We start from the raw sequence: 104,282 nt of genomic DNA on the forward strand, positions 1-104,282 counted from the left end.
ATACGACATGTGCTCCAGACCCTTCACCAGCTTTGTTGCCCTTCTCTGGACACGCTCGAGTCATTCAATGGCCTTTTTGTAGTGAGGGGCCGAAAACTGAACACAGTAATTGAGGTGCGGCCTCACCAGTGCAGAGTACAGGGGTAAGATCACTTCCCTGTCTCTGCTGGCCACACTATTTCTGATACAAGCCAGGATGCCATTGGCCTTCTTGGCCACCTGGGCACACTGCTGGCTCATGTTCAGATGGCTATCAATCGCCCCCCCCCCCCCAGGTCCCTCTCTGACTGGCAGCTCTCCAGCCACTCCTCCCCAAGCCTGTAGTGCTGCTGGGGGTTGTTGTGGCCCAAGGGCAGCACCCGGCATTTGGCCTTATTGAAACTCATACAGTTGACCTTAACCCATCGCTCCAGCCTGTCCAGACCTCTCTGCAGAGCCTCCCTACTCTCGAGCAGATCAACACTCCCACCCAGCTTGGTGTCATCTGCAAACTTACTGAGGGTGCACTCGATCCCCTTGTCCAGATCATCAATAAAGACGTTAAACAGGAATGGCCCCAAAACCAAGCCCTGGGGGACACCACTCGTGACCGGCCTCCAACCGGATTTAACTCCGTTCACCACAACTCTTTGGGCCCGGCCATCCAGCCAGTTTTTTACCCAGCGGAGCGTGTGCCCATCCAAGCTGCGAGTAGTCAGTTTCGCCAGGAGAATGCTGTGGGAAACGGTGTCAAAGGCCTTACTAAAGTCAAGGTAAACTACATCCACAGCCTACCCCTCATCCAATAAGCGGGTCGCCCTGTTGTAGAAGGAGATCAGGTTTGTCAGGCAGGACCCGCCTTTCATAAACTCATGCTGACTAGGCCTGATCCCCTGATTGTCCATTATACGACTTTTAATGGCACTCGACCTGTTCCATGACCTTCCCTGGCACCGGGGTCAGACTGACAGGTCTATAGTTTCCTGGATTCTCCTTCCTGCCTTTCTTGTACATGGGTGTCACATTTGCCACACTCCAGTCCAATGGGATCTCTGCAGTTAGCCATGACTTCAGGTTGTGGTGGTTTGACCTTGGCTAAATGCCAGGTACCCACCAAGTCGCTCTCTCTCTTCCCCCCTTCCCCTTTTTTCTCAAGAAGGCAAAGAGGGGAAAGAAAATAAGATAGGGAAAAAAACCATCCCTTGTGGGTAAAACAAAAGCAGTTTTAATATAAGCAAAGCGAAGCAAAGTCCGCGCGTGGAAGCAAAAAAAAGAAAACAGATTTATTCCCTACTTCCCATGAACAGGCGATGTCGGGCCTTCTCAGGAAGCAGGGCTCCAATACGCGTAGGGGTTGCCTCGGAGTACCAAGGGTGACCCCACCCCCTTCCTCCTTTCTCCCCGCTTTATACTGAGCAGACGTCAGATGGTCTGGAATATCCCTTTGGTCAGTTCGGGTCAGCTGTCCTGGTTGTGTCCCCTCCCAAGATCTTGCCCACCCCGTCCCACTGTGGGGGGGGGAAATGTCAGAAAGAGCCTTGGTGCTGTGTGAGCACCACTCAGCAGTAGCCACAACACCAGTGTGCTATCAACACCCTGCCAGCTCCCAACATAAAACACAGCACCATGAGGGCTGCTACAGGGGAAAACCAATTCCAGCTCAGCCACACCCAGTACACAGGCAGATCATGAATCGCGGCTTGGCGAGCACATCTGCCAAGTCCCTCAGCACCCTTGGGTGTAACCCATCCGGTCCCACAGACTTGTGTGCATCCAAGTGGTGTAGCAGGTCTCTGACCACCTCCTCTTCAACTGTGCTGACCTCAATCTGCTTCCCCTCCCCATCTCCCAGCTCATGAGGTTGGGTGTCCAGGGAACAGCCAGTTCCACTGCTAAAGACTGAGGCAAAGTAGGTGTTGAGCACCTCAGCCTTTTCCTCATCCTTAGTTACCATGTTTCCCTCTGCATCCAGTAAACGAGGGAGATTTTCCCTAATCCTCCTTTTGCTGTTAACGAATTTATAGGAACATTTTTTATTATACTTAACAGCTGCAGCCAAGTTGAGCTCTAGCTGCACTTTGGCTCTCCTAATATTCTCCCTGCATAGCTTCACTACATCTTTATAGTCTTCATGAGAGACCTGGCCCCTCTTCCAAAGGTCATTGCTTCTCCTTTTGTTCTTGAGATGCAGCCAAAGGTCCCTGTTTAGCCAGGCCGGTCTCCTTCCCCACCTGCTTGCTTTCCGGCACACGGGAACAGCCTGCTCCTGTGCCTTTAAGACTTCGCTCTTGAAGTATGTCCAGCCTTCCTGGACTCCCATATCCTTCAAGGCAGCCTCCCAAGGGATTTTGTTAATCAGCCTTTTGAACAGGTTGAAGTTAGCCCTCCGGAAGTCTAAGGTGGCAGTTTTACTAACTTCTCTCTTTGTTTCTCGAAGGATTGAAAATTCAATCATCTCATGATCACTGGACCCTAGATGGCCTCTAACCTTTACTGCCCCCACAAGCTCTTCCCTGTTCACAAGAAGCAGGTCCAGGAGGGCACCTCCCCTGGTCGGCTCACTCACCAGCTGTGTGAGGAAGTTATCCTCCACACATTTCAGGAACCTCCTGCATTGTCCCCTCTCTGCTGTGCTGTGATCCCAGCAGATATCTGGGAGGTTAAAGTCCCCCACAAGAACAACGGCAAGTGACCGCAAGATTTCTCCCAACTGTTTCTAGAAAGCTTCATCCCCCTCACTGCTTTGGTTGGGGGGTCTATAGCAGGCTCCCACAGCAAGTTCTGCTTTATTGGCCCTTAACCTAATCCAAACACTCTCAACCCCGTTATCACTGTACTTGATTTCTGAGCTCTCACAGCATTCTCTTACATATAGGGCCACTCCACCACCTCTCCTTCCCTGTCTGTCCCTCCTGAAGAGCTTGTAGCCATCGATTGCAGCACTCCAGTCGTGTGAGGCATCCCACCATGTTTCTGTTATGGCTACTATGTCATAGTTCTCATTCTGCATCATGGCCTCAAGCTCCCCCTGTTTGTTGCTCATTAGTATAGATGCACTTGAGATGAGCTAATGAATCCAACACCTTGTGACTGTGGGCCCCATTCCCTACCAGACCCTTCTCAGGTGCTTCCACAGTCCCTAAACATCTTTCCCTTCTCCCAACTGAAGTGGCAGAGGGAGACCCCTCACCAGTCCACCATCCTTCAAGCTTTGGCACGCTTCCATTGAGCTTGTTCCTAACAGGCCCAGTTATCTCCCCATCCCCCCTCATATCTAGTTTAAAGCCCTGTCAATAAGCCCTGCCAACTCCTGCCCCAGAGTCCTTTTCCCCTTGTGGGACAGCTCCATCCCACCTGTCTCATTTGTCACCAGCAGACCAGGTGCCTTATAAACCTCGCCATGACTTGCCAGGTCACTGAGAAAGTTTGGTCAGATGATCTGTGGATTTCCTGTCCCACTCCAGGCACTGTTGCTCAGATGCAGGGCTGCTTGGCAGGTACCTCCAAACAGCCCTGATCATTTCCGTTGCTTGGCTTTTTCTTTTCTTTTTCCTACTCACAATGTCTCTCCTTGACCATCCTTGTACCCTCCCATGCAAATAGCCCATCTCTATTTACCCTTTCCTCTCTGGTCCTGGTTTGGCTTCCTTTGTACTTTCATGTGGTGTTTCTGAGCTTCTCACCATGGGAATGTGTCGCAGTAGAGACGGACACGACAAACATCAGATTGTGTAAAAATGACCAAAATGGCTACAAAAACTCCTTTATTGTTCTAACAAGCCTTTTCATAACCTTCTTCAAAGTAGGTGTTCATACAGGGTTGGTTTACCTTAGTAACTAACAGTTCATGATTGGGTGTTAGTTTCTCACCTGAATCGCCAGGACAGTTCTTCTTATCTTAGTTCTCTAATCTTGTTTCCATGGCACTTCTCGGGACTTTCTGGCCTCTCATGGATACACTGGAATCTCGTCAAGGTTAAATTCTTCTTCAGTTAGACTAGAGGCAGACCCGCTGCCTCCCCTGACAATTCCCCCTTTTTATCTTTGTGCTAGAAATATTGCGAGAGCAGTCTTCTGCAGGGCCCTTTGCAGAAGACTGACAAGACAGGGCAACATTAAAAGCACGGTCACAATTATCAAGATCACTACCCCCCACAGTTTTGACCAGAGATATCAACCATCCAGAAAGTCCCCAACCTTTAAACATCCTTGTTAACCAATCTAATCCATCATCTTCTGTTAAACGTTTGACACCATCTTTTAGCTGCTGTATGCTTTTGAAAATAGATTCTGAGTGGTCAGACAAATTCATGCAACACATTCCATCAAAATCTTCACATCCATGTCCTTGCGCTAAAAGCAAAAAGTCAATAGCAGCTCTGTTCTGTAAAGTAGCATGTCTAACACTATCAGCATCAGTTAAAAGGCCACTTAAAGCTAAAAAGGTAGCATTAGTTTGTTTGCTAAGCCAACATCCCAACTTATTTAAAGTTCTTAGGGCATTCGCAACGCCAACTACTGGTGCCAATATGGAGGCTGCTATGATCTGGCCTGGATTCCAGAATTCAATGTTATCTTGACAAGAACTGCTGAACTGATGAACAGTCCTTTGAACTCGCTTATGTTTTCGAGTCATATTCAGAATCATTGACACATTTGGTGTTAATAACGTGAGGCGTCCGAGGCTACACGGGCCTCCATTCAGTTTAGATGGAACGCCTCCCCAGGCACGATCTCCACAGATTAAAAACACACCAGCAGGTAACACAAGAGGAACGTCAGAAGACCATGAGATGTTAGTCGAGGTATAATTGCACCAAGCGGTTGGGTTATGATAAGCAGCATTAGTTGCATTCACATTTTGCCCTCTCCGTGCAGAAGTATTATAAGAGTAATTAAAAAACACACAAGTGTCCATTATGACAGAGCCTAGCAACTCTAGTTCTTGGGGTTCTTGCGTAACTTGTGGAAGGTGACTATATACACCATCCCAATTATCTATACAATTTTTTGGAGAGTTGCAAAGAGAGAAAAGCTGAAGGGTTTGTGGGATTGGCCATGTGTCTACTGGCAATCCCACCAAACATGTGGAGAATGGATTTGTTGCTGAGGAGAGGGGCTCTGAGGAGGAGGACAGCAGCGGGGGACCCTCCTGAAAGCATCAAAAACCCACGGCAAAACCGCAAGCCGTGAAGGCAGAAGCCCAGGGAAGAGGGAGAGCCTCAAGTCACCTCCCCCCTGAGCGGGAAGAGTGAGCTGCCGCTAACGAGGGTGGCGGTGAGTCAGAGTGGGCGGAGACTGGAGTGACACCCGACGCCCCTCACGTACAAGAGCAGCCCCCAGGGAGCGCGAGCGACCAGGAGCGCGGCAAACGGGGCGGGCAAACAGGGCGTGGCGCATCAGAAGGGTGAGGCGCATCAGTTTGCGCAGCAGTTCGCGCAGGCAGGGCGAGCGGACAGGGCGCAGTCTATCTCCGGGCTCTATCTGAGCTAGTTTCTCTTATCATCATCCACGAGTAGACTGAACCATGGTCTCCACTCGGGTCAAAACCACCACCAGAAAGAACGTGGCGACCCAGACGGAACTGCCACGCAAACATGCAGCGATCCAGGTCCTGGGATGCAGGGAGTGTCTGAGACTGTCAGTCCTGTCGGATGGCACCAGTGATAACACCTGTGTGCGCTGTGATCAGCTGGATGAGCTGCTCAGCCTGGTGGCGGAACTCAAAGAAGAGGTCGAGAGATTAAGAAGTATTAGGGAGTGTGAAAGGGAACTTGATTGGTGGAGTAACACCTTAGCACCCCTAAAGCAACAGCAGCAAATGGAGGCTCCGAACGAGGTAGGTAACCCCTCAACCTCTTGCTACCAGGCAGAAGGAGGGGACCTAAGAGATGGGGGAGGCTGGAAACAGGTCCCTGCTCGGGGAGGCAGGAAAATCCTCTCCCAACCTCCCTCACCCTCCATGGTGTCCCTTCACAATAGATTCGGGACCCTGGAACTTTTGAGTGAGTAAGAGAAGGAGGAAGGAAATGAGACAAACAAGGAGGAAGACCAAGGTCCACCAAGGCCGGGTCACTCTAGACCAGGTATTAAAACCAGTTCTAAAAAGAACCCCAGAAGAGTCATTGTAGTGGGTGACTCCGTTCTGAGGGGTACCGAAGGCCCTATATGCAGACCGGACCCACTTCATAGGGAAGTCTGCTGCATCCCTGGGGCCCGTGTCAAGGACCTCAAGGCAAAACTCCCCGCTCTAGTGAGACCCAAGGACTACTACCCTCTCCTGGTTTTTCAGGTAGGTAGTGACGACATTACTAGGAGTAGTCCCAAAGCAATGAAGAGAGATTTCAGGTCCTTGGGGAAAGTGATTAAGGGGTCGGGGGCACAAATTGTGTTCTCCTCCATCCCTTCAGTTGGGGGGATGGATGAAAAAGAATACAGGAGAACTCAACAGAGGAACTTGTAGCTCCAAGACTGGTGTTACCGTCAGGGATTTGGATTTTTCAATCATGGGTTGGTATACAGGGCATCAGACCTTTTGGCATTAGATGGAATGCACCTGTCCCAGAGGGGGAAGAGGATCTTGGGGCAGGAGTTAGCTGGGCTCATTGACAGAGCTTTAAACTAAATTTGAAGGGGGAAGGGGGTAAAACATCAGCCCATCTGAAGTGCATGTATACCAATGCACACAGCATGGGTAACAAACAGGAGGAGCTTGAAACCATGATGAAACAGGAAAATTATCATGTCATGGCTATAACAGAAACATGGTGGGATGTCTCCCATGACTGGAGTGCGCCTGTTGAGGGCTACAAGTTCTTTAGAAGGGATAGACAAGGAAGGAGAGGCGGTGGGGTGGCGCTGTATGTTAGGGACTGTTATGATTGCTTTGAGCACAAGTGTAGCAAAGACAGGGTAGAGTGTCTTTGAGTTAGAATCAGGGGGAAGGCCAACAGGGCAGATGTTGTAGTAGGAGTCTACTATAGGCCACCCACCCAGGACAGAGAGGTGGATGAAATATTCTATAGGTATTTAGGAGAAATTTCACAATCGCTTGCCCTTGTTCTTGTGGGAGACTTTAACTTCCCAGACATCTGCTGGAAATAGAGCACAGCAGAGCGAGACCAGTCCTGGAGATTCCTGGAATGTGTGGGAGACAACTTCCTGATGCAACTGATGAGAGAACCAACCAGAGAAGGTGCCCTGCTGGATCTCCTTTTTGTGAACAGAGAAGGACTGGTGGATGATGTGGTGGTCAGAGGACGACTAGGGCACAGCGATCATGAAATAATAGAGTTCTCTATTCTTAGAGAGGCCAGGAGAGGGCTAAGCAGAACTGACATCCTGGATTTCAAAAGGGCTGACTTTGTCTTGTTTAGGCACCTGCTTGAAAGGATCCCTTGGGAGACGATCCTGAAGGGTATAGGGGTCCAGGAAGGCTGGGCACTCTTTAAGAAGGAAGTGTTAATGGCTCAGGAACAGGCAGTCCCCAGGTGCTGTAAGAGAAGCCGGTGACAGAGAAGACCACCCTGGCTGAACAGGGAGCTTTGGTTGCAACTCAGGGAGAAAAGGAGAGTTTACAGCCTTTGGAAGAAGGGACTAGCCACTCACAGTGATTACAAAGAGGTTGTGAGGCTATGCAGGGCAGAAATCAGGAGGTCTAAAGCCCAGCTGGAAATTACCCTGGCTTCAGCAATCAAGGATAACAAGAAAGGTTTCTATAAGTATGTCAGTAGCAAAAGAAAGACCAAAGAGAGTCTCCATCCCCTGCTGGATGCAGGAGGAAACATGGTAACAAGTGATGAGGGGAAGGCTGAGGTCCTTAATGTCTTCTTTGCCTCAGTCTTTAATAACAAGACTAGTTGTATTGAGGGAATCCAGCCTCCTCAGCCAGACGATAGAGACTGCGAGAACGACCCCCCCGCAATCCAGGAGACAGTCAGTGACCTACTGCATCACGTAGACACACGTAAGTCTATGGAACCTGATGGGATACACCCGAGGGTGCTGAAGGAGCTGGCTGGGGTGCTCGCCAAGCCGCTTTCCATCATTTACCAGCAGTCCTGGCTGACCGGGGAGGTCCTGACAGATTGGAAACTGGCCAATGTGATGCCCATCTATAAGAAGGGTCGGAAGGATGATCCAGGAAATTACAGGCCTGTCAGCTTGACGTCGGTGCCCGGGAAGCTGATAGAGCAGCTCATCCAGAGTACCATCACACAACACATGTGGGACAACCAGATGATCAGGCCCAGTCAGCATGGGTTTATGAAAGGCAGGTCCTGCCTGACAAACCTGATCTCCTTCTAGCAGGGTGACCCGCTTATTGGATGAGGGGAAGGCTGTGGATGTAGTTTACCTTGACTTCAGTAAGGCCTTTGACACCATTTCCCACAGCATTCTCCTGGCAAAACTGGCTGCTCGAGGGTTGGATGATCTCACGCTTTGCTGGGTAAAAAACTGGTTGGATGGCCAGGCCCAAAGAGTTGTGGTGAATGGAGTTAAATCCAGTTGGAAGCCGGTCACGAGTGGTGTCCCCCAGGGCTCGGTTTTGGGGCCACTCCTGTTTAACATCTTTATTGATGATCTGGACAAGGGGATCGAGTGCACCCTGAGTAAGTTTGCAGACGACACCCAGTTGGGTGGGAGTGTTGATCTGCTCGAGGGTAGGGAGGCTCTGCAGAGAGACCTGGCCAGGCTGGAGCGATGGGCTGAGGCCAACTGTATGAGCTTCAATAAGGCCAAATGCCGGGTGCTGCCCTTGGGCCACAACAACCCCCAGCAGCACTACAGGCTTGGGGAGGAGTGGCTGGAGAGCTGCCAGTCAGAGAGGGACCTGGGGGGGTTGATTGACAGCTGGCTGAACATGAGCCAGCAGTGTGCCCAGGTGGCCAAGAAGGCAAATGGCATCCTGGCTTGTATCAGCACTAGTGTGGCCAGCAGGGACAGTGAAGGGATCTTGCCCCTGTACTCTGCACTGGTGAGGCCGCACCTCGATTACTGTGTTCAGTTTTGGGCCCCTCACTACAAAAAGGACATTGAATGACTCGAGCGTGTCCAGAGAAGGGCAACAGAGCTGGTGAAGGGTCTGGAGCACATGTCGTATGAGGAGCAGCTGAGGGAACTGGGGTTGTTTAGTTTGGAGAAGAGGAGGCTGAGGGGAGACGTCATCGCCCTCTACAACTACCTGAAAGGAGGTTGCAGAGAGCTGGGGATGAGCCTCTTTAACCAAGTAATGAGTGATAAGACAAGAGGGAATGGCCTCAAGTTGCGCCAGGGAAGGTTCAGACTGGATATTAGGAAGTATTTCTTTACAGAACAGGTTGTTAGGCATTGGAATGGGCTGCCCAGGGAGGTGGTGCAGTTCCCATCCCTGAAGGTGTTTAAGAGACGGGTCGACATAGCGCTGAGGGATATGCTGTAGTTGGAAACTACCAATGCTAGGTTAATGGTTGGACTAGATGATCTTCAAGGTCCTTTCCAACCTATATGATTCTGTGATTCTGTGATTCTGTGATTCTGTGATTTTCCGGGTTCGCGGTAGAGAGGCACAAGGCTTCTTGATGTGTCATGTTTGCCAAAGTTACCCAGACATTCTGCTTGGGTTCTGGAATTACCCTTCCTTCACCCTGATGCAGGTTCCAGCACAGGCTGAACACACCAAGCAGGAACCCAGCGAGGGCCGGCATCCGTAGAGACACAAGCATAACCCCTGCCTCAGGTTAATAGCTCACATGGTCCACTCCACTGGCCAGTAATTAGATCTCTAACATGCACTTTGACGCCCTTTTGCAAATCCTGTTTTGAAAAAAGAAAAGAGAAATGCTGAAAAAGAGGAGGTAGAGAATTGTCCCCATAATGGCGAAAGTTAAGAACATAAACTGCTTTATCTAAACATGCCTGTGGTGGTTCCCCAATCATTCCCCCTTTTTGTTTTTGAAGCTGCCGCTTCAGTGTGCCATGTGCACGCTCAACAATTGCTTGTCCTGTCGGGGAATGGGGAATTCCTGTAACATGAGTAACACCCCACAAATTAAAAAATGTTTGAACTTTCTGTGAAACATATGCTGGGCCGTTGTCCATTTTAATTTGGCGTGGCACCCCAAGCATAGAAAAAGCCTTTTGGAAATGTCGAATTACATCTTTTCCTGTTTCTCCATTATGTGCTGTTGCTACTAAGGCACGAGAATAAGTATCAATAGAAACATGAACATATTTCTGTCGGCCAAATTCATTCACATGAGTAACATCAGTTTGCCAAATCTGTAAAGCCTGCATACCTCTGGGATTAGTACCAAAATACACTGGTGTGTGAGTTCCTTGGCAATCAGGGCAGGCAGCCACAATGGACCGAGCTTCAGTATGAGACAAGCTGAACTGCCATCGTAAAGCTCGATATCCTTGGTGCAAAAATTGATGTGATAATACAGCTTGTTGCTTTATGTTAGGAACAGTACTCAGAGTCATAGCAGAAACAAGAGCGTCCGCTCTGGCATTACCTTCTGTATAAAATCCTGGTAAAGTGGTATGACTGCGGATGTGCATGATAAAATAAGGTTCTGTCCGTAGTTGAATACTTTTCCAGAGTTCTAAAAGTACATCAAATAATAATTGATTGTCTGACATGGTCAAAACCACTTTGTCTAGTCAAGAAACTAAGTTAGCTACATACGCTGAGTCAGGTACAATATTTACAGGAGTAGAAAAAATAGAAAAAACAACAGCCATTGCACGCAGCTCTGCTACTTGTGGAGAACCATTTTGATATACTCCTTTGTTGTTCCAGTTGTTGTTTTCATACCATACTACTGCTGCTTTACCTGTTTTTCCTGAGCCATCTGTAAAAACAGTAAGGCCGTTCACTGGTTCTGGCTGGCTTAAATTTTTCTGACCAAATGGTACTTCTCGAGCAAATTTCAGCAGCGGGTGTGATGGCAGGTGATATGATAGCTGTCCCTGAAAGTCCGCCATGGCTTCTTGCAGCTCATAATTGTTCGCCAGACACCATTCAAAATACCAATTTTGAACAGGTAAAACAATCGCAGCTGGGTCACGCCCTGTTAGCTCTGTACATCGTTTTCTGGCTTTTATGATTACATCAGCAATAAGCTCAAACAGTCCAGGAGCAGCTTTTCGTGATCGGAATGACAGAAACATCCATTCCAAAATATGTAATGGGTCATCCCACTCAGAATTCCACTGCACTAAAGCACCAAATGGCACAGTTCTGTCAGTTAGTACAAAGAGTTGTACCAATTGAGACAGATCTATTCCAGAAACAAATTTCTCGTGTATAGATCGTTCCACCATGTGACTTACATTTAATGCTTCCTCAGTTAATATTCTGGGTTCTGTTGGATCATTGGAATTTTTTAATAATTGGTCAGTCCGATCAGGGATCCCATTAATTTCTGTACGTCATTAAGGGTTTTAACTTCAAGGTTAAGTTTCACAGGTTGAGGCATTACCTGCTTACCTGTAACTGTCCTTCCTAGATATTTCCAGGGTTCTACCTTTTGGATCTTTTCAGGGGCAACAACCAATCCATAGTGTTGTAATGAATCTCTGGTCAAATTCTCCATGTCATTCAACTGCTCCTTGTTGTTTGATGCTAACAGGATGTCATCCATGTAATGGTAACAATAGCTGGTAGGGAATTTCTCCCTTACAGGTGACAAAGCTTGTGCCACAAACCATTGACAAATTGTTGGTGAATTTTTCATGCCCTGCGGCAGAACTCTCCATTGATATCTTTTTGCGGGTTCTGTGATTGACAGAGGGCACAGAGAATGCAAATTTTTCCCTGTCTTGAGAGGCTAATGGTATTGTAAAAAAACAGTCCTTAAGGTCCATGACAATGATTTCCCAATCTTGAGGGATCATGGCAGGTGAAGGCATGCCTGGTTGCAGAGCCCCCATCGTGGCCATGACAGCATTGACCTGCCGCAGGTCATGTAAAAATCGCCATTTTCCTGATTTCTTTTTTATCACAAACACTGGAGTGTTCCATGGGCTCTGAGAGGGTTCAATGTGTCCAGCAGCTAGCTGTTCTGCCACCAATTCTTGCAGGGCTTTTAATTTTTCAGTTGGCAGGGGCCACTGATCCACCCACACAGGGTTATTCGTTAACCAAGTTAAAACAAGTGTGGGCTGTCTGACACCCTGCAGCACAGTGGCCCCCGTTAAAAATCCGTGGTAATTCTCACCCCCCATTGCGACAAGCAATCCCTCCCCCATAAATTGAGGGGAGCTGCCGTCACATATGGTTTAATGACTGCTCATTGCCCCTCAGGATTGGTAATCAGAACTGCTGTGGCTGCCGTCCTTGCTCGCGTGAATCCTCCCAGCCCCACTACTCCCACACCCACATCCTCTGTTGGCCAGGTGGATGGCCATAGATAATCAGCAATAATAGTCACATCGGCTCTGGTGTCCAGGAGCCCCGCAAGCCTTACTGTGGTCGGAGATTGTCCGTGATTCGACAGCGTGCACGTCATATGTGGTCGGGATGATGAAACAGTCTGAGACCAGCAAACTTGAGGGGGTCCCGTAGAGCCGAAGCCTCCATCGCATCGCAGTCGCTGTTCTGCTTTCGAAATACAACTCAGAAAAGGAATAAGTTGAGCAATGCGAGTACCTTTTGGGATTGTTACTGGTGGGTAGGGGGTTGAAACCAGTGCATAAATTTGACCTGTAAAATCAGCATCAATAACTCCTACATGCACAATCAGTCCACCCAACGTGCTACTTGATCTTCCCAGTAGTAATGCACTTAGTCCTCATCCTATAGGACCCCTTGCATCAAGAGGGACCTTAACGATGTCTTTTGTGACTATAGTTACTGTGTCGGCGGTGGATACATCCAACCCTGCTGAGCCAGTTGTTGCGGCTGATAGCTGTTCGCAGAGGGGAGTTGGCCAGCTGTCGGGAGAGGAGTTGTCCTCGCGCGCCCTTTCGCGCTCTTTTTGTGGTTTCCCTGTAGTGGCTGCCCGTTAACATGAAATTTGGAACGACATTGTTTTGCAAAATGTCTCGGTTGCAATTAGTTCCCAGTGGGATGTTCACCGGTTGTTTACCCGGTGATGTTCTGTCTGGACAAGCTACCTTCATGTGCCCTTCTTTGCCGCACCCAAAGCATTTCCCTGAATTTCTCATATTCATAGCAGTAGCTAGGGTGGCCACTTGCGCTGCCATCTGAGCAGCCACCTTATGTTCCACTGTCCCAACCTTAGAACACGCAGCCACCATGTCAGGAATAGAAGGATCTCCCGGTACAGCCTGTATTATCTTTTGACAGTCCTCATTAGCATTATCTTTTGGTAACTGTTTGCACATCATTTGTCTTAACGCCTCATCTTCTACCTGTTTTTCCAGTGCGGCAGATATTTTTTCTACAAACTGTAAAAAGAGCTCTCTGGGGCCTTGGTGGATAGCAATGTATTTTTGCTTTGGAGCTGCCATTTCCATGGTTCGCTTTAATGCTGTAATTCCTATATGTTGTGCCTGTTCGAGAACAATCGGAGGCCACGTAGCTTGCAGTTGAGGGTGTACTAAACGGCCCCTCACCAAGCAAAGCATCCTCTCCGAGGCCTAGCCTCGGGTCATCCTGTGGCAGTCGTAAATTATTCTGCATGGCTGCGCATGCCATCTGCCTCAAAGTAGGTTGAAACACTTGTAATTGCATGGGCTGAAACAGCACTTGTGCGAGATGCGTAACGTCATATGGACACAACAGATCTGTGCTGATTATTCGAATAAGTTGCATCACCTCAGGAGAATTGATTCCAAATTTCTGTGCCTTATTCTGCAAATCCTGCACTACTTCCCAGCCGATTGGATTGTGCTCATCGTGCTGGTTTGTGCCTGCAACAGCTTTATAAACAGGGAATGCACCAGGAGCCTCTGCTGCTATATCTACAGGCTTTGGACATGCCGGTGTTGGAGAGTACGGGCTGAGGCGTTCAACCAGATCCCAGTTGCCAGCTTCGGCAGCATACTTCCTAACTCCCTCCCAAAATCGATCAGGGGATCTTGGGACTACAGTTATTGTGGATGGAGGGAGAGTCCATGGCTGGGCTTTTTTCACTATGGTTTTATCTGCAAGATGCAGAGTTCACATAGCGGCAGTTAAAGCTTCTTCTCCCTCTCTTTCATTTTCGCTCTCACTTTCCGGCTCTGTGTTATTCACCGGATTCGCTGTATTTTTCTCGGCAGGAAGGGGGGGGACGGGGGGCGATGGAGTCACCCCTTCTGCTGCTGCGCCTCTAGGAGCCGCCGCTGCACTGCTAGGTGGGGGGGGGCCCTCATCGCGCAGCAAAATATTTAATGGCGGAGGAGGAGGAGGTGGGCGGGGGCATGATTTTTGCCTGTGAGGGGTTTCCTGCCTGCTACTGCCGACACTGAGACATCGGCTTCATTTGCCCCTTGGTCACAATCTCTCCCCTTCCTAACATTTTCTCGTTTCTCATCTTTCTTTTGCTCATCATGCGCCTCACATTCTGCTTTCCATTCCTTCAGGATGTGGTTGCCAACTCACATGCCTGTTTTTGTCCTTTAGAGACCTCATCTCATATTTTCAAGCCTACTCCTTGCCATGCACTCACACTGAATGCAGTCACTGTTGTGGCTTCAAAGCCTTGCATCTTACTCCATATCAAAATCTTTTTCAGGTTTTGTTCTGTGCTTTTAACCCCTTTTCTTTTTAATAAGGCTTTCCAGGTAGACAAAATCGTCTCCTCTTCTTTTGTTAATTGCTGCCCCATAATTGCAGTCCCATTCCCGGTGGCTCATCTTTTTAGGTGTCGAAGTTCAGGTCCGGACCAAGCAGATTCCCTCTGCTCTCAGCTTCACCGGGCTCCATCTCCACAGCTCTTCCTGCCGCTGCTATATTTCTCCACAGCTCTGCCCGCCGCAGAATGCGTTGCCTTTAAATGATCACTTCACCCAATCACATCGGGGTCATCACCATTTGTCGCAGTAGAGACGGACACGACTGTGGTGGTTTGACCTTGGCTAAATGCCAGGTACCCATCAAGTCGCTCTATCACTTCCCTCCCTTCCCCTTCTTTCCTCAACAGGGCAAAGAGGGGAAAGAAAATAAGATAGGAAAAAAACCCCCAACCCTTGTGGGTAAAACAACAGCAGTTTTAATATAAGCAAAGCAAAGCAAAGGTCCATGCGTGGAAGCAAAAAAAAAGAAAACAGATTTATTCTCTACTTCCCATGAACAGGCGATGTCGGGCCTTCTCAGGAAGCAGGGCTCCAATACGCATAGGGGTTGCCTTGGAGGACCAAGGGTGACCCCACCCCCTTCCTCCTTTCTCCCCGCTTTATACTGAGCAGACGTCAGATGGTCTGGAATATCCCTTTGGTCAGTTCGGGTCAGCTGTCCTGGTTGTGTCCCCTCCCAAGATCTTGCCCACCCCGTCCCACTGTGGGGGGGAAAATGTCAGAAAGAGCCTTGGTGCTGTGTAAGCACCACTCAGCAGTAGCCACACCACCAGTGTGCTATCAACACCCTGCCAGCTCCCAACATAAAACACAGCACCATGAGGGCTGCTACAGGGGAAAACCAATTCCGGCTCAGCCAGACCCAGTACCAATGGATGAAATCCTTATAGCAGCAGAAACACAGGAGATCATGGAAAACCCTCTTGGTTTAACCAAAGACTCACTATCTCAAATGGGGTTGCAAATAGCACCTGAAAAGGTACAGAGATCATCACCGTGGCAGTACCTGGGGTGGAGAATTTGTGAACAGACCATTGTCCCCCAACACCTTAAACTTAAAACTGATGTTAAGACTTTAAATGATTTACAGAAACTGTTAGGAGCCATAAACTGGACACAGCTGTTGTTGGGCCTAACTAAGGATGATCTGCATAGCTCGTTTGATATTTTGTGAGGAGATCCTTCACTGACATCACCCAGAGTACTTTCAGAGAAAACGAAACGAGAACTCCACTGTGTAGCTCATGCCATCTCAGAAACACAGCAAGCACAGCTTTCACATGCATTTTTCCACCAAAATATCAGGGCAATACAAAACCAGTTTTCTTTATCAAGGCCTCAGGCTGAAGACATCATTGTAACTTGCCCTGAATGCCAGAAGGACTCTCTCTCTCTTCAACAGCTAGTGGTGTCAATCCTCGGGGACTCACTCCTCAGAATTATGGCAATCTGACGTCAGTCCCTTTGCTTCATTTGGATCATTAAAATAGGTGCCGTCAATATTGCGTCACTTCTCGTCGCAGATACCAGATCAACAAGAAGTCCAGGGCAAGGCTCAACTGTTAACAAAAACCTAGAAAGTGCTACTTTGGAAGTACCACATCCTTTAATAACCTGGGGAAGAGGTTATGCTTCTGTTTTCACAGGTCACACTCCGCGGTGGCTACCAGCAAGCTGTGTACAACCACACCTGAGGCGTGAGAGGCAGCTCTTGGCGAACACTCAGGAGCCGGCTGTGGGTGCTGTGAATACCCCTGTGCCAACAGTTCACGATCTCTTCAACTGACCATTTAAGCAGAATGGATGGGTAATGCTTGCTACTGCAATAGGACAAAATACACTATCTCTGTCCTTAATCACACTGCAGTTGCCAACACTTCTAAGAGAAAATGCTGACAGTAATTGCAACTCCTTAATGACATATATAGGCTTACTAGTCACTAGTGAAAGATGTAGCTTAGACAAAATGTAGTTATTAATAAGGATGAAATGCTATAAGAATGTGTGTATTCAACTTTCTTTGTTTAGCAATATTAAGAATTAGGAACTCAAGTGTTTAACCTTATTAGAAACTCCCTTGGTTTTCCCCCTTGAGTGGTGGCCAGGCTCTGGGTGGAACCCAACAGGAGGATGAGATCAGATGTTTCTGCTCAAAGAAAATTGCCAGTTATTTTGGCCTGTTGATTTGGAGGCTGGACCTGCTTGCGGCAATGTTGGATGCCTCACCTACGGATGGACGCATTGCGTAGAATTTCCGGTTTGTGAGGAAGGGTACTCTAAATTCTCGCTGCATCCAGGGTTCCCCAGCAATTATGGATCTGGATGTTAGTACCCCATTAAGTAAGTGTGCTATTCCCTGTTTTCCTTACTGTTTATTTTTGTGGTATTTAGTCATATCCCTTAGTTATGGGTACTGAAATTAGCTTACTCTTTTTTACCTAGTAACTGTAACTGCTGTATTGTTTCTAGCCTTCTGTGAAACTATTTTAAGTATGCTGTGTTTTTGGAAGTTTGCCTAACCCTTAATTGCTAAAGTCTCGAAATAAGCCTTGCAGGTGCAGCTGTAAAACAAAGAAAGGGGAGATGTGGGAGGCATTGGCCTGTCAGCCTTGCACAGCCTCTAAGAAACAGCAAGGGTTTGATGAAGAACAGGCCTCAGAAGATAGATAAGGAACTGCTGAGTTGTGCCAACGTGGCAGGCAAAAACAGCGGACAGCTGCAACACTGAACTGTGAAAAAGTACTAAGCTGTGAGAAGTTACCATTGCGGTAGGGCGGAATGCGCCAGGGAATATGGGAAATTATTTCAATTGACCCGTGAAACTGATAATGGACCAGCCTATACGTCTCGAAAATTTGCTCCTTTTAGTCAACTCTGTGTCACATCACAGGTATACCACATTCCCCCACGGGGCAAGCCATAGTGGAGAGAGCGCATCAAAACTTTAAAAGCGCTTTTGCAAAAACAAAAAGGGGGAGAGGTCTTGGCTGCTGCAGAACCACTTGCAAAAGCGGTGTATGTGTTAAATTACTTAAGGCTCACAGGTGATAGGGAGGAACCATCAGTTGTAATACATAGTATGGGTCTGAAATCTGATATAAGCCAGTGTGGAGATGGTGCTTTTGCTCAGTACAAAGATGTTACTATAGGAGAGTGGAAAGGACCTGTGGAACTAAAAATGACGGGTCGAGGCTATGCCTGCGTTATTACCGACACCGGCACTAGATGGGTTCCGAGTCGATGGGTGCAACTCTGGAAAAAGGAAGTTAAGAAAGATGAAACAGAAACCGAATGAGATATTAACTTGGAGCAAGGGTTATGTTTGTGTTTTCACAGATGCTGGCTCTCGCTGGGTTCCTGCTCGGTGTGTTCAGCCTGTATTGGAACCTGCCTCAGGGTGAAGGATGGGTGGTCTCACAACCAAATACCACCGCAAGCCCTGAAAAGCCATTCTCTACATGCTTGGTAGAAATACCTGTGGATACATGGCCGAACCCACTGCAGTTTTGGCTTAGCAAACAAACTAATGCTACTTCTTTGGCTTTAAGTGGTCTTTTAACTGATGCTGATCGTGTTAGACATGCTACGTTATAAAATAGAGCTGCGATTGACTTTTGCTTCTAGCGCAAGGACATGGTTGTGCTGAATTTGGAGGAATGTGCTGTATGAATCTATCCGATCATTCCGAATCTATTTTTAAAAGCATTCAGCAATTGAAAGATGGAGTCAAACGCTTAACAGAAGATGATGGCTTGGACTGACTGACAAGGATGTTTAAAGGTTGGGGATTATCTGGTTAGTTGATATAATTAGTCAGAACTGTCGGAGTAGTCCTTTTGATTGTAGTGACTGTGCTCTTAATGTTGCCTTGCCTTATCGGCCTTCTGCAAAGGGCCCTGCAGAGGACTGTCGGTGCAATGTTTTTAGCACAGGAACACAGGGGGGTCTGGATCGCTCAAAAACAAAAAGGGGGATTTGTGGCATCGCTGGAGAACAACGGGCATGTTGTGAGCGATCCAGACCAAGGGGCCTCACTGTAACAGCAAGCTGCAGCTGTGTTCAAGGACATAAACAAGGCCGAGATGGCCTGAGAAACTGCATTCCTGCCCAAGAGATAAAGATGTTGGAATGTCGAAAACAGGGGGTCTACCTGGGGGGAGAGCAGCACATGGAAACCACACTGGGACCAATCATAGAGGGCAGAAAGGCGCGTGAACAGGTAGCTTTAGCCTATTAGCAATACGATAGCGGCGCGTGAAGCCTGTGATAGAGTATAAATTGCTGTGTAGCCTTTAATAAAGTGGCATTAACTTGATCAAATTCGTCGTCTAAGATGTGTCCGAGACTTCCACGTCGGCAGGTGTGCAGCATGGAAGGTCACCAACTCACAGTGTGACTTCCAAACAGGGTTGTGATGTCACATACACATCATGGGAGGAGAGGGTCTCTCCTGCTGGCAGGTGTAACAGGGATGGAGCCGAGCATCTGCTTGGCATGGGGGAGGTCCTGGCTTCACTCCCCAGCATCTCCAGAGGTGCTTCCACCCTGACTGCCCAGCCTCAGGCAGGTGTGGGCTGCAGTTCAGGCACTGGTCCTCTCCAGGCCCTGAGGGCCTGTGCTGCCCACCCAGGGCTCATCTGCGAGGGGATGAGGGCAGTGGGAGGGCTGTGTGCGCTGCCTCTGCTGAGCCCCTCTTGGAGGAGAAGAGGGCGGCTGTGCTGGACCTGAGCTCAGGTCACTGCCCTGTGCCACAGACCCCCACCACCCAGGGACAACGCTGACAGCAGAGTGTGCTCCTCTGTGGGGAGAGCTCAGGGAGGGGAAAGATGTCAGCAGCACGCTAGGAATCCTTTCTTGCTGCACTGAGAGATGTGTTGTGAGTGTGCTGGTCCAGCCCAGGTGTCCTTTGGGACCAGGGACACACTGACCTGGTGGCTTCCCAGGGGTGAGGGTCTGAGATTGTCCTTTCTCCAGGCGGAGATCCCATACCACATGGGAAACCTCCTCTGTGCCAGCAGGTAGCAGGGTCAGAGCTGGATGAGCCTGGCAGGGCTGTGGGACTCCCAGCTGGAGCAGAGGCATTTCTTACCCCAACCCTGTCTCTAGGTCCTTCTCCTTCCACCATCACCACTGGTTTGAGCAGAGCCTCAGCTCAGGGAACCCAGAGAGGCTGAGGTCAGGCACAGCCCTGCCAAGGGACTGGTAGGGCCGGTGCCCACTTCTTGTTCCTGGGGTGTTTGGTGTCTCCGTCCAACCTGTGTTGGTGGGATCGGAGAGGCACAGGTCTGTCCACAGCCACGCAGAGGCGGCGATAGCCAGGAGATGGTGCCTTGGCTGCTTCCCCAGCAAGACACTGGCAACTAAATTGGGGTGTGAGGCATGGACTTTCACTTCATGGTGCCCAGACCCTGGGCATGGTGAGCCTAAACTCAGAGAAATAAGGCTGGTCTCCCATGGGCTTTCCACAGCTGAGCTCTGCCCAGTGTGGGGCTGCAGTGCTGAGGGCTGGGGTCTCACTGCGACCCCCCTCAGGTAGGTCCTCAGAAGCTGCAGGAGCACCCACAACTCTGGGGCACAGTGACAATTCTGCTTGGCTGCAGAGAATGGAGCCAGCCGTCAGGGCCAGACTGTTCAGGTCCCCAAATGCCATGAAAGAGGTTCCTTCTGCTCAGGGGTGTTGCCCCCTGCAGCATACCCAGGCCTGGGTCTTCTTTCTCCAAGAAGGAAGAGGCAAACCTCTACCAGCTGCCAGAGTAAGGGAGAGATATTATACCTGTGGGAGGGCAGAGTTGGTGGGGAGGTGGCATGGAACAGGCACTGGGCTCTTCTCCCCAGTCCCCACTTGGGGCACCTTGAGTCCATACCACCCATAGGCGTCCACCATCTTGTGTCCAGAAGATAACACTTCCTTCTTGTTCTTTACTTCACTTTTAGACCTTATTTCTCTGAGACACAGGGCTGGAGCTTATCCCAGTGGGAGTTTTGCAGGGGATGGAGGCTGTGTTTGCAATGCCCATGTACGTCACCCATCAGCGTGGGGGTCTTGCCCTGGGAACTCTGGTCTCCCATGGGGGCTGCCAGCAAGAAGGCTTCCGGGTGTGGGGCAGAGGGATGTGTGAACCTCATCTCCCCTCAGCACCCCCCAGGGTCACCCCAGGGGTGGACAAGCTCCCAGCAGGGAATGGGGCAACACTGCAATAGGAGAGGATGTTGCCAACATCTGCCTCCTCCCCGCTTGTGCTCCAGGGCCAGATCCTGCTGTTTGCAAGGCTGCAGAGCTGCAGCTGCTCCCCACAGGGAATCCTGCCACAGACACCCAACGCACATTCCAGCCCGTGGCAGAGAAGCCTGTTGGAGAAGAGCTGGCAGGGTGTGGAGACCCACCAGCGGCAGCAGGGAGGGCAGTTTGTCAGTTTGGGCGCCAGGTCCTGCGCAGGTGTCAAACCCTTCTCCCGGCCTGGCTCCTGCATGAGAGGATTCTCTGCCCATGGGCGCTGGGACAGGTGAAACCCCAGCTGAGGGAAAGGGACACTGGCTCAGCTCTCAGCAGCACCTGTTTTACTGGAGGGATGCAAAATTTCCACTGCCATGGAAATGTGTCCACATGAGCAGCCGCCTGCATGGGGCCTTCTCCAGGCCAGGAGCTCGTCCAGGAGGAGGAGGATGGGGGCCCAGGGATGCCACAGGTCTGCAAAGCAGCAGGAACAGCCCATGGAGACGGGTCCTGGTAGAGCATGAGGAGAGGGAATCCCAGCCCCATGTGTCCAGAAAATGGCTCTGCACTCTGTGCTGGGGCACTGGGGAGTAGAGCTGCCTCCTACGTACTGGGGGAGATAATCCACAGGCCACGATCCTCCCTGGTCTGGCTGGGATGTTCAGGGACCTGTGGTCACCTTAGGCTCACTTCTATGAGCCAAAAGCCCAGGGCTTCCCCTGACATGGCAGCTCTGTCATGGCCTCTGCACTGTGGGACCAGCGTGGCCGAGGCAGGGCCTGGGGCAAAGAGCAGCTGGAACCCCCAGGTGAGGAGATGGGTGCTCCCACAGGGGTACATCAAGGGACCTACCATAGAGGCATTTTGACTAGAAACTGCCTGTGGCCAGCAGGATGGAAATATTTCTGTCACTAAGATTATTCCCCAGGGTCCATGGGCTCTCGCAGCCCAACAGCCTGACCCTGAGTCTGCTGTCCCTGAGACACAGCCCTTCCCTACCACTGTGTCTTTGTTCTCTGCTCCCCTGACCAGCCTCAGGATGATGCCCTGACACCTGGCAGGCAAGGAGATGCTCTGGGTCAAAGCCCCCAGAGACTTTTAATAAGAACAAATAAGGATGCACAGCATAAAAATGGGAATAAAAATAGAGGAAACTCCAGGTGATTTCTGCTGCCCATAGGTCAAGCGAGTCGGTTCCCCAGTGCTCACGGCTCTCCCAGCTGCACAGACCTCTCCTCCCTCCCAGCTGCACCCAGCTGCAGGGCAGGGATGGGCTCTCCTGGCCTGGGGCTCAGGGACTGTTGTGCACCATGCTACAGTGTCACAGCTGTTGTGTCCTCATGGGGATGTGCCACAGACACTTCTTCGGCATCATCATAGCCCATGCTCCCCGGGGACAGGGACAAGGTGTCTCCTTCAGCTCCAGGGATCTCGGCACTTCTCTGGGAGCATGGGGTGACCCCTGCAAGCAGCAAGGGCGGACATTTCAGTTCACTTCTTGGTGTCTGTACTCCACTATCCTCCCTGCTCCTCACCACATTCAGTTCCTTCTCCCACCTCCAGGCCTTTCAAGGAAACCTCCTGGGGCAGGTTCCCCCTTCCCAGGAGGTTTGGGCCTCAGTACAGTAGTGACTTGGGGGGCTCAAGGGATGTCACCCTAGGAACAGGCAGCGCTGTCTTTCCCTCTCACCTCTGGGTGCATCCCTGGGGCCTGCTCCCTCCTCTGGCATCCTGGGCATTTCCCACTCTCCCTCCCCCGGATCAGAAACCTCTCTGGCATCATCGTAGCCATCTTCTGGGTGATCTCTGGGCAGGACAAGGACATCTGAAAGGAGAGGGAAGCTGGTGACAGAGAGAAGATACGTCCTGCAGAGCAGAGGACAGGAGGGTGCGCAGGGACACAGGGCCGAGTCACTGGGGTTGGCAGCACCACAGGAGATGCCCATGTCCTCCCCATCTCCAATGGTGACACTCAGTGACTCCTCTGTCCATCATGTGTTTGCAGGGAGATCAACCCCTTCCTGCCTCCATTACCTGGTGCTGATCCCAGACCATCCTCCTCCTCGCTGACCCCAGGGTAGGGCTGCAGCTGGGTCAGGGACTGCTCTGAAGAGGAGCCTGGAGAGAAGCACAGTGGGTGTTATGGAGCAAGCCCCACTGACCTGGCTCATGGTCAGCGCTGCTGGGGAAGAGGGACCCACAGAGCTGGGGCTGCATGGGGAGGAGGGCTGGGAATTCACCCTGCTCCCCCAGGACAAACCCTGTCCCAAAAGTGCTCCAGAGCTGCCCTAGGACAGCCCCTTCCCTCACTCCTCGGGTGTCACATGGGGTGCAGGGGCAGTAATAAAGGGGCTGTCCAGCTGGGACAGTCAGAGCTGACTGGGAGAAAGCTTCTCTCTTGGGCCCAGGACCTGGATGCTCTCCCACAGACCCCACGCTCCAAGCACCAGAGGGAGCATGGACTGGGGGCGTATCAGGGGATCAGCTCTGGGTTGGCGCCAGGGGAAAGGGTCTTGCAGATGTGCCTCCAGGGAGGACCCACACCCACCTGAGTGACCAAACCTGGCCTGCTTCTCCAAAGCTGGGCTGTAACCAATCTCCTCATACACAGCCTCAAGGAAGGACTCCTGAGCTCTCCTGGAGCCTGGGGACAGAAGCAGGGCTGGCACAGGGACAAGCAAAGGGGCAATGGGATCACACTGTGCTCCCCAAAAGCAGTTCCTTGGGCCAGCCCAGGACTGCTCTGAGAGCACAGCCCCACTGTGCTGCCCAGGCACGGCTGCCACATCCCCCGTGAGGGCAACATCGCTGTGGAGATCCTCTGGGGCAGCGTCACCCTTGCATCATCCCTTTGAAGACAGTGCTCATGCCCCTCTGGCCCCTGGATCATGCCCCCCTTATGTCACCCTGGAGCAGCTCCCACATTTCCTCTGCACCTGGAGCTTGCCCTTGTCTGCCCCACGGGTCCATAGTAAGGCCCCTGTCCTGGGGGTGGGCAGGCATGGGCTGAGGGACAGGCTTGGGGCCTGACACCACGGTGATGGACCCTGCTGCCCCGCACTCCTCCTAGCATCTCCCTTGCCCCAGAGCCCTCTCCAGCACTACCTAGACCACTGCCAGTCTTGGCCATCCCCACTCTGCCATATCTCTCCTCGCCCCATCACTAGCTCCCCCCACCTCTGGGCTCTCTCCAGCCCTTGCTGCTGGTGGCCCACGGACAGGCACTCAGTGGGGCAGCACATGTGAAGGTGGCAGCACACATTCTCATCTCCCCACTCTGCCTGTACCTCTCACTGACAACCCTCGCTGACACCCCCCTGCAACACCACACCGTCCTTCCAGGAGGTATCTCCCCCTGGGACCTCTGGGGAAGGACCCACCTCTGCGTGCAGCCCTGGTGCTCAGCACTTGCCCAGCCAAGAGGGCCAGGAGCAGGCAGAGAAGGGCCCCCAGGATGATGCAGATGATGACGGGCACTGAGACTCTTCCGCTGCTGGTCTGACGGCCTCGGGTGGGAACTGCAGGGGAGAGAAAATGGAAGGGGCAGCACCAGGACTGGGAGAGGTGGAGGCAGCACCAGTCCTGACCCCATCACACAAGGCAGCAGAGGCTGGAGGGCCCCAGGAATGAGTGTTGGGGAAGCTTCCACCTTGCTGACGAAATGACAACTCTTCCTTACACCCTCCCACCACCCCAGTGCCTCCTCCAGAGACTTTCACACCCCAGCAAGGAGCCCCTTCCATCCATCTGTGAGTCACAGCCCAGCTCCAAGGATACCCAGCCCCAGAGGGAGGACAACTTACCTGCTTGAGGTGGGGATGTTGCCATCCTGGGTGTAGCTGCAGAGGAGAAAAAAGAGAGCAGGACTGAGACACTGGGTATGCGGGGAGCGGGGAGCCTCCTCCCCAGCACACCATGGAGTGTCTATAGATGTCCCTGACATATCCAACCCAAATAGCCCCTCCTGTAGTTCCTGAAAGAGAGGCCAGGGCAGCACCCAGCACCTCTGCTCTGGGAGGCAGGCAGGAAGGCACAGGCAGACCGGGGATAGCCCTGGGACTGCAGGGCCCCATGGGGAGTGGCCAAAGGACATCCAGTTCAACGAGGCTGCTCCCTGACTGGCACCAGCCTCCTGTACTCTGCAGGAACCATCTTGCTTATGGGAGGTCGGGGCCATGTCAGGACCTCATGGACTGAAGGTCTTCCCCAGCTCCCTGCCAATGCCTGACCAAGGCATCCCAGCCCTGCCACTCACCTGAGCAGCGCACGGCAGCGTCTTCCTTATGCCGGCAAGCACCGCTGTCCCCAGGCCGGGCCCAGCAGTCCTGCAGGGATAACTCCGTCCCCTGGCACTCCACCTGCTCCAGCCAGATGGGGCCCATCCCCATCCCAAACACAGCCTCACGCAGGGCAGACACTGCACGGCCACAGCCCAGCTGCCTGCACGCCACTTCGGCATCCTGTATGTCCCAGGAGTCGTCACACACCGTCCCCCAGGAGCCACGGTGCCAGACCTCCACTCTGCCCGAGCACTCGTCCTCACCGCCCACGGCACGAATCTTCTCCCTGGCTGGAGAAGGCAAAGACCTCCCATGGCACCAGGACAGCAGGCAGAGCCCTGCCAGACACAGAGGGGCAAATCCTTACCTGTGCAGCTCGTGGAGTTGGGGCACGGGGCCAACGGGGCCAGGGGCATTTCTGGGCGTCCCCCTGAAGAAGGAAACATTGTGGTGAAGGGGCTGGTTTGGAGGACCATTCAGGAGAGAGCAGGGCTGAGCTCTGCTTGTGCTTTCCTGTACCATCTTGGTCATGGCAGCAACTGAACTGCAGTCATCCAGGGGACACGCACAGGACTGTGGGGGGACCCCGAGTGCTCAGCCCCAAGAGCTCCCTGGTTCACAGCGCAGCAGTAGCTTGTCTATGGAGGGGAGGCTCTTCTGAAACCTCTCTAGTCTCTTCTGAGACCTCACCTGGAGATGCCTCTGCCTCCCCCAGGCGCTGCTGGCAACCTGGGTTGCAACTGCTGCTGGACATGTGTGGTTGTGGTCATGTTTGTGCCACTGGCAGCAGAAGGGTCTGACATGGAAAGGAAAAGCCCCTCCAAGCTCTTTATCTGTGCTTGGCTATGGCCAGCAGGGAGCAGGATCTGAGGTGACATGAGTACCCGGGAGGATCAGAGTTACCGTTACAGGTGATGTTGGTCTCCTCTCGCAGGTCTTGGCATGACTGTGGGTTCCAGGGAGTGGAGGGACACTGCCAGAAGGAGCTGTTTCTCTCCCCACACTGCACGCGATCCAGCCAGGCAGGGCCAGACTCCCTACCAGAGGGCTGGCGTCTTTCCAGGGATCCTCCATCCCCACAGCTCAGCTCCTTACACACCAGCATCACCGTGTTGAGAGTCATCGAGTTGGAGCAAACGCTCCCCCATGTCCCGTTGTAGAAAACCTGCAGGCGTCCAGAGCAGCCGTCACTGTTCTCCAGCCTCAGGTCCATGAACTCTGGGAGGAAAAGACCCCAAAGGGGGAACAGGCTGCCCTGGGGTTGTGGGAGCTAGGACACCTCTGCATCCCCAGGCCCTCAGCTGGGCAGGGCCAACACGTCCCCTTTGCACCCAGGGTCAGAGAGAAGTCCCTGATGGACAGACACCCCTGCCCTTCCCACTAACCCTTGGGGATGGCTGAGCTCCCCAGGACCCCCAGTGGGACTGAGGGTGCCCATGTATGCGTGTCCACAGGATGTGCTCGGGCAGGAGCTCAGGGGCAGCCAGGGACAGCCTCAGCCATACCCGGCTCTCCCCGTGTCCTGGCCTCCCCAGGAACCAGGCTCCCACCACAACTCCTGGCACAGACCTGAGCAGATGACTCCCGCATCCTCTTTGTGCCCGCAGTTGTGCTGCCCCCAGGGCCCAGCTGGGCAGTCCCAGAGAGCAGCTTCTGTCCCAGAACAGTTCACACCATCCAGCCAGATCTGCCCGGAGCCTTCCCCGAACCGAGCAGAGCCGGCTGCCTCCACTGCCCCTCCGCAGCCCAGCTGGTGGCAGACGACGGCAGCATCAGACAGGTCCCAGCCATCGTCGCAGACAGTCCCCCACATACCCTGGTAGTAGATCTCCACTCTCCCTGCGCAGCGCCCGGCCCCGTTCACCAGCCGGAGCCACCGACTCCCTGCAGTGGGTACAAACCCCAGTTGCTGCCAGGGACTGTCTGCCTGCACAGACCATCACCTGGGGAGCCTGCACACTGCCACTCACCCCCACAAATGACTCCCACGTCCTCCACAACCACTGCCGCCAGCGTGGTCTCAGGCAGGGAGGTGTTGCAGAGGCTCAGGTTGGCCTCATGCCCTGCGCACCGCACCCCTCGCAGCCCCACGGGGCCCATGCCTCGCTCAGGCTTTGGGGGGTTGTAGGCTGTCCCGGCCTCCCCACACCGCAGCTGCCGGCACACCACGCTGGCCTCCTGCACGTCCCACTGGTCATCCAGGACTCTGCCCCATGCCCCATCCTGGAAGATCTCCACTCGTCCGTCGCAGCGGCTCCCTCCGCCCACCAGCCGCAGGGATCCAAAGCTGACTGAGCCTGGGGAGAGCAGAGATGCCACAGCCATGGGTGGCACCGGGAGCATGGCACCCTTCAGGGAGGGGGGCAAGGGGGGATTTCCCCACCAAACTGGACAAGATTGAGCCTTGTGCTGAGGAGAAGTTAGGGTAAAGCCCGGGCCCTCTCTGCAGCTCACACCCAGGTCTGCTGCTGCTGGGGGCACCCAGGCAGCTCCTGCTGGGTGGTGGGATGAGGCTCTGTGGGGATGGGATGTGGGTGTCTGCAGCCAGAGGGATGGGACAGAGCCCTGCAGCCCTGTCTCAAGCTACTTGCACAGTACGAGAACAGAGGAGCCCAGGCCTGGCGGTGGCACTGGTGCCTAAGCCTCTGCCCTAGGGACAGATGCCTGCCTCCGTTCAGTCCTCAGCTGTCCCAAAGTGGAGCGCTCACTCTGAGCAGGGAAAAACCTCCAGATGGCTCCTGGGGAAGGCAGGGTTTCTCCAGGGAGAAAGTCAGCCTGGTATGGCCACGGGAGCTCTGCCCTGGGTGGCCATGTTGTACACAAATGACAAATGGATTGAATGCACATTCTTCTGGCACTCACCTGAGCAAATGACAGCAGCAGTGTTCCCTTGGGAGCACAGTGAGGCCCCCAGGGTGGTCACTGGGCACTGCTGCAGGTGGGCTTCAGTCCCGTCACAGTGGAATGAGTCTCTCCAGACAGGGCCAGTCTCTCTCCCAAAATGCTCTCCTCCAGGAATGGACTCAGCAAACCCGCAGTTGAGTTGCCGACAGAGAACGTGGGCATCCGAGAGATCCCAGCGGGACGCACAGAGGGTCCCCCACGTCCCCAGCACCTGGACCTCCACCCTCCCTGCACACACTGTGCTGCCATTCACCAGCCTGAACCCTGTGTACTCTGGGGAGAGAGGAGGAGGAATGAGGGTGGATTGGTGCTCTTGTACCCTCTGTAGCTGGCAGAGAGGCCAGAGGGACAACATGCCCTTGTTTTCCTCCTGCATTATTTTCATGCTGCAGACAACCCCATCCACCCCTCCTGCCCTCACCCCCGGCCCAGCACGGCCCTTGCTCTGTTACCCAGTCCCCACCACAGCCCCAGTGTTCAACACCCCTCCCTGTGTCCTTACGTGTGCAGGTGACAACAGCGCTGTTTGCGTGGGTGCAGGGCTGGTCCTTGGGCGACCCCTTGGGGCAGGAGGCGAGGAGGGATTCATTCCCCACACACTGCAGCTCTCCATCCCAGATGGGACCCACCCCTTCTCCAAAGGGACTTCCTCCAGGGACAGGCAGGGCTGCGCCGCACTGCAACTCCCTGCAGAGCACGTCAGCAGCTTTGGGACCAAAGTGGGAAGCGCAGACAGTTTTCCACTGGCCCCCATCATGGATCTGCACACGTCCTGAGCAGCGGCTCCTCCCTTCCACCAGACGGACAAATCCTGCAAAAAACCCAAAACAGTTGGGAGTTCCCAGAGCCCTCTGGCAGTTACATGCCCACATCCCACATCACCTCTGAGCAAGCTGTGACCAATTCACCCATTGCACATCCCAGAGGAAGCTGCTGGGGGAGTGTTGGTGACACAAACACATCCAGGCTCCCTTGCACCCCTTCGCTACACCGTCACAGCACATTCCGGGTTTTGGCCAGGATAGATTTATATTCCCTTGGGCTGAGAGGGAGAACAGCTAGAGGGCTGGATCCCGATCAATCATTGGAGTATTTCATACCATGTGACGTCACGCTCAGGGTATATAGGCGGATGAGGGCTCTCTAGTGCGCTCTATGCGGTTTTGCGGGATTTTCTGGTGCAGTCAGATTACTACTGGGGGGTGGGCTGCATACCTATCGCCGTGCTCGGTAAGCCACTGCTGCATTTTACACGTCTTTGGACTCACTACTATTACTGATGTTTTCTTGTTACTTTTAGTAAATCTTTTTTTTTATTCAACCTACGAATTTTCTTCTTTTTGTGTCTCCACTATTTCACCGGGGAGAGGGGAGGGGGAGGTGAAAGTCTGGCCACGTAGTGATTGCTTGCCAGCTGAGTTCAAAGCACAACAGGCACTCAAGCTTATGTGTCTGTGACAGACCCACAGCACACCGTGCAAACCATGTGGGTGCCTTTGGGACCAAAGTTTAAGTCACAGACAGTTTTCCAAAGGTCCTCCTCATGGATCACTATACGTCCTCAGGAGGGGCTGTCCCCTTAGAGCAGCTGGAGAGATTCTGGAGCAACCAAAGACCCCTGAGAGTTCCCACAGCCCTCTGGCAATACCCTGACTGATCTCCAAGGTGGCCACAGGCAAAAAGCCCTACGACATCCCCAGCTGCTCTCAGGGGGTGCTGATGGCAAAAACACATCAGCCCCAGCCTGCTGCTCCTCGGAAATCGGCACAGAACTTCTGGGCTTGCTTCTCTACCAACAGCCACAGCCACAGGAATCTCTCAGAGAAACTGCTGCTGCCCCAGAGAACTTGGGCTACCCAGTACTGGTCCCTGGGCACTGTCACACCCAAAGCTCTTGGGGTTGAGGGAAAAGGGCACAGGCACTGTTGGGTGGTGCAGCTTCCTCTGTCCCACTGAGCTCAGGGTCAGGCGTGAGGAACCTCTTGGTGGCACGAGAAGCCCACCTTGTTTCCACAGGGGTCTTGAGCTGTTGGGGCACTGCTGGGATATAGAACGTGTCACAGGGCAAAAGTACAGTGAGGATGTACTGCTCAGGTGCCCACCCAGGAAAGAGGTTCTCAGCCTCAGCCAGAGTGCACTGCTGGGCATGCATGTCCCTGCCCATGGCTGGGCAGAAGGCAGGAGAGTGGACGGAAGAGCAGCCCTGGGCTTACACGAGCTCCCGGTGCAAGGGCAGGCACAGAGCAGAGACAGTAAGTGCTGACAAATCCCCCGTGGCACCGAGCAGCCAGGGGTTGGGGCAGGCAGGAGAGGCTGGGCAGCAGGTCAGCACTGCCTGGACGGGGCCATGTCCCCATGCTCAGGCTCTCATGGGGTGACCTGGGAGAGGAACGAGGTGCCACGTGCCACCCTGCTCTTCTGCCCAAGCCCAGTGCTTCTCCTCTACAAGCAACCCCTTTGATTCAGTCAAGGGACACGTGTCTACTTGGAGGCACAACCCAACAGCAGCTATCCATCTCATGCCCTTGGCCAGGACTGTGGGTGGCCACATGAGTCACTTGCGGTGCCTCTGGCATGGGGGCACCTTGCCCTCAGCACCGATAGACAGGTCCTGGGTGAACAGGAGGAGAAAGATGGGAATCAACAGACAGTGCAGGGCAGAGATGGAGGGTTCATCTGCGCAACTCAGGGGCCAGGCACGGTAAGGGCAACCCTGGGCAGGTTCCTACTGGCCTTTCCCCAGGGACTGGGGACACCAGTAATGACAGTGCCAGCTCAGCAGTGTGACCAGCCACATTGGGCAATGCTCTGGTGCCTGACGGTTGATCCCTGAGGGCACAGCCAGGTTCCTTCCACAATCCCAACCCCAGAGATGGAGAATAGCTTGTCCCCTTACCTGAACACATCACTCCAGCGTCCTCATCATGATCACAGTCATTTTCACCCCATCCGCTGTGTGTGCAGTCAGACAGGGCAGATTCGGTGCCTTTACAGCCAACATCATCCATCCAAATGGGGCCAGATCCTATCCCAAAGTGTCCATACTTAGGAGCTCGAACAGCAGACCCACAGCCCAGCTGCTTACAAACCACTGCTGCATCAGTCATGTCCCAATAGTCACCACACACGGTCCCCCACTGGTCTTGTTGTTTCACCTCGACTCTCCCAGCGCAGCGACTGCCGCCATCTGCCAGCCTCACCTCCACAGCACCTTCAAACACCAACATGAACTGGGTCAGGAGAGCACCAAGCCCCAGCACTGTCGCTCTCAAGGAACTCCCTGCCAGGGTAGAGTCAGAGGTACCAGGGTGGGAGCCCACTCTTCTCCAGGCTGTCCCCAGGGCACTTCAGGGGACCCTTCTATCCTCATGGGCTGTGCAATGCTGTGGGTTCCCAGATGTAAACTTGCTCAGTCATTTGCCATCCCACCACACAAGGCATCTTTTCACAGCCCAATGGCTACCGCCCTCTTGCCCATGGCCACCCACACACTGCCCAGCCTTGCACTCGGCACCTTCTCCTCCCCAGCACCCCCTGAACAGCCCCATGTGCCCAGGCCTGCAGCTTCCCATGCAAACTGCCTGCCCCAGCACCATCCAAACCCACCCCCAAGCCCAGGGCTTTCCTTGTCCCCACTGAGAGGATCCAGAATGTCCCCGCACCCACATCCCCTCCTCACCCCTGGTGTCAGCCCTTTCCCTGCACTGGGCCAGACCCCCAGGCAAGATGTCCCCCTACAATAGATGCTCCGGTCCCCTTCCCTCGGTGGGGTACAAACTGTCCCTGTGGGGTCAGGGATCCCTAGAACAAGGGGGCAGGGAACAGCACACAAACCCTTCAGGGTACCCGAGAGATTGGCAGTGCCCTGTAGGGATCTCTGAGTGCTTCCATCACCCACTAGTCCACCACCAGCTCCAGAGGCTCACTGCTAGGGAACAGGGGGTCCCAAAAAGGTACCCCAGCACAGGGTGTCTCTGATTGCAGCCATGCACAGGCTGCCCTAAACAGCAGCAGCTGGAGAAGGAGATGATACTCTCTCCCACCCAGGTGGGCACAGGGTCCAGGGACTTGAGCACCTTCTGCCCCTCCTCTCAGTGGCACCTGCAAAGAATCCCCATTCCCTGATAGATCCCAATGACCACGCTGGTACCTGTTGGCCCTGTGCTGTGGGACAAGGGAGATGGCACTTACCCCTGCACAGCTGTACCCAGAGGAGCAGCCACAGCATCTGAGGGGAAAGGACTCCCTCTGTGCCCATCCTGAGCCTCCTGCCCTGTCCGCACATCCCTGCTGTGCCACACTCCCTGCCACAGCTCCTGGGAACTCATGGGGACAATGACGACGGGTGGGCAATATATCTCTGCTGATGCCAGCCCAGCTACAGGAAGAGCCAATCAAAGCAGCAGCCCCTTTTTAGACATTATCGGGACCTATCTCCCCTCCGACACAGCCCAGCCCTCCAATGAACTTCTCCAGTGCCATTCATGACCATATATGAGGGATGGCTCCGCTGCAGGTGTCACGTCACTGTGGCGGTGGGGCGTCACAGGACAGGGTCAGTTGTAGTGGGGGAAATGGGTTTTTCATGCCTTGAACCCTGCTGTGTGGACCAGGAGCACTGAGCATCTCCTATACTGGGCACAACCAAGAGCCCAACATGCGAGTGTCCAGCCATCCCCATGCCATGGGAACAACAGGGCTGGGACTGCACCGGGGGATGTGTCAGGAAGGGAACAGCCCCTGCCCCTGCTTCAGACCCTTTGTGCTGAGAGCATCAGCTGGGAAGGGGCCTTATCCCAGGCCAGAGCCCCATCCCAGGAGCGCTGACTCACCCGTCCCTCCCTGGAGAGCCCCACGGAAGGTCCCTTCCAATGAGATGGAGCTGGAGCTGGGACATGTCCCTGTCCTGGCAGCAGACACACAGCTCAGACATATCCCTGACTCTCAGCATGTCATTGAGGGGCCGTTATTCCCCACGGGTGGCTCGGGAGCTGCAGCCTGCAGGTGCACAAACCACAGCCCACGTGACCTCGCAGCGCTCCCTGTGCTTCCCCCTGCAGAGCCCGGGCAGGAAGTCTGTGGTTTCCTCCTGGCACCAAGCCCAGGCACATCCCTGTGGTACCCTCAAACTCCCCCTACCCCAACAGCTCCAGCCAGGGCTGCAGGGGCTGCTCCTTCAGCCTTGCAGACACGGGGCCGGGCAGCTCCTGGCCACCACAATGCCCCTCTGATGCACACGGCTGCTCTGCACTGAGCCCCATGGCCACAGGGTGCCATCGGTGACGTGACTTCACACCCTCCTATGGCCACCACTGTTTGCTCATGAGTTACACTGACAGTGACCTCACACCCTCCTGCTGCCACTGCTTGTGTGCACGAGTCACACTGTCACACGTGTGTGTGGTGTATGGACTTCTGCTGGCAATGGTTCTTCCAAAAAGCCATATTTGGACACAGTCTAAAGATCATTTCGGTGACATCAGAAGCACCTACACAAGCTATGGGCCAGATCCTGCCCTATCAGCTGCTCAGGCACCAGTGACATCACAAGCTCACACACAGCCATGGGCATGCTCCTGCCCTATCTGCTACTCAGACACAGGTGATGTCATAGCATCTACCTCTGATATTGTCCTGCTGCTGGCCTATCGGCTGTTCAGACACCAATGACCTCAAACCCACCGACACAAACTACGGGCCTGCTCCTGCCCTATCAGCTGCTCAGGCAGCAGGGACATTATAAGCACCTACACATGCCGTGGGCCTACTCCAGGCCTATGAGCTACTCAGGCGTGAGTGACCTCATCAGCACAGACACAAGCCATGGGCCTGCTCCTGCCCTATCAGCTACTCAGGCAACAGTGACCTCAAAACAACCTACATGTACTTGTCATGGTTTAACCCCAGCCAGCAGCTCAGCCCCACACAGTCCCTCGCTCACTATTTCGCTAAATACAAAGTTAATTCTACACCAGCCAAAACCAGTACAATGTCAGATGCCTGCTCCTGCCCTGTCAGCTACTCAGGCACCAGTGACCTCACAAGTGCATATACACCTCTTGCCATGTTCTCGCTGTTGACATATTCGGCCTCTGGTGACCTCACATGCACCTGTAGAGGCCATGCACCTGGTCCTGGCCAATCAGCTATTCAGCCAAGAGTGACATCACAAGTACATACCCAATGCATTTGGCTCCCTCTTGCCTATCAGCTACCTTGGACATCAGTGACCTGACCACCACACATCCCTCCACTTGTTATCTGCTCGCCTATGAGATAAGAAGGCACAAGTGACCTCACAAGCTCTGACACAAGTCATGTGCATGCACTCGGTCTATCAGCTACTCAGGCACCAGCAATCTCACAAGCACTTACACAAGCCATGTACCAGCTCCCAGCCTGTGATCTACTAAGGCACCAGTGGCCTCACAAGCACATACCAACCTAGTTGCTCTGTGCTTGTGTGCTGGGTAACTCTGTGTGGCAGCCCCCACCCAGTCACTTGCTCACTCCCCAGCAGCGGGATTATGGTGGGAAGTGGAAGGAGAAAAGTGAGGGAAACAATCTCATGGGCTGAGATAAAAACAGTTGAGTAAGCAGAGCAGCAATGACTCAGAGCAGGAGATTGATCCCCGGCCAGACTCTGAGCAAAGGATACTTTGAAGAACACCCTCCACTCCCCCAGTTTTATTGCTGTTCGTGACGTCATATGGTGTGGTGTATTGATTTGGTCACTTGGGGGTCAGCTGTCCTGGTTTTGTCCCCTCCCAGACCCTTGCTACCACCAGCCTCCTGCTTGTCAGGGCAGAGGGAGAAATAGTGAAGACCTTGACACTGTGCAAGCACTGCTCAGCAACAGCTACAGTGTTGGGGTGTTATCAAAGCTGTTTTGGCCACCATGGCAAAGCACAGCACCATAGGGGCTGCTGAGAAGAAAATTAACTCCATCCCAGCCAGACCCAGTGCAATCCCCACTCCTTATTCCATACCATGTGCATCCTGCTCAGCTCCTACCGTATTCAATACATTTACATCCACCACCACCACCCCCTTCCCCATCCCTTGACATGACACATGCACAGCACACTGGGTTTGGCTGGTGTGGCTCAAGCAGACTTGGACAAGTCCCAGCACACCCTTGACTTCTCCCCTCACTCAGTCAGCCAGAGCCTTTGGAAACATTCAGTCAGGTTATCAACCTAAAGACAAGAAAATTTATGTAGCACCAGCCTGCACCCCACAGTGGTCTTACAGGTAGCTGTGACACCCCCCACAGCCATGGGGAAAGGGAGTTCCCCACCAGCACCCTACCCCTCTGTTTGGCACCTCAAAATCCAGTTTGTGGTTCATGGGCTAACTGGTGAGTTCCTCTGGCTCGCGTGGTCTTTTTTGGAATCCCCTCTGGGTCTTTTCTCTATTGTCCCCATGCACATATTCTTCTGAAGTTGGCATTTTGTCCTGGTTTTCCCCATTTGCAGACAGTGTTGCCTGTGCCTTGCAGCACCTAGAAGAGCTCAGAGTCTGCCCCAGTCTACCCTGCCTGGCCGTCCGGCAGGGCTGGGCTGCTGGGGGCCTTCCAGTCCAGCTGGCAGGATCGGGCTCTTCTTTGGATGTTACAGGGATGGTACTGAGGGCCCCTTAGTGGTGTCCTGGGAGGGGCCATAGCCGTGGGGCACGTTCCAGCTTGTCTGTGTCCTCCCCACCTTCTTGAGGTTCCCCCAGCCCAGACATGTCTGGACTTCTGCAGACTGGTAAAGTAGGGGACCTCGACTCCTACAGTATTCCTATGATACTTTATTGCAATTGATGCTATTCCTCAGAAGAAATGATAAATGGGATGAGGTGGTATATGCTGATATGTTTTTCACCTTAAGAAATCATCCTGAGTGGCAAAAAGAGTGTGGTAGAAATTTGGCCCCTCAGGATCCCCTTGTTTTGGCATTAGAAAAGAATAAAAAGAGGGAACAGGGAAAATTGAAGCGATGTTGTTCAGCATGTAGTATTGGAGAAAGATGTCTAAAAGTGAAGGACTGGGGAGCTGAAGAAAGGATGGAGGATTATGTACTGCCACCTCCTATATTGCCTGCAGGATTTCCAGATGAGGAAAATGACGCTGGGGCAGGGCCACTAGTGGAAAGATCAACCCCAATTACTGCCCGAACTCGTAGTAAAACAGGACCAGTTAAAGTCCTCTTTAATATGGGAGACTTGGATGCTTGGAAGGAAGTGGTTAAAGGGTATAGAGATGATCCACTGAAGATTGCCAACAGATTTGAATTAATAATTAAAAATCAAAACCCAGATTGGAAAGATATAGACATAATGTTAGGTGCAATGACTGAAAATGAGAAACAGCTGGTTTTAAAAACTGCCCAAACCCAAGTGCAGGCTCAGATTACAGCTGGAATGCTGGTAGGGGGAGTTGATCAGTATGTTCCCCTGACTGACCCGAATTGGGATCCAAATGATAATATGGATTATCGCATGTTAAAGCGATATCCAGATTGGATAAAATTTGGATTGGAGAATGCAATCCCAAAGGCTATAAATTGGTCAGCACTTTATACTGTAAAGCAGGGGCAAACTGAAACCCCTACAGAATTCTTAGACAAATTACAATTGGCAATGCGTAAATATACTGCCTTAGGCCCCTCATCTGATGTAGGGCAGCAACAATTGGTATCATTGGTTTTGGGCCAATCATCGGAAGATATTAGGAGAAAACTCCAGAAACTAAAAGAGCCTGAAGCGTGGGATTTGGAGAAGTTAATTGAAGAAGCCTGGAGGGTATACAGAAATAGAGAAAACAGTGATAAGAGAAAATTAAATAGAACAATATCCATAACAACAATTGCAGCATTAGAACGAAGTGCGGGCCCTCAGAGACTCCCTGGATGCAGAGGTAAAGGAGGACCTCCTGTGGGAACTCGAAGTTTCCAAACAACACTGAGACCAGATCAGTGTGCTTATTGTGGAGAAAGCGGGCATTGGAAAAAGGACTGTCGGAAACTGAGAAAAGTAAAGCCTGAAGTGATTGCTGAAATGGAATGACAGGGACCTGGGGAATCTACCCGAGCGGATCCACTGGTTAAATTGAAGCTAAAGAATCAGAATGAGGAGATAGAATTTCTTATAGATATGGGTGCCTCATATTCTGTATTAAATCAGGAACTAATACCTGTAGGTCACAATTTTGTAACTGTAATAGGAGCTACTAGCCAGCAAAAGAAGGCTTTCTTTTTACAGCCAATTGAATTTAAGATTGGAAAACAAATGGGAATTCACAAATTACTTTATTTACCAGAATCTCCAAAATCCTTATTGGGACGGGACTTATTAGAGCAATTAGAGGCACAGATAATTTTTGAAAAGGATAAAATAGAACTCAGAGTAAAAATAATCAACTAATTAAAATTTTAAGTTTAGCTATGATTCAAATGGAAAGACAAACTGAGGGTACCCCAGAACTTGGCAAAATATTAGATCAAGTGTATCCAGGAGTATGGGCCTCTGAAACTCCTGGTAAGGCCAAAAATACTATGCCAGTGAAAGTGGAATTAACACCTGGTTCTGGTGCAATTAAAATGAAACAGTATCCTTTAAGATTGGAAGATCGGAGAGGTATAAAAAAACATAATTGGAAGATTCTTAAAATTTGGTTTGAATCAGAATTTAATACCCCAATTTTACTGATAAAGAAGCTGGATGGGAAATATAGAATAGTACAAGACTTACGGGCAGTTAACAGAATTGTGGAAGATCTATACCCAGTAGTAGCAAATCCATACAGCTTAGTAACTAGCCTCAAAGAAACATAGGAATAGTTTACAGCATTGGATTTAAAAGATGCATTCTTTGGCCTCACCTTGGCCCCTGAAAGCCACCATCTGTTTGCCTTTGAATGGGAAAATGCCGATTCAGAGCGTAAAACCGTAAAACTCAACTTACTGGACAGTGTTACCCCAGGGATTTAAAAATAGCCCTACAATTTTTGGAAACCAATTAGCAAGAGAACTAGAACTTTGGGAAAGGCCTCCAGGTAATGGCATCCTTTTTCAATATGTAGATGATATCTTAATAGCTACAGAGAAAAGAGAAGAATGTAAAGAATGGACTGTGAGCTTACTGAACTTTCTTGGACTAAGTGGTTATCGAGTGTCATTACAGAAAGCTCAAAAAGCAGATTGAGGTCAGCACAGTTGAAGAGGAGGTGGTCAGGGACCTGCTACAGCACTTGGATGCACACAAGTCTGTGGGACCGGATGGGTTACACCCAAGGGTGCTGAAAGAGTTGGCAGATGTGCTCACCAAGCCGCTTTCCATGATCTACCTGAAATCATGGCTAACTGGGGAGGTCCCAACGGACTGGAGGGTGGCCAATGTGACACCCATCTACAAGAAAGGCAGAAAGGAGGATCCGGGAAACTATAGACCTGTCAGTCTGACCTCGGTGCCAGGGAAGGTCATGGAGCAGCTCATCTTGAGTGCCATTAAAAGTCATATAATGGACAACCAGGGGATCAGGCCCAGTCAGCATGGGTTTATGAAAGGCAGGTCCTGCCTGACAAACCTGATCTCCTTCTACGACAGGGTGACCTGCTTATTGGATGAGGGAAAGGCTGTGGATGTTGTTTACCTTGACTTCAGTAAGGCCTTTGACACCGTTTCCCACAGCATTCTCCTGGCAAAACTGGCTGCTCGAGGCTTGGATGGGCACACGCTTCGCTGGGTAAAAAAGCTGGCTGAATGGCCGGGCCCAAAGAGTTGTGGTGAACGGAGTTAAATCCAGTTGGAGGCCAGTCACGAGTGGTGTCCCCCAGGGCTTGGTTTTAAGGCCATTCCTGTTTAATATCTTTATTGATTATCTGGACAAGGGGATCGAGTGCACCCTCAGTGAGTTTGCAGACAACACCAAGTTGGGTGGGAGTGTTGATCTGCTCGAGGGTAGGGAGGCTCTGCAGAGAGACCTGGACAGACTGGAGCGATGGGCTGAGGCCAACTGCATGAGCGTCAATAAGGCCAAATGCCGGGTGCTGCCCTTGGGCCACAACAACCCCCAGCAGCGCTACAGGCTTGGGGAGGAGTGGCTGGAGAGCTGCCAGTCAGAGAGGGACCTGGGGTGGTTGATTGACAGCTGGCTGAACATGAGCCAGTAGTCTGCCCAGGTGGCCAAGAAGGCCAATGATATCCTGGCTTGTGTCAGAAATAGTGTGGCCAGCAGGGACAAGGAAGTGATCTTGCCCATGTACTCGGCACTGGCGAGGCTGCCCCTTGATGACTGGGTTCAGTTTTGGGCCCCTCCCTACAAAAAGGACATTGAATCACTTGAGCGTGTCCAGAGAACGGCAACGAAGCTGGTGAAGAGTCTGGAGCACATGTCATACGAGGAGCGACTGAGGGAACTGGGGTTGTTTAGTCTGGAGAAGAGGAGACTGAGGGGAGACCTCGTTGCCCTCTACAGCTACCTGAAAGGAGGTTGCAGAGAGCTGGGGATGAGCCTCTTTAACCAAGTAACAAGTGATAGGACAAGAGGTAATGGCCTCAAATTGCACCAGGGAATTTAGACTAGATATTAGGAAGAATTTCCTTATAGAATGAGTAGTCAGGCATTGGAATGGGCTGCCCAGGGAGGTAGTGGAGTTCCCATCCCTGGAGGTATTTAAGAGTTGGGTTGACATAGTGCTTAGGGTTATGGTGTAGTTGGGAACTATCAATGCTATGTTAATGGTTGGACTGGATGATCTTCAAGGTCTTTTCTAACCTAGACGTTTCTGTGATTCTGATTCTGTGAAATCCTGAAACAGAAGTGGTCTATTTGGGATTCCTCATCTCCAAAGGACAACGACAGTTTGGAACTGAAAGGAAAGAGGCCATCTGTAGGACTCCAGAGCCAACTACGGTAAAGGAACTTTGAACTTTTCTAGGAATGACAGGTTGGTGCCGTCTATAGATTTATAATTATGACTAATAGTAAAACTTTATATGAACTATTGAAAGGTAATCAGAAGCAATTAATCTGGACTGATGAGGCCAAAAGAGCATTTAAAGAGTTAAGATTAGAACTGATGAGAGCCCCTGCTTTGGGCTTGCCAGATGTGACTAAACTTTTTTGGTTGTATGCCTATGAAAAACAAGGAGTGGCCCTAGGAATTTTAGCCCAAAGATTGGGACCCTACAAGCAAGCAGTAGCATATTTTTCCAAATAATTGGTTTAAGTCAGCAAAGGATGGCCAGGATGCCTCCGGGCAGTGGCGGCTGTTGTCACAATCATTCAAGAGGCTCAAAAGTTTACCCTGGGGCAGAAGATCATCGTTCACACTTCCCATGCAGTAACTTCTGTTTTGGAACAAAAAGGCGGACATTGGTTATCACTGTCTAGATTTTTAAAATATCAGGCAGTCCTAATGGAGCAGGACGATGTGGAAATTATTCCATCTACAATAGTTAACCCTGCCTCTTTTCTAAGTGACAAATAGGAAACTGACCCCATTATACATGACTGCACAGAAACAATTGAAACCATCTATGCGAGTAGACCTGACCTGAAAGAAGAACCGTTGGAAGAAGCCGACCATACCTGGTATACAGATGGAAGCAGTTTTGTGAAAAATGGAGTCCGAAGGGCCAGATACACAGTGACAACGACAGATCAGGTAATAGAAGCAAAACCTCTCCCAAAAGGTACATCAGCACAGAGGGCGGAGATAATCGCCTTAACGAGAGCACTGGAGCTCGCTGAAGGACTACGTGTAAATATATGGACAGATTCAAAGTATGCCTATGGTGTAGTGCATGCTCATGGAGTGATCTGGAAAGAACAAGGACTTTTAACTACACAAGGAAAAAGTATTAAACACGCAGATATTACAAATTTTGGAAGCAATCTGATTTCCGACAGCTGTGGCCATCGTGCATTGTAGAGGACATCAGAAAGGTAATACTGACCAGGAGGTGGGTAACAAATTGGCTGGTTATAAGGCAAGGCAAGCAATGGAACAAGGTGAGGTATTAAGTTTGATTCCTAAAAAAATCTCTAACATTACCTGAAACAGTAAAATCTGATGAAAAAGATAAAAAGCTAAAATTGATTAGTCAAATTGGGCAACAGTAGAAGACAATCGAGTAATAGTTCCCTTTAGAATATTATGGACATTAGTAAAATTAAACATGAAAAAAGTCACTGGGGAACAGAAGCTCTGTATAATTCTCTCTCTAAGCAAATAATAGATCGAAACTTGTTTCAAAATATGAGAAATGTGGTTAACAAATATGAGACATGTTTGAAAAATAACCCAAAAGTAGAGCACCAAGTAAAGTTTAGAAATATTAGCAAAGGATGTGTTCCAGGTCAAAGTTGGGAAATAGACTTCTCAGAATTGCCTAGAAAAGGGGGGTATAGATATCTGTCAATATTAACAGACACCTATTCCAGTTGGCCTGAAGCATTTCCCTGTCGAACTAATAAAGCTCGAGAAGTGACTAAAATTCTGTTAGCAAAAGAATTTGCTTAGAAAAAAGAAAAGGGGGGAAATGAAGGGAAGCTGCTACAAGTATACTTGAAATTGCTAATTTACAGGGACCTGTAATTTAAGACATTTAGTTTTAACGTTAGACATCACTGGTATTTTACTAGCTTTTTTCCCCTGTATTTTTCCTGTATTTTGCTGTAATGTATATAATTTCATTTATCCTTTTTCCTAACTACCCTCTGTAGTCATTACCCACTTGTAAGATGTTTTGAAACCTTTAACTCCTTGCCCAGTAGAGATAAGACAGACCTTGGACAGTCTGAAAAACTCCCTGAGTACATCCCTAATAGCAGGAACCTAAAAAACCAAGTGTCTAAGAAGACTCCAGTGTTGAGATAAGTGCTGAGAGCTGGAACAAACAGGAGCTGAAGGATGCATGAAGTAACTCTATGACCAGATATGGACACTAGAAACCTAATTCACTAACGGACAGTGTGAGGAAGAGTATGTGGACCCCTAAGGAGGGGAGAAGACCCTCACTCTATTTTTACTATGCCTGCTCAGAGTATGTAAATGAATTCTGAGAACCCATTAGCATAAGACTGCCTTTTCTAAGAAATGTGATACATACGTGTGCTTTTTGTGTATATTAGTCAGAGAGTTTTGTTAGTAAGCGTGGCACTTGTGGTGGAGCGATCCCCAGTGCTGCCCAGCGCTGTGAATGAAGAACACCTGCTTAACAGTTATACTGAATTCTGACTGTGGAGTGAAGCTCTTTGTTTCAGGAGAGCCTGGTGTCCCATTAGCAGAGCCGCAGGGTGTGCCTGTAGCCCTGTCCCCTGTCTGTGCCCACTGTCCTGTGCACTTGTGCCTCCCACCGCAGCACCTGTGCTCTGTTGAGGGACGTTGTGTCCCAGAGTCCCCAGATCATAACCCTGTGCTGAAGCAGCTCTATCACTGCCCTCAGCTGCTCAGTGCCACTTTCCCCCTGCAGTACTCACTGTGCCCGGGGGCTGAGAGGAGCAGAGAGCCAGGAGTGGGCCCAGGAGAGGAGAGGCTGTGGTTCATGACTGCCCCTTTCTGTCCCCTCATCCTGCCTGGGGGCTCTAGGGAAGCCCATTCCCACAGATGGGAGAGGTGAAGGAGGCCAGGGAAGCCTGTCTTGTTGCTGCAGGAAAGTCCCCTGGCTTGACCTCCTTGCCATGGGGGGCAGGGGCAGGATAAAGCCTCATGCTGGTGTGCCCCATCCGCATGCTGAGCCTTGCAGATGCACACCCTGCCCTGGCAGTGACCCCCCACCCTCCATAGACACTGCAGGGTCTCACTCTCTGGCCCACAGACTCGGGGACCCCAGCCCCCTCATGGGACCTGCGTGCCCAGTGCAGCCCCTGGGCAGACATTCTGCAGGCCACAGCTTGCTCACTGTGGAGCAGGGCTGCCTGGGGCCATTTTGCAGGGGCTGCAGGTCTGCCCGCAGCTGCTTGAGGCAGAGACTCAGGGGTGTCCATGCCCATGTCAGCCAGGCTAGCCCCTTGCTCACCTGTGAGCTTGGGGCAGCTGGGGTTGATCTTCTCTCTTCCTCCTGCCAGGAGTCAAACCCTGTGCGGGAGCTCTCAATCCATCACCATCCACCTTTCAAGATGCGATGGAGTTTGTGGTGGGCAGCAAAGAAAAGATGAAGCAGGAAGTGTGTGAGAGCCTGCTCCCACTGTTGTTCCACCTGCACGACCAAGACAAGCACGTGGCTGAGGTCGGGATTCCCAACACACTGACCAGTCCTTTAGGGAGGGCGATGCTGGCACCCCTTGGGTGTGCCTGAGCACCAGGGCCAAGGCTGCTGATAGCCGGAGCCTTTGAACATGTGTCACATTGAGGCCCAACTTGCTGAGTCCCTGAGGACCAGGCGGAGCCCCCCTCCATGTCTGCAGTGCACCCACTGCTGCCTTTCTCCCCCTGCCATGCCTCCAGCTGACCAGAAGGACAGGGATGTGTGTCCTGCCCCACCCTACCCCCTCCATACAGCCCTGTACCAGCACAGTCATGGAAAGGATGTGGCCGCCCTGCAGCTGGCAGGGGCCGAGACATTTCCCAGACCTGCCCTGACTGGTCCCACAGGGCTCAGCAGCAGTCCAGGGCCACCAAGGACCAAACGTTCAAGTCCTGATGGGTTTCCAGCACACTCCAGAGCACCCCCAGCGTGGGGAGAAAAGATTTGGGAGGGACGGTGTGGGATGCAGTCAGGAGAGGGGTCTGGCCCTGTCTCCTGGGTACTGGGTACTGGAGCTCAACCAAGTGGGACACGGAGCTGCAGGTGTGTCCTCATATCCATCGCCTGTGGCTGAGTCCTGCCATCGCACCTTGGTGACTGCAGCACTTCAGCCTCCTCCCAGCCTTGGCAACAGCTCGGAAACATTTGGGGCTCTCTGTACCACTGCTCCAGCAGCATGAGGTGCCCAAGGTTGTGGCTGCCCTCTTCTCCTTCCAGGGTGTGGAACCCAGTTGCAGTGTCAGTCCCCAGCTGCTGCATCTTCCCCACATGGGCTGGGACAGCCTCTGAGCTCTGCCAAGGTGAGGGGGGTGCAGGCTCTTCTGCCCTGGGGATGGTGCCATCTCTGCTGCTTGGCAGGCCTCTCAGGAAGCCCTCCTCAGCACTGCATGGTTCCTGAAGTGGGGGCAGATTGCAAACCTAGCTGAGACAGTGCAGGTGTGGAGGATTGGGAAGCACCTGGTGAGTGGAGTCCCAACGCCCCCAGGATCCAGCCTGGGTGAGATCTGCCCCGTTCCCAGCATACGGGATGGAGGGATGTGCTCCCCCTATTGCTGCAGCCCAGAGCCCCTGGCTGGGTGCTCCACACCCACTGTTTTTCCACTAGCCCTGGCCAGCTCTGCTCCAGGCTCCTCACCCTTTGCTCCCTGCTGGGGACTTGAAGGAGACCCTGCCACCAGGATGGCAGCACCACATCCTCTGGGAGCACTCTGCTCCCTCTGAACCTCAACGTCACACATCTCCCAGAGGGGAGCTGGGAATGTCCTGGTGAGGGGAGAGGAACAGGAGGGTGGCCCTGGGCAGGGGGATGGCCTGGTTGAGGGTCAGTTCTGCACCAACCCTGCACTGTTCTCCTCTCTTCAGCTGGGCAGGAACAGGCGCAGAGCCAAGGCCTATCTGTGCTGGAGCTGGTCATAACTGCAGAGCCTGCAGCAGCCCTTGTGGCTCTGAGGTTCATTGGTGAGCCACGAGCCCTGGGGCCCTTCCATTACCCAGGGTTTTGATGCAGTAAGTCAGGAGCCCCAATGGCCCAGTGTAGGGCCCAGGAACCTGTGGGGCACCCAGTCATGCGCTCCCACCCCTTCCTGAAAAGGTGGGGCTGGCAGGAGGCTCATTGCTCCCACACCCCCAGTGCTGCACCACAGGAGCCCCCCAGGCTCAGCCCTTTCTGGGGAGCTGTGATGCTGGGCAGGTTGGGCAGCGAGGTCCCAGGCTGTGTGTCCCTTGGGGTCATTGGGCAGCACGTGGTGGAGCAGTGTGAGAAGATCCAGGGCCTCTGCAAGGGCAGTGGGATGTCAGTGGGGGCTGGTGCAGAGGATGAAGGACTCTGGCACTGAGCTCCTGCCCTATCCAGGGCGAAGGGGGGTTCTTCTCTCAGTACCTCCATGGGGAAGGGGATATTTCTGTGCTCCTGGGTATGACCTCTTGGCCATGGGAAGAGCTGTCCGCAATGGGCCCTTCCTGGAGGGGGAGGCCAGGTTTTCCACAGATACAGGCGTGTCTCTCACTTCTGTTTCTCTGTTGCCTCAGTCCTTCAGGGCTTCAGGGAAGACACCAGTCCCCTGGTCTCACCCCTGGCAACTCAGATGCTCCTGATATTGAAAAAAGAAAGGCTGACAGCAAGGTTTAACCTAGGATGGCTGTGCCTCAGGCTGCAGGGGGGCATGGAAGAAATGGCACTCTGCCCCAAGGGACAGTTCTGCTTGAGCAGAGCCAAAGCAGCAGTCCCAGACCCAGGGTGCTCTGCAATCTGTGAACATGTGATTGTTCTGGTAAGATCCTGGCTTCTCCTCCTGCCCACAGACCTGCTCCATTCCTCGGGCGCATCCCATCCCCATTGCTGTGCTACCATTCACCTGTGAGAGACGAGAAACCAGGCCTGTGAGAAACTAAGAAAAACAGCCGGAGAAAGCAAAAGTTGAGGCTGATGAAAGAAATGCCTCAAACACTCACAAGACAAAACTCTGAGTCACAGGGTGCATTCTGTGGAGGTCGAAGCTGATAAGGCTGCCCCAATAACACAAGATGGGACTGGAGGAGGGAGCCCTGTGAAGGCAGGACGGCTCTGCTCTGGTGCACCTGGCCAAAACTTCAAGGGCCATCTGTCCGGTGAATGACCTTTGCTTCATTATCCACAAAATGCATATTAAAGTTAACACCCCTCAATATGCTAACGAGGGCTAACATGATCATGCTAATTACAACATTCCATGAAACACCTTACCCCTCCCCGTACATGGGATACGTAGATATGTGAGTCGACCTAGGGGATGGACCCAAGGAAAGTGGGTATAAATCAAGAAGGGGGGGGGGCGGGGAGAGAGAGTGCAGTGAAGCGAAGAAGACGGATGCCAGTGAAAAAGACAGATGCTTCCTGTGCCTCCTGGAACCCTCGTCGTCAGGATCAGCGCAGAAACCCAGACCGGTGATCTGTATTTCCCCATTCCCTCTATCTCCCTCTTTTCCCTTTCCTATTAAGAAATGCAAGGCATATTGTATTGCTTGGCACAACTTGCTATATACTTAGCCAGCTATCGTATGTTCAATTAGTACATTGTGAGTAGTTAATAAATGTTTGGACTTGGAGACTTGTTGTCCGCTCCATTGGGGATTTGCGAATCTGAGTCACTTGTCTCCCTTGTCTGAGTGGGACGTGACATCACCCTGTTGTGCTTTTCCCAAAGACGGAGCCCTCCTTCTTCAGCAGGTGTGGGTATCTTCTCTTTGTGAAGAGTAACAGGGAAGAAACCTACCCCAAAATAATCAGCACTGTCCTGAGAGTGGCAAGACATCTGCTCTTTCAAGATGTCCATGCCAGTGCAGAGCACACCCACACACAAAGTGAAGTAGAGGGGCAAAATCACCATCCTTGACCTGCTGGCCAAACTTCCTTGTAGGCAGCCCTGGATATGGTTGGCTTTCTGGGCTGCAGGCACAAATTGCTGGCTCTTGTCCGATTTTTCATCCACCAGTATCCCCAAGTTCTCAGGGCTACTCTCAATTCATTCACCACCCTGTCAGCGCAGGACCTTGCACTCTGCCTTGTTGAACTTCAGGATGTTCTCATGGGCCTGAGAGTCAAGTCTGTCAAGGTCCCTCTGGACGACATCCTTTCCCTCGAGAGTATCGACTGAACCACCCAGATTGGTCATCATCTCCACACTTGCTGAGGGTGCACTCAATCCCACTGCCTATGCTGTTGATGAAGATATTAAATGGTATTGGTCCCAGTACAGACCCTTGAGGGACACGTCTTGTGGGGCATTGAACCATTGACTGTAACCCATTGGATGCGGCCAGCAGCCAATTCCTTATTCATCTAACAGGCCCTCCATCAAACCCATCAAATGTAGAAGGCCAGTAGATGTCATCTATAGCTCATCCCCTGTCTCCTGATGCACTCACTCCATTGTAGATTAGTCAGGCACGATTTGCCCTTGGTGAAACCATGTTGGCTGTCTCTAATCAGGGCGGATCTTGTTCCACAAAAATCTGTTTCATGATCTTACTGGGCACAGAGGTAAGGCTGACTGGTTGGTAGTTCCCAGGGTCCTCCTTTCTGCCCTTTTTCAAAATGGGCATGAAGTTTTCCTTTTTCTGTCACTGCGGACTTGTGGAGTCACTGGGGACTTTGCAATGGACTCGCAATGAACACAAGTGAGAACAAATGCCACCAGCTATTCCTGAAGGTACCATGACGGCATGTGGGACAGACAGTGTCTAGAGGTCATTTCACGTTGAGAGTAACATCCCCTGGGAGACACCTGAATGCAGCACTGGGATGTGTTTCCTTGAATTGAAGGACCCTCTGTCCGTTCTTCATGCCTTGGGACATCTCAGACAAGTGCAGAGCAGGGCAATACACCCCAGGGTTGAGGTGCCTCCCAGCCTCCTGGGAGTGGCAACCAATTGCCAAAGAGACACTAGGACTGCTGCGATGCACTGCCTCTGCACGTGGAAGGGAAGGACGCATGGCTCTGAACACCCCTGTGTACAGGAAGAGAACATGAGGCCAGCTCAGATGCTGACACCTCACAGAGCCCTGACACTTCTCTGTGTGACTCCAGGAACAATTCCCACCATCCCAGTGAGATTTATCTCACCTGCCTTGGAAAGGCTCATTGCCATTTCCTCTCCCTGCTCTGATAGTCTCCCCTGCCTTTCTGGCCTGTGCCTTCCAACGCACAGTATGAAAGAAGCACAGTTGTGGAGCATCACACATGTGCAGTCAGAGGGGTTCTGCAAGCAGGAGCATCATTGCTCTCTAGAAGGCGGCAGCTCTCACCTTTCAGAAAACACAGAGCACATTGAGGGAGGATGAATACACTCAGAGGCACACACGCCTCCTTATTTCACCTCTCTGAACTTCCTTCCCAATCTCTTTAAGCAACTAACAAGGAAACATAAGTTCTTCCTCACAGGTGTCCTACCGGGTGAGATTGACAAGAACAATTTAACTCCTCGTGTGGAGAAAGAGGAACCATAAAATCAGGCATCACTGATGGACTTTCCCCTACTGTAAATGTGAAATGTATCCAATCCTTTGACAAGTTGCTTCCTCCTCTCTCTCATGACCTGCCTTGAGATTGTAGTTGGGAACATCCTCATTATTGGGGTGTTGGTGCAAATCCAGCTCTGTAAAACCGCATGGCCGCCTTCCTGGGGAATGTGTCCTCCCTGGAACCTGCCACAGCTCTACCACCACGCCCCAGCTGCTGGCCAGCTTTCTGACTGGGAACAGCACCATCTCGGCTCACAGCAGTGTTAGTACCGTTTCCTGCATCTTCGCACAGAGGGTTTACTGCTGGTGACCACACTCTATGGTCAGTACTTGGCTGTGTGCCACCGCATGTTATCTGAAAGACTTATGACCCGGAAGGTCTGTCTCCAGCAGCTGCCCCTTGGCTGGGGGATTTCTGTCACCTACAGCAATTTCATTCTTGTCCCAGATATGGTCCAGTGGCCCAAAGGTACTGGACCTCACCTGTGACCTCACCCCATTTCTGGAGCTCTCCTGCAGGGACACGGGGATACAAGCTCTTTGCTTTCATAACCTCCTTCTTAGAGCCAGTCCTCCCCTTCTGTTCACATGGGCATCCTGGGTGTGCATCAGAGCTGCCACCCTGGGGCAGCTCTCCCGCCCAGCATGGCCAGGCATAAGGCCTTCTCCACCTGCTCCTCTCATTTCACTGTTTTTACAGCACCCTCCTCCTTTCTGTGTGACGCCCAGAACAGCCCTCCTGATCGTGTCTGGCAGGGCCCTTTTCCTGCACCATTCTCATGCTCCTGCTCAATCCGCTCATCGTGTTTCCAGGGGAAGTGAAGCACTGAGAAAAACACTCAGGAAAGCTGTGAGCTGCTCAGACAGCCCATTGAAGTTGTGGACCTGCAGGAAGAAATCACTACTGGTCCTCTTTTGAACCAGCCCAGAGGACCTGGAAAGGTGTGTGCTGTGTCCTGGGCACTCCCCTGGAAGTGTGGGAGATGGAGAAGGCTTCTGGTGTGGGAAGGTGCAGTCAGAGCTGGCCGGTGTCATTGTGTGAGACCTCTTACAAACATCTTGGAAGGGACAGAGCAATCAGAGGGGTTATTTGGGACTTGGGAAAGGCACACATCAAACCCAGGTCCAAGAAGGGCAGGGAGGAGAATTGGGAGGATTACAGGCAGGTCAGCTTCACCCCAGTCCCTGGGAATGTGATGGGGCAAGTGTTCCTCAGCCATCTCCAGGCACTTGAAGGATGAAAAGGGGATTGCTGAACCCATATGGAGGAGGAAAGAAGGGCATGTTGTCTACCTGGACTTTAGTAAGACCTAAGACATGGTCTCCCATGGTCTCCTTGTAGCCACATTCAGATCTAGACTGAAGAAGTGGATGATTTTGTGGGGAGGGGTTTGGCTGGACAAGCTGGCCCAAATGTTGCCAGTGGTACAAAGTCCTTCTGGCAGCCAGCAACTAGTGATATCCCTCAGTGATCAGCACTTGATCAACACTGTTGAACATCTTTTTCATCTCCCTGTACGATGGGATGGAGCGCACTTTCAGCTCCTTTGTTTGTGAAGCCACGCTGGGGGAAGCCCTTAAGCAATCTCATCTAGTTCAGCCTGCCTTGAGCAGGAGAGTTGGGCAGGATGATGGTCAGGTTTATCTTCCAGCCCAAGTTACTCTATGATTCGATGAATCTTTCCCTTGGAGAGCTCTCACAGACAAAACAGGCAGAGGAAGAGAGAGAGAGAGAGAGAGAGAGAAATAAAATGTGCCAAAATAAAGATGGTACCTCCTCTGAGCAATGTTTCTGCATTTGAAGCATTAGTGGGAAATTTACTTTGATAGGGTCTGCACAAAACTGTTCAGATAGAGAATGAGTGTAATCAGCTTGCTAGCACATGCTCATGGTGTTTTCAATAAAAAAAAATAAAAAATCATGAAAATTCAGGAAAAAATGGCTTAGCAGTGCTGGAAAGGATGACTTTCTTCAGTTAGGACAAAGAGTTCTTTTCTGCAGAGGTTTCAACTTTCTCCTAAAATCTACATTCATGGCTTCAAATCATGAGCTCCTAAAGCAGTCACAGAGCTGGACAGTGCCGCAGAGATGCCCTGGAGTGCCTGCAGAGTGCCTGCTCAAGCCCCCCTGTGCAATGTGTCCCAGGAGCTATGGGAGCCCTTCTGGAACACGACCTGGTGGGCAGGCAGGGTACCTCTGGGGTGGTGCAGGGCACCACCTGCCACCAGCGCTGTTGGGCAGGCGGAGTAGGGCCCTCTCCAGCACAGCAGAACATTGTGTCCCCTGGGATGCTGGCACTGATGTCACCTGTTTTCAGGAATTGACTAGTCAGCAGTGTGAAGGCAGATACTCAGACGGCATGAAGGGCATCATAAAGTTGACTCCAACATGATTAAATACTTGGGGAGGTCAGGGGGAACTGGGACAAGACAGATGGGAGAATGGAGGGTGAGAAGATGGGCTTGAACAACAGAGATGAAAGATTTTGAAGGGGTAAGATCTGTTCAGGTAATGTTGAGGCTACTGCAACACTGACTGTGAAAACATTCACAGAATCACAGAATCACAGAATCAACTAGGTTGGAAAGGACCTTGAAGATCATCTAGTCCAACCATTAACCTAGCACTGCCAGTTCCCATCTACACCATATCTCTCAGCGCTATATCGACCCTAGTCTTAAACACCTCCAGGGATGGGGACTCCACCACCTCCCTGGGCAATCCATTCCACTGCCTAATAACCCGTTCTGTAAAGAAATACTTCCTGAAATCTAGTCTAAACCTTCCCTGGCGCAACTTGAGGCCATTCCCTCTTGTCCTATCACTTGTTACTTGGTTAAGAGACTCATCCCCAGCTCTCTGCAACCTCCTTTCAGGTAGTTGTAGAGGGCGATGAGGTCTCCCCTCAGCCTCCTCTTCTCCAGACTAAACAACCACAGTTCCCTCAGCCGCTCCTCATACGACATGTGCTCCAGACCCTTCACCAGCTTTGTTGCCCTTCTCTGGACACGCTCGAGTCATTCAATGCCCTTTTTGTAGTGAGGGGCCCAAAACTGAACACAGTAATTGAGGTGCGGCCTCACCAGTGCAGAGTACAGGGGTAAGATCACTTCCCTGTCCCTGCTGGCCACGCTATTTCTGATACAAGCCAGGATACCATTGGCCTTCTTGGCCACCTGGGCACACTGCTGGCTCATGTTCAGATGGCTATCAATCGCCCCCCCCCCCCCCCAGGTCCCTCTCTGACTGGCAGCTCTCCAGCCACTCCTCCCCAAGCCTGTAGCGCTGCTGGGGGTTGTTGTGGCCCAAGGGCAGCACCCGGCATTTGGCCTTATTGAAACTCATACAGTTGACCTTAACCCATCGCTCCAGCCTGGCCAGACCTCTCTGCAGAGCCTCCCTACTCTCGAGCAGATCAACACTCCGACCCAGCTTGGTGTCATCTGCAAACTTACTGAGGGTGCACTCGATCCCCTTGTCCAGATCATCAATAAAGACGTTAAACAGGAATGGCCCCAAAACCAAGCCCTGGGGGACACCACTCGTGACCGGCCTCCAACCGGATTTAACTCCGTTCACCACAACTCTTTGGGCCTGGCCATCCAGACAGTTTTTTACCCAGCGGAGCGTGTGCCCATCCAAGCTGCGAGTAGTCAGTTTTGCCAGGAGAATGCTGTGGGAAACGGTGTCAAAGGCCTTACTAAAGTCAAGGTAAACTACATCCACAGCCTTCCCCTCATCCAATAAGCGGGTCGCCCTGTCGTAGAAGGAGATCAGGTTTGTCAGGCAGGACCTGCCTTTCATAAACTCATGCTGACTAGGCCTGATCCCCTGATTGTCCATTATACGACTTTTAATGGCACTCGACCTGTTCCATGACCTTCCCTGGCACCGGGGTCAGACTGACAGGTCTATAGTTTCCTGGATTCTCCTTCCTGCCTTTCTTGTAGATGGGTGTCACATTTGCCACACTCCAGTCCAATGGGATCTCTGCAGTTAGCCATGACTTCAGGTTGTGGTGGTTTGACCTTGGCTAAATGCCAGGTACCCACCAAGTCGCTCTATCTCTTCCCCCCCTTCCCCTTTTTTCTCAAGAAGGCAAAGAGGGGAAAGAAAATAAGATAGGGAAAAAAACCATCCCTTGTGGGTAAAACAAAAGCAGTTTTAATATAAGCAAAGCGAAGCAAAGTCCGCGCGTGGAAGCAAAAAAAAGAAAACAGATTTATTCTCTACTTCCCATGAACAGGCGATGTCGGGCCTTCTCAGGAAGCAGGGCTGCAATACGCGTAGGGGTTGCCTCGGAGTACCAAGGGTGACCCCACCCCCTTCCTCCTTTCTCCCCGCTTTATACTGAGCAGACGTCATATGGTCTGGAATATCCCTTTGGTCAGTTCGGGTCAGCTGTCCTGGTTGTGTCCCCTCCCAAGATCTTGCCCACCCCGTCCCACTGTTGGGGGGGGAAATGTCAGAAAGAGCCTTGGTGCTGTGTGGGCACCACTCAGCAGTAGCCACACCACCAGTGTGCTATCAACACCCTGCCAGCTCCCAACATAAAACACAGCACCATGAGGGCTGCTACAGGGGAAAACCAATTCCAGCTCAGCCACACCCAGTACACAGGCAGATCATGAATCGCGGCTTGGCGAGCACATCTGCCAAGTCCCTCAGCACCCTTGGGTGTAACCCATCCGGTCCCACAGACTTGTGTGCATCCAAGTGGTGTAGCAGGTCTCTGACCACCTCCTCTTCAACTGTGCTGACCTCAATCTGCTTCCCCTCTCCATCTCCCAGCTCATGAGGTTGGGTGTCCAGGCAACAGCCAGTTCCACTGCTAAAGACTGAGGCAAAGTAGGTGTTGAGCACCTCAGCCTTTTCCTCATCCTTAGTTACCATGTTTCCCTCTGCATCCAGTAAACGAGGGAGATTTTCCCTAATCCTCCTTTTGCTGTTAACGAATTTATAGGAACATTTTTTATTATACTTAACAGCTGCAGCCACGTTGAGCTCTAGCTGCACTTTGGCTCTCCTAATATTCTCCCTGCATAACTTCACTACATCTTTATAGTCTTCATGAGAGACCTGGCCCCTCTTCCAAAGGTCTTTGCTTCTCCTTTTGTTCTTGAGATCCAGCCAAAGGTCCCTGTTTAGCCAGGCCGGTCTCCTTCCCCACCTGCTTGCTTTCCGGCACACGGGAACAGCCCGCTCCTGTGCCTTTAAGACTTCGCTCTTGAAGTATGTCCAGCCTTCCTGGACTCCCATATCCTTCAAGGCAGCCTCCCAAGGGATTTTGTTAATCAGCCTTTTGAACAGGTTGAAGTTAGCCCTCCGGAAGTCTAAGGTGGCAGTTTTACTAACTTCTCTCTTTGTTTCTCGAAGGATTGAAAATTCAATCATCTCATGATCACTGGACCCTAGATGGCCTCTAACCTTTACTGCCCCCACAAGCTCTTCCCTGTTCACAAGAAGCAGGTCCAGGAGGGCACCTCCCCTGGTCGGCTCACTCACCAGCTGTGTGAGGAAGTTATCCTCCACACATTTCAGGAACCTCCTGCATTGTCCCCTCTCTGCTGTGCTGTGATCCCAGCAGATATCTGGGAGGTTAAAGTCCCCCACAAGAACAACGGCAAGTGACCGCAAGATTTCTCCCAACTGTTTCTAGAAAGCTTCATCCCCCTCACTGCTTTGGTTGGGGGGTCTATAGCAGAATCCCACAGCAAGTTCTGCTTTATTGGCCCTTAACCTAATCCAAACACTCTCAACCCCGTTATCACTGTGCTTGATTTCTGAGCTCTCACAGCATTCTCTTACATATAGGGCCACTCCACCACCTCTCCTTCCCTGTCTGTCCCTCCTGAAGAGCTTGTAGCCATCGATTGCAGCACTCCAGTCGTGTGAGGCATCCCACCATGTTTCTGTTATGGCTACTATGTCATAGTTCTCATTCTGCATCATGGCCTCAAGCTCCCCCTGTTTGTTGCTCATTAGTATAGATGCACTTGAGATGAGCTAATGAATCCAACACCTTGTGACTGTGGGCCCCATTCCCTACCAGACCCTTCTCAGGTGCTTCCACAGTCCCTAAACATCTTTCCCTTCTCCCAACTGAAGTGGCAGAGGGAGACCCCTCACCAGTCCACCATCCTTCAAGCTTTGGCACGCTTCCATTGAGCTTGTTCCTAACAGGCCCAGTTATCTCCCCATCCCCCCTCATATCTAGTTTAAAGCCCTGTCAATAAGCCCTGCCAACTCCTGCCCCAGAGTCCTTTTCCCCTTGTGGGACAGCTCCATCCCACCTGTCTCATTTGTCACCAGCAGACCAGGTGCCTTATAAACCTCGCCATGACTTGCCAGGTCACTGAGAAAGTTTGGTCAGATGATCTGTGGATTTCCTGTCCCACTCCAGGCACTGTTGCTCAGATGCAGGGCTGCTTGGCAGGTACCTCCAAACAGCCCTGATCATTTCCGTTGCTTGGCTTTTTCTTTTCTTTTTCCTACTCACAATGTCTCTCCTTGACCATCCTTGTACCCTCCCATGCAAATAGCCCATCTCTATTTACCCTTTCCTCTCTGGTCCTGGTTTGGCTTCCTTTGTACTTTCATGTGGTGTTTCTGAGCTTCTCACCATGGGAATGTGTCGCAGTAGAGACGGACACGACAAACATCAGATTGTGTAAAAATGACCAAAATGGCTACAAAAACTCCTTTATTGTTCTAACAAGCCTTTTCATAACCTTCTTCAAAGTAGGTGTTCATACAGGGTTGGTTTACCTTAGTAACTAACAGTTCATGATTGGGTGTTAGTTTCTCACCTGAATCGCCAGGACAGTTCTTCTTATCTTAGTTCTCTAATCTTGTTTCCATGGCACTTCTCGGGACTTTCTGGCCTCTCATGGATACACTGGAATCTCGTCAAGGTTAAATTCTTCTTCAGTTAGACTAGAGGCAGACCCGCTGCCTCCCCTGACAATTCCCCCTTTTTATCTTTGTGCTAGAAATATTGCGAGAGCAGTCTTCTGCAGGGCCCTTTGCAGAAGACTGACAAGACAGGGCAACATTAAAAGCACGGTCACAATTATCAAGATCACTACCCCCCACAGTTTTGACCAGAGATATCAACCATCCAGAAAGTCCCCAACCTTTAAACATCCTTGTTAACCAATCTAATCCATCATCTTCTGTTAAACGTTTGACACCATCTTTTAGCTGCTGTATGCTTTTGAAAATAGATTCTGAGTGGTCAGACAAATTCATGCAACACATTCCATCAAAATCTTCACATCCATGTCCTTGCGCTAAAAGCAAAAAGTCAATAGCAGCTCTGTTCTGTAAAGTAGCATGTCTAACACTATCAGCATCAGTTAAAAGGCCACTTAAAGCTAAAAAGGTAGCATTAGTTTGTTTGCTAAGCCAACATCCCAACTTATTTAAAGTTCTTAGGGCATTCGCAACGCCAACTACTGGTGCCAATATGGAGGCTGCTATGATCTGGCCTGGATTCCAGAATTCAATGTTATCTTGACAAGAACTGCTGAACTGATGAACAGTCCTTTGAACTCGCTTATGTTTTCGAGTCATATTCAGAATCATTGACACATTTGGTGTTAATAACGTGAGGCGTCCGAGGCTACACGGGCCTCCATTCAGTTTAGATGGAACGCCTCCCCAGGCACGATCTCCACAGATTAAAAACACACCAGCAGGTAACACAAGAGGAACGTCAGAAGACCATGAGATGTTAGTCGAGGTATAATTGCACCAAGCGGTTGGGTTATGATAAGCAGCATTAGTTGCATTCACATTTTGCCCTCTCCGTGCAGAAGTATTATAAGAGTAATTAAAAAACACACAAGTGTCCATTATGACAGAGCCTAGCAACTCTAGTTCTTGGGGTTCTTGCGTAACTTGTGGAAGGTGACTATATACACCATCCCAATTATCTATACAATTTTTTGGAGAGTTGCAAAGAGAGAAAAGCTGAAGGGTTTGTGGGATTGGCCATGAGTCTACTGGCAATCCCACCAAACATGTGGAGAATGGATTTGTTGCTGAGGAGAGGGGCTCTGAGGAGGAGGACAGCAGCGGGGGACCCTCCTGAAAGCATCAAAAACCCACGGCAAAACCGCAAGCCGTGAAGGCAGAAGCCCAGGGAAGAGGGAGAGCCTCAAGTCACCTCCCCCCTGAGCGGGAAGAGTGAGCTGCCGCTAACGAGGGTGGCGGTGAGTCAGAGTGGGCGGAGACTGGAGTGACACCCTACGCCCCTCATGTACAAGAGCAGCCCCCAGGGAGCGCGAGCGACCAGGAGCGCGGCAAACGGGGCGGGCAAACAGGGCGTGGCGCGTCAGAAGGGTGAGGCGCATCAGTTTGTGCAGCAGTTGGCGCAGGCAGGGCGAGCGGACAGGGCGCAGTCTATCTCCGGGCTCTATCTGAGCTAGTTTCTCTTATCATCATCCACGAGTAGACTGAACCATGGTCTCCACTCGGGTCAAAACCACCACCAGAAAGAACGTGGCGACCCAGACGGAACTGCCACGCAAACATGCAGCGATCCAGGTCCTGGGATGCAGGGAGTGTCTGAGACTGTCAGTCCTGTCGGATGGCACCAGTGATAACACCTGTGTGCGCTGTGATCAGCTGGATGAGCTGCTCAGCCTGGTGGCGGAACTCAAAGAAGAGGTCGAGAGATTAAGAAGTATTAGGGAGTGTGAAAGGGAACTTGATTGGTGGAGTAACACCTTAGCACCCCTAAAGCAACAGCAGCAAATGGAGGCTCCGAACGAGGTAGGTAACCCCTCAACCTCTTGCTACCAGGCAGAAGGAGGGGACCTAAGAGATGGGGGAGGCTGGAAACAGGTCCCTGCTCGGGGAGGCAGGAAAATCCTCTCCCAACCTCCCTCACCCTCCATGGTGTCCCTTCACAATAGATTTGGGACCCTGGAACTTTTGAGTGAGTAAGAGAAGGAGGAAGGAAATGAGACAAACAAGGAGGAAGACCAAGGTCCACCAAGGCCGGGTCACTCTAGACCAGGTATTAAAACCAGTTCTAAAAAGAACCCCAGAAGAGTCATTGTAGTGGGTGACTCCGTTCTGAGGGGTACCGAAGGCCCTATATGCAGACCGGACCCACTTCATAGGGAAGTCTGCTGCATCCCTGGGGCCCGTGTCAAGGACCTCAAGGCAAAACTCCCCGCTCTAGTGAGACCCAAGGACTACTACCCTCTCCTGGTTTTTCAGGTAGGTAGTGACGACATTACTAGGAGTAGTCCCAAAGCAATGAAGAGAGATTTCAGGTCCTTGGGGAAAGTGATTAAGGGGTCGGGGGCACAAATTGTGTTCTCCTCCATCCCTTCAGTTGGGGGACGGAAGAAAAAGAATACAGGAGAACTCAACAGAGGAACTTGTAGCTCCAAGACTGGTGTTACCGTCAGGGATTTGGATTTTTCAATCATGGGTTGGTATACAGGGCATCAGACCTTTTGGCATTAGATGGAATGCACCTGTCCCAGAGGGGGAAGAGGATCTTGGGGCAGGAGTTAGCTGGGCTCATTGACAGAGCTTTAAACTAAATTTGAAGGGGGAAGGGGGTAAAACATCAGCCCATCTGAAGTGCATGTATACCAATGCACACAGCATGGGTAACAAACAGGAGGAGCTTGAAACCATGATGAAACAGGAAAATTATCATGTCATGGCTATAACAGAAACATGGTGGGATGTCTCCCATGACTGGAGTGCGCCTGTTGAGGGCTACAAGTTCTTTAGAAGGGATAGACAAGGAAGGAGAGGCGGTGGGGTGGCGCTGTATGTTAGGGACTGTTATGATTGCTTTGAGCACAAGTGTAGCAAAGACAGGGTAGAGTGTCTTTGAGTTAGAATCAGGGGGAAGGCCAACAGGGCAGATGTTGTAGTAGGAGTCTACTATAGGCCACCCACCCAGGACAGAGAGGTGGATGAAATATTCTATAGGTATTTAGGAGAAATTTCACAATCGCTTGCCCTTGTTCTTGTGGGAGACTTTAACTTCCCAGACATCTGCTGGAAATAGAGCACAGCAGAGCGAGACCAGTCCCGGAGATTCCTGGAATGTGTGGGAGACAACTTCCTGATGCAACTGATGAGAGAACCAACCAGAGAAGGTGCCTTGCTGGATCTCCTCTTTGTGAACAGAGAAGGACTGGTGGATGATGTGGTGGTCAGAGGACGACTAGGGCACAGCGATCATGAAATAATAGAGTTCTCTATTCTTAGAGAGGCCAGGAGAGGGCTAAGCAGAACTGACATCCTGGATTTCAAAAGGGCTGACTTTGTCTTGTTTAGGCACCTGCTTGAAAGGATCCCTTGGGAGACGATCCTGAAGGGTATAGGGGTCCAGGAAGGCTGGGCACTCTTTAAGAAGGAAGTGTTAATGGCTCAGGAACAGGCAGTCCCCAGGTGCTGTAAGAGAAGCCGGTGACAGAGAAGACCACCCTGGCTGAACAGGGAGCTTTGGTTGCAACTCAGGGAGAAAAGGAGAGTTTACAGCCTTTGGAAGAAGGGACTAGCCACTCACAGTGATTACAAAGAGGTTGTGAGGCTATGCAGGGCAGAAATCAGGAGGTCTAAAGCCCAGCTGGAAATTACCCTGGCTTCAGCAATCAAGGATAACAAGAAAGGTTTCTATAAGTATGTCAGTAGCAAAAGAAAGACCAAAGAGAGTCTCCATCCCCTGCTGGATGCAGGAGGAAACATGGTAACAAGTGATGAGGGGAAGGCTGAGGTCCTTAATGTCTTCTTTGCCTCAGTCTTTAATAACAAGACTAGTTGTATTGAGGGAATCCAGCCTCCTCAGCCAGACGATAGAGACTGCGAGAACGACCCCCCCGCAATCCAGGAGACAGTCAGTGACCTACTGCATCACGTAGACACACGTAAGTCTATGGAACCTGATGGGATACACCCGAGGGTGCTGAAGGAGCTGGCTGGGGTGCTCGCCAAGCCGCTTTCCATCATTTACCAGCAGTCCTGGCTGACCGGGGAGGTCCTGACAGATTGGAAACTGGCCAATGTGATGCCCATCTATAAGAAGGGTCGGAAGGATGATCCAGGAAATTACAGGCCTGTCAGCTTGACGTCGGTGCCCGGGAAGCTGATAGAGCAGCTCATCCAGAGTACCATCACACAACACATGTGGGACAACCAGATGATCAGGCCCAGTCAGCATGGGTTTATGAAAGGCAGGTCCTGCCTGACAAACCTGATCTCCTTCTAGCAGGGTGACCCGCTTATTGGATGAGGGGAAGGCTGTGGATGTAGTTTACCTTGACTTCAGTAAGGCCTTTGACACCATTTCCCACAGCATTCTCCTGGCAAAACTGGCTGCTCGAGGGTTGGATGATCTCACGCTTTGCTGGGTAAAAAACTGGTTGGATGGCCAGGCCCAAAGAGTTGTGGTGAATGGAGTTAAATCCAGTTGGAAGCCGGTCACGAGTGGTGTCCCCCAGGGCTCGGTTTTGGGGCCACTCCTGTTTAACATCTTTATTGATGATCTGGACAAGGGGATCGAGTGCACCCTGAGTAAGTTTGCAGACGACACCCAGTTGGGTGGGAGTGTTGATCTGCTCGAGGGTAGGGAGGCTCTGCAGAGAGACCTGGCCAGGCTGGAGCGATGGGCTGAGGCCAACTGTATGAGCTTCAATAAGGCCAAATGCCGGGTGCTGCCCTTGGGCCACAACAACCCCCAGCAGCACTACAGGCTTGGGGAGGAGTGGCTGGAGAGCTGCCAGTCAGAGAGGGACCTGGGGGGGTTGATTGACAGCTGGCTGAACATGAGCCAGCAGTGTGCCCAGGTGGCCAAGAAGGCAAATGGCATCCTGGCTTGTATCAGCACTAGTGTGGCCAGCAGGGACAGTGAAGGGATCTTGCCCCTGTACTCTGCACTGGTGAGGCCGCACCTCGATTACTGTGTTCAGTTTTGGGCCCCTCACTACAAAAAGGCCATTGAATGACTCGAGCGTGTCCAGAGAAGGGCAACAGAGCTGGTGAAGGGTCTGGAGCACATGTCGTATGAGGAGCAGCTGAGGGAACTGGGGTTGTTTAGTTTGGAGAAGAGGAGGCTGAGGGGAGACGTCATCGCCCTCTACAACTACCTGAAAGGAGGTTGCAGAGAGCTGGGGATGAGCCTCTTTAACCAAGTAATGAGTGATAAGACAAGAGGGAATGGCCTCAAGTTGCGCCAGGGAAGGTTCAGACTGGATATTAGGAAGTATTTCTTTACAGAACAGGTTGTTAGGCATTGGAATGGGCTGCCCAGGGAGGTGGTGCAGTTCCCATCCCTGAAGGTGTTTAAGAGACGGGTCGACATAGCGCTGAGGGATATGCTGTAGTTGGAAACTACCAATGCTAGGTTAATGGTTGGACTAGATGATCTTCAAGGTCCTTTCCAACCTATATGATTCTGTGATTCTGTGATTCTGTGATTCTGTGATTTTCCGGGTTCGCGGTAGAGAGGCACAAGGCTTCTTGATGTGTCATGTTTGCCAAAGTTACCCAGACATTCTGCTTGGGTTCTGGAATTACCCTTCCTTCACCCTGATGCAGGTTCCAGCACAGGCTGAACACACCAAGCAGGAACCCAGCGAGGGCCGGCATCCGTAGAGACACAAGCATAACCCCTGCCTCAGGTTAATAGCTCACATGGTCCACTCCACTGGCCAGTAATTAGATCTCTAACATGCACTTTGACGCCCTTTTGCAAATCCTGTTTTGAAAAAAGAAAAGAGAAATGCTGAAAAAGAGGAGGTAGAGAATTGTCCCCATAATGGCGAAAGTTAAGAACATAAACTGCTTTATCTAAACATGCCTGTGGTGGTTCCCCAATCATTCCCCCTTTTTGTTTTTGAAGCTGCCGCTTCAGTGTGCCATGTGCACGCTCAACAATTGCTTGTCCTGTCGGGGAATGGGGAATTCCTGTAACATGAGTAACACCCCACAAATTAAAAAATGTTTGAACTTTCTGTGAAACATATGCTGGGCCGTTGTCCATTTTAATTTGGCGTGGCACCCCAAGCATAGAAAAAGCCTTTTGGAAATGTCGAATTACATCTTTTCCTGTTTCTCCGTTATGTGCTGTTGCTACTAAGGCACGAGAATAAGTATCAATAGAAACATGAACATATTTCTGTCGGCCAAATTCATTCACATGAGTAACATCAGTTTGCCAAATCTGTAAAGCCTGCATACCTCTGGGATTAGTACCAAAATACACTGGTGTGTGAGTTCCTTGGCAATCAGGGCAGGCAGCCACAATGGACCGAGCTTCAGTATGAGACAAGCTGAACTGCCATCGTAAAGCTCGATATCCTTGGTGCAAAAATTGATGTGATAATACAGCTTGTTGCTTTATGTTAGGAACAGTACTCAGAGTCATAGCAGAAACAAGAGCGTCCGCTCTGGCATTACCTTCTGTATAAAATCCTGGTAAAGTGGTATGACTGCGGATGTGCATGATAAAATAAGGTTCTGTCCGTAGTTGAATACTTTTCCAGAGTTCTAAAAGTACATCAAATAATAATTGATTGTCTGACATGGTCAAAACCACTTTGTCTAGTCAAGAAACTAAGTTAGCTACATACGCTGAGTCAGGTACAATATTTACAGGAGTAGAAAAAATAGAAAAAACAACAGCCATTGCACGCAGCTCTGCTACTTGTGGAGAACCATTTTGATATACTCCTTTGTTGTTCCAGTTGTTGTTTTCATACCATACTACTGCTGCTTTACCTGTTTTTCCTGAGCCATCTGTAAAAACAGTAAGGCCGTTCACTGGTTCTGGCTGGCTTAAATTTTTCTGACCAAATGGTACTTCTCGAGCAAATTTCAGCAGCGGGTGTGATGGCAGGTGATATGATAGCTGTCCCTGAAAGTCCGCCATGGCTTCTTGCAGCTCATAATTGTTCGCCAGACACCATTCAAAATACCAATTTTGAACAGGTAAAACAATCGCAGCTGGGTCACGCCCTGTTAGCTCTGTACATCGTTTTCTGGCTTTTATGATTACATCAGCAATAAGCTCAAACAGTCCAGGAGCAGCTTTTCGTGATCGGAATGACAGAAACATCCATTCCAAAATATGTAATGGGTCATCCCACTCAGAATTCCACTGCACTAAAGCACCAAATGGCACAGTTCTGTCAGTTAGTACAAAGAGTTGTACCAATTGAGACAGATCTATTCCAGAAACAAATTTCTCGTGTATAGATCGTTCCACCATGTGACTTACATTTAATGCTTCCTCAGTTAATATTCTGGGTTCTGTTGGATCATTGGAATTTTTTAATAATTGGTCAGTCCGATCAGGGATCCCATTAATTTCTGTACGTCATTAAGGGTTTTAACTTCAAGGTTAAGTTTCACAGGTTGAGGCATTACCTGCTTACCTGTAACTGTCCTTCCTAGATATTTCCAGGGTTCTACCTTTTGGATCTTTTCAGGGGCAACAACCAATCCATAGTGTTGTAATGAATCTCTGGTCAAATTCTCCATGTCATTCAACTGCTCCTTGTTGTTTGATGCTAACAGGATGTCATCCATGTAATGGTAACAATAGCTGGTAGGGAATTTCTCCCTTACAGGTGACAAAGCTTGTGCCACAAACCATTGACAAATTGTTGGTGAATTTTTCATGCCCTGCGGCAGAACTCTCCATTGATATCTTTTTGAGGGTTCTGTGATTGACAGAGGGCACAGAGAATGCAAATTTTTCCCTGTCTTGAGAGGCTAATGGTATTGTAAAAAAACAGTCCTTAAGGTCCATGACAATGATTTCCCAATCTTGAGGGATCATGGCAGGTGAAGGCATGCCTGGTTGCAGAGCCCCCATCGTGGCCATGACAGCATTGACCTGCCGCAGGTCATGTAAAAATCGCCATTTTCCTGATTTCTTTTTTATCACAAACACTGGAGTGTTCCATGGGCTCTGAGAGGGTTCAATGTGTCCAGCAGCTAGCTGTTCTGCCACCAATTCTTGCAGGGCTTTTAATTTTTCAGTTGGCAGGGGCCACTGATCCACCCACACAGGGTTATTCGTTAACCAAGTTAAAACAAGTGTGGGCTGTCTGACACCCTGCAGCACAGTGGCCCCCGTTAAAAATCCGTGGTAATTCTCACCCCCCATTGCGACAAGCAATCCCTCCCCCATAAATTGAGGGGAGCTGCCGTCACATATGGTTTAATGACTGCTCATTGCCCCTCAGGATTGGTAATCAGAACTGCTGTGGCTGCCGTCCTTGCTCGCGTGAATCCTCCCAGCCCCACTACTCCCACACCCACATCCTCTGTTGGCCAGGTGGATGGCCACAGATAATCAGCAATAATAGTCACATCGGCTCTGGTGTCCAGGAGCCCCGCAAGCCTTACTGTGGTCGGAGATTGTCCGTGATTCGACAGCGTGCACGTCATATGTGGTCGGGATGATGAAACAGTCTGAGACCAGCAAACTTGAGGGGGTCCCGTAGAGCCGAAGCCTCCATCGCATCGCAGTCGCTGTTCTGCTTTCGAAATACAACTCAGAAAAGGAATAAGTTGAGCAATGCGAGTACCTTTTGGGATTGTTACTGGTGGGTAGGGGGTTGAAACCAGTGCATAAATTTGACCTGTAAAATCAGCATCAATAACTCCTACATGCACAATCAGTCCACCCAACGTGCTACTTGATCTTCCCAGTAGTAATGCACTTAGTCCTCATCCTATAGGACCCCTTGCATCAAGAGGGACCTTAACGATGTCTTTTGTGACTATAGTTACTGTGTCGGCGGTGGATACATCCAACCCTGCTGAGCCAGTTGTTGCGGCTGATAGCTGTTCGCAGAGGGGAGTTGGCCAGCTGTCGGGAGAGGAGTTGTCCTCGCGCGCCCTTTCGCGCTCTTTTTGTGGTTTCCCTGTAGTGGCTGCCCGTTAACATGAAATTTGGAACGACATTGTTTTGCAAAATGTCTCGGTTGCAATTAGTTCCCAGTGGGATGTTCACCGGTTGTTTACCCGGTGATGTTCTGTCTGGACAAGCTACCTTCATGTGCCCTTCTTTGCCGCACCCAAAGCATTTCCCTGAATTTCTCATATTCATAGCAGTAGCTAGGGTGGCCACTTGCGCTGCCATCTGAGCAGCCACCTTATGTTCCACTGTCCCAACCTTAGAACACGCAGCCACCATGTCAGGAATAGAAGGATCTCCCGGTACAGCCTGTATTATCTTTTGACAGTCCTCATTAGCATTATCTTTTGGTAACTGTTTGCACATCATTTGTCTTAACGCCTCATCTTCTACCTGTTTTTCCAGTGCGGCAGATATTTTTTCTACAAACTGTAAAAAGAGCTCTCTGGGGCCTTGGTGGATAGCAATGTATTTTTGCTTTGGAGCTGCCATTTCCATGGTTCGCTTTAATGCTGTAATTCCTATATGTTGTGCCTGTTCGAGAACAATCGGAGGCCACGTAGCTTGCAGTTGAGGGTGTACTAAACGGCCCCTCACCAAGCAAAGCATCCTCTCCGAGGCCTAGCCTCGGGTCATCCTGTGGCAGTCGTAAATTATTCTGCATGGCTGCGCATGCCATCTGCCTCAAAGTAGGTTGAAACACTTGTAATTGCATGGGCTGAAACAGCACTTGTGCGAGATGCGTAACGTCATATGGACACAACAGATCTGTGCTGATTATTCGAATAAGTTGCATCACCTCAGGAGAATTGATTCCAAATTTCTGTGCCTTATTCTGCAAATCCTGCACTACTTCCCAGCCGATTGGATTGTGCTCATCGTGCTGGTTTGTGCCTGCAACAGCTTTATAAACAGGGAATGCACCAGGAGCCTCTGCTGCTATATCTACAGGCTTTGGACATGCCGGTGTTGGAGAGTACGGGCTGAGGCGTTCAACCAGATCCCAGTTGCCAGCTTCGGCAGCATACTTCCTAACTCCCTCCCAAAATTGATCAGGGGATCTTGGGACTACAGTTATTGTGGATGGAGGGAGAGTCCATGGCTGGGCTTTTTTCACTATGGTTTTATCTGCAAGATGCAGAGTTCACATAGCGGCAGTTAAAGCTTCTTCTCCCTCTCTTTCATTTTCGCTCTCACTTTCCGGCTCTGTGTTATTCACCGGATTCGCTGTATTTTTCTCGGCAGGAAGGGGGGGGACGGGGGGCGATGGAGTCACCCCTTCTGCTGCTGCGCCTCTAGGAGCCGCCGCTGCACTGCTAGGTGGGGGGGGGCCCTCATCGCGCAGCAAAATATTTAATGGTGGAGGAGGAGGAGGTGGGCGGGGGCATGATTTTTGCCCATGAGGGGTTTCCTGCCTGCTACTGCCGACACTGAGACATCGGCTTCATTTGCCCCTTGGTCACAATCTCTCCCCTTCCTAACATTTTCTCGTTTCTCATCTTTCTTTTGCTCATCATGCGCCTCACATTCTGCTTTCCATTCCTTCAGGATGTGGTTGCCAACTCACATGCCTGTTTTTGTCCTTTAGAGACCTCATCCCATATTTTCAAGCCTACTCCTTGCCATGCACTCACACTGAATGCAGTCACTGTTGTGGCTTCAAAGCCTTGCATCTTACTCCATATCAAAATCTTTTTCAGGTTTTGTTCTGTGGTTTTAACCCCTTTTCTTTTTAATAAGGCTTTCCAGGTAGACAAAATCGTCTCCTCTTCTTTTGTTAATTGCTGCCCCATAATTGCAGTCCCATTCCCGGTGGCTCATCTTTTTAGGTGTCGAAGTTCAGGTCCGGACCAAGCAGATTCCCTCTGCTCTCAGCTTCACCGGGCTCCATCTCCACAGCTCTTCCTGCCGCTGCTATATTTCTCCACAGCTCTGCCCGCCGCAGAATGCGTTGCCTTTAAATGATCACTTCACCCAATCACATCGGGGTCATCACCATTTGTCGCAGTAGAGACGGACACGACTGTGGTGGTTTGACCTTGGCTAAATGCCAGGTACCCATCAAGTCGCTCTATCACTTCCCTCCCTTCCCCTTCTTTCCTCAACAGGGCAAAGAGGGGAAAGAAAATAAGATAGGAAAAAAAACCCCAACCCTTGTGGGTAAAACAACAGCAGTTTTAATATAAGCAAAGCAAAGCAAAGGTCCATGCATGGAAGCAAAAAAAAAGAAAACAGATTTATTCTCTACTTCCCATGAACAGGCGATGTCGGGTCTTCTCAGGAAGCAGGGCTCCAATACGCATAGGGGTTGCCTTGGAGGACCAAGGGTGACCCCACCCCCTTCCTCCTTTCTCCCCGCTTTATACTGAGCAGACGTCAGATGGTCTGGAATATCCCTTTGGTCAGTTCGGGTCAGCTGTCCTGGTTGTGTCCCCTCCCAAGATCTTGCCCACCCCGTCCCACTGTGGGGGGGAAAATGTCAGAAAGAGCCTTGGTGCTGTGTAAGCACCACTCAGCAGTAGCCACACCACCAGTGTGCTATCAACACCCTGCCAGCTCCCAACATAAAACACAGCACCATGAGGGCTGCTACAGGGGAAAACCAATTCCGGCTCAGCCAGACCCAGTACCAATGGATGAAATCCTTATAGCAGCAGAAACACAGGAGATCATGGAAAACCCTCTTGGTTTAACCAAAGACTCACTATCTCAAATGGGGTTGCAAATAGCACCTGAAAAGGTACAGAGATCATCACCGTGGCAGTACCTGGGGTGGAGAATTTGTGAACAGACCATTGTCCCCCAACACCTTAAACTTAAAACTGATGTTAAGACTTTAAATGATTTACAGAAACTGTTAGGAGCCATAAACTGGACACAGCTGTTGTTGGGCCTAACTAAGGATGATCTGCATAGCTCGTTTGATATTTTGTGAGGAGATCCTTCACTGACATCACCCAGAGTACTTTCAGAGAAAACGAAACGAGAACTCCACTGTGTAGCTCATGCCATCTCAGAAACACAGCAAGCACAGCTTTCACATGCATTTTTCCACCAAAATATCAGGGCAATACAAAACCAGTTTTCTTTATCAAGGCCTCAGGCTGAAGACATCATTGTAACTTGCCCTGAATGCCAGAAGGACTCTCTCTCTCTTCAACAGCTAGTGGTGTCAATCCTCGGGGACTCACTCCTCAGAATTATGGCAATCTGACGTCAGTCCCTTTGCTTCATTTGGATCATTAAAATAGGTGCGGTCAATATTGCGTCACTTCTCGTCGCAGATACCAGATCAACAAGAAGTCCAGGGCAAGGCTCAACTGTTAACAAAAACCTAGAAAGTGCTACTTTGGAAGTACCACATCCTTTAATAACCTGGGGAAGAGGTTATGCTTCTGTTTTCACAGGTCACACTCCGCGGTGGCTACCAGCAAGCTGTGTACAACCACACCTGAGGCGTGAGAGGCAGCTCTTGGCGAACACTCAGGAGCCGGCTGTGGGTGCTGTGAATACCCCTGTGCCAACAGTTCACGATCTCTTCAACTGACCATTTAAGCAGAATGGATGGGTAATGCTTGCTACTGCAATAGGACAAAATACACTATCTCTGTCCTTAATCACACTGCAGTTGCCAACACTTCTAAGAGAAAATGCTGACAGTAATTGCAACTCCTTAATGACATATATAGGCTTACTAGTCACTAGTGAAAGATGTAGCTTAGACAAAATGTAGTTATTAATAAGGATGAAATGCTATAAGAATGTGTGTATTCAACTTTCTTTGTTTAGCAATATTAAGAATTAGGAACTCAAGTGTTTAACCTTATTAGAAACTCCCTTGGTTTTCCCCCTTGAGTGGTGGCCAGGCTCTGGGTGGAACCCAACAGGAGGATGAGATCAGATGTTTCTGCTCAAAGAAAATTGCCAGTTATTTTGGCCTGTTGATTTGGAGGCTGGACCTGCTTGCGGCAATGTTGGATGCCTCACCTACGGATGGACGCATTGCGTAGAATTTCCGGTTTGTGAGGAAGGGTACTCTAAATTCTCGCTGCATCCAGGGTTCCCCAGCAATTATGGATCTGGATGTTAGTACCCCATTAAGTAAGTGTGCTATTCCCTGTTTTCCTTACTGTTTATTTTTGTGGTATTTAGTCATATCCCTTAGTTATGGGTACTGAAATTAGCTTACTCTTTTTTACCTAGTAACTGTAACTGCTGTATTGTTTCTAGCCTTCTGTGAAACTATTTTAAGTATGCTGTGTTTTTGGAAGTTTGCCTAACCCTTAATTGCTAAAGTCTCGAAATAAGCCTTGCAGGTGCAGCTGTAAAACAAAGAAAGGGGAGATGTGGGAGGCATTGGCCTGTCAGCCTTGCACAGCCTCTAAGAAACAGCAAGGGTTTGATGAAGAACAGGCCTCAGAAGATAGATAAGGAACTGCTGAGTTGTGCCAACGTGGCAGGCAAAAACAGCGGACAGCTGCAACACTGAACTGTGAAAAAGTACTAAGCTGTGAGAAGTTACCATTGCGGTAGGGCGGAATGCGCCAGGGAATATGGGAAATTATTTCAATTGACCCGTGAAACTGATAATGGACCAGCCTATACGTCTCGAAAATTTGCTCCTTTTAGTCAACTCTGTGTCACATCACAGGTATACCACATTCCCCCACGGGGCAAGCCATAGTGGAGAGAGCGCATCAAAACTTTAAAAGCGCTTTTGCAAAAACAAAAAGGGGGAGAGGTCTTGGCTGCTGCAGAACCACTTGCAAAAGCGGTGTATGTGTTAAATTACTTAAGGCTCACAGGTGATAGGGAGGAACCATCAGTTGTAATACATAGTATGGGTCTGAAATCTGATATAAGCCAGTGTGGAGATGGTGCTTTTGCTCAGTACAAAGATGTTACTATAGGAGAGTGGAAAGGACCTGTGGAACTAAAAATGACGGGTCGAGGCTATGCCTGCGTTATTACCGACACCGGCACTAGATGGGTTCCGAGTCGATGGGTGCAACTCTGGAAAAAGGAAGTTAAGAAAGATGAAACAGAAACCGAATGAGATATTAACTTGGAGCAAGGGTTATGTTTGTGTTTTCACAGATGCTGGCTCTCGCTGGGTTCCTGCTCGGTGTGTTCAGCCTGTATTGGAACCTGCCTCAGGGTGAAGGATGGGTGGTCTCACAACCAAATACCACCGCAAGCCCTGAAAAGCCATTCTCTACATGCTTGGTAGAAATACCTGTGGATACATGGCCGAACCCACTGCAGTTTTGGCTTAGCAAACAAACTAATGCTACTTCTTTGGCTTTAAGTGGTCTTTTAACTGATGCTGATCGTGTTAGACATGCTACGTTATAAAATAGAGCTGCGATTGACTTTTGCTTCTAGCGCAAGGACATGGTTGTGCTGAATTTGGAGGAATGTGCTGTATGAATCTATCCGATCATTCAGAATCTATTTTTAAAAGCATTCAGCAATTGAAAGATGGAGTCAAACGCTTAACAGAAGATGATGGCTTGGACTGACTGACAAGGATGTTTAAAGGTTGGGGATTATCTGGTTAGTTGATATAATTAGTCAGAACTGTCGGAGTAGTCCTTTTGATTGTAGTGACTGTGCTCTTAATGTTGCCTTGCCTTATCGGCCTTCTGCAAAGGGCCCTGCAGAGGACTGTCGGTGCAATGTTTTTAGCACAGGAACACAGGGGGGTCTGGATCGCTCAAAAACAAAAAGGGGGATTTGTGGCATCGCTGGAGAACAACGGGCATGTTGTGAGCGATCCAGACCAAGGGGCCTCACTGTAACAGCAAGCTGCAGCTGTGTTCAAGGACATAAACAAGGCCGAGATGGCCTGAGAAACTGCATTCCTGCCCAAGAGATAAAGATGTTGGAATGTCGAAAACAGGGGGTCTACCTGGGGGGAGAGCAGCACATGGAAACCACACTGGGACCAATCATAGAGGGCAGAAAGGCGCGTGAACAGGTAGCTTTAGCCTATTAGCAATACGATAGCGGCGCGTGAAGCCTGTGATAGAGTATAAATTGCTGTGTAGCCTTTAATAAAGTGGCATTAACTTGATCAAATTCGTCGTCTAAGATGTGTCCGAGACTTCCACGTCGGCAGGTGTGCAGCATGGAAGGTCACCAACTCACAGTGTGACTTCCAAACAGGGTTGTGATGTCACATACACATCATGGGAGGAGAGGGTCTCTCCTGCTGGCAGGTGTAACAGGGATGGAGCCGAGCATCTGCTTGGCATGGGGGAGGTCCTGGCTTCACTCCCCAGCATCTCCAGAGGTGCTTCCACCCTGACTGCCCAGCCTCAGGCAGGTGTGGGCTGCAGTTCAGGCACTGGTCCTCTCCAGGCCCTGAGGGCCTGTGCTGCCCACCCAGGGCTCATCTGCGAGGGGATGAGGGCAGTGGGAGGGCTGTGTGCGCTGCCTCTGCTGAGCCCCTCTTGGAGGAGAAGAGGGCGGCTGTGCTGGACCTGAGCTCAGGTCACTGCCCTGTGCCACAGACCCCCACCACCCAGGGACAACGCTGACAGCAGAGTGTGCTCCTCTGTGGGGAGAGCTCAGGGAGGGGAAAGATGTCAGCAGCACGCTAGGAATCCTTTCTTGCTGCACTGAGAGATGTGTTGTGAGTGTGCTGGTCCAGCCCAGGTGTCCTTTGGGACCAGGGACACACTGACCTGGTGGCTTCCCAGGGGTGAGGGTCTGAGATTGTCCTTTCTCCAGGCGGACATCCCATACCACATGGGAAACCTCCTCTGTGCCAGCAGGTAGCAGGGTCAGAGCTGGATGAGCCTGGCAGGGCTGTGGGACTCCCAGCTGGAGCAGAGGCATTTCTTACCCCAACCCTGTCTCTAGGTCCTTCTCCTTCCACCATCACCACTGGTTTGAGCAGAGCCTCAGCTCAGGGAACCCAGAGAGGCTGAGGTCAGGCACAGCCCTGCCAAGGGACTGGTAGGGCCGGTGCCCACTTCTTGTTCCTGGGGTGTTTGGTGTCTCCGTCCAACCTGTGTTGGTGGGATCGGAGAGGCACAGGTCTGTCCACAGCCACGCAGAGGCGGCGATAGCCAGGAGATGGTGCCTTGGCTGCTTCCCCAGCAAGACACTGGCAACTAAATTGGGGTGTGAGGCATGGACTTTCACTTCATGGTGCCCAGACCCTGGGCATGGTGAGCCTAAACTCAGAGAAATAAGGCTGGTCTCCCATGGGCTTTCCACAGCTGAGCTCTGCCCAGTGTGGGGCTGCAGTGCTGAGGGCTGGGGTCTCACTGCGACCCCCCTCAGGTAGGTCCTCAGAAGCTGCAGGAGCACCCACAACTCTGGGGCACAGTGACAATTCTGCTTGGCTGCAGAGAATGGAGCCAGCCGTCAGGGCCAGACTGTTCAGGTCCCCAAATGCCATGAAAGAGGTTCCTTCTGCTCAGGGGTGTTGCCCCCTGCAGCATACCCAGGCCTGGGGCTTCTTTCTCCAAGAAGGAAGAGGCAAACCTCTACCAGCTGCCAGAGTAAGGGAGAGATATTATACCTGTGGGAGGGCAGAGTTGGTGGGGAGGTGGCATGGAACAGGCACTGGGCTCTTCTCCCCAGTCCCCACTTGGGGCACCTTGAGTCCATACCACCCATAGGCGTCCACCATCTTGTGTCCAGAAGATAACACTTCCTTCTTGTTCTTTACTTCACTTTTAGACCTTATTTCTCTGAGACACAGGGCTGGAGCTTATCCCAGTGGGAGTTTTGCAGGGGATGGAGGCTGTGTTTGCAATGCCCATGTACGTCACCCATCAGCGTGGGGGTCTTGCCCTGGGAACTCTGGTCTCCCATGGGGGCTGCCAGCAAGAAGGCTTCCGGGTGTGGGGCAGAGGGATGTGTGAACCTCATCTCCCCTCAGCACCCCCCAGGGTCACCCCAGGGGTGGACAAGCTCCCAGCAGGGAATGGGGCAACACTGCAATAGGAGAGGATGTTGCCAACATCTGCCTCCTCCCCGCTTGTGCTCCAGGGCCAGATCCTGCTGTTTGCAAGGCTGCAGAGCTGCAGCTGCTCCCCACAGGGAATCCTGCCACAGACACCCAACGCACATTCCAGCCCGTGGCAGAGAAGCCTGTTGGAGAAGAGCTGGCAGGGTGTGGAGACCCACCAGCGGCAGCAGGGAGGGCAGTTTGTCAGTTTGGGCGCCAGGTCCTGCGCAGGTGTCAAACCCTTCTCCCGGCCTGGCTCCTGCATGAGAGGATTCTCTGCCCATGGGCGCTGGGGCAGGTGAAACCCCAGCTGAGGGAAAGGGACACTGGCTCAGCTCTCAGCAGCACCTGTTTTACTGGAGGGATGCAAAATTTCCACTGCCATGGAAATGTGTCCACATGAGCAGCCGCCTGCATGGGGCCTTCTCCAGGCCAGGAGCTCGTCCAGGAGGAGGAGGATGGGGGCCCAGGGATGCCACAGGTCTGCAAAGCAGCAGGAACAGCCCATGGAGACGGGTCCTGGTAGAGCATGAGGAGAGGGAATCCCAGCCCCATGTGTCCAGAAAATGGCTCTGCACTCTGTGCTGGGGCACTGGGGAGTAGAGCTGCCTCCTACGTACTGGGGGAGATAATCCACAGGCCACGATCCTCCCTGGTCTGGCTGGGATGTTCAGGGACCTGTGGTCACCTTAGGCTCACTTCTATGAGCCAAAAGCCCAGGGCTTCCCCTGACATGGCAGCTCTGTCATGGCCTCTGCACTGTGGGACCAGCGTGGCCGAGGCAGGGCCTGGGGCAAAGAGCAGCTGGAACCCCCAGGTGAGGAGATGGGTGCTCCCACAGGGGTACATCAAGGGACCTACCATAGAGGCATTTTGACTAGAAACTGCCTGTGGCCAGCAGGATGGAAATATTTCTGTCACTAAGATTATTCCCCAGGGTCCATGGGCTCTCGCAGCCCAACAGCCTGACCCTGAGTCTGCTGTCCCTGAGACACAGCCCTTCCCTACCACTGTGTCTTTGTTCTCTGCTCCCCTGACCAGCCTCAGGATGATGCCCTGACACCTGGCAGGCAAGGAGATGCTCTGGGTCAAAGCCCCCAGAGACTTTTAATAAGAACAAATAAGGATGCACAGCATAAAAATGGGAATAAAAATAGAGGAAACTCCAGGTGATTTCTGCTGCCCATAGGTCAAGCGAGTCGGTTCCCCAGTGCTCACGGCTCTCCCAGCTGCACAGACCTCTCCTCCCTCCCAGCTGCACCCAGCTGCAGGGCAGGGATGGGCTCTCCTGGCCTGGGGCTCAGGGACTGTTGTGCACCATGCTACAGTGTCACAGCTGTTGTGTCCTCATGGGGATGTGCCACAGACACTTCTTCGGCATCATCATAGCCCATGCTCCCCGGGGACAGGGACAAGGTGTCTCCTTCAGCTCCAGGGATCTCGGCACTTCTCTGGGAGCATGGGGTGACCCCTGCAAGCAGCAAGGGCGGACATTTCAGTTCACTTCTTGGTGTCTGTACTCCACTATCCTCCCTGCTCCTCACCACATTCAGTTCCTTCTCCCACCTCCAGGCCTTTCAAGGAAACCTCCTGGGGCAGGTTCCCCCTTCCCAGGAGGTTTGGGCCTCAGTACAGTAGTGACTTGGGGGGCTCAAGGGATGTCACCCTAGGAACAGGCAGCGCTGTCTTTCCCTCTCACCTCTGGGTGCATCCCTGGGGCCTGCTCCCTCCTCTGGCATCCTGGGCATTTCCCACTCTCCCTCCCCCGGATCAGAAACCTCTCTGGCATCATCGTAGCCATCTTCTGGGTGATCTCTGGGCAGGACAAGGACATCTGAAAGGAGAGGGAAGCTGGTGACAGAGAGAAGTTACGTCCTGCAGAGCAGAGGACAGGAGGGTGCGCAGGGACACAGGGCCGAGTCACTGGGGTTGGCAGCACCACAGGAGATGCCCATGTCCTCCCCATCTCCAATGGTGACACTCAGTGACTCCTCTGTCCATCATGTGTTTGCAGGGAGATCAACCCCTTCCTGCCTCCATTACCTGGTGCTGATCCCAGACCATCCTCCTCCTCGCTGACCCCAGGGTAGGGCTGCAGCTGGGTCAGGGACTGCTCTGAAGAGGAGCCTGGAGAGAAGCACAGTGGGTGTTATGGAGCAAGCCCCACTGACCTGGCTCATGGTCAGCGCTGCTGGGGAAGAGGGACCCACAGAGCTGGGGCTGCATGGGGAGGAGGGCTGGGAATTCACCCTGCTCCCCCAGGACAAACCCTGTCCCAAAAGTGCTCCAGAGCTGCCCTAGGACAGCCCCTTCCCTCACTCCTCGGGTGTCACATGGGGTGCAGGGGCAGTAATAAAGGGGCTGTCCAGCTGGGACAGTCAGAGCTGACTGGGAGAAAGCTTCTCTCTTGGGCCCAGGACCTGGATGCTCTCCCACAGACCCCACGCTCCAAGCACCAGAGGGAGCATGGACTGGGGGCGTATCAGGGGATCAGCTCTGGGTTGGCGCCAGGGGAAAGGGTCTTGCAGATGTGCCTCCAGGGAGGACCCACACCCACCTGAGTGACCAAACCTGGCCTGCTTCTCCAAAGCTGGGCTGTAACCAATCTCCTCATACACAGCCTCAAGGAAGGACTCCTGAGCTCTCCTGGAGCCTGGGGACAGAAGCAGGGCTGGCACAGGGACAAGCAAAGGGGCAATGGGATCACACTGTGCTCCCCAAAAGCAGTTCCTTGGGCCAGCCCAGGACTGCTCTGAGAGCACAGCCCCACTGTGCTGCCCAGGCACGGCTGCCACATCCCCCGTGAGGGCAACATCGCTGTGGAGATCCTCTGGGGCAGCGTCACCCTTGCATCATCCCTTTGAAGACAGTGCTCATGCCCCTCTGGCCCCTGGATCATGCCCCCCTTATGTCACCCTGGAGCAGCTCCCACATTTCCTCTGCACCTGGAGCTTGCCCTTGTCTGCCCCACGGGTCCATAGTAAGGCCCCTGTCCTGGGGGTGGGCAGGCATGGGCTGAGGGACAGGCTTGGGGCCTGACACCACGGTGATGGACCCTGCTGCCCCGCACTCCTCCTAGCATCTCCCTTGCCCCAGAGCCCTCTCCAGCACTACCTAGACCACTGCCAGTCTTGGCCATCCCCACTCTGCCATATCTCTCCTCGCCCCATCACTAGCTCCCCCCACCTCTGGGCTCTCTCCAGCCCTTGCTGCTGGTGGCCCACGGACAGGCACTCAGTGGGGCAGCACATGTGAAGGTGGCAGCACACATTCTCATCTCCCCACTCTGCCTGTACCTCTCACTGACAACCCTCGCTGACACCCCCCTGCAACACCACACCGTCCTTCCAGGAGGTATCTCCCCCTGGGACCTCTGGGGAAGGACCCACCTCTGCGTGCAGCCCTGGTGCTCAGCACTTGCCCAGCCAAGAGGGCCAGGAGCAGGCAGAGAAGGGCCCCCAGGATGATGCAGATGATGACGGGCACTGAGACTCTTCCGCTGCTGGTCTGACGGCCTCGGGTGGGAACTGCAGGGGAGAGAAAATGGAAGGGGCAGCACCAGGACTGGGAGAGGTGGAGGCAGCACCAGTCCTGACCCCATCACACAAGGCAGCAGAGGCTGGAGGGCCCCAGGAATGAGTGTTGGGGAAGCTTCCACCTTGCTGACGAAATGACAACTCTTCCTTACACCCTCCCACCACCCCAGTGCCTCCTCCAGAGACTTTCACACCCCAGCAAGGAGCCCCTTCCATCCATCTGTGAGTCACAGCCCAGCTCCAAGGATACCCAGCCCCAGAGGGAGGACAACTTACCTGCTTGAGGTGGGGATGTTGCCATCCTGGGTGTAGCTGCAGAGGAGAAAAAAGAGAGCAGGACTGAGACACTGGGTATGCGGGGAGCGGGGAGCCTCCTCCCCAGCACACCATGGAGTGTCTATAGATGTCCCTGACATATCCAACCCAAATAGCCCCTCCTGTAGTTCCTGAAAGAGAGGCCAGGGCAGCACCCAGCACCTCTGCTCTGGGAGGCAGGCAGGAAGGCACAGGCAGACCGGGGATAGCCCTGGGACTGCAGGGCCCCATGGGGAGTGGCCAAAGGACATCCAGTTCAACGAGGCTGCTCCCTGACTGGCACCAGCCTCCTGTACTCTGCAGGAACCATCTTGCTTATGGGAGGTCGGGGCCATGTCAGGACCTCATGGACTGAAGGTCTTCCCCAGCTCCCTGCCAATGCCTGACCAAGGCATCCCAGCCCTGCCACTCACCTGAGCAGCGCACGGCAGCGTCTTCCTTATGCCGGCAAGCACCGCTGTCCCCAGGCCGGGCCCAGCAGTCCTGCAGGGATAACTCCGTCCCCTGGCACTCCACCTGCTCCAGCCAGATGGGGCCCATCCCCATCCCAAACACAGCCTCACGCAGGGCAGACACTGCACGGCCACAGCCCAGCTGCCTGCACGCCACTTCGGCATCCCGTATGTCCCAGGAGTCGTCACACACCGTCCCCCAGGAGCCACGGTGCCAGACCTCCACTCTGCCCGAGCACTCGTCCTCACCGCCCACGGCACGAATCTTCTCCCTGGCTGGAGAAGGCAAAGACCTCCCATGGCACCAGGACAGCAGGCAGAGCCCTGCCAGACACAGAGGGGCAAATCCTTACCTGTGCAGCTCGTGGAGTTGGGGCACGGGGCCAACGGGGCCAGGGGCATTTCTGGGCGTCCCCCTGAAGAAGGAAACACTGTGGTGAAGGGGCTGGTTTGGAGGACCATTCAGGAGAGAGCAGGGCTGAGCTCTGCTTGTGCTTTCCTGTACCATCTTGGTTATGGCAGCAACTGAACTGCAGTCATCCAGGGGACACGCACAGGACTGTGGGGGGACCCCGAGTGCTCAGCCCCAAGAGCTCCCTGGTTCACAGCGCAGCAGTAGCTTGTCTATGGAGGGGAGGCTCTTCTGAAACCTCTCTAGTCTCTTCTGAGACCTCACCTGGAGATGCCTCTGCCTCCCCCAGGCGCTGCTGGCAACCTGGGTTGCAACTGCTGCTGGACATGTGTGGTTGTGGTCATGTTTGTGCCACTGGCAGCAGAAGGGTCTGACATGGAAAGGAAAAGCCCCTCCAAGCTCTTTATCTGTGCTTGGCTATGGCCAGCAGGGAGCAGGATCTGAGGTGACATGAGTACCCGGGAGGATCAGAGTTACCGTTACAGGTGATGTTGGTCTCCTCTCGCAGGTCTTGGCATGACTGTGGGTTCCAGGGAGTGGAGGGACACTGCCAGAAGGAGCTGTTTCTCTCCCCACACTGCACGCGATCCAGCCAGGCAGGGCCAGACTCCCTACCAGAGGGCTGGCGTCTTTCCAGGGATCCTCCATCCCCACAGCTCAGCTCCTTACACACCAGCATCACCGTGTTGAGAGTCATCGAGTTGGAGCAAACGCTCCCCCATGTCCCGTTGTAGAAAACCTGCAGGCGTCCAGAGCAGCCGTCACTGTTCTCCAGCCTCAGGTCCATGAACTCTGGGAGGAAAAGACCCCAAAGGGGGAACAGGCTGCCCTGGGGTTGTGGGAGCTAGGACACCTCTGCATCCCCAGGCCCTCAGCTGGGCAGGGCCAACACGTCCCCTTTGCACCCAGGGTCAGAGAGAAGTCCCTGATGGACAGACACCCCTGCCCTTCCCACTAACCCTTGGGGATGGCTGAGCTCCCCAGGACCCCCAGTGGGACTGAGGGTGCCCATGTATGCGTGTCCACAGGATGTGCTCGGGCAGGAGCTCAGGGGCAGCCAGGGACAGCCTCAGCCATACCCGGCTCTCCCCACGTCCTGGCCTCCCCAGGAACCAGGCTCCCACCACAACTCCTGGCACAGACCTGAGCAGATGACTCCCGCATCCTCTTTGTGCCCGCAGTTGTGCTGCCCCCAGGGCCCAGCTGGGCAGTCCCAGAGAGCAGCTTCTGTCCCAGAACAGTTCACACCATCCAGCCAGATCTGCCCGGAGCCTTCCCCGAACCGAGCAGAGCCGGCTGCCTCCACTGCCCCTCCGCAGCCCAGCTGGTGGCAGACGACGGCAGCATCAGACAGGTCCCAGCCATCGTCGCAGACAGTCCCCCACATACCCTGGTAGTAGATCTCCACTCTCCCTGCGCAGCGCCCGGCCCCGTTCACCAGCCGGAGCCACCGACTCCCTGCAGTGGGTACAAACCCCAGTTGCTGCCAGGGACTGTCTGCCTGCACAGACCATCACCTGGGGAGCCTGCACACTGCCACTCACCCCCACAAATGACTCCCACGTCCTCCACAACCACTGCCGCCAGCGTGGTCTCAGGCAGGGAGGTGTTGCAGAGGCTCAGGTTGGCCTCATGCCCTGCGCACCGCACCCCTCGCAGCCCCACGGGGCCCATGCCTCGCTCAGGCTTTGGGGGGTTGTAGGCTGTCCCGGCCTCCCCACACCGCAGCTGCCGGCACACCACGCTGGCCTCCTGCACGTCCCACTGGTCATCCAGGACTCTGCCCCATGCCCCATCCTGGAAGATCTCCACTCGTCCATCGCAGCGGCTCCCTCCGCCCACCAGCCGCAGGGATCCAAAGCTGACTGAGCCTGGGGAGAGCAGAGATGCCACAGCCATGGGTGGCACCGGGAGCATGGCACCCTTCAGGGAGGGGGGCAAGGGGGGATTTCCCCACCAAACTGGACAAGATTGAGCCTTGTGCTGAGGAGAAGTTAGGGTAAAGCCCGGGCCCTCTCTGCAGCTCACACCCAGGTCTGCTGCTGCTGGGGGCACCCAGGCAGCTCCTGCTGGGTGGTGGGATGAGGCTCTGTGGGGATGGGATGTGGGTGTCTGCAGCCAGAGGGATGGGACAGAGCCCTGCAGCCCTGTCTCAAGCTACTTGCACAGTACGAGAACAGAGGAGCCCAGGCCTGGCGGTGGCACTGGTGCCTAAGCCACTGCCCTAGGGACAGATGCCTGCCTCCGTTCAGTCCTCAGCTGTCCCAAAGTGGAGCGCTCACTCTGAGCAGGGAAAAACCTCCAGATGGCTCCTGGGGAAGGCAGGGTTTCTCCAGGGAGAAAGTCAGCCTGGTATGGCCACGGGAGCTCTGCCCTGGGTGGCCATGTTGTACACAAATGACAAATGGATTGAATGCACATTCTTCTGGCACTCACCTGAGCAAATGACAGCAGCAGTGTTCCCTTGGGAGCACAGTGAGGCCCCCGGGGTGGTCACTGGGCACTGCTGCAGGTGGGCTTCAGTCCCGTCACAGTGGAATGAGTCTCTCCAGACAGGGCCAGTCTCTCTCCCAAAATGCTCTCCTCCAGGAATGGACTCAGCAAACCCGCAGTTGAGTTGCCGACAGAGAACGTGGGCATCCGAGAGATCCCAGCGGGACGCACAGAGGGTCCCCCACGTCCCCAGCACCTGGACCTCCACCCTCCCTGCACACACTGTGCTGCCATTCACCAGCCTGAACCCTGTGTACTCTGGGGAGAGAGGAGGAGGAATGAGGGTGGATTGGTGCTCTTGTACCCTCTGTAGCTGGCAGAGAGGCCAGAGGGACAACATGCCCTTGTTTTCCTCCTGCATTATTTTCATGCTGCAGACAACCCCATCCACCCCTCCTGCCCTCACCCCCGGCCCAGCACGGCCCTTGCTCTGTTACCCAGTCCCCACCACAGCCCCAGTGTTCAACACCCCTCCCTGTGTCCTTACGTGTGCAGGTGACAACAGCGCTGTTTGCGTGGGTGCAGGGCTGGTCCTTGGGCGACCCCTTGGGGCAGGAGGCGAGGAGGGATTCATTCCCCACACACTGCAGCTCTCCATCCCAGATGGGACCCACCCCTTCTCCAAAGGGACTTCCTCCAGGGACAGGCAGGGCTGCGCCGCACTGCAACTCCCTGCAGAGCACGTCAGCAGCTTTGGGACCAAAGTGGGAAGCGCAGACAGTTTTCCACTGGCCCCCATCATGGATCTGCACACGTCCTGAGCAGCGGCTCCTCCCTTCCACCAGACGGACAAATCCTGCAAAAAACCCAAAACAGTTGGGAGTTCCCAGAGCCCTCTGGCAGTTACATGCCCACATCCCACATCACCTCTGAGCAAGCTGTGACCAATTCACCCATTGCACATCCCAGAGGAAGCTGCTGGGGGAGTGTTGGTGACACAAACACATCCAGGCTCCCTTGCACCCCTTCGCTACACCGTCACAGCACATTCCGGGTTTTGGCCAGGATAGATTTATATTCCCTTGGGCTGAGAGGGAGAACAGCTAGAGGGCTGGATCCCGATCAATCATTGGAGTATTTCATACCATGTGACGTCACGCTCAGGGTATATAGGCGGATGAGGGCTCTCTCTAGTGCGCTCTATGCGGTTTTGCGGGATTTTCTGGTGCAGTCAGATTACTGCTGGGGGGTGGGCTGCATACCTATCGCCGTGCTCGGTAAGCCACTGCTGCATTTTACACGTCTTTGGACTCACTACTATTACTGATGTTTTCTTGTTACTTTTAGTAAATCTTTTTTTTTATTCAACCTACGAATTTTCTTCTTTTTGTGTCTCCACTATTTCACCGGGGAGAGGGGAGGGGGAGGTGAAAGTCTGGCCACGTAGTGATTGCTTGCCAGCTGAGTTCAAAGCACAACAGGCACTCAAGCTTATGTGTCTGTGACAGACCCACAGCACACCGTGCAAACCATGTGGGTGCCTTTGGGACCAAAGTTTAAGTCACAGACAGTTTTCCAAAGGTCCTCCTCATGGATCACTATACGTCCTCAGGAGGGGCTGTCCCCTTAGAGCAGCTGGAGAGATTCTGGAGCAACCAAAGACCCCTGAGAGTTCCCACAGCCCTCTGGCAATACCCTGACTGATCTCCAAGGTGGCCACAGGCAAAAAGCCCTACGACATCCCCAGCTGCTCTCAGGGGGTGCTGATGGCAAAAACACATCAGCCCCAGCCTGCTGCTCCTCGGAAATCGGCACAGAACTTCTGGGCTTGCTTCTCTACCAACAGCCACAGCCACAGGAATCTCTCAGAGAAACTGCTGCTGCCCCAGAGAACTTGGGCTACCCAGTACTGGTCCCTGGGCACTGTCACACCCAAAGCTCTTGGGGTTGAGGGAAAAGGGCACAGGCACTGTTGGGTGGTGCAGCTTCCTCTGTCCCACTGAGCTCAGGGTCAGGCGTGAGGAACCTCTTGGTGGCACGAGAAGCCCACCTTGTTTCCACAGGGGTCTTGAGCTGTTGGGGCACTGCTGGGATATAGAACGTGTCACAGGGCAAAAGTACAGTGAGGATGTACTGCTCAGGTGCCCACCCAGGAAAGAGGTTCTCAGCCTCAGCCAGAGTGCACTGCTGGGCATGCATGTCCCTGCCCATGGCTGGGCAGAAGGCAGGAGAGTGGACGGAAGAGCAGCCCTGGGCTTACACGAGCTCCCGGTGCAAGGGCAGGCACAGAGCAGAGACAGTAAGTGCTGACAAATCCCCCGTGGCACCGAGCAGCCAGGGGTTGGGGCAGGCAGGAGAGGCTGGGCAGCAGGTCAGCACTGCCTGGACGGGGCCATGTCCCCATGCTCAGGCTCTCATGGGGTGACCTGGGAGAGGAACGAGGTGCCACGTGCCACCCTGCTCTTCTGCCCAAGCCCAGTGCTTCTCCTCTACAAGCAACCCCTTTGATTCAGTCAAGGGACACGTGTCTACTTGGAGGCACAACCCAACAGCAGCTATCCATCTCATGCCCTTGGCCAGGACTGTGGGTGGCCACATGAGTCACTTGCGGTGCCTCTGGCATGGGGGCACCTTGCCCTCAGCACCGATAGACAGGTCCTGGGTGAACAGGAGGAGAAAGATGGGAATCAACAGACAGTACAGGGCAGAGATGGAGGGTTCATCTGCGCAACTCAGGGGCCAGGCACGGTAAGGGCAACCCTGGGCAGGTTCCTACTGGCCTTTCCCCAGGGACTGGGGACACCAGTAATGACAGTGCCAGCTCAGCAGTGTGACCAGCCACATTGGGCAATGCTCTGGTGCCTGACGGTTGATCCCTGAGGGCACAGCCAGGTTCCTTCCACAATCCCAACCCCAGAGATGGAGAATAGCTTGTCCCCTTACCTGAACACATCACTCCAGCGTCCTCATCATGATCACAGTCATTTTCACCCCATCCGCTGTGTGTGCAGTCAGACAGGGCAGATTCGGTGCCTTTACAGCCAACATCATCCATCCAAATGGGGCCAGATCCTATCCCAAAGTGTCCATACTTAGGAGCTCGAACAGCAGACCCACAGCCCAGCTGCTTACAAACCACTGCTGCATCAGTCATGTCCCAATAGTCACCACACACGGTCCCCCACTGGTCTTGTTGTTTCACCTCGACTCTCCCAGCGCAGCGACTGCCGCCATCTGCCAGCCTCACCTCCACAGCACCTTCAAACACCAACATGAACTGGGTCAGGAGAGCACCAAGCCCCAGCACTGTCGCTCTCAAGGAACTCCCTGCCAGGGTAGAGTCAGAGGTACCAGGGTGGGAGCCCACTCTTCTCCAGGCTGTCCCCAGGGCACTTCAGGGGACCCTTCTATCCTCATGGGCTGTGCAATGCTGTGGGTTCCCAGATGTAAACTTGCTCAGTCATTTGCCATCCCACCACACAAGGCATCTTTTCACAGCCCAATGGCTACCGCCCTCTTGCCCATGGCCACCCACACACTGCCCAGCCTTGCACTCGGCACCTTCTCCTCCCCAGCACCCCCTGAACAGCCCCATGTGCCCAGGCCTGCAGCTTCCCATGCAAACTGCCTGCCCCAGCACCATCCAAACCCACCCCCAAGCCCAGGGCTTTCCTTGTCCCCACTGAGAGGATCCAGAATGTCCCCGCACCCACATCCCCTCCTCACCCCTGGTGTCAGCCCTTTCCCTGCACTGGGCCAGACCCCCAGGCAAGATGTCCCCCTACAATAGATGCTCCGGTCCCCTTCCCTCGGTGGGGTACAAACTGTCCCTGTGGGGTCAGGGATCCCTAGAACAAGGGGGCAGGGAACAGCACACAAACCCTTCAGGGTACCCGAGAGATTGGCAGTGCCCTGTAGGGATCTCTGAGTGCTTCCATCACCCACTAGTCCACCACCAGCTCCAGAGGCTCACTGCTAGGGAACAGGGGGTCCCAAAAAGGTACCCCAGCACAGGGTGTCTCTGATTGCAGCCATGCACAGGCTGCCCTAAACAGCAGCAGCTGGAGAAGGAGATGATACTCTCTCCCACCCAGGTGGGCACAGGGTCCAGGGACTTGAGCACCTTCTGCCCCTCCTCTCAGTGGCACCTGCAAAGAATCCCCATTCCCTGATAGATCCCAATGACCACGCTGGTACCTGTTGGCCCTGTGCTGTGGGACAAGGGAGATGGCACTTACCCCTGCACAGCTGTACCCAGAGGAGCAGCCACAGCATCTGAGGGGAAAGGACTCCCTCTGTGCCCATCCTGAGCCTCCTGCCCTGTCCGCACATCCCTGCTGTGCCACACTCCCTGCCACAGCTCCTGGGAACTCATGGGGACAATGACGACGGGAGGGCAATATATCTCTGCTGATGCCAGCCCAGCTACAGGAAGAGCCAATCAAAGCAGCAGCCCCTTTTTAGACATTATCGGGACCTATCTCCCCTCCGACACAGCCCAGCCCTCCAATGAACTTCTCCAGTGCCATTCATGACCATATATGAGGGATGGCTCCGCTGCAGGTGTCACGTCACTGTGGCGGTGGGGTGTCACAGGACAGGGTCAGTTGTAGTGGGAGAAATGGGTTTTTCATGCCTTGAACCCTGCTGTGTGGACCAGGAGCACTGAGCATCTCCTATACTGGGCACAACCAAGAGCCCAACATGCGAGTGTCCAGCCATCCCCATGCCATGGGAACAACAGGGCTGGGACTGCACCGGGGGATGTGTCAGGAAGGGAACAGCCCCTGCCCCTGCTTCAGACCCTTTGTGCTGAGAGCATCAGCTGGGAAGGGGCCTTATCCCAGGCCAGAGCCCCATCCCAGGAGCGCTGACTCACCCGTCCCTCCCTGGAGAGCCCCACGGAAGGTCCCTTCCAATGAGATGGAGCTGGAGCTGGGACATGTCCCTGTCCTGGCAGCAGACACACAGCTCAGACATATCCCTGACTCTCAGCATGTCATTGAGGGGCCGTTATTCCCCACGGGTGGCTCGGGAGCTGCAGCCTGCAGGTGCACAAACCACAGCCCACGTGACCTCGCAGCGCTCCCTGTGCTCCCCCCTGCAGAGCCCGGGCAGGAAGTCTGTGGTTTCCTCCTGGCACCAAGCCCAGGCACATCCCTGTGGTACCCTCAAACTCCCCCTACCCCAACAGCTCCAGCCAGGGCTGCAGGGGCTGCTCCTTCAGCCTTGCAGACACGGGGCCGGGCAGCTCCTGGCCACCACAATGCCCCTCTGATGCACACGGCTGCTCTGCACTGAGCCCCATGGCCACAGGGTGCCATCGGTGACGTGACTTCACACCCTCCTATGGCCACCACTGTTTGCTCATGAGTTACACTGACAGTGACCTCACACCCTCCTGCTGCCACTGCTTGTGTGCACGAGTCACACTGTCACACGTGTGTGTGGTGTATGGACTTCTGCTGGCAATGGTTCTTCCAAAAAGCCATATTTGGACACGGTCTAAAGATCATTTCGGTGACATCAGAAGCACCTACACAAGCTATGGGCCAGATCCTGCCCTATCAGCTGCTCAGGCACCAGTGACATCACAAGCTCACACACAGCCATGGGCATGCTCCTGCCCTATCTGCTACTCAGACACAGGTGATGTCATAGCATCTACCTCTGATATTGTCCTGCTGCTGGCCTATCGGCTGTTCAGACACCAATGACCTCAAACCCACCGACACAAACTACGGGCCTGCTCCTGCCCTATCAGCTGCTCAGGCAGCAGGGACATTATAAGCACCTACACATGCCGTGGGCCTACTCCAGGCCTATGAGCTACTCAGGCGTGAGTGACCTCATCAGCACAGACACAAGCCATGGGCCTGCTCCTGCCCTATCAGCTACTCAGGCAACAGTGACCTCAAAACAACCTACATGTACTTGTCATGGTTTAACCCCAGCCAGCAGCTCAGCCCCACACAGTCCCTCGCTCACTATTTCGCTAAATACAAAGTTAATTCTACACCAGCCAAAACCAGTACAATGTCAGATGCCTGCTCCTGCCCTGTCAGCTACTCAGGCACCAGTGACCTCACAAGTGCATATACACCTCTTGCCATGTTCTCGCTGTTGACATATTCGGCCTCTGGTGACCTCACATGCACCTGTAGAGGCCATGCACCTGGTCCTGGCCAATCAGCTATTCAGCCAAGAGTGACATCACAAGTACATACCCAATGCATTTGGCTCCCTCTTGCCTATCAGCTACCTTGGACATCAGTGACCTGACCACCACACATCCCTCCACTTGTTATCTGCTCGCCTATGAGATAAGAAGGCACAAGTGACCTCACAAGCTCTGACACAAGTCATGTGCATGCACTCGGTCTATCAGCTACTCAGGCACCAGCAATCTCACAAGCACTTACACAAGCCATGTACCAGCTCCCAGCCTGTGATCTACTAAGGCACCAGTGGCCTCACAAGCACATACCAACCTAGTTGCTCTGTGCTTGTGTGCTGGGTAACTCTGTGTGGCAGCCCCCACCCAGTCACTTGCTCACTCCCCAGCAGCGGGATTATGGTGGGAAGTGGAAGGAGAAAAGTGAGGGAAACAATCTCATGGGCTGAGATAAAAACAGTTGAGTAAGCAGAGCAGCAATGACTCAGAGCAGGAGATTGATCCCCGGCCAGACTCTGAGCAAAGGATACTTTGAAGAACACCCTCCACTCCCCCAGTTTTATTGCTGTTCGTGACGTCATATGGTGTGGTGTATTGATTTGGTCACTTGGGGGTCAGCTGTCCTGGTTTTGTCCCCTCCCAGACCCTTGCTACCACCAGCCTCCTGCTTGTCAGGGCAGAGGGAGAAATAGTGAAGACCTTGACACTGTGCAAGCACTGCTCAGCAACAGCTACAGTGTTGGGGTGTTATCAAAGCTGTTTTGGCCACCATGGCAAAGCACAGCACCATAGGGGCTGCTGAGAAGAAAATTAACTCCATCCCAGCCAGACCCAGTGCAATCCCCACTCCTTATTCCATACCATGTGCATCCTGCTCAGCTCCTACCGTATTCAATACATTTACATCCACCACCACCACCCCCTTCCCCATCCCTTGACATGACACATGCACAGCACACTGGGTTTGGCTGGTGTGGCTCAAGCAGACTTGGACAAGTCCCAGCACACCCTTGACTTCTCCCCTCACTCAGTCAGCCAGAGCCTTTGGAAACATTCAGTCAGGTTATCAACCTAAAGACAAGAAAATTTATGTAGCACCAGCCTGCACCCCACAGTGGTCTTACAGGTAGCTGTGACACCCCCCACAGCCATGGGGAAAGGGAGTTCCCCACCAGCACCCTACCCCTCTGTTTGGCACCTCAAAATCCAGTTTGTGGTTCATGGGCTAACTGGTGAGTTCCTCTGGTTCGCGTGGTCTTTTTTGGAATCCCCTCTGGGTCTTTTCTCTATTGTCCCCATGCACATATTCTTCTGAAGTTGGCATTTTGTCCTGGTTTTCCCCATTTGCAGACAGTGTTGCCTGTGCCTTGCAGCACCTAGAAGAGCTCAGAGTCTGCCCCAGTCTACCCTGCCTGGCCGTCCGGCAGGGCTGGGCTGCTGGGGACCTTCCAGTCCAGTTGGCAGGATCGATCTCTTCTTTGGATGTTACAGGGGTGGCGCTGAGAGCCCCTTAGTGGTGTCCTGGGAGGGGCCATAGCCGTGGGGCACGTTCCAGCTTGTCTGTGTCCTCCCCACCTTCTTGAGGTTCCCCCAGCCCAGACATGTCTGGACTTCTGCAGCCTGGTAAAGTAGGGGACCTCGACTCCTACAGTATTCCTATGATACTTTATTGCAATTGATGCTATTCCTCAGAAGAAATGATAAATGGGATGAGGTGGTATATGCTGATATGTTTTTCACCTTAAGAAATCATCCTGAGTGGCAAAAAGAGTGTGGTAGAAATTTGGCCCCTCAGGATCCCCTTGTTTTGGCATTAGAAAAGAATAAAAAGAGGGAACAGGGAAAATTGAAGCGATGTTGTTCAGCATGTAGTATTGGAGAAAGATGTCTAAAAGTGAAGGACTGGGGAGCTGAAGAAAGGATGGAGGATTATGTACTGCCACCTCCTATATTACCTGCAGGATTTCCAGATGAGGAAAATGACGCTGGGGCAGGGCCACTAGTGGAAAGATCAACCCCAATTACTGCCCGAACTCGTAGTAAAACAGGACCAGTTAAAGTCCTCTTTAATATGGGAGACTTGGATGCTTGGAAGGAAGTGGTTAAAGGGTATAGAGATGATCCACTGAAGATTGCCAACAGATTTGAATTAATAATTAAAAATCAAAACCCAGATTGGAAAGATATAGACATAATGTTAGGTGCAATGACTGAAAATGAGAAACAGCTGGTTTTAAAAACTGCCCAAACCCAAGTGCAGGCTCAGATTACAGCTGGAATGCTGGTAGGGGGAGTTGATCAGTATGTTCCCCTGACTGACCCGAATTGGGATCCAAATGATAATATGGATTATCGCATGTTAAAGCGATATCCAGATTGGATAAAATTTGGATTGGAGAATGCAATCCCAAAGGCTATAAATTGGTCAGCACTTTATACTGTAAAGCAGGGGCAAACTGAAACCCCTACAGAATTCTTAGACAAATTACAATTGGCAATGCGTAAATATACTGCCTTAGGCCCCTCATCTGATGTAGGGCAGCAACAATTGGTATCATTGGTTTTGGGCCAATCATCGGAAGATATTAGGAGAAAACTCCAGAAACTAAAAGAGCCTGAAGCGTGGGATTTGGAGAAGTTAATTGAAGAAGCCTGGAGGGTATACAGAAATAGAGAAAACAGTGATAAGAGAAAATTAAATAGAACAATATCCATAACAACAATTGCAGCATTAGAACGAAGTGCGGGCCCTCAGAGACTCCCTGGATGCAGAGGTAAAGGAGGACCTCCTGTGGGAACTCGAAGTTTCCAAACAACACTGAGACCAGATCAGTGTGCTTATTGTGGAGAAAGCGGGCATTGGAAAAAGGACTGTCCGAAACTGAGAAAAGTAAAGCCTGAAGTGATTGCTGAAATGGAATGACAGGGACCTGGGGAATCTACCCGAGCGGATCCACTGGTTAAATTGAAGCTAAAGAATCAGAATGAGGAGATAGAATTTCTTATAGATATGGGTGCCTCATATTCTGTATTAAATCAGGAACTAATACCTGTAGGTCACAATTTTGTAACTGTAATAGGAGCTACTAGCCAGCAAAAGAAGGCTTTCTTTTTACAGCCAATTGAATTTAAGATTGGAAAACAAATGGGAATTCACAAATTACTTTATTTACCAGAATCTCCAAAATCCTTATTGGGACGGGACTTATTAGAGCAATTAGAGGCACAGATAATTTTTGAAAAGGATAAAATAGAACTCAGAGTGAAAATAATCAACTAATTAAAATTTTAAGTTTAGCTATGATTCAAATGGAAAAACAAACTGAGGGTACCCCAGAACTTGGCAAAATATTAGATCAAGTGTATCCAGGAGTATGGGCCTCTGAAACTCCTGGTAAGGCCAAAAATACTATGCCAGTGAAAGTGGAATTAACACCTGGTTCTGGTGCAATTAAAATGAAACAGTATCCTTTAAGATTGGAAGATCGGAGAGGTATAAAAAAACATAATTGGAAGATTCTTAAAATTTGGTTTGAATCAGAATTTAATACCCCAATTTTACTGATAAAGAAGCTGGATGGGAAATATAGAATAGTACAAGACTTACGGGCAGTTAACAGAATTGTGGAAGATCTATACCCAGTAGTAGCAAATCCATACAGCTTAGTAACTAGCCTCAAAGAAACATAGGAATAGTTTACAGCATTGGATTTAAAAGATGCATTCTTTGGCCTCACCTTGGCCCCTGAAAGCCACCATCTGTTTGCCTTTGAATGGGAAAATGCCGATTCAGAGCGTAAAACCGTAAAACTCAACTTACTGGACAGTGTTACCCCAGGGATTTAAAAATAGCCCTACAATTTTTGGAAACCAATTAGCAAGAGAACTAGAACTTTGGGAAAGGCCTCCAGGTAATGGCATCCTTTTTCAATATGTAGATGATATCTTAATAGCTACAGAGAAAAGAGAAGAATGTAAAGAATGGACTGTGAGCTTACTGAACTTTCTTGGACTAAGTGGTTATCGAGTGTCATTACAGAAAGCTCAAAAAGCAGATTGAGGTCAGCACAGTTGAAGAGGAGGTGGTCAGAGACCTGCTACACCACTTGGATGCACACAAGTCTGTGGGACCGGATGGGTTACACCCAAGGGTGCTGAAAGAGTTGGCAGATGTGCTCGCCAAGCCGCTTTCCATGATCTACCTGAAATCATGGCTAACTGGGGAGGTCCCAACGGACTGGAGGGTGGCCAATGTGACACCCATCTACAAGAAAGGCAGAAAGGAGGATCCGGGAAACTATAGACCTGTCAGTCTGACCTCGGTGCCAGGGAAGGTCATGGAGCAGCTCATCTTGAGTGCCATTAAAAGTCATATAATGGACAACCAGGGGATCAGGCCCAGTCAGCATGGGTTTATGAAAGGCAGGTCCTGCCTGACAAACCTGATCTCCTTCTACGACAGGGCGACCTGCTTATTGGATGAGGGAAAGGCTGTGGATGTTGTTTACCTTGACTTCAGTAAGGCCTTTGACACCGTTTCCCACAGCATTCTCCTGGCAAAACTGGCTGCTCGAGGCTTGGATGGGCACACGCTTCGCTGGGTAAAAAAGCTGGCTGAATGGCCGGGCCCAAAGAGTTGTGGTGAATGGAGTTAAATCCAGTTGGAGGCCAGTCACGAGTGGTGTCCCCCAGGGCTTGGTTTTAAGGCCATTCCTGTTTAATATCTTTATTGATTATCTGGACAAGGGGATCGAGTGCACCCTCAGTGAGTTTGCAGACAACACCAAGTTGGGTGGGAGTGTTGATCTGCTCGAGGGTAGGGAGGCTCTGCAGAGAGACCTGGACAGACTGGAGCGATGGGCTGAGGCCAACTGTATGAGCTTCAATAAGGCCAAATGCCGGGTGCTGCCCTTGGGCCACAACAACCCCCAGCAGCGCTACAGGCTTGGGGAGGAGTGGCTGGAGAGCTGCCAGTCAGAGAGGGACCTGGGGTGGTTGATTGACAGCTGGCTGAACATGAGCCAGTAGTCTGCCCAGGTGGCCAAGAAGGCCAATGATATCCTGGCTTGTGTCAGAAATAGTGTGGCCAGCAGGGACAAGGAAGTGATCTTGCCCATGTACTCGGCACTGGCGAGGCTGCCCCTTGATGACTGTGTTCAGTTTTGGGCCCCTCCCTACAAAAAGGACATTGAATCACTTGAGCGTGTCCAGAGAACGGCAGCGAAGCTGGTGAAGAGTCTGGAGCACATGTCATACGAGGAGCGACTGAGGGAACTGGGGTTGTTTAGTCTGGAGAAGAGGAGACTGAGGGGAGACCTCGTTGCCCTCTACAGCTACCTGAAAGGAGGTTGCAGAGAGCTGGGGATGAGCCTCTTTAACCAAGTAACAAGTGATAGGACAAGAGGTAATGGCCTCAAATTGCACCAGGGAATTTAGACTAGATATTAGGAAGAATTTCCTTATAGAATGAGTAGTCAGGCATTGGAATGGGCTGCCCAGGGAGGTAGTGGAGTTCCCATCCCTGGAGGTATTTAAGAGTTGGGTTGACATAGTGCTTAGGGTTATGGTGTAGTTGGGAACTATCAATGCTATGTTAATGGTTGGACTGGATGATCTTCAAGGTCTTTTCTAACCTAGACGTTTCTGTGATTCTGATTCTGTGAAATCCTGAAACAGAAGTGGTCTATTTGGGATTCCTCATCTCCAAAGGACAACGACAGTTTGGAACTGAAAGGAAAGAGGCCATCTGTAGGACTCCAGAGCCAACTACGGTAAAGGAACTTTGAACTTTTCTAGGAATGACAGGTTGGTGCCGTCTATAGATTTATAATTATGACTAATAGTAAAACTTTATATGAACTATTGAAAGGTAATCAGAAGCAATTAATCTGGACTGATGAGGCCAAAAGAGCATTTAAAGAGTTAAGATTAGAACTGATGAGAGCCCCTGCTTTGGGCTTGCCAGATGTGACTAAACTTTTTTGGTTGTATGCCTATGAAAAACAAGGAGTGGCCCTAGGAATTTTAGCCCAAAGATTGGGACCCTACAAGCAAGCAGTAGCATATTTTTCCAAATAATTGGTTTAAGTCAGCAAAGGATGGCCAGGATGCCTCCGGGCAGTGGCGGCTGTTGTCACAATCATTCAAGAGGCTCAAAAGTTTACCCTGGGGCAGAAGATCATCGTTCACACTTCCCATGCAGTAACTTCTGTTTTGGAACAAAAAGGCGGACATTGGTTATCACTGTCTAGATTTTTAAAATATCAGGCAGTCCTAATGGAGCAGGACGATGTGGAAATTATTCCATCTACAATAGTTAACCCTGCCTCTTTTCTAAGTGACAAATAGGAAACTGACCCCATTATACATGACTGCACAGAAACAATTGAAACCATCTATGCGAGTAGACCTGACCTGAAAGAAGAACCGTTGGAAGAAGCCGACCATACCTGGTATACAGATGGAAGCAGTTTTGTGAAAAATGGAGTCCGAAGGGCCAGATACACAGTGACAACGACAGATCAGGTAATAGAAGCAAAACCTCTCCCAAAAGGTACATCAGCACAGAGGGCGGAGATAATCGCCTTAACGAGAGCACTGGAGCTCGCTGAAGGACTACGTGTAAATATATGGACAGATTCAAAGTATGCCTATGGTGTAGTGCATGCTCATGGAGTGATCTGGAAAGAACAAGGACTTTTAACTACACAAGGAAAAAGTATTAAACACGCAGATATTACAAATTTTGGAAGCAATCCGATTTCCGACAGCTGTGGCCATCGTGCATTGTAGAGGACATCAGAAAGGTAATACTGACCAGGAGGTGGGTAACAAATTGGCTGGTTATAAGGCAAGGCAAGCAATGGAACAAGGTGAGGTATTAAGTTTGATTCCTAAAAAAATCTCTAACATTACCTGAAACAGTAAAATCTGATGAAAAAGATAAAAAGCTAAAATTGATTAGTCAAATTGGGCAACAGTAGAAGACAATCGAGTAATAGTTCCCTTTAGAATATTATGGACATTAGTAAAATTAAACATGAAAAAAGTCACTGGGGAACAGAAGCTCTGTATAATTCTCTCTCTAAGCAAATAATAGATCGAAACTTGTTTCAAAATATGAGAAATGTGGTTAACAAATATGAGACATGTTTGAAAAATAACCCAAAAGTAGAGCACCAAGTAAAGTTTAGAAATATTAGCAAAGGATGTGTTCCAGGTCAAAGTTGGGAAATAGACTTCTCAGAATTGCCTAGAAAAGGGGGGTATAGATATCTGTCAATATTAACAGACACCTATTCCAGTTGGCCTGAAGCATTTCCCTGTCGAACTAATAAAGCTCGAGAAGTGACTAAAATTCTGTTAGCAAAAGAATTTGCTTAGAAAAAAGAAAAGGGGGGAAATGAAGGGAAGCTGCTACAAGTATACTTGAAATTGCTAATTTACAGGGACCTGTAATTTAAGACATTTAGTTTTAACGTTAGACATCACTGGTATTTTACTAGCTTTTTTCCCCTGTATTTTTCCTGTATTTTGCTGTAATGTATATAATTTCATTTATCCTTTTTCCTAACTACCCTCTGTAGTCATTACCCACTTGTAAGATGTTTTGAAACCTTTAACTCCTTGCCCAGTAGAGATAAGACAGACCTTGGACAGTCTGAAAAACTCCCTGAGTACATCCCTAATAGCAGGAACCTAAAAAAACAAGTGTCTAAGAAGACTCCAGTGTTGAGATAAGTGCTGAGAGCTGGAACAAACAGGAGCTGAAGGATGCATGAAGTAACTCTATGACCAGATATGGACACTAGAAACCTAATTCACTAACGGACAGTGTGAGGAAGAGTATGTGGACCCCTAAGGAGGGGAGAAGACCCTCACTCTATTTTTACTATGCCTGCTCAGAGTATGTAAATGAATTCTGAGAACCCATTAGCATAAGACTGCCTTTTCTAAGAAATGTGATACATACGTGTGCTTTTTGTGTATATTAGTCAGAGAGTTTTGTTAGTAAGCGTGGCACTTGTGGTGGAGCGATCCCCAGTGCTGCCCAGCGCTGTGAATGAAGAACACCTGCTTAACAGTTATACTGAATTCTGACTGTGGAGTGAAGCTCTTTGTTTCAGGAGAGCCTGGTGTCCCATTAGCAGAGCCGCAGGGTGTGCCTGTAGCCCTGTCCCCTGTCTGTGCCCACTGTCCTGTGCACTTGTGCCTCCCACCGCAGCACCTGTGCTCTGTTGAGGGACGTTGTGTCCCAGAGTCCCCAGATCATAACCCTGTGCTGAAGCAGCTCTATCACTGCCCTCAGCTGCTCAGTGCCACTTTCCCCCTGCAGTACTCACTGTGCCCGGGGGCTGAGAGGAGCAGAGAGCCAGGAGTGGGCCCAGGAGAGGAGAGGCTGTGGTTCATGACTGCCCCTTTCTGTCCCCTCATCCTGCCTGGGGGCTCTAGGGAAGCCCATTCCCACAGATGGGAGAGGTGAAGGAGGCCAGGGAAGCCTGTCTTGTTGCTGCAGGAAAGTCCCCTGGCTTGACCTCCTTGCCATGGGGGGCAGGGGCAGGATAAAGCCTCATGCTGGTGTGCCCCATCCGCATGCTGAGCCTTGCAGATGCACACCCTGCCCTGGCAGTGACCCCCCACCCTCCATAGACACTGCAGGGTCTCACTCTCTGGCCCACAGACTCGGGGACCCCAGCCCCCTCATGGGACCTGCGTGCCCAGTGCAGCCCCTGGGCAGACATTCTGCAGGCCACAGCTTGCTCACTGTGGAGCAGGGCTGCCTGGGGCCATTTTGCAGGGGCTGCAGGTCTGCCCGCAGCTGCTTGAGGCAGAGACTCAGGGGTGTCCATGCCCATGTCAGCCAGGCTAGCCCCTTGCTCACCTGTGAGCTTGGGGCAGCTGGGGTTGATCTTCTCTCTTCCTCCTGCCAGGAGTCAAACCCTGTGCGGGAGCTCTCAATCCATCACCATCCACCTTTCAAGATGCGATGGAGTTTGTGGTGGGCAGCAAAGAAAAGATGAAGCAGGAAGTGTGTGAGAGCCTGCTCCCACTGTTGTTCCACCTGCACGACCAAGACAAGCACGTGGCTGAGGTCGGGATTCCCAACACACTGACCAGTCCTTTAGGGAGGGCGATGCTGGCACCCCTTGGGTGTGCCTGAGCACCAGGGGCCAGGGCTGCTGATAGCCGGAGCCTTTGAACATGTGTCACATTGAGGCCCAACTTGCTGAGTCCCTGAGGACCAGGCGGAGCCCCCCTCCATGTCTGCAGTGCACCCACTGCTGCCTTTCTCCCCCTGCCATGCCTCCAGCTGACCAGAAGGACAGGGATGTGTGTCCTGCCCCACCCTACCCCCTCCATACAGCCCTGTACCAGCACAGTCATGGAAAGGATGTGGCCGCCCTGCAGCTGGCAGGGGCCGAGACATTTCCCAGACCTGCCCTGACTGGTCCCACAGGGCTCAGCAGCAGTCCAGGGCCACCAAGGACCAAACGTTCAAGTCCTGATGGGTTTCCAGCACACTCCAGAGCACCCCCAGCGTGGGGAGAAAAGATTTGGGAGGGACGGTGTGGGATGCAGTCAGGAGAGGGGTCTGGCCCTGTCTCCTGGGTACTGGGTACTGGAGCTCAACCAAGTGGGACACGGAGCTGCAGGTGTGTCCTCATATCCATCGCCTGTGGCTGAGTCCTGCCATCGCACCTTGGTGACTGCAGCACTTCAGCCTCCTCCCAGCCTTGGCAACAGCTCGGAAACATTTGGGGCTCTCTGTACCACTGCTCCAGCAGCATGAGGTGCCCAAGGTTGTGGCTGCCCTCTTCTCCTTCCAGGGTGTGGAACCCAGTTGCAGTGTCAGTCCCCAGCTGCTGCATCTTCCCCACATGGGCTGGGACAGCCTCTGAGCTCTGCCAAGGTGAGGGGGGTGCAGGCTCTTCTGCCCTGGGGATGGTGCCATCTCTGCTGCTTGGCAGGCCTCTCAGGAAGCCCTCCTCAGCACTGCATGGTTCCTGAAGTGGGGGCAGATTGCAAACCTAGCTGAGACAGTGCAGGTGTGGAGGATTGGGAAGCACCTGGTGAGTGGAGTCCCAACGCCCCCAGGATCCAGCCTGGGTGAGATCTGCCCCGTTCCCAGCATACGGGATGGAGGGATGTGCTCCCCCTATTGCTGCAGCCCAGAGCCCCTGGCTGGGTGCTCCACACCCACTGTTTTTCCACTAGCCCTGGCCAGCTCTGCTCCAGGCTCCTCACCCTTTGCTCCCTGCTGGGGACTTGAAGGAGACCCTGCCACCAGGATGGCAGCACCACATCCTCTGGGAGCACTCTGCTCCCTCTGAACCTCAACGTCACACATCTCCCAGAGGGGAGCTGGGAATGTCCTGGTGAGGGGAGAGGAACAGGAGGGTGGCCCTGGGCAGGGGGATGGCCTGGTTGAGGGTCAGTTCTGCACCAACCCTGCACTGTTCTCCTCTCTTCAGCTGGGCAGGAACAGGCGCAGAGCCAAGGCCTATCTGTGCTGGAGCTGGTCATAACTGCAGAGCCTGCAGCAGCCCTTGTGGCTCTGAGGTTCATTGGTGAGCCACGAGCCCTGGGGCCCTTCCATTACCCAGGGTTTTGATGTAGTAAGTCAGGAGCCCCAATGGCCCAGTGTAGGGCCCAGGAACCTGTGGGGCACCCAGTCATGCGCTCCCACCCCTTCCTGAAAAGGTGGGGCTGGCAGGAGGCTCATTGCTCCCACACCCCCAGTGCTGCACCACAGGAGCCCCCCAGGCTCAGCCCTTTCTGGGGAGCTGTGATGCTGGGCAGGTTGGGCAGCAAGGTCCCAGGCTGTGTGTCCCTTGGGGTCATTGGGCAGCACGTGGTGGAGCAGTGTGAGAAGATCCAGGGCCTCTGCAAGGGCAGTGGGATGTCAGTGGGGGCTGGTGCAGAGGATGAAGGACTCTGGCACTGAGCTCCTGCCCTATCCAGGGCGAAGGGGGGTTCTTCTCTCAGTACCTCCATGGGGAAGGGGATATTTCTGTGCTCCTGGGTATGACCTCTTGGCCATGGGAAGAGCTGTCCGCAATGGGCCCTTCCTGGAGGGGGAGGCCAGGTTTTCCACAGATACAGGCGTGTCTCTCACTTCTGTTTCTCTGTTGCCTCAGTCCTTCAGGGCTTCAGGGAAGACACCAGTCCCCTGGTCTCACCCCTGGCAACTCAGATGCTCCTGATATTGAAAAAAGAAAGGCTGACAGCAAGGTTTAACCTAGGATGGCTGTGCCTCAGGCTGCAGGGGGGCATGGAAGAAATGGCACTCTGCCCCAAGGGACAGTTCTGCTTGAGCAGAGCCAAAGCAGCAGTCCCAGACCCAGGGTGCTCTGCAATCTGTGAACATGTGATTGTTCTGGTAAGATCCTGGCTTCTCCTCCTGCCCACAGACCTGCTCCATTCCTCGGGCGCATCCCATCCCCATTGCTGTGCTACCATTCACCTGTGAGAGACGAGAAACCAGGCCTGTGAGAAACTAAGAAAAACAGCCGGAGAAAGCAAAAGTTGAGGCTGATGAAAGAAATGCCTCAAACACTCACAAGACAAAACTCTGAGTCACAGGGTGCATTCTGTGGAGGTCGAAGCTGATAAGGCTGCCCCAATAACACAAGATGGGACTGGAGGAGGGAGCCCTGTGAAGGCAGGACGGCTCTGCTCTGGTGCACCTGGCCAAAACTTCAAGGGCCATCTGTCCGGTGAATGACCTTTGCTTCATTATCCACAAAATGCATATTAAAGTTAACACCCCTCAATATGCTAACGAGGGCTAACATGATCATGCTAATTACAACATTCCATGAAACACCTTACCCCTCCCCGTACATGGGATACGTAGATATGTGAGTCGACCTAGGGGATGGACCCAAGGAAAGTGGGTATAAATCAAGAAGGGGGGGGGGCGGGGAGAGAGAGTGCAGTGAAGCGAAGAAGACGGATGCCAGTGAAAAAGACAGATGCTTCCTGTGCCTCCTGGAACCCTCGTCGTCAGGATCAGCGCAGAAACCCAGACCGGTGATCTGTATTTCCCCATTCCCTCTATCTCCCTCTTTTCCCTTTCCTATTAAGAAATGCAAGGCATATTGTATTGCTTGGCACAACTTGCTATATACTTAGCCAGCTATCGTATGTTCAATTAGTACATTGTGAGTAGTTAATAAATGTTTGGACTTGGAGACTTGTTGTCCGCTCCATTGGGGATTTGCGAATCTGAGTCACTTGTCTCCCTTGTCTGAGTGGGACGTGACATCACCCTGTTGTGCTTTTCCCAAAGACGGAGCCCTCCTTCTTCAGCAGGTGTGGGTATCTTCTCTTTGTGAAGAGTAACAGGGAAGAAACCTACCCCAAAATAATCAGCACTGTCCTGAGAGTGGCAAGACATCTGCTCTTTCAAGATGTCCATGCCAGTGCAGAGCACACCCACACACAAAGTGAAGTAGAGGGGCAAAATCACCATCCTTGACCTGCTGGCCAAACTTCCTTGTAGGCAGCCCTGGATATGGTTGGCTTTCTGGGCTGCAGGCACAAATTGCTGGCTCTTGTCCGATTTTTCATCCACCAGTATCCCCAAGTTCTCAGGGCTACTCTCAATTCATTCACCACCCTGTCAGCGCAGGACCTTGCACTCTGCCTTGTTGAACTTCAGGATGTTCTCATGGGCCTGAGAGTCAAGTCTGTCAAGGTCCCTCTGGACGACATCCTTTCCCTCGAGAGTATCGACTGAACCACCCAGATTGGTCATCATCTCCACACTTGCTGAGGGTGCACTCAATCCCACTGCCTATGCTGTTGATGAAGATATTAAATGGTATTGGTCCCAGTACAGACCCTTGAGGGACACGTCTTGTGGGGCATTGAACCATTGACTGTAACCCATTGGATGCGGCCAGCAGCCAATTCCTTATTCATCTAACAGGCCCTCCATCAAACCCATCAAATGTAGAAGGCCAGTAGATGTCATCTATAGCTCATCCCCTGTCTCCTGATGCACTCACTCCATTGTAGATTAGTCAGGCACGATTTGCCCTTGGTGAAACCATGTTGGCTGTCTCTAATCAGGGCGGATCTTGTTCCACAAAAATCTGTTTCATGATCTTACTGGGCACAGAGGTAAGGCTGACTGGTTGGTAGTTCCCAGGGTCCTCCTTTCTGCCCTTTTTCAAAATGGGCATGAAGTTTTCCTTTTTCTGTCACTGCGGACTTGTGGAGTCACTGGGGACTTTGCAATGGACTCGCAATGAACACAAGTGAGAACAAATGCCACCAGCTATTCCTGAAGGTACCATGACGGCATGTGGGACAGACAGTGTCTAGAGGTCATTTCACGTTGAGAGTAACATCCCCTGGGAGACACCTGAATGCAGCACTGGGATGTGTTTCCTTGAATTGAAGGACCCTCTGTCCGTTCTTCATGCCTTGGGACATCTCAGACAAGTGCAGAGCAGGGCAATACACCCCAGGGTTGAGGTGCCTCCCAGCCTCCTGGGAGTGGCAACCAATTGCCAAAGAGACACTAGGACTGCTGCGATGCACTGCCTCTGCACGTGGAAGGGAAGGACGCATGGCTCTGAACACCCCTGTGTACAGGAAGAGAACATGAGGCCAGCTCAGATGCTGACACCTCACAGAGCCCTGACACTTCTCTGTGTGACTCCAGGAACAATTCCCACCATCCCAGTGAGATTTATCTCACCTGCCTTGGAAAGGCTCATTGCCATTTCCTCTCCCTGCTCTGATAGTCTCCCCTGCCTTTCTGGCCTGTGCCTTCCAACGCACAGTATGAAAGAAGCACAGTTGTGGAGCATCACACATGTGCAGTCAGAGGGGTTCTGCAAGCAGGAGCATCATTGCTCTCTAGAAGGCGGCAGCTCTCACCTTTCAGAAAACACAGAGCACATTGAGGGAGGATGAATACACTCAGAGGCACACACGCCTCCTTATTTCACCTCTCTGAACTTCCTTCCCAATCTCTTTAAGCAACTAACAAGGAAACATAAGTTCTTCCTCACAGGTGTCCTACCGGGTGAGATTGACAAGAACAATTTAACTCCTCGTGTGGAGAAAGAGGAACCATAAAATCAGGCATCACTGATGGACTTTCCCCTACTGTAAATGTGAAATGTATCCAATCCTTTGACAAGTTGCTTCCTCCTCTCTCTCATGACCTGCCTTGAGATTGTAGTTGGGAACATCCTCATTATTGGGGTGTTGGTGCAAATCCAGCTCTGTAAAACCGCATGGCCGCCTTCCTGGGGAATGTGTCCTCCCTGGAACCTGCCACAGCTCTACCACCACGCCCCAGCTGCTGGCCAGCTTTCTGACTGGGAACAGCACCATCTCGGCTCACAGCAGTGTTAGTACCGTTTCCTGCATCTTCGCACAGAGGGTTTACTGCTGGTGACCACACTCTATGGTCAGTACTTGGCTGTGTGCCACCGCATGTTATCTGAAAGACTTATGACCCGGAAGGTCTGTCTCCAGCAGCTGCCCCTTGGCTGGGGGATTTCTGTCACCTACAGCAATTTCATTCTTGTCCCAGATATGGTCCAGTGGCCCAAAGGTACTGGACCTCACCTGTGACCTCACCCCATTTCTGGAGCTCTCCTGCAGGGACACGGGGATACAAGCTCTTTGCTTTCATAACCTCCTTCTTAGATCCAGTCCTCCCCTTCTGTTCACATGGGCATCCTGGGTGTGCATCAGAGCTGCCACCCTGGGGCAGCTCTCCCGCCCAGCATGGCCAGGCATAAGGCCTTCTCCACCTGCTCCTCTCACTTCACTGTTTTTACAGCACCCTCCTCCTTTCTGTGTGACGCCCAGAACAGCCCTCCTGATCGTGTCTGGCAGGGCCCTTTTCCTGCACCATTCTCATGCTCCTGCTCAATCCGCTCATCGTGTTTCCAGGGGAAGTGAAGCACTGAGAAAAACACTCAGGAAAGCTGTGAGCTGCTCAGACAGCCCATTGAAGTTGTGGACCTGCAGGAAGAAATCACTACTGGTCCTCTTTTGAACCAGCCCAGAGGACCTGGAAAGGTGTGTGCTGTGTCCTGGGCACTCCCCTGGAAGTGTGGGAGATGGAGAAGGCTTCTGGTGTGGGAAGGTGCAGTCAGAGCTGGCCGGTGTCATTGTGTGAGACCTCTTACAAACATCTTGGAAGGGACAGAGCAATCAGAGGGGTTATTTGGGACTTGGGAAAGGCACACATCAAACCCAGGTCCAAGAAGGGCAGGGAGGAGAATTGGGAGGATTACAGGCAGGTCAGCTTCACCCCAGTCCCTGGGAATGTGATGGGGCAAGTGTTCCTCAGCCATCTCCAGGCACTTGAAGGATGAAAAGGGGATTGCTGAACCCATATGGAGGAGGAAAGAAGGGCATGTTGTCTACCTGGACTTTAGTAAGACCTAAGACATGGTCTCCCATGGTCTCCTTGTAGCCACATTCAGATCTAGACTGAAGAAGTGGATGATTTTGTGGGGAGGGGTTTGGCTGGACAAGCTGGCCCAAATGTTGCCAGTGGTACAAAGTCCTTCTGGCAGCCAGCAACTAGTGATATCCCTCAGTGATCAGCACTTGATCAACACTGTTGAACATCTTTTTCATCTCCCTGTACGATGGGATGGAGCGCACTTTCAGCTCCTTTGTTTGTGAAGCCACGCTGGGGGAAGCCCTTAAGCAATCTCATCTAGTTCAGCCTGCCTTGAGCAGGAGAGTTGGGCAGGATGATGGTCAGGTTTATCTTCCAGCCCAAGTTACTCTATGATTCGATGAATCTTTCCCTTGGAGAGCTCTCACAGACAAAACAGGCAGAGGAAGAGAGAGAGAGAGAGAGAGAGAGAAATAAAATGTGCCAAAATAAAGATGGTACCTCCTCTGAGCAATGTTTCTGCATTTGAAGCATTAGTGGGAAATTTACTTTGATAGGGTCTGCACAAAACTGTTCAGATAGAGAATGAGTGTAATCAGCTTGCTAGCACATGCTCATGGTGTTTTCAATAAAAAAAAATAAAAAATCATGAAAATTCAGGAAAAAATGGCTTAGCAGTGCTGGAAAGGATGACTTTCTTCAGTTAGGACAAAGAGTTCTTTTCTGCAGAGGTTTCAACTTTCTCCTAAAATCTACATTCATGGCTTCAAATCATGAGCTCCTAAAGCAGTCACAGAGCTGGACAGTGCCGCAGAGATGCCCTGGAGTGCCTGCAGAGTGCCTGCTCAAGCCCCCCTGTGCAATGTGTCCCAGGAGCTATGGGAGCCCTTCTGGAACACGACCTGGTGGGCAGGCAGGGTACCTCTGGGGTGGTGCAGGGCACCACCTGCCACCAGCGCTGTTGGGCAGGCGGAGTAGGGCCCTCTCCAGCACAGCAGAACATTGTGTCCCCTGGGATGCTGGCACTGATGTCACCTGTTTTCAGGAATTGACTAGTCAGCAGTGTGAAGGCAGATACTCAGACGGCATGAAGGGCATCATAAAGTTGACTCCAACATGATTAAATACTTGGGGAGGTCAGGGGGAACTGGGACAAGACAGATGGGAGAATGGAGGGTGAGAAGATGGGCTTGAACAACAGAGATGAAAGATTTTGAAGGGGTAAGATCTGTTCAGGTAATGTTGAGGCTACTGCAACACTGACTGTGAAAACATTCACAGAATCACAGAATCACAGAATCAACTAGGTTGGAAAGGACCTTGAAGATCATCTAGTCCAACCATTAACCTAGCACTGCCAGTTCCCATCTACACCATATCTCTCAGCGCTATATCGACCCTAGTCTTAAACACCTCCAGGGATGGGGACTCCACCACCTCCCTGGGCAATCCATTCCACTGCCTAATAACCCGTTCTGTAAAGAAATACTTCCTGAAATCTAGTCTAAACCTTCCCTGGCGCAACTTGAGGCCATTCCCTCTTGTCCTATCACTTGTTACTTGGTTAAGAGACTCATCCCCAGCTCTCTGCAACCTCCTTTCAGGTAGTTGTAGAGGGCGATGAGGTCTCCCCTCAGCCTCCTCTTCTCCAGACTAAACAACCACAGTTCCCTCAGCCGCTCCTCATACGACATGTGCTCCAGACCCTTCACCAGCTTTGTTGCCCTTCTCTGGACACGCTCGAGTCATTCAATGCCCTTTTTGTAGTGAGGGGCCCAAAACTGAACACAGTAATTGAGGTGCGGCCTCACCAGTGCAGAGTACAGGGGTAAGATCACTTCCCTGTCCCTGCTGGCCACGCTATTTCTGATACAAGCCAGGATACCATTGGCCTTCTTGGCCACCTGGGCACACTGCTGGCTCATGTTCAGATGGCTATCAATCGCCCCCCCCCCCCCAGGTCCCTCTCTGACTGGCAGCTCTCCAGCCACTCCTCCCCAAGCCTGTAGCGCTGCTGGGGGTTGTTGTGGCCCAAGGGCAGCACCCGGCATTTGGCCTTATTGAAACTCATACAGTTGACCTTAACCCATCGCTCCAGCCTGGCCAGACCTCTCTGCAGAGCCTCCCTACTCTCGAGCAGATCAACACTCCGACCCAGCTTGGTGTCATCTGCAAACTTACTGAGGGTGCACTCGATCCCCTTGTCCAGATCATCAATAAAGACGTTAAACAGGAATGGCCCCAAAACCAAGCCCTGGGGGACACCACTCGTGACCGGCCTCCAACCGGATTTAACTCCGTTCACCACAACTCTTTGGGCCTGGCCATCCAGACAGTTTTTTACCCAGCGGAGCGTGTGCCCATCCAAGCTGCGAGTAGTCAGTTTTGCCAGGAGAATGCTGTGGGAAACGGTGTCAAAGGCCTTACTAAAGTCAAGGTAAACTACATCCACAGCCTTCCCCTCATCCAATAAGCGGGTCGCCCTGTCGTAGAAGGAGATCAGGTTTGTCAGGCAGGACCTGCCTTTCATAAACTCATGCTGACTAGGCCTGATCCCCTGATTGTCCATTATACGACTTTTAATGGCACTCGACCTGTTCCATGACCTTCCCTGGCACCGGGGTCAGACTGACAGGTCTATAGTTTCCTGGATTCTCCTTCCTGCCTTTCTTGTAGATGGGTGTCACATTTGCCACACTCCAGTCCAATGGGATCTCTGCAGTTAGCCATGACTTCAGGTTGTGGTGGTTTGACCTTGGCTAAATGCCAGGTACCCACCAAGTCGCTCTATCTCTTCCCCCCCTTCCCCTTTTTTCTCAAGAAGGCAAAGAGGGGAAAGAAAATAAGATAGGGAAAAAAACCATCCCTTGTGGGTAAAACAAAAGCAGTTTTAATATAAGCAAAGCGAAGCAAAGTCCGCGCGTGGAAGCAAAAAAAAGAAAACAGATTTATTCTCTACTTCCCATGAACAGGCGATGTCGGGCCTTCTCAGGAAGCAGGGCTGCAATACGCGTAGGGGTTGCCTCGGAGTACCAAGGGTGACCCCACCCCCTTCCTCCTTTCTCCCCGCTTTATACTGAGCAGACGTCATATGGTCTGGAATATCCCTTTGGTCAGTTCGGGTCAGCTGTCCTGGTTGTGTCCCCTCACAAGATCTTGCCCACCCCGTCCCACTGTTGGGGGGGGAAATGTCAGAAAGAGCCTTGGTGCTGTGTGGGCACCACTCAGCAGTAGCCACAACACCAGTGTGCTATCAACACCCTGCCAGCTCCCAACATAAAACACAGCACCATGAGGGCTGCTACAGGGGAAAACCAATTCCAGCTCAGCCACACCCAGTACACAGGCAGATCATGAATCGCGGCT

At 52.0% G+C, this 104,282-nt stretch overlaps 2 protein-coding genes and 1 pseudogene across 2 annotated transcripts in view; all 3 read right to left on the reverse strand.

The window, feature by feature from the left end:
- Positions 1-22,075: 22,075 nt before the first annotated feature.
- LOC141937016 (scavenger receptor cysteine-rich type 1 protein M130-like) lies at positions 22,076-83,297 on the reverse strand (annotated as a pseudogene).
- On the reverse strand, positions 74,080-79,789 carry LOC141937044 (antigen WC1.1-like). Its single transcript, XM_074854453.1, has 12 exons — positions 79,724-79,789; positions 79,363-79,432; positions 78,471-78,797; positions 78,070-78,384; positions 77,404-77,718; positions 76,868-76,930; positions 76,476-76,790; positions 76,024-76,059; positions 75,601-75,738; positions 74,769-74,864; positions 74,481-74,682; positions 74,080-74,086 (listed from the first exon to the last, which is right to left on the reverse strand). The coding sequence occupies exons 1-12, from the start codon at positions 79,787-79,789 to the stop codon at positions 74,080-74,082; spliced, it is 1,950 nt and encodes a 649-aa protein (XP_074710554.1).
- Positions 83,298-101,095: 17,798 nt separating the features above from the next.
- The window catches only part of LOC141937017 (scavenger receptor cysteine-rich type 1 protein M130-like), a 26,615-nt gene continuing 23,428 nt past the window's right edge, over positions 101,096-104,282 (reverse strand). The window contains exons 26-27 of the mRNA XM_074854433.1: positions 101,839-101,951; positions 101,096-101,188 (exon numbers count right to left, since the gene is read on the reverse strand). Of these exons, the coding sequence (XP_074710534.1) occupies positions 101,096-101,188; positions 101,839-101,951 (206 nt within the window). The remainder of the gene's footprint in view (positions 101,189-101,838; positions 101,952-104,282) is intronic.

The sequence above is a fragment of the Strix uralensis genome, chromosome 36 (genome assembly GCF_047716275.1).
Source record: "Strix uralensis isolate ZFMK-TIS-50842 chromosome 36, bStrUra1, whole genome shotgun sequence".
Lineage (NCBI taxonomy): Eukaryota > Metazoa > Chordata > Aves > Strigiformes > Strigidae > Strix > Strix uralensis.

Coding starts and splice junctions, on each gene's coding strand:
- LOC141937044 (XM_074854453.1), bottom strand. CDS start 79,789: ATGAAAATAATGCAGGAGGAAAACAAGGGCATGTTGTCCCTCTGGCCT. Junction 76,931..77,403: donor GACCAACATCACCTGTAACG/GTAACTCTGATC, acceptor TTCCTTCTTCAG/GGGGACGCCCAGAAATGCCC. Junction 74,683..74,768: donor GGCCAGGTTTGGTCACTCAG/GTGGGTGTGGGT, acceptor ATACGCCCCCAG/TCCATGCTCCCTCTGGTGCT.